The sequence below is a fragment of the Natrix helvetica genome (assembly GCF_964273705.1).
Source record: "Natrix helvetica genome assembly, chromosome: 2".
In the NCBI taxonomy this organism is placed as follows: domain Eukaryota; kingdom Metazoa; phylum Chordata; class Lepidosauria; order Squamata; family Natricidae; genus Natrix; species Natrix helvetica.
Window position 1 is genome coordinate 249,448,272 of NC_138552.1, and position 144,179 is coordinate 249,592,450.

The following is a 144,179-nucleotide window of genomic DNA, read 5'->3' on the forward strand; positions in this document are numbered from 1 at the left end:
AGGTCTGTTTTTCTTTAGCCCAGGTAAGATGCTTCTGATTGTTGTTCAGGAGCGGCTTGACAAGAGGAATACAACATTTGAAGCCCATGTACAGGATCCGTCTGTGTGGTGGCTCTTGATGCACAGACTCCAGCCTCAGTCCACTCCTTGTGAAAGTCCCCAACACTTTTGAATGGCCTTTTCCTGACAATCCTCTCCAGGTTGCGATCATCCCTGCTGCTTGTGTACCTTTTTCTTCCACACTTTTCCGTTCCACATAGCTTTCTATCAATGTGCTTTGATACAGCACTTTGGGAACATCCAACTTTTTTGCAATTACCTTTTGAGGCTTTCCCTCCTTATGGAGGGTGTCAATGATGGTTTTCTGCACAACTGTCAGGTCAGCAGTCTTTCCCATGATTGTGATTCCTACTGAACCAGACTGAGAGACCATTTAAAGGCTCAGGGACCCTTTGCAGCTGTTATGGCTTAATTAGCTGATTAGAACTGGATACTTTGAGCCTAGAATATTGCACCTTTTCACAATATTCTAATTTTCTGAGATTGTGGATTTGGGATTTTCATGAGTTGTAAGCCATAATCATCACAATTCTGATAAATCACAGCTTGAACTATCTTGCTTTGCATGTAATGAGTCTATCTCATTTATTAGTTTCACCTTTTAAGTTTCATTACTGAAATAAATGAACTTTTGCACGATATTCTGATTTTTTGAGTTTCACCTGTATTTTCAAGCCCAATATGATTCGATATTAATCAGATCAGTCTTCTCTAACTTATTCTTTAGACATGTTGGAACTTCAACTTACATACAATTTCCTGAACACATGATGGATGTTGTAACCCCACACATCTGAATGCACCATTTCGGGGAAGAAGAATCGGGTGCTTCCGAAAGGGTCCATGGATGTGGGTGAGAGATAGCTGATGATTTCAGGGTCATTTGCAAAGGGTGTCATATTATTGTGATGTTGGAACACTGTCATCTGAGATTCAAACCAATAGAGTTGATTAAATTTGAGGAAACCCTAAGGCTGAATTTGCCCTTTGCTTAATAGGAAATAAATGAAGAATGGCTTCTGTCACAAATCATGTGGTAAGCTATATCATCTACTGTATAAGGGTCTCATTAACTGGATCAGTTCCACCCTGTGAAATAATTCTTTATTGCCACAACACCTCCAAGATGAGGTGCTGTATTAGGATCAAGATTTCTACCTCTTTTGGGCTAAATTTTAGTACCTATTGTTAAAATTACACACCTAACCTCTGCTTGTTTTGATGCAGGCTGTCCTAAGTAGAATCCTTGGTACCTTCAACAAAGATTTTTAAAAGAGCCAGAAGTAATTTCAACATGGACTTTTGTTGTTAGAAAAGATATTATTTGTTGGTGAAAATATCATACATATCAGCCAGGGAAGGAAGGAAAGAAGTATTCAATAGGTGGTAAAAAAAAAAAGGATTTCATAGTTTATTTGGCTGATGCAACAAAGAAAAAAAAAATTCAGGAATTCTTGTCTCTTAATCTAGAGAGAATAATTTATTTGACTTTGAGACAGTTCTTTTTTAAATTCTAGGGTGGGTGATAAGCAATAAATGTGCCTGCATTCCTCTGACATGTGGATTGGAAAAAAAAACCCTCTGTGAACCAAAATGAACAACAACAGTTCACAGAGTGTTAACAACTATTAATTAAGGAGGCAACATTTAAATGGAAGGTTGAGATATTTTTAAAAAGCCACTTAACCCTTTCTAGAGCTTGCTTTCACGGGCAACTAAGAAAAAGAAGTATGCTCTTGGTTTAGAGCCATTAAGTAAAGCCGTTAAAGCAGGGGCTACTTTGAAATGGTAGCTTGGCTTGGTATTTGAACACAGAGTGCTTGTTGACAACAAGGAAAAGGTGTTCATTTAGGCTGATTTTTTCCGCCCTAAAGTCAAAATTCGCAACAAGGTGAAGCTGAATTTCAAGTAATTTGGTTCATAGATGGCATGAAAAAATTCTATTTCTCAGCAATATAAGAATTAGATGTTAATAAGGTGGTGTCCACCATTATTGGTGGAGATCACCAAATTGAGGGCACCAGAATGAGGAATATTTTCCCTAAATATTCTTGAACAGGAACTTTGTCAGGAGCTGAAGGTAGACATAAATATTCCACTGAACTTTTTGCTCACAGCCTCATTGAAAAGGGGATAAATGGGAGGAACGTGGGCAGAAACCCTTCCCCAGCCCAGATTTCCAGAACAGAATGTAGTGAGGACTGACATAGTTAATAGACTTGCCAATCATTCATGATGCAGTTCAGAAACCCTCTACCGCTGCTCCACATTTTTCTCAAAAGCTTTCAGCATGATGTGGCCTACATGCTTGTGAGCCTGGAGCATACAGAAAACACTTTCAACCAATTATTTCTTGCAATTTGTCCATCTGAGCTAGTTTACAGCTGAGTATATAGTGTAGAGAATGTCAGCCAATTAAACGCAAGTGTGTTTTGTGTGTGTATGAAGGAAGATTATTTACAGAATTAAAAGCTACAGAAAAATAAACAAGAATATAGGGGGGGAAAGGAGATAAAAAGAAAAATAGGAAAAAGAAATAAATGTGAACAGTATATGTCAAGAAAAGAGAGGGGAAATGTCACCCTCCCAAATTACATAATCTAGTTCCTTTCTTTCCATATACAGCCCTTTTTAATTACCGTATCTAGAGTTCATCAGTTCATTTTTATTTTATTCATTTTCAGCAGAAAGCCCATAAAGGGTTTCCAGTCTTTTATACAAATAATTATTGCTCCTTCCCTGATTAAGCAACTCAATTTAGCTATTTCTGTAAGTTCTGCTACAGCAATTAAAATTGTTTATTTACCATAGCTGAGCTATCTTATGAAGGTGGGAAGGTCCTGTGAGGAGGACATAGAAACAGGTTCTGTAAGACTAGCATGCCAACAGAGTTGCTATTGCTGTTCAAATAACAAGGTTTAAGGCAACATGAAACAAGGTTCACTGTAATGGTAAGTAGGATTTGAGACAGGGCATATGGGAAGCTGTGTCCACTGGAAGAGCAAATACGCTTACATGCAAGATGAGCTCAGTTAAATAACTAGAATCTATTCATTTCCCAGGATTGATGCAATTTTTTTTGCATGTGCAAATATGGTGAGGAACTGGAAGGTTGGAAAAGACATTCCAAGACAATATTAAACAATCAATGGACAAACCACAGCCAAGTAGAGCTTAGGGTTGACCCCATGCTTAGGTGAATGAAAATGGCAGACTGGCTTGAGTGACTTTTACACAACCTGTGGGAACTATAGCAGCAGAAACTTCCAAAACCAAATGCAGATACTAGATATAACATTGAATCTTTCAGGTATTATTCAACTATAATTCTTCAGCATTCACCCATGCTGTTTGGGTGTTGCTAGAGATTATAGAAGGACCAGAATGAATGTAGAGAGGGGGAGTCAAAATAATCATGCCCATGAGATTAAATTCCCACCCTCATGCTGCCTAATATGTCACAAGAGTGTCCTGCTGTATTGTTTCATCGTGACAAGGGAGAGGGTTTCATCCTAGGAAGGATGAATGAAGAACCTTGCTGGTATTTGCCAAGAAAATATGTTCCCATTAGGGTCACTGAAGGCACAAGGGTCATTCTAGATGCCAAACTAAAGCAAGCAGGCTCCCATTTTAGGTAGTAGCGATATAGGAAGATGGTGAAGGTTGATTATCTCTCTAGTGACAATGGCAAAGGCATCCTTTTGTATTGTGCTAGAAAAGGCAGTGTATTTTACCAAGAAACAAAGGTAGTCAATGCAGAACGATTGAAATATAGTGCCAGATGATGGCGCTTCAATTTGGATGACACTTAATATGCTGCTAAGGAAATGTTATGCTTCTTTTAGGATATCTAGTTACTGACATTGCCAAGCAGGAAAATAAAATCTGAAATTGTAAAGATAGACTTACAGTGGAAGCATGGATTGAAAGAAGGATGAATATGAAAATAATAATAATCACAAATGAAAGGTCAAATGAATCAACTACAAACTGACATCTTAGCCTCAGCAAATTGAGATGGACTACAACCAGGGGTGAGTTCCGAAAGGCAATACTGCCGGTTTGCTTGTGTGCGCGCTTTGCGCATGCACAGTGCAATTAAAATTGTTTGGCACATGCATAGAACTGAAAAATAAGGTGGCCCAGAGAACCAGTTCGGGGGTGTGGCAGGCCTGGGTTGCTGCCGGTTCCAGTGACCCAGGCTGCCAAACCACTACTGATTTGGCCGAGCAGCTCCAAACTGGTAGGAACCCACGACTGACTACAACTTAATCAGAGTCCATTTAATTGAACATTTATTATTCGGGGCATGAAAATTAAAGGACTGGTGCTGTTTTCCTAATTAGAAATTATATGGCAACTTTATATTGCATGCATCAATATCGAGGTGGAGAATTTTATGGCCATGTTCAACCTGAATATAAGACAAAATGTAAGCAAGATGTGCTACTTGTGTTTGGAGACTGGAATGCCAAAGTTGGAAATATGAAGGAAGAAACTAGAGTTGATGCCATGGCCTAGGAAATTGAAATGAAGCAGGGGGACCACAGTTCAATCTCTGTCAATCCAATCATTTCTCTACTGCTAACACACAGATCTCATCAGATGGAGTACACAGAAGTCAAATTGATTATATTATTTGTAGAAGGATGGAAGAGCTCAATTATATCAACAAAGATGTAATCAAGGGAGCTGACTGGGGAGCAGATCACAAGTTCCAAGTTCAGCTAATCTGGAAGAAAAAAGAGAACTGATTTCTAGAATATGATCTTGAAAATATACTCAACATTTTGAAAGAGAGCATCAGGAATCGCTTTGAAACTTCATTAGGCATGACATACAGTAAAAGAGGAGAGATTTGGTATCCATCCTCTTAATATTTTTATCACTTTTTCTCTCTTTTCCATGAGCCACGTTTTCTCTGTAGGCAGTAGAATATATGAAGTGAATTATTTTAAAACTTCTGGGGAAGTAGAAAAGGCCATCCTCCTATTTCACTAGATTAAATTAAACTGAATATTAAACAACAATAATCATCACAGCAGCCTGATGTTGGAAGAACCCAAAGGCAGAACTATGTTTCTCACCGAATAATATTTTGTGTCGCTAAATAAACCTAAAGCGGCTGCAACCATTTGTGTGATAGGAACAATGTAAAATTGCTATTTTTGTTTTTCGGATTTCTAAAAACACAATCCCAGAAAGTGGCTTGTTGCTGTACTTGACCTACGACAGCATTTTGCAAGAGTAAAACCTAACACTTGAGATGCCATTAATTTCATTTTGACTGCATTGACCACCATTTTAAAACTCCGCTTCTCTGCATTCTAAATAACAACAGCAACAAATTACTGCTGTAATTGTTTACAGTGATTATTTGGCTAAGTATTATCTTTATTCAGAAAAGGAATGTTCTTTCTTTTTCATCTTCTGGTTGCAGTGGGTCTTAATACATTCAACTGTTTGGAATGTATCTCTGATTCGTTCCTTTTCAAAAAGAATAAAGAGAAAGATTTGACTATTTAGCTTTGTGTATTTTATGGAGAACATCAGTATTCCACATAATAAAAAAGTACATTATAGCTGCTTTATAATATATTCAAACCCAGAAGCTTGACACTGAACACATTCATGTGTATAAATAATAATAAACCTATAAATTACCACAATTTTCTGCCCCTCCTGCAGTTAATGGTACAACACACTTTTCCAAAGTAGCTTTCACTTGCTCCATTTAGATAAATTTGTAATGTTATTAGCATGGCTTAGAAAAGTTATTCATACAAATACAACACACACACACACACACAAACACTCAGGATATTCTTGGACATGCAAGATAGTGTGTTACTGGAAAACAAGGATTCTATCTTTAAATGCCAAGTCAATTTTATTATTTTACTTACATATTGATATGACATTCAACTCAAACTATGTGACTCTGAGTCGCATACAAAAGACACGCTCTCCCCACTAATTAAAATAAATGACAGTTAAAACTTTGATATCGTTTTTTGGCTCTCTATTCAAACTGTTTTCCCCCTTTGAATTTTCATCAGTCTAATTCAGGAACGGGGGAATATGGAAGGTCTTTGCCAATGTGTCAGAAATTATTCACTATTAACCGGTTCAATTTCATGTTATACAATAATACAATAGCAGTTGGAAGGGACCTTGGAGGTCTTCTAGTCCAACCCCTCTGCCTAGGCAGGAAACCCTATACCATTTCAGACAAATGGCTATCCAACATCTTCTTAAAGACCTCCAGTGTTGGGGCATTCACAACTTCTGGAGGCAAGCTGTTCCACTGATTAATTGTTCTAACTGTCAGGAAATGTCTCCTCAGTTCTAAGTTGCTTCTCTCCTTGATTAGTTTCCACCCATTGCTTCTTGTTCTACCCTCAGGTGCCTTGGAGAATAGTTTGACTCCCTCTTCTTTGTGGCAGCCCCTAATATATTGGAACACTGCTATCATGTCTCCCCTAGTCCTTCTTTCTATTAAACTAGACATACCCAGTTCCTGCAACCGTTCTTCATATGTTTTAGTCTCCAGTCCCCTAATCATCTTTGTTGCTCTTTGCACTCTTTCTAGAGTCTCCACATCTTTTCTACATCGTGGTGACCAAAACTGAATGCAGTATTCCAAGTGTGGCCTTACCAAGGCATTATAAAGTGGTATGTTATCTTCTGCAGGCCCTTTTTTCAATCAGTAAACCATATATATGATTTCTTTTTTTAAAACATCTATTTTTACATGAAATACTTAATTGGCATACGAGACTACTGGTTCATTTCAAACCCACATTGTTGGTTCAGTTCTCAGCGTTGAATGGTTTGGCTTGCTGATATGAAAAATAAAGTATTGGTGCATTAAGTGGGGTGGATTAAGTGGGGAAACTATTTTACTGTGTGAATGCAGAGCTCAAAACCAACTGAAATTGGATATAGATTTTTGTATTTGGAGTCAAATAAAAAGTTAATGTTCTGACCTAGCTCTCCAAACGTGATCAACTCTCTGAAGTTAACTCACAGATTCTTTTATTAGGAGTGTCAGCAGCCCCAGAAAAAAAGTTTCTCAATGCAGGCTAACATTGAGATGTTATAGTTGTCTGCCACATCTATTCATCTCCGCCCCCTGCCTTTTATCCCCAGAGTTAGGGTGGAGCTTTACTAGCAGCAGTGGCTGTTTCTTCCCAAGGATCAGCCCACAGATTTCCACTGCTCTCCTCTTCTCTGCCTTCTGTGCCTCTGGACCTAGCTGTTCCTCCTCTTCTTCATCAACCACCTCCAGACATGGGGGCTGTTGATTCCTCATCTGAGGAATGACAGACAGCCTAGGCTCTGCCTCTGTCTCTCTCTCTGTCATCTCCCTTTCCTCTTCCCCTTCGGAGCTTAATGCTGACCCTGACTCCCATGCTTCCTCTGATTCAGCTGCTGGAGGGGCTGGCGGCTAACAAGCCACAACAGTTAGGATGAACTCATCTCTGGTGCATTCACAAATTTGCTGAATGTTGGCCATCACTCATGCTTTCCATCCTTTTTGCTGGGAAGGACATATATTTATTGTAATAAATATAAATGCATGTATTAAAATTAAGCAAACTAGAAAGCCATTTGGTAAGGAACTTTTAAAATGCTTTCAGTATTTTTTTGTGTGCTCAGAAATATTTTTTTTACAACCAATGCAATCTCAAAGATACCAAGTGACATGAGATCACTTCCGGTCCCCGAAGGCGACGGACGATGCCGTCCGCTGCTCGTCTCTCCGGTGGGCTTTTAGGAGCACAGGTGGTCTTGGAGGGACCACCTGCCATAGGGCAGCTGGCTGGAACCCCCAGAATCGGAGGCAGCCACGGGAGGTTTCCAGCTTTGCCTCAGGAGCCGGGGAGCCTGGGGGGTGCATAGCACAGCTGTGTGCCTTCGCCGAATGGATTCCGGAAGGAAATAATCAATTAGAAGTTGCAGTAGAAGTGCTGAAGGTGAGAAGTTTGCTCTAATCTCTTTTAACACCATTTAATTGATGAGCAACAGCTTTTTGCAAGTTGTGGATTCAATCTATTTGAAGTTGCAAGATTGGAGGTTTTTTTTCCCCACCCCCCTCAGGTAAAGCGGCATTTGGACTATCTCTCGATCTCGGAATGGAGAGAGTAAAACATTGAATTACTAACTTGTACTAACTATGTGAGAAAGATTTACATCACAATTGCAAGAGGTGATTCCTGAGCTGTTTTAAAAGCTTTATGGAAACTTTGGATGCTTTGCTCCCTGGTTCCCTGTGAAAGGGGGAGCCAAGATGGCCCACTTCCGTCTTCTTCGCTCTTATAAATGAAACTAGCCTTTTGAAACTATCTTTGAAGAAATTTCTGGCTTTATATTATTATTACCCCCCGAAGGTCTCCTGGAGCCCCTCCTGTTTTGTGGTCTTTGTGGATTTGGATTATTTGATTTTCTTCTTTTGGCTTGGAACTGTGATTGAGGATTAACTTTCACTTCTGGGCTTGTCTGCTTCCACGGCATCATCCAGCTGCGCATTCCACAAACGTCGTTTCTTTTGTATAAGACTTACACTCATCTCTGAACTTAACAAATGGGGCCCAGAAAACCACCCCCTGGCAAGGCAGCCTCGGCGCCCACTTCCTCCACACCCAGCCCAACGACTCAACAGACAAAAATTTCATCATTCTTACAAGAAAGGACTGGAGAGAGTTCAAAGGACTTAACTATTACCCAAATGTTCCAGGCTCTTATGAATGGACAAGATGAATTGAAAAAAGGTGGCAGACTTTAAAGAACAGCTCAGAGATGTACAGCAGCAAACAACAGAAAATAAACAGAGAATTGGTGTGCTGTAGGAGGGCATGGTTGGGCTGAGGGAGGAGGTGAAGGCAATTCAGAAGGGGAATAGAGAATTGGAAAATTTCATGGTAAAGATGGAACTTGAAAGAATGTCCCTTTTTCTCAGATTCCAGAACCTACTGGAGATAGAAGATGAAGATCTTAAGGATACTATGTGTACAATCTTAGCAGAATATATTAAGAGAGATAAACAACAGTTGCGGTGGGATGTGGACCTGGTTTACAGGATCAATTCAGAATATGCCAGAACACCTAATGTCCCAAGGGAAGTACACATTAAATTTCTTAGGAAGACCATGAGGGATGAGGTTTTGGGGGCCCAAAGGGGGGGACCACTAAAATATAAAGATAAAGAAATTGCCATTCTTAAACAAATTCTGAAAAAAATAAGAAAGTATTCCTCCTTATCAAAGAAATTATATAACAAAGGAGTTTGGTTTAGATGGTTATTGCCAGAGAGAATGTTGATCTTCCGGGAGGGAAACAGAATCAGAATCAATACAGTTGTGGAGGCAGAGGCCTTCATGAAAAAACATAGTGCCCTCCTAGAGGACGAAATCATAAGAGGTAGTGAAAAAGGTGACAATACACAAGATATGAGGGAGGGAGGGGCAGTGGCTCCGCCAGAGGACAGGGGGGAGGGAGCAATATTGAAAAGACTCAAAATAAAATGTATTTGAAATATCATTGTAATTGTTGATATATTAGAAAGAGGCAAAAGAGATGATTGAACACATGGTTGATACAATATATAACAAGATGTTGTTTCTGCTTATCTTTTATCTTTTGTTTTTTTTCTCTCTGTAAAAGTTGTGAGATTTGGAGAGATTTCTAACCTTCAGCACGATGTAGCTGCCAAGTTTTTGTATATCCACCTACCCTTTCCTAAAAATCTTTAAAAACCAATAAAGTTCTTTTAAAAAAAGATACCAAGTGACATAATAAAACCAAGGGATTTGTTTGCAAACCTGAATCTGTTGCTAGTGAATAATGCTGGCTTTTCTAGTGTCTATGGAGATTCTCAATCATCCAGGTCATGGTTGACCCAAAGGTGCTTTTCAAAAGACAACTGGACTTTCTTGGTTTTGTTTTTTTTCCTTTGAAAGAAACATTTGGTTTCTAATCTAAGAAGCTTCTTCAATTCTGACCGACTGGTGGGGAATGGAAGGAATCCTGCAAAGAATATAAATCATTCCATTCCCCACCATTCAGTTAGAACTGAAGAAGCTTCTTGGATGAGAAGTGAAACGTTTTCAAAGAAAAAAACCCAAGAAAGTCAAGTTGTCTTTTGAAAAGCCCTTTGGGGACTTTAATTTTAATATTACAGGGGACAATCTGTATGATGTAAAGCACAAGGAAATCAGGTCTTAGGAAAATAGATGGATGGAATGGAGCATATTAATATGGAGAAAGGATGGTTATGACACAATGTGACTCTTTACGTTGATAAAATAATTTGGTTTTTCAACATTGGCCAAATGACCTCCATTTACTTAATTTTTTTTCCTGAAAGACATTCTTCTTCCTCTGGCAGATTAACTCTGTGTGATAGCTGAGACCAAAAAACTATTGAAGATAACTACATTTTACTCTTTTACAGACATTTGTCATCTTGATTTTTAGCTGTTAAAGGTGAAATGCAGACACTTCCATGTTTTTGCCTTTGCTATTTAAAACATTCACAAGTTCTCTATTCTCATAGTTTAATATACTTTGGTTTCTGTAACATACTATGCACCTCTGTGCATAAGACAGATCTTCTAAAGGACATGTAGGAGTAAGAGCTATGGTCTACCAAATGGATTGCCGAAAGGATTCAATTACAGAATTGAATTACAGAGTTTTCTGGAGTAGTTCCAAAAAAAGGAGAAATGCCTTTCATTACAAAATAACATTAAACACTTAAATCAACTTCTCTGCAAAACAAAACACTCAAACATGGAGCCACGTGTCATTATCTTAATATATATAAGCACTAGAGAAAAATAATTATAGTGCTAATTAGCAAAACCTGTTATGCTTGATTATATAGCTCTTTCTTGTTTGCCTGAAAATGTAAGCATAGAAATGGGAGTAATTTAATCACATCATTCTATTATCAAATGTGGAGAGCCAATTTGAGCTAGGAACCAAGATTGAGTTCTAGTACCACCTTTGGCATGAAAGCTGGTTGTGTGACTTTGGGCCAGTCACTCTCTCAGCCCACAATGTCAGGCTTGCATGACAACCCAGTTACTCAATTCCTGTTGCAACCAATGGATCAACATTTGGCTGATCTGAAAAAAGGACATTTCTTTTTGCAAGAAATATACTAGGAAGAAAAAACAATTCTATTATCAGGGTTGAGGAGATTTGAACACCCTATGGCAGTAATGATGAACCTTTTTGGCAACAAAATGAGGGCGCCGGAAACCAGAAGAGCAGCTCCCTGGTGCGCATGTGTGGGAGTGCTGAAACTTGGAAGAGGGGAGAGCTGCTCTTCCGGTTTCCAGCGCTCCCTCAAGCAACCGGAGACTAGCTGGCCGGCACGAGTGTGCGCGCCAGAACCCGGAAGAGCAACAGGCGATGGCCTGCGTGCCCAGAGAGATGGCTCTGCATGCCATTTCCGGCATGTGTGCCATAGGTTTGCCATCACGGCCCTATGGAGAATGAAGGATGGTATTTATAGTAGAGAAAAGTGCAATGTTAACGAATATGTAAACAAACTATGGTTTCATGAAGCAACCCCCCAGTGGAAAAATCTGGTGATCTTTCATTTATTCTCATAAATTCCTGGCCCAAGATCTTCTATACAATTCTACCTCCAAGGGAAGTACGTTGCAAAAATGAAGAAATGTGCATTTCTTGGTTATGTGGGGAAGATGTTTCTGCCTTATTGTCTCTCATGTCTTTCCCAGCATTGTGTGTGCATGAAAATCAACAAGATGATAATTGAGCCATTATACTGCAAGCCCCGGTCCCTTTGAATGAGCATGCAACATTGATGAAAATAGAAATAGGGTGGAGCTTGCATTATAATGCTCTATTTGGCACACAGACGATTTTGAGCCATTCCGCCCCCACCACAACGCTGTTGGGGAAGAAAGATATGCAGGACAACAAAAGAGGGACCAAATGCATCGCCCCATCTCTCCACCAATCGGGATCTTTCACATGTTCTCCAAAGTGTATGAAGAAAGTTCTTGGCTGCACTTCAAGGGCAGATTGATTTAAAATGTTCCAAAGTCTCCATATGACAAATACCTTCAACTTTTTAAAAACATACCAGGACAATGTGCCATCAATGTGCTCTCTAATAACAAACTGTACTGAAAGAAAACAGTACAGAAAAATACTCCAGGTTGTGAGTATAAAAAAATTAATAATGGAAATCTATGGCACTAGTACTAAAGTATATCTAAATTTCTTAGATAAAGCAGTAATTTGTCCAAACTTTGACAGACAATGGAAACATTGGCTGAATTATTTCTGATTATTTATTTGACTTCCCATCTCACAATTTTCGGTACCCGTAAAAATAATTACAGAGCTTTGCATTAGTACAATGACCATTAATGAAATTTGCAGATTTTCTAAAAAGAAGCCAACATTTTCAAGGAAATATATACAATATAATACTGGTGAGGATGAGGATTATCTAAGGTTTTGGAGTCTGAGCGAATTCTGAACTTTGAAAGAGCAACAGAAATCTGAAATTTAATTGCTGCAGTTGAATCTGGTATCATAAGTATTCTTATTTTACCCCATTTACATGTAAAAAAAAAGATTGGAAACTCAATAAAAAACAATTAGAAAAAATGAAGAGTTTTTAGGGATCAGAAGGATTTTGGAAAAATTACAACTCTTTCTGTTGGCTGACTATAGATGTTTGTCACCCATTATGACTACTGTCTTAGTTTTTTGTGCTGGTTTACCCTTATTTATAATCCAACGACTCTTATATGTGCAGTTGTTTTTTTAACAAATCATGCATACATGCACAACTTTATTCTTTGAAACCAGAATTTTACTGGAATAGATGGGCTGAGAGTAGGTAGCAAAATGAATGCAGATCAGAAGAAATGAAGAAACATTGATATATACCGTTCACGTATAACTCTTCTATATGTAGTTTTTGTTAGCAGCAAAAGCAATCTTCAAGGTAAAACTATTGTAAAACTGTAAGGGTATAGAAGTCAGTTACATTACACAAAAAGTCCTATTTTTTTCACCTTTATTTTCTGACAATAACACAGAATTTAAAACAGGCCCTTTTACAATAATCACAGTATTTCTAACAGAAGTTAATATATAAACAAGTTAATCGTCGTCTGATGAATGTGACTGCTTTTCATTCTTTAACTTCTCTGCGTAGAATGTGAAGCTTTCCTACAGTAAGAAAAAGCAAGAAAAACAGAAGGCAAGAAACTGAAGTGAGAACGCAAATAAGCCATATTTTAACACATATACCAAGCAATTTCCATATCAAATCCTCAGATTTTTTTCTGTAACAGAATATTTGTTATATCTATTCTAACGGCAATGATATTAAAAACATAAGGATATTTTTAATGGGGAATATTGCTTATTCTGTTATAAATTACAATCATTTGTTTAGCAATATTTAAAGTTACAATGCCACTGAAAAGTGATTTAGGACCGGCCTTGACTTACGACTGTCACAGCGTCCCATGGTCATGTGATCAAAATTTGGGTGCTTGGGAACTTGTATTTGTGACCTTCCTAGCTGACGTCTAACAAGCATAAATGGGGGAAACTGGATTTGCTTAATGACCATGTGATTCATTTAACAACTGCAGTGATTTGTTTAACAACATGGCAAAAAAGTCATACAAAAGCTTATGAAAAAGATTTATAAAGTACAAGCAGTCCTTGCTTAACAATGATAATTGGGACCAGAATTTCCACTGCAAAGTTATGTGGCGATAAGTGTGATATCACTCTTACCACATTGCTTAGTGACAGCAATCCTGGTAGTCCCTGTTGCTGTCATTAAGTGGGGGACCACTTTGCAACCTCCTGCTGAATTTCAAAAACATAGTCAATCAGAAAGCTGGAAGACAGTCACAAGTCACAAACAGGCCAATGGGGAGTAAGTGGCTGTTGTGGCATGAATGCAGCTAGCCAGGAGTGGCTCTAGTCAGATACCGGAAGATATCCTGGTGACAGTTGCCACATGGTGCAAGTGACGTCAGGCCAGGATGGAGAGTGTGGAAGGATGCACAGGTGGCTGCTGTGGTGTGGGTCACTGGGATTCTGTATTCCATTGCCAAGTTCCTTAGAACAAAAAGTGGAAGGAGTGGAAACAACCCGCCACCTTCCCTGCCGGCTTCCCCACTTCCTTTGCCAGCAGGGGAAGTCACAAATGGGGACCATGGGATACTACAACCACTCTAGGTGTGACATTGGTTGCTCTCTGGATGTGCCTGGATCACAATTATGTGACTGTAGAATGGTGGGGATTTCGAGTGGTGGTTGTAAATAATACTTCGTTACTGAACAAATGTTTGTTAACTGAGGACTGTATGTAGTAATCAGTTACAATATACATTAGAACTTATTTTACACTAAACCATGCAGTAATCATTTAAAGATAAAATATTCTGCAGATGCATGGTAAACGCACACCTGAGCTTGAATCTTTGGCTTAAAAATGCAGATCCCCAAAGTTTCTGTTCCCCACTAATGAAATCTCCCACTGGAGTAAAACAATAAGTGTTCTCTGAGAAACTTCAATCTGAGCAAAATTAAAATGTTTTATTAAAATTTACAAGCACATAGATTCCTCCGCCCCCCTTGAAAATCATTAAGCACTCACAGGAGGTTCAGTGAAAGGAACCGGTTGTCCGTATTCTTTCAGAAGGACTGCCAAACGTTTCAAAAACAGGTCATTTAAGTACATATTTTTTGCTTTCATTTCTTCATATAGAGCTTTACATGAATCTACATCCTTTTCCAAGTCTAAAAAAGAAAAACAAACCAAATAATTTGTAAATATTTAAAACTGTCTGTCTATTCTGTCCATTTTTCTTTTTCTTCTTTCTTTCTTTCTTTCTTTCTTTCTTTCTTTCTTTCTTTCTTTCTTTCTTTCTTTCTTTCTTTCTTTCTACCTACCTACCTACCTACCTACCTACCTACCTACCTACCTACCTACCTACCAGCATTCTTTGTGTTCACATTTCACAAAGCCAAGATGTGGTTTGAAAGTATCCAAAAGACTCAATTTGTTGCTCAGCAGCAGGGGTGTCAAACTGGTAGCCCGCAGGAAGGGTAGGTCATGTGCAAGCCACGCCCACCCCAGCTCCGCAAAAGGGAAAAACATCGTGAAATGTCACGTGACGGCAACATGACACCCGTGTTCTACAATAAACCCATTCATCATCCCAGTGAAAGAATATTGGATTTTGTAAATCTGAAGTGGGTCTACAAGCGAAAATTGATTAACTGGTGTGATTAAACAAAGCTTTGAAACAGCAGATTAAATTTGCTCATTGATTAATTACTAAAGCTGATTTAGCAAAATCTCTATTTTTGGCATGGAACTGGTAAGAGGTAAAGCAAGTCCCTTGTTCTTACAGTTATTAATCTCAGCTGCAGTAAAGCTTCTACAGAATATGAAACACAAGCCAATCAGAAAAGTGTCACTGGTACTGACTGTTACTGCATTCTTTTAAATAATGATAAGATTGGAGTTTGCTAGGAGATTAAGATATTTACAACCCTGGTTAATGATTCCCATTCAAAAAGTAAATTCCTAAAGGTGGTTTTCTGCTTTGAGGTTGCTTTTACACCGAAGCCTTCATCCTCAAGCAACTGAGCCCTTACCATACATAGGCTGTACGGAAGTTTCTTTGCAACTCTGACCTCCAATATAACCCTACTACCGTAACGCCGATATCTTCCTACTGAGCTTGTGCAGCAAAACATTTACTGTTGTTCCTTTGCTTCTTCATGCAATGACTGACAGAAACACTAAACAGTGTTTTGGGAAATTATGCTGAACTGATTTGATTTTCATTTAACTTGTGGTATCTGCTTTTCCAACAGGGAGTTATTTAACTAAAAAGCTTCTATTCCATGGAGCTGTATGCCTCAGATCCCTCCATTTGCCAGGAAGAAACTCCCCACTCACAGCTGCAAGTAGAAGAGTTGCTTTCTAACTGTGGGAGGCTTCAGAATCTGCAGAAAGTGATGGTTTAATAAAGGTATAATAGAAATTGTTAACTTCCCATTCCTTTAAAATGGAAGTATCTATTGTATGAAAGAATAGTGAGATTATGTTTAATGGACCGCATAACTGAGACATTTTCTTAGTAATTCTTTATTCTTGGAAGACTAACAATATAAAGAGCTTCTCCTACCTCACCGCCCACCTACACATATGCATTGAGAACAGAATTGTAGAGAATTAGTCTCGATGAAAAACAGAATGACTATCTATTGGTTCGCTGCCTTTGCCGGAGGTCTGATTTATATGACTCACTCTCTGGGGAGTTTAAGTAACCCTGATCTACTTCCAAATGCAGTGGGTTTCAGCTCCTGTAACTCCCATCCACATTTATGTTTCATGAGGAGATGCTACATTTTTAAAAACACCAAAATATCATAACATCCAATCCCAAAAGTGCTTTTTCAAGAGGCAAATGGGCTGTCTGGTTTTTCTTTGAAGACCTTTCCCTTCTCATCTAAGAAGCTTCTTCAGCTCTGTGAAGAATGAGAAGCGAAACGTCTTAAAAGAAAAAGCAAGACTCTTGAAAAAACACCTTTGGGACAACCGTGACCTGGAAAACCGAGAATCTCCACAGACATAACATCCAATATTTCTGAAAGCATATAATCTTGTATGTGTGTTTAGAAATGGAATATTAATAAGTAATACTTGAGATAGCAAAGAATTCTAATGCTTTACTGTGAAAAAAAATCATTATCAAAATATAGCTATCAAATTGCTGATATTATTTGAATCAAAGGATAACCATCAAAATGCTGATATGTATACAAAATGTAAAAAACCTAAACATTAAATCTTACAGTAGCTTTTCAGGAGGTACTGGCACAGTTGGTCTTGATCTTTGAAATCAGGTATCAGTTCCTGTAAAGTTCTGATCTTTTTGCTCTGGAAAAATTACAGGCACAGAATATTAGTGAAATATCTTTCATAAAGATTTTGGGCTAAAGAAGAACAAAAGTGCTACAGTTTGAATCAGCAGGAAAAAATACAATGTGGACAGCTTAAAAAAAACAAGAGACAAAAATATAGGAAACTACCTTGTATCATTATAATAGTTTATTATAAGCGGTTCTCCAGGGTTTCTCACAGATTTTTCCAAAATCTATCTGCTAGGGATTTAATCTGGGGCACTCTGCATACAATTTACGTGCTTTGTCCCTAAGCTATAGTGATTTAAGTTGTAAATCATGCCTGTTTAATCACTTTAGAATCAAAAGGAGGTAAGATATTCACTGTTTATATTAAATTGGAATATCCCCCCTTTTCTTTTCTCTTCTTGGATTGAGAAAGTACAATCTTAATGTACCTGTGAGAATGTTTAACAATGCAAATGCTGACATCAGAACACAATTAAGTAAATATGCTAGAAAGAATATACTAATTACATTCATTTTTTTAAAAAAAAGTTTATATACCTCTCCTTTGATCCTGGATTTCTGTATAATAAAAGCTATGATATAATTCTTTTGTTCACTTATTGCTTTGTTTCTCTTGAAAGAAAAGGGGGGGGGGGAGAGAAAAAGAAAGAAAATTAAATGAGCAAAGTAACTGTAATATCTTGATAAATAAAACACACCTAAGGTGAAAACTTTCAATTAGAAAAGTTCACAATAGCCAATAATATATTATTACTAAAGGCCTTAATGGTCAACCAGTTATTATAAACCTGGAGAAAGACACACATGGGATTCTAAGACCTATTTTTTCTTCTTTTTCTGGCAAATGCTATTCTTGGCATTATAAACATTATGTTTGCTGCAAAGGGAGAAGAAAATGAAGAAATGGCTTAACAACCCACAGAAAAGAGATTTAGGACTGTAAAAGAAAGAAAGGGTGAAAGACTATTCTTCTCCAATTATTCTGCCAAGCATTCACAAGTGAGGCAGGGATCATAAGGTTAATTATACATTTAATAAGGTGTCAGAGAGATAACTGCTCGTTTCTTTATAAAAATTAAAATGTACAAAGCAAGTTCTCTTTAAAGTATAATTACCTACACTTACACATACAAAAGGACTGATTTCAATCTCTCTATTTTATAAAAGGCTTTCTCTGCAACAGACAGCCACTGCTCAAGAGACAAAAGTTAAACTCAAAGTTTTTTTTTTTTGACAGACCCGAAAAATCAAGTGTCTGTCCCATCTCAGAAATTCTATTAGGGAGGGAGAGAAAAGAAAAACAGCAAAGCAGACAATAAAACTAAAACATTGTCTGATCTGCTGCTTTTCAAATTTCTCTCTTGTTTTTTGAAAACTTGAAAAATATACATTGACTTCTCTGTCCGCCAACTCTTCCGTACAGTTCTTTTTAAATTTTTAACATCCTCCTTATGTGTATTTATATCTGTATTTATATTTGTATTTGATACTTATTGTTTGTTGTGTGGACTGTACACCGCCCCGAGTCCTTTGCGGGAGAGGGGGCGGTCTAGAAATTCGAAGAAAATAAAATAAAAACTCATCAATGTTAAAACCTCTACTTCCCTTTGTTTAGGAGTAGAAATATAAGCAAATCCTATAGATCAGGGGTAAGTAATCTTTTAGCAGTTGAGGTGATTAAAAAAAGGTTTTAAACCTTTGTGAGGAAGCAGAGCAACAATGGTGTTGAAGAAACCTTTAGCTTTCTTTCTGAACTCTTTAACTCTGGTTTGGGTCTGTGTGTGTGTAAGAGAAAAATGACTCAAAACATGCGCTATAAGATAGTTCACAAACCTACTTATAGTTCATTTAAGTTTTTAAAAAAGCTACAAACATGTTTATTTACTGCTGAATTTAATCAGCATAATTTGAGGAGGCTTCAGTAGACACAAAATGGAGCTGGGATATGCATATTATCACTGGTTTATCTTTCTGCTTCAGATTTCTGTGAAGACACATTAATTCAACAAACTATTAGCAGCAGAGCTGTCCTGATAGTTTCACAAACTCAAAGAAGTTTGTGGTAAACATTAAAAAAGGAAAACTTTTTCTTTCTTTCTTTTTTGCTGCAAACCTGTAATGGTCAGAGAAATGTGTTTTTGAGTTTTGCTGTATTTCGTTGCCATGATTTAGCAGTAGTGTTAGAAGTAGCATGTGCTCTTTTGATTCATGGATTGCTATCCATCTTCTGCACATTCACAGACTTATTATCAGAACTTAGGATATGAAACTATTTCATGAAAGGCATCTTAAAATAAATAGCATTCAATATAAAATGCTATTTCTGATTCTAATCCCATGCCTTAATTAAATAGTGCATTGTGTATTGAAATCAATGGGTCACTTTCTTTGAGAGGTAGTCACATAATACGGTCCTAAATCCTTGTGAGTTTATTTGTGAGCATCAGCCTTCACAGTATATGTACGTGATTCTGGACCACCACAATAGTCCAGATCTGTGCACCAATTGAGAGATGAAAATATGTAATCTTTATGGCAGAGTTAGCCACTTCTAATAAGCAATATTTTTTAAAAAAATCCTTTAAAATATATGTAGGATTCCACCATAATTTGGGGAAAAGTGATATTTTTAACTTGAAATTAAAGTTAATGATAGAAGCATATTGCAAACCTTTAAAAAGTCATCATAGATGATAACATAACTGTCAGTGCTAAGAGGTGAAAAACCTACGACATATTGTTCAAAACTCCCATATGGAATTAGTTACAAATGATCTATATTAATATCATCTCCTAGTGCATTTTTCACTAATTGGACAATATTTATTGCTGTCGTCAAAGGACTCGCGCTTCATCCTTTAAGAATATGAAATAAGCATAGCTTATTAACCAAGTTCCATGGCATTCAACTTGAAGCCCACCAGAACATGAACAATATATTTCTGAAGAACAAAAAGAGGACAAAGGAAAAAACTAGTAAATGATGCGTCATTCTCAGCATTTGGGATTTTGAGAGAGGGAGGCTAAGACAGGTTGCTCTTCCTTCCTTTCAATCTTAACACAGTAAAGAGGTCCCCTGGCAATCTAAGAATGGTAAACCAGAGATTCTGCTTTGGTCAAACTCACCAATGATGCTCTATTAGAGTAACTTTGTGCAAAGCTGTATATACAGAGAGCCATTAGGCATATCCTTGGTACCAGTAAGATAATGTAACACATTGAAATATTTGAATTAATTTTAAATGAAACTAAAAATATTTTACATGTGTATTTATAAAAACTCAAAACAAAAGATCCAGTTCTAATTTTATGACATAAAAATGCGTCTTCTAAAACATATCAGTGATACTAACTACCCAATCATCTTCAAAAAACAAAACAAAACCACCAAGAAATGTTTTAAGAACATGACTCCAAATCTTCTCACTGATTTTGCATGTACAAATCCAAACCATTTCCTTGAGCAGAAATTAAACGAAATGTAACATTCTAGATAAGCTATTCATAATGATAACGAGGTCCATTGAAAGCCAATAGAACTCTTCAATGACCAGATGTTGACCAAGCACTAAAGTTCTTTTAATTTTACAAGCAACGGACAAAAAACTTCTTTTACCATACAGTCCTATTACCTAATCGTCTCAGATGCCGCAAAACATTCTGATTAGGACAGGGGGTGTTTTTCTTTCCATGTCCCCTTTAAAGTATTTAGTATCTAAGCAAAAACAAGCATATAAAGCAGTGGTTTTTAAAATCAGATACTGGAAGCAGGCTTCTGTTTGACAGAGGGAGTTTATAGGAAGCCCACAATTTGCTAGATCGTTGTGGTTGCCCGACTGCCACCTGCTGGGAAAGTCAGCCTGCTGAAGCCTGTTTGTGTACATTCCCAGTGCCAGCTCTTATCACTCAGTTTGTTCTGCATTTTTCTCAGCTCTATATTTAGCCCTGTTAAAGTAGCGCAAACATGGTCATCCCATTCCCCGAAGACTGCCAATTCTAAAAGGGAGAGAATATGGTTCACTGCATTTGTCAGTTAACATGCCAGATTAATTGCTTTAAAAAAAAAACTCATTTCAACACTTCAGCAATTGAAAAGCTAAAGAAACCACTGTTTGAAAAACAAAACATTTTTGTTTGAAAGTAGTTGGATAATGGTAAACCATGTTCACTGTCTTGAGGTTTTTAATCTTAATTTTCCATTAAGCATAGGCAGAAAATCCTTTATCAAAAATACAGCCTTGGCTGTCCCTGTCCCACCTGCTCTGCAGAAAAACAGGCTTTTTAATTCTTTAGGCAGGGACCCAGACATTTACAACAAGTGTGTAAGAAGCAGAATATGCTACATCCAGGTTCTATATTTCTAAAGGTGACATATTTAGGATAAACCGGAGAGCACATTATTCCGAAAACCACTTGTTCCTTTGTTCCAGAGAGTTAGAATCATTTCATCTGCTTCCAAAAATATAAACAATTAATAAAAAAACAAATATGTACCTGAAAAATTGTAATGTGATACCTGGATATAGTGTACAATAAAGCCTTGTCCATGGAATGTTTTATTATGTACATCCCACTTCTTTAGATTGACGTTTGATTCTGGCATATTCTTACCTGTAGAAGAAGCTCAGCATCATTCAGTTTTTCTTGATCTATGTACTGAAGGAAAAGGTTTGTAACAGGCTTATAAATTCCAAACTGATTTGCCAATCTTTCAGCCATGGCACTCACTGTAAAACAAATAAACAAGTATGAATAAATATGGGGAAAATAAAGCTTATTGATATAAAGCTTTGTAAGAGAAATCATTGAAGCTGGGAAAGAAAAGGGAGTATTTCAAAACTGATAACCAACTGTATAAATGGATGTCGCGATGCAGGGGTAACTCATAGGAAATGGTAAAAATGTCAACATCTGCATCACATATTAGAGAAAACTTTGATTGGACAATCATGGCCACCAACCTGACTTTTTATCATATAAAAAAGGGGAAAAGGATGTTATTCCTTCAGTTTTGAGCAGTGGGAAGAAGTGGTTCAAATAATTCAGACACATCATCTTAATAAATACTATGGTAATTAAGGATGGGCTGTTTGCTTATCCAGTTTTCAAGATTCTGTATCCCAACCCCTAATTTTCTAATATTAAACCCAATAAATGAAACTATATGTTGATATTGCTTTTTTGATTATATTTTGTAAGAGGACCGACAAGGTTATGTATACACATTTTTTTAAAAGCAGGCCCTTCAAATTCTGGTGTTTCAGCCATCTTTATTTAATTTATGTTTCACAGCTTACTATTGGGCAACTCTGGATGTCTTATACCATAAAACAGCAATAAAGCAATTAGAACTTTAAAATGAAAACATTAAAAAGTAACAAAACATACCAAAAAAAGAATTAATTTGTAAACAGGGTTCAGACTTGTAATTTTAATATTTTTAATAGTGGTTTATCAATTTTTGCTACTTTTTAATTTGTAGCATATTTTATTGTTTTAAACTTTTTATGTTATAAACCACATTGTAAAAATATGCTATAAATCAAAAAGTGGTGATTTCACCTTTCAACTTGAACTGATGATCGGTTTTAACCGTAGTTTAAAAAACTTTTTATATTCAGACAGTTCAATTTGATTTTTTTATTTTTGCCTATTGGCTGCCTTGAGTACTCTTCAGGTTGAAAGGTTGAGGCAAAAACAGAAGTAATGAATACATGAACATCAATTATCAATAAAGAATTAAAACTACCAGCACCGCAATCCTACAGTATTACCGGTAGGATTATATATTTCATACTGCCTCCGTTGTGGGCAGAGAGGAGATCTCATCTCAGAACTCTATTTCCCAGCTATCACAGAAATCACCTGGGATTCTTCTCCAATGTCAAAACTCCTCTTGCTATCCAAACCTGCTCTGAGAAACATGCAGCCCAGCATTTAGTAAAGGTGGTCACCTAGGTCAAGGTTTTTCAAACTTGGCAACTCTAGGATGCATGGACTTCAACCCCCAAAATTCCCTAGCCCAGAAGTCTAAACATCTTAAAAGTTGTCAAGTTTGAAATATATTCATGTAGGCTGATCATGACAGGTAAGTTTTCATTATAAGTGATGTTACTTTTGAAATTAACATGAAATGAGCTATATAAGGCTTAAAAATAGGGACACTGTGGCTCAGTGGCTAAGACGCTGACCTTGTTGAACAGAACTGTCGGCAATTTGACGGTGCGAATCCCTAGCACCGCATAATGGAGTGAGTTCCTGTTATTTGTCCCAGCTTCTGCCAACTTAGCAGTTCGAAAGCATGTAAAAATGCAAGTAGAAAAATAGGAACCATCTTTGGTGGGGAGGTAACAGCGTTCTGTGTGCTTTTGGCCTTTAGTCATGCCAGCCACATGACCACGGAGACATCTTCGGACAGCGCTGGCTCTTTGGCTTTGAAACGGAGATGAGCACCGCCCCCTAGAGTCGAGAATGACTAGCACATATGTGCGAGCGGAACCTTTACCTTTACTTTTAACGTTTAAAAACACTGTTTGCTTCAAAAACTAACCAAGTAGGAAAGACTTACAGAAACAGCTACTGAAGTTTTTTGTAAACCAGTGGACTATTTTTGCTACACTAACTTACATTTTTCCAAAGCTGTTTCCTCTTTGTCTTCTATCAATTTTTTGAATACAAAGGATAGGTTGGCATCTTCAGTCAGTTGTCTAGAAATGAATTTCTCCTCAATGTATTCTGTGGCAGCATCATAGTTATTGCTGGTGAAAATAAAAAGCTGCATTAGCTAAGTTGCTAACGTTAGAGTTCAATAAAGCAAGACCATGAATGTTTTATTCTATTACTACATTAATATTCCACGGAATAGCAATGTTAAAAGTACTTATCAATCCACTCATGCAGATACTGTTATAACATAAAGTGAAACACATTTATGGGCGAGTGCATAACATCAGCACTAATGCCATTTCCTTCAGAAATTAACCATAACCTCTTCTACTGTTGAATAACATGAGGTTTTTTTTGGTAACAGAACAAAATAACACGTGGGTTGGTCACCTTTGAAATATGGGGAAATAAACATTAAAAAATATTCCCAGAAAACAAAAGTTACAGGAAAAAAGTGTGTTTATAATTATGACTTTCTTGACTTTTCCAGTTACCATTTTGGATGTAGACACAACTTTAATAAATGTGATTTGCTCATTAGTGTCTGTAACAACTAGGCTGATGCCAAAATAAAGATACATGTGCTGTGATATCATTGCAGAATGGATAGACTTCAATATCTGACACAAGTATGTTGGCCTCATCATTTGCATCATAGTCAATGTGAAATTTGCACCTTTCTGTCCTCCTGTGCCTACTCATGGATAGGTTTAATGGTTTTGTTCACATATTATTTTTACTTTCTAGTGTAATAGAAATGGCAACATGATGAAAGTACTGTAGCCATAAGAAATAAACTCAACTTATTGTGCCTTTGATTTTAAAGAGTTTCAGATTACAGCTCTTTAGAGTCTGGCTGTAACAATATGTGGATACACTTAGGCGAATAACATGCCTAAGATACCGGAAGACATCTGAAAGGTCATAGTTAACTGCTAATTTAGAAAGGTACCTGATTCTAAATGCAGCAATATTTTCTCCCTGGAGACAGCTGACATGATGTCTGAATTGATTGATAAAAATGGACTACAGCAAATAAATAACTGGGCTATAAAATGGCAAAAGGTTTGTACTGATTGTTTGTTACAATGTTCTTCTACCTGACACTACCTTATATGTGTACCTTGGACTTTTCTTGATGTTAAACTGATGTTTAAAAGAAAAGATTGATCCTTCAAGTATTTCCAAAAGGATTTTGGATGCAATGGTATTAAGAATTTGTAAAGCTTATTTCTCCTTAGAAGGATGCTAATTCATGTCCAGAAACATAATGCATGAACATGGACATGAATCTATTAAAATGATTATTCGATCTTTCTATCAAATTTTATCAATATATGTCTGGGATATACATATCTGTAACATATTCTACCAAACTACTGACTGTGTGAAAGCAACCAAATTTATTTGAGAGGCTGGTATAAGAGTGAAATAAATAGGACAGGATTTGACTAATTGGTATATTTAAAGTATCTTCAGTGCATACAGAAGCAGAGATTTTATGGATATAAGCCAACACTCCATATTAAATAAATACTATTAAACCATTCAATGAAGCCAGTATACATCAGAAAACACACTATTGATATTTATGTACTAATACTGTAAAGAGAAGAGAGACAGTATAATTGGAATGTAATACTCTCAAATCTTCTATTAGCTGAAAATAATTTTCAAACATTCCATTAGACAAATACTTTATTATTTATTTTAAGATACTCACAATCTTTATGCTAATCTTTTATTATTCTGCATTATAACAGGAGTGCAAAACAATTTTAACACACCTGTAAAACTTACTGCTATAAACTGTTATGCACTATGCTGTAAATTACAGTATTAGCAAGAATTAGCTTACGTTAACGTTTATTCAGGTAGACATAATTTTATAAACATGTATGTTTAATAGGAGAGTCAGTTTAGTATAGCGGGTGTCAGGCTAGAATCTGGGAGACCATGAGTTCTACTCCTGCATGAAGACAGCCAGTGACTTTCATTCAGTCCTAGGAAGGATGCAATGGCAAACCACTTCTAAAAAAACTTGCCAAGAAAACTGCAAGGACTTGTGCTGGCAGTCTTACAAGAATTGGACACAATTGAAGGGGCGAAAAGAGTTTGATATCATTAGTCTATTGCAAAAGTTCACTTATCCAATAATCTGCATTTTTTGCATTTCATTAGACAGACTCAAACATTTATTGTTTCTAGGCTAAGAATCTTCAATGGCAGCCAATTCAAGTATTTAACTATTATGAAGAAAAGATTATTTATAAGACAGCAAGATCACCATAACCCTACTTCCCTACTAATACAAAGAAGCGGTACCAATTATCGAGTTACCTACTTTTTGATGTGAGCCAACGCAGTGTTGTTGATGAAAAGCATTCTTGGAAATTTAACAATCCCATGGAAGGGTTCTATTAATTTCTCAATTTCCCTTATACTCTCTTCATCTCCCTTCTGAGCGAATGCCTGGACAAGCCGAGTAATTGTTAGTTGATTGGGTGTCTTGCCATTTTTAAGAAGTGTATTGAAGGAAGACATTGCTTCTATTGGATAGATTAAAAAAGAAATGTTATTCAAAACATTGGATCTTGATATTACTTTGCATATTCATAAATCTAATTAATGAGAAAAGGAAAAATCTTACCAATTATTTTGTTCAACCCACCATAGTGTTTTTAGACTGTTTACTGGAAGCAATTATATGTTGTTATGTATATCTTGCATGTAAGATTTTGAGGTCTACATTAAAAAAAACCACTTCCTTATCACTAAACAGTTAAAAGTCACCATAGGCCATCATGCATATTAGATAGGAAAAGTACCCTGTTTCCATACCACTACCTCCTCAAGCACCATTTTTCTAGATTTGTTAAGTTGACCCATGGTCTAACAGATGCTTTTTTTAATATCTAAGATACATTTAGAACCTGCACTAGCATCTTGGAGAGGTTCAACATTAAAAAATGGTAGGTTCACTGGTTAAGTATGCAGTTGGCCTGCAATCAATAGTGCTCATTTACGATAACTTTCAGTCCAACTTTTGATATTAGCTATTGAAAATGGCAACATGAAAAACAAAACCATCACTTTATTATGTATTGTACTGAATTTTGATGATGAAAGTCTCCACCATATGTCAAAACACTCTAATCTGTTTTGCTTATTCTCAAGTGTAGATCCTGTAGTTAACAGTAACAATAGAAAAATTAAAACTCTGCAAACACGCCTTCAAAAAAATTTTCTGGGAAAAGATGTATGGAGCACATTTATAGCTAATAAAAAGCTGCATTCTTATCTTACAATAATAGTCATAGAAAACTTAGCGTGACAGGAAAACAGAAATATTCTGAGATGATAGAGAGCATCGTATGGTAAAGGAAAAGGGTGGGAAGTAATCACAACAGTTTGACTTGAGGTGAATAGATGTTTGGTGCCTGGCCATGCCTCCATTCTCATCAATTATGAATAGGTATAGCAGCTATTTTATTAGCGCATCCAGAACATTTTTTCAAAATACCAAATGTTCTCACTGAGCACATTTACTTTACCTATCCTAAATAATTAAAAGTGAAAATTAAACTTCTGATACTCTGTCCCCCATAAGCCATACTGACATAGCTAAAAGGAATTGGTTCATGTACATATGTGTGTAAGTGTGTATGTATGTATACACACAGACACACATATGAATACCAAGAATGAAAAGGTAATATTAGGATACACACATGTATATTTTCATCAATACTTTGATAATTAGATGAAGAGCAACATGTATTTATTTTATTATCGTGTGTGTGTGTGTGTGTGTGTGTGTGTGTGTGAGTACATACATATAATCATTTTAGCCACTGTCTATCCATTGTAGGGTAAAGGCCTCTTCTGCATGTTTCCAACAAATACGGTTCTGAGCTTTCTTTTGCCAATGCAGTCTGCAATATTTGCTGATGTCATCGATCCATCTTGTTTTAGGTCTCTTTGGTAGATGTTTTTTGTCAAATGGAATTTATTCTTTGATTGCGTTGGTCCACCTGCCATCGGTTCTTCTTGCTGTGTGACCAGCCCATTTCCATTTCAATTCAATTAGATGATATTGCATATATTTCTCCAGAACAGAGGTCCCCAATCTTGGCAACCTTAAGACTTGTGGACTTTAACTCCCAGAATTGGAGTTGAATTCTGGGAAATGAAGTCTACAAGTCTTAAAGTTGCCAAGTTTGAAGACTTCTGCTCCAAAATCTCAAATTAACATTTTTACAATAAATCTTTTATTTAATGGACCATTGGAGTTGGGATAAGGAAGAGCAGTTCCCATTTAAATCAATGTCTATTAAATCAAACTGAATTAATGTATCATTATATAACTGATGCACTAACTTGCATCATTTTGTAAAAACAGATTATATAATTAGAGAAAAGATATAAAAAATTGTTTAGACTGCTTCAGACAAATAATTGGAGACGAAATCTTTTTAAAAATTGTTGCATATGAAAACGCACTAATCGCACTAAATGGAGATCCAGAAAAATCAAAGTTTCACTATAAAAATGTGAATATTTACTTAATAAAAATTGATGACTATAATTTAGACTCAGTTTATCCTGATCTGATTTGTATGTGTAATTGGCCAAGGTCGTAGTTCTCTCTATTTTAGTCACAATGGCTATGAATTAATTTCCATGTTAAAAATTCTGATGCACTCGGTAAGTGCAAGAAATGCATACATATCCCATAATTCACCACCCCCAAAGCCAGTAAAACACATCACTTTCATATAAATACATTCTAACTAGTTCTACAAGACAGCTCTAGTGTAATTTCTCATTTTTAAGCAAGTCTAAAGGAAGTGTGTTTCACTGTACTTTTGTCTAATACTGGTAGTGTGGAATTCTATATGCCTTTTGTTGAACTTAGTTTATTACTGATTAAAATCCCATGGAAGCAATAAAAACAATCAATACAAAATGAATATATTGTACCACTACTGTATGAAATTAACTTAAGGTCAAACACCTGCTGAGACAGCATTACTCTGGCTAAGTTTTGAAAGCTCTATAAATTAGAGGCCCTCTGTATCTCCAGATTGTGAGTGCTCCATAAAATGGAGGCCTATTGCTGGACCCATGCCAGTAAATCCGCTAAGGATGGGGATCTGCAACAGGCTCTCTTTTAGAGGAATTAAGTGGTCAGACTTAGTTTCGGCAAGGTGTTGCCTGACATATTCTCACACTGCACTGTAAAGAGCTTTAGAGATAGTAACTAGCACCTTGATTTGGGCCTAGAAGGCAGTTTTGAAACCACTGCAGTGGCTGCACAATTAGGGTTCATTTTGCCTGGCACAAATAGGCCATCTGGGCATGATCAAGGCACAAATTACTTTCACTGGAGCATCCTTGGCCTAAGTAAATCATATCAGCACACCATATTAAGTATTTTTAAAATACAGAATCCATCCAATTTCAGTTGTACAATTTTTATAGTAGCTTCCCTGCTCTGCTCTAAAGAATAATAAAAAATTGGTGGATAAATAAAGCACAGCATAGAGAAACAGGATTAATGCACTCAGTACTGAGAAAATGATCTCAAGTGTTTCATTAGCCATTGCTGAGGGCAAGCCAGGAGGTATCTAGAAAGGGAAAGGGAAAAGTAAGGGGAAGCAGACACATTTGTAGAAATTAGAGGTCAAATAAAAGCAAAGAAGTTCAAGTTCAATAGTTTGAAGCAAGAAGTCTCTGCCAATCTATCTGCAATCTTTTACTGTATTCTTTAGTTGCTGTAGAAGAGGGAGCCAAAAAAGCAAATGATGGGAGAACAGCAAGATGTCTCACTATGCTGTAGAAATTTTGCTCAAGTACTGGCCTCAAGGGAAGCTATTCTCCCACTGACTTCTCAATACTTTGAGATTCAGGATATCATGTCTGGCATTATAGGGTCATGGCAGCTGATTGATGGGCAATTATTTCTGTTGAAAGGGTTCTCTGGGGATAATCACTTGGCAACCACATGGAGCTTAAGCAGAATATAAGTAGGGCCAGGGCAAAATATGGACAGGCCACCCACAGTTTTTTCTACATTTTTTCATCTCCTGATAATCTTTGTTTCTATGCTGCTTCAGACACCTTCACTTCTTCCCACACCAGAGACCGCTAAAGGACAGGCACTTTTTATCAGAGATCTGAACTTAAAGGACTCTTTAATTAAGCCAAGAACTGTATAATGTTATTGGCTACAGATTATCCAACTTCAATATATTTAAACTAAGATATATTCTTCAGAGAATTTGTGAAACTAAATGATTTAGCAATAGTCCTCCTACCTTAAAGAAGGTCATTTGCTAAACTAGGACTAAAAATGAAATAAAATATAGAAAAGATGCATTTAAGCACATGATGAAAAACACAAAAAACATTTTCTATCAGCAATCCATAACAACTGTGGTATAAAATTGTAAATTTGTGCAAGTTCAGTGATCTCAAACCTGACTGGCCTTCTTGCTGTATGAAAACCAGTAGATTCTGAGGGCAGATGTTCAAGATGAATCTAACTAGATTCAAATAAATGAATATAGAATAACAGTAAAATTGTCCACCACTGCATTCACAAGCATTTACGTTTAGCCAATACTGCTGTTACCATGCAAAGTAAGTTTACAAAGAGCACAAAAGGACAATGTATGTTTTATTACTGCTGGCATTGAGAACTATTAAAAGTATTCGATTAAGTTTTTTAAAAATCAGTATTATAAACATTTAGTGCACAGCCACGTACATTTAACACTCAATTTAACTCACTTGGTATCTGGTGCTACAAACACATTGTGCAGGAAGAAACTGCTGGGAATTGTTTCAGATGCTCTAAGGTATGTTAATTTCCAAAGCAAAATGAATTGTGCTGTGAATTTTAACGCATTTGAAAGCCTGTACTTTTTCTCGTTCTGGAACACAAATTTTGCATGTCTGAAGAGCTGTGATTCATCTTAAGAAAACCCATCTTGTGTTAAATGGAACGGAAACTGGACTAAGTGGTCAAATGACAAGTACATTCATATTCAAGCTGTATTATAAATGCATGTACAGTAATTTACGTCTCTCAGCTACCACAAAAGGCGCTTGATAAGCAGGTAATTTGCTAAATGGACTCCTTTATCCAAGTATTCGAAGGGCGTTACAAGAAAAATCTGCAGAGGCATTAATGTGACGTAAAGGTCAAGCATTGTGACATACCTTTCAAATAATCCCGCCTAACTTGCGTTAAGATGAGGAGGCTGCTGGCAGCATCGTTCAGCACGAAGCCCTTGATGTGGTTCTCAGCGCTAAAAGAAGCAGACATTTAGAAAGGAATTACTGACATGCTTCTGATACGATAATAAATGGTTGAGCACCAAGGTGAAATTATAAAAACTACTGTTCGTATGTTAAAAATATTGCTGCAAAATATCGACCTGGAGACAGCTTTTGTGTTATCCTGTCAATGGTTATAGAAGGATAATTTTTTTGTGCATTCTGACAGATGACAAAGTTGGAAATGAGCAACAAAAGAAATAAAGTACAAGATTTTTTTAAACAATCGGTTCAGATTCTTGAATGCTGACATATTACATGACGAAAATAACTGCATGCCCACTATTGTTCTGCTGTATCCTAAGCGGGATACTTTATTCTTCTTTTTAAAACAGTCACCATAATTATAAAATGTAAAACCATTCTTCCTGCAATAAAAAAATGAAACATTTATTTTCAGCACAGTATATTTTAAATAGAATCAAAGGGATATTATGAACCAGTTCTGTATAATTTGGTTGATTTAATTTTCAAATTTTTGTCATCTAGACATATGCAGAATTTAAAAAAAAACTTTATGTATTACTCTGCGGTCCTATAACTAAATTGCATCATTCATTAATTCTGTAATTTAAAAGGCAAAAACAAAACAAAAATGAACAACTTCATGTAGCAGAAACTGCCAGAAATTAGCTTTACTAATATTTAAATCCTTTTTTGGGGGAAAAAACCAGTTGAACATGCTGATCAGAAACCTTTTTCTATTTTCATGTCCATGGCTTTAAATGGTCCTCACATAATTAAATATAGACTTTACTCTTAAAATTCCCCCTGAGAGGAGTAAATACAAGGCTGACATTTGCTGTATCAACAATCAGGATAAACCACAGGGATCATCTTGTGAGAAACAACAGAAGACCCCCCCCTTCTGAATTTATGAACTGAGGGGATTAGGAAATAAACAGAGTCATTGCTAAATTATTCTCCCCAATCTCAAGAAAATCCTCTGCTAAATTCATAATATGACCTTCCTCTCAGTCACTTTCAGCTTCTGGGCCCTCAGGATTTCCTTACTCTTCCAAACCAATCCCCTTAATCTCTGCCTAATCCCTCATTGCTCTTTTTTTTTCTTTTGCCCCATCTGTCAAAACCTGTAAGTCAAAAACTCATGCACAGAACTGTAAATGCCATATTACAAAGGATTTACTTTCCTCAATCTTCCAATCTTTAGTGCAATTAAATAAGTGTTGCTGTTATTACAGACCTAATCCCTTATTTCAAAATTTCTACATTTCTATTTTAGAACTATAGTTAAATTTCATCAAGATCTTTGGGGTGACAATAATAATAAAAAAATATTTTTCTATAAAAGCACTAACATTCAGTATTTCCAATTTACCTATCTGAAATTATTGATTTAAAAAAAATATCTACCATACAGGTAGGAAAAAGAAAACAATGACTTATTATTTCTTCCTTACTGTAAGCTAGGCAGAACTCCCCTCCAAAATAACCTGATCTTGGAATTTTCTTTTCCCAATATACAATCTTATTGTATTTCACTTGGATTACCATTTTTTTAAAAAAAATTAGTGTTTTGTCTCTGCTGGTAATAGACTATGTAAAGTGTATTGTGTTCTGATATATTAGCTTACTTAAATTTTCACCAAAAGTGTTAACCTTTGCCAATGTGATGAAAAGCTATTTCTCTATAATTTATTAAATATTCAACAGTGCCAGTGATTTATATTTACAATTTACCAAGCAATCCTGAAAATTTTTTGTTTTGACACCTAACATATGTATATCCTATCAAAATTAATGTAAAATATAACAAGATGAGCAGGTGTTATAGAAGAGTCTCTCTTGTTACATAAGGCTACTATTTGGTTAAGAGAATCTTTGTTTCTGTTTTTTTAATTTTCTGGATTAGTATCTATACTGCAATCCATTTTGGAGGCAATGGTAAAGCATGATTCATTAGATATATAAATCAAATATACTGCCTCTCATTCTCTCTTTCTCTAGAATATCAATGAAGGATGGTTTTTATTTTATTTTTCATAACCCTTTTTTTTTACTTGCATGTTTAAAATAATAGTAAGAGGAAAGAATATTAGGTATGTTCTCCATCCTGAGTTTTATACAAATAATAAAGGCGGGATATAAATAAATAAATAAAGATAATAACAACAAAGACTAAACATAGTTTTGTTGGATTTGAGACACAACGCTAAATTACGCTAAAGGAGAATTGGCTAAAGTACAAGAAAAAGGTTCCATGCATTTGGGAAGGGCAACTGGAAAGGACTGTAGAGCTGAAGCTAATTCACATGATGAATTTTCTGTTATTTACTAGTAACCATTTAATTCCTAGTTGTGCAACATGTCAGAGCATAGCGAAATAGAGGTAAGATTTTAGGGTTAAGTGCTGAAGTTAAATTTTACTTCATCATTTTATTCTACATAATTCCAGTATAATTTTATTTAGTTCACAATTTAAATCTTGATTTAATTGTTTTCTGTCCACTTTATTTCTAGCAGATTATTTTTTGAAAGTTAGTCAAATTGTGGGTAATTTTGTGTTTCTGTATATTAATTACTTAAGATAAATCTCTATTTTTTTGAGCATATAAAAATCTCAGGTTATTTTCTAGTAGCTATTCAATTATATTATTGTTGTTTTTGTTATAATAAATTTAGTCTAATAAACTTCCCTCTCAACAAAGTCTTCTGATTTAAAACTTTTATGTCATTCTTGATTACAATGTAAGCTAACTGTAAAGATAATTCATTCCTCTAACAGTCTCAATATTTATAGCTGATACCTACCACTGCTATTTCTACAGTGCGATGGATCAGATTACAGTTGGATATGCTGGCCAAAGATAATCTTCTGTATGTTAATCTCTCTTTCTCACTATCAATATAAAATCAATCCAGACTCTAATAAATTTATGTCAAGAAACTTTCTGTAAGAGATTCAAACAATTGAAGAAATGTGTGGCACAGCTGCATATTCAAATATCTATTCCACACTGGGGATTTTATGCATGAAGCTAAACTATCTGATTCACTAAATGACATTTATTCCTATTCATATGGTTCTATTTGTTCTCTGGTTTTGAGATCCCAGGACTACATATAAGAAGTGTTTGGTGTTTTGATAATATGCACATTTGTTAAATTGTTAAGTGTACCAAATGTGTGACTTGGTCATGATGGACTATTGACAAAGATGACTTCAGAATGTGAACTTTTTTTATTTAACAATGGAAAGTCTAGTACATTACATTGACACTGTCCTTAAATAACAGGCAAGGTATGAAATAATGTATGGGGATAATTACCCATGTGTAGGCAAAATTACTCATACCTGCTAAAGAGAGATGCATATATAAAATGACTTACATTTTTTTAACTTCCATTGCTTCTGTAAGAGAACCATGGCTGAGCAATGTTTTGATAAGATTGTTGTAACAATTGACATTAAGTACAACGTCCTTCGCCATTAGGAAAAGTCTGTATGCCTCTGCAAAAGAATTTAAAAAACAATAAATATGTCAGCGTTTATTGAAATGGCACAGTAAAATTCCCATCTCTTCTTTATAACAGCATGTGAAACAAATGTTTCTCTGCTTCTTTCTGAGCAAAAAGCTAAATTTAAGAGCTGTTTTAGTGTCCAATAAAAATCTCATTTCTATTGAACTTTTAGCAACTTAAATTTGTCTTCATATAAAAGGGGGGGGGGGGGAGAATTACTGCCACCAATGAGAAACAAGTTATATCTTAGCCAGTCACAAAACAGCCCTTTTCAAAATCACTGTCAAATTATTGCAATGCTACTCATTTACGAATACTCTACATTGAATGTTAAGATAATTCCTAATTCTTGTGGTTAATATTTATGCCAGAAATCTTTTGGAAATGTTAGCAGTATTTCTACTTTTGAGAGATGAAATTATTTGCTTACAACAAGGTTTACACAGAAACATACCATTTATAAATATACTACAACAGCATTTATCTGACTGATTAATGGTTTTATTTCACACATTCACAATAACTGACAGTCAAAAGACATTATTAATAAGAGGAAACTAAGGAGGAAAAGAGAAGTATTCTTTTCAATCATTTACTTTTTTGAACAAGATTAAGCAGATGTGAATGTCCCACAAAAACATTAATCTGCTCTAAAAATAAATGTTACTTATCTGAAAAAAACCCACTGTTCAACAGTTTACTTTAGAAAGGTTTTTCTTTGAAGACATTTTGCTTCTCATCCAAGAAGTTTCTTCAGCTCTGTCTGAATGGTGGGAAATGGAAGGATTTATACTTCTTGCAGACAGCTGGTCATTTGTATTCTTTTAAGATTTAAAAAATAAAAAAAAAATGGCTGTGCTTAATGACTCGCTAAAAGAATGCAAATGAGCAGCAGTCTGCAAGGAGCATAAATCCTTCCATTCCCCACCATTCAGACAGAGCCGAAGAAGCTTCAGCTTCTTGGATGAGCAGAATGTCTTCAAAGAAAAACCTTGGATGAGACGCAAAACGCAGAATGTCTTCAAAGAAAAACCTTGGATGAGACGCAAAACGCCTTCAAAGAAAACCAGAAAGTCCAGTTATCTTTTGAAAAAAAGCACACTTGCTCCCCCACCCCTGTCCTTCTTTTCTGTATTATTCGTATTTATAGACCGCCCCTTCTCCCAAAAGGGACTCGGGGCGGTGTACAGTCACTAAAATGCGTTATAAAATACATACATAAAACAGTTAAATAATTAAATACGTAGGTGGAGGAGGTTGCAAGACTGTATATAGAATAATAAATATAGTACATTAAAAACTTATTAAAACCCCAAACCCAATTAAAATGAATAAATCCCCGGGAGGTAAAACTAAGAAAGTGCCAGGCCAGCTGATTGAAATAGGTGAGTCTTTAACTTTTGCTGGAAGGAACGGAGATCGGTGGTAGTTCGAATGTCTGTAGACTAACCACCCCCAAATCCTGCAACCATTCTTCATGTTTTAGTCTCCAGGTCTTTAATCATCTTAGTTGCTCTTTGTACTTTTTCCAAAGTCTCAATATCTTTTTTGTAATGTAGTGACCAAGACTGGATGCAGTATTCCAGCTGTGGCCTTAATATCTCATTAGCAACAAAATAATTACTCTAGTATCAAAAAAAGTCTAGTCAATTATACCAAGTACAAGGAAATGGGGCTAATATGCCAATTCCACTCCAAGCATTCCTCCTTCCAAAGATGGAACACTTTGATCTTTCATGATAAGACCAACACATTGCTTTCCTACAATAGAGTCAAAACATTTGATAGTGGAACAAACAGTTTGTGAGGGCTTATCTTTTACTAAAGGAGATTAATTGTATAGGAACTATTTTGTGCAGCACTCTCTGAATATCTCTTTGGCTAAGGTGGATGGGTTAAGTTGGTAGTATTTATGATTATGTGACAATTCAATATATAGCTCATAAGCTCGCTTCATACAAGATTTTATCCACCTAGGAAGGGAAGAATATCCATTGGAGAGAGAAGCAATAAATTATTTCCCATGATAATGAATACACGTAGGTTGCAATGATCTTAAAGACCTTTCAAATTCAGGTTAACTGAAGCTAAGGCACCCATTTTTAGTCCTCCTCTTTGCTGGGTGGGAAAAAGAATGTGCGCTCTTGCTGGAGCTGCTGGGGCTTGTTTGGACGTCTCTCTTCTCACAGCATGTTTTGAATAGTAGGAACTAGAATTGTAAGAACTAAAGGAATGACGGAAATAACTTGAAGTCCTACTACCCTTACTTTCATAACTTTTGTTGGCTAGGGATACAGTTTTTCTTTTCTTAAATATCTAGGGCTTCTCCAAACAATTTTCCATCCTTGAATAGGCCCAATAAGAGCACCAAAGCAGAAAGAATCTCCGTACCAGTTCTTCAGCCATAACTGCCTTCCGGTGGTAATAGTAGGTGGCATTCGTCTAGCTCAAAATTCTAAGCTATTTTGGGTAATGTCTACCCAGAAAAGATCCATCTTGTCCAGCTAATTCATGCCCCTTCCAAATTCCTTATGCTTAGGGCAATGGATTAACTGTTTTGTCTACAGGAAACAGGATCCAAAAAAAAAAACCAGATATAGCAAGAGAAGCTATAGCTTCACGAATTCTATTCTACAGTATTTCTATCCTGCTATCTTCTTGTTCTGAGGTGGCATTTTCCCCATCTTAATATACTATCATTGATTGTCAGATTTTACAATCAAAACAGAAACAAAATTAGAACAGTAACTAAGTTTTATAAAAATGTGGTACAGTAGATTCAGGTAACATTTTGTAAATATTTGGCACTAAAGTTCATAGAACATCAACTGTGACTATACAGAAAAAAGTTAATATTATCTTCAACAACAATTTAAGAAGCCAAAACTGATTTACCTGTGTGTTTACCAATTTTACAAAATTGGTTTATTTTTTCATTAACTTGATATGTTTGTTCAGGAAGTGATGACAAGCCAATTGCTGCAGAATCATCATTGCTTTCATACCAATTCTTAAAAAGAAACAAATAAGGGTCTTCATTTTTCTAAATACATAATACTCACTTATTAGCAAATTAAAAAGAATTATTCTAGCGTAGCTATTTCATCATAAAAACACTGAATCTAATTTACCCCAGGTACAGTAAATGGAATTTTCTGATTATTGGCTTTAAAAATACATCCTAGCAAATGCAAAGTTCTTGAACGGGGAACAATGTTTTCTTCCTGCATTTTAGTCCAAACAGATTCAGCCTTTTCCAAATCATTATTTTTTTCTGAAAGAAGAAGAGAAAACAATTACATATATATACTGTTGATAAATGTATTTTAACATATTTCCACAAAAAACAAAGATTTCAAGTTTCAAATATTTTAGCAAAATCTCCACTAAAACTAATAAGCTAAAATAAAAAGTACTTTTTTCCTTACTTTCCTTTTATGAAACAATAATGGGAACACCACTGGTTACCAAGAGAAGGAAGATTTTATTTCAAAAACTTGTTTCCACTCTACTTATATTTACTTTGGAAATTTGACTATCCATAACAATAAGAATTAGAAGTCATATCACATTATATTAAGTGAAACTTCATTAATTTTCTGTTCTGGTTTTATCATTTGGAGATGCTGTTTTGTTAAATTAATTTAAGCTCTTTGTTGGATCCAAAAGATCCTTCTAAGGATGGAAACAAAACAGCTGTTGTTGATATAAGTACTTAAGCAAAGTTTGACAAAGTGTCATAATTGATAACTTTGTTTGTACTTTTATGTACTCATTCCTGCAAAGGGATGTGCCCTAGGATCACAAAAGAAATGCGGTTGTTTTGTTCATTTTTTAAAATTCATACAACACTAAGCATATAAAGTACCTTTCTTAAACTACCAGCATAAATCCTAAATACAGTTGGCAGACAATAATGCTCCTGGGTCTATTTTCTTTCATTTCTATGATGAAGGATTATAATTAATTACCAAATATAAAGCATTAAAGAACACATTAATTTGTCTTCTAAGAAAAAAACTGTTCTTTTCATTTGAATAGAGGAATTGGTTGTGCCTTTTATTTTTGCTGACTGGATACATTTTTCATAAAATTTATTTTCTTTTATTTTCTTCTTTTTTTATTATTATTTTCCTTCTACAACACCTTACAGCAGTGGTTCTCAACCTGTGGGTCGGGATCCCTTTGACCATCGGAAAACACGTATTTTCGATGGTCTTAGGAACCGAGACACCAATTTTATGGTTGGGGGTCACCACAACATGAGGAACTGTATTAAAGGGTCATGGCATTGGGAAGGTTGAGAATCACTGCCTTAGTCATTATATCAACATTATTATGTCATCATACCTGTACATGTAAATATTATTTCACTTCTATGTTTATAAACCTTTATACACAGTTCTCTCTCTATATATATATTTATATATATTGTTTTTCGGCTTAATTCATTTTATTCTTGTTTTGCAGCCATTTGTACCAATTGTTCCAAATTTCATAATATTCCAACTCTTCTTTGTCTTTTAATTTTAGTGTTAATTTGTCCATCTCTGCACAATCCAAAAATTTTTGTATCACTAATTCGTCCGATGGGATATTATTTTGTTTCCAGCATTGGGCAAACACTATTCTAGCTGTGGTCAGCACATGTGTTAATATGTACTTAATTTTATTTGTATATTTCCCTTTGATTATTCCCAGCAGAAAGAGTTCGGGTTTGTATTTTATTTGTTCTCCTGTAATTTCTTGCACCCATTTCCAAATTTTTGTCCAATATTTTTGAGTTTCCGGGCAGGTCCACCATATGTGATAGAGAGTTCCTTGTATTTTTTTTACACTTCCAGCAGGTCAGATTCATGTTTGCATACATTTTAGCCAATCTCGTTGGTGGTAAATGCCAACGATAAGACATTTTATACATATTTTCTTTGAGTGCTACTGATCGTGTTAGTTTATAATTTGTGTTCCAAATTCTTTCCAAATCCACTAGATCTATATTGTGTCCAAAGTTTTTGGCCCATGCTATCATGCAACCTTTAACTTTTTCTTCTTCTAATGTTATTTCTAATAAATATTTGTAAATTTTCGTTATGAATTTATTTTCCGGGCCAATTAAAAGTTTATCTTTTTGTTGTAATTCTATGTATATTCCATATTCGTTTACATCTTTTTTGTATCTCGATTGTAGATGAAGGTATGGCCACCAGTCTATATTTATATTTTGCTCCTTTTAATTCCTGATTTGTTTTCAAATTTCCTTGGATGTCTAAAATTTCACTATATCTAACCATTTTCGATAGATCTAGTGTATTGGGATGTGTCATGGCTTCCATAGTGGAAAGCCATGTTGGTATTTTCATGTAGTATTTTTCTCTAATTTTATTCCAGACCTGTATCAGTAATCTCTAATATAGTGTCTATGAAAGTATTTTTGTTTCTTTTTACCCTCTTCCCATAGGAAAAAGTGCCATCCCGTTTGCAAATCGTGGCCCTCTAATGTTAGTATTCTTTTATTTTTTAAATTTATCCAATCCCTAATCCATGTTAATGCTGCTGCTTTGTAATAAAGCTCAGAGAGTCCCATACGACCTCTGCTTCTGTCATCCTGTAGAACTTCCAACTTTATCCTGGCTTTCTTCCCTTGCCATATAAATTTTAATATAATCTTGTTCAATTCAATAAAAACATTTTTCTAATTTTATGGGGATTGTTTGAAATAAGTATAACAGTCTTGGCAATACATTCATTTTTATTGTGGCTATTTTCCCTAATAATAATAGTTGTAGTTTCCCCCATAATTCTAGATCTTTTTTTATTTGTTGCACTAATTTTGTAATTATTTTCTTTTATAGTTGAGCACTTTGCAGTTAGCCATATTCCAAGATATTTAACTTTCTTTGTCACTTGCAGTCCTATTATTCTTTCTAATTCTTTATTTTGTTCTTTCAAATTTTTAGTTATCATTTTAGTCTTTTCTCTATTAATCTTTAACCCTGCTACATCTTCATATTTTTCTAATTCTCGCATTAAACTATTTCTTGTTTCTAGCGGATCTTCTATAATGAATACCAAATCATCTGCAAAGGCCTGAATTTTATACTCCTCTCTTTTAATTTTAGTTCCTCTTATCTCTGAATTTTGTCTAATTCTTATTAGCAGACTTTCAAACGTCAGGATAAAGAGCAGAGGTGATAGTGGGCAACCCTGCATTACTCTTTTCATTATTTTAAAGGTCTCTGTACTTTCCCCATTTAATAATATATTTGCCCTTTGGGTAGAGTATATCGTTTCTATTAATCTTTCAAATTGGTCCCCTAATTTCATATTCTTAATTTGTTGCGTCATGAATTCCCAATTTAAATTGTCAAATGCCTTCTGTGCATCCAGAAAACTCTGGATGCGCCTCATACTACTCTAACATATTTGCTACTATTATGGTATTATTCCTAATTTGTCTTGTTGGGAGAAATCAGTTTTGGTCTGGATGTATAGTCATTTAATAGTTTTTTCAATCTCTCCGCTATTATTGTTGTGAATATTTTATAGTCTGCATTTAACAATGAGATTGGCCTGTAGTTTTGAATCTGTTTTTTATCTGCACCTTCTTTAAATATTAATGTAATATGTGCTTCCCTCCATGAATCCGGTATTTTTGCTTTCATCAGTGCCTCATTATACATCTCCAACATCAAGGGTTCTATCAGTTCGTTCAATTCATCTATTATTTTATACCATTCTGCTGGAAATTCATCTGGGCCTGGCGTTTTATTATTTTTCTGTTTTTGGCTCTCCTGTTTCAATTCTAGTTTCGTTATTTTTTTTGACAATATTTCTTTCATGTCTTCTGCTATTGACGGTGTTTCTTCTCCGTTCAGATATTCTTTTATTTGTTTTTCATCTACTTGTTCCCCTTTATACCGATTCTCAAAGTACTTTATTTTATTTTATTTAAATTTATTTTCTTATATTTCTCTGTAATAGGCATATTGTCAATATATTGGGAAGGAGAACAATCTCCTACTGGGGGAAAATATGCTTTGAAACCCAATGGTATGTTTCTTAATTTAAAGTGAAATTCTGACCCCCTTTTTGCTTATTTTCTGCTGAATAGTAAGCCAATAGTAAACTATCTAAAACAGAGCTGTGGAGGAAGAAGTGGGTTAATCCACTGCAGCAAAAAAGCAGATAGTCCTTTGCATTCTAAAGATAGTTTCATAATGCTTCCTTCCATTTTGTGTAGGTTTACAAGGGTAACTGACCTATGCAAATAGGAGAGACCAGGCAATGAAAGAAAAGCTTTCAGCATTCATATTTAAGTTCTATTAAGAAGTTTTTCCCATATGACATTAAAGTAACACGTAAAGGTATCAATCTGGATCAGTACAATAACAGACATCCAAACTTTTTCCACCCCTCACCATTCCATAATTTACTTTAGAAAATTGTTTTTAAAAAATAAAATATCTTTTCTGGGTCATTTTTTCTGTGAGTTGGGAGCCAATTAGCAGACACCACGGCCTCTTGTCAATATCTGAGTTCCCCAGTCAATTTTGTGATCCAAAATGCAGGCCACTCAAAAAAATTGGAGGGGGGGGGGAAATGCATAAATCTGCCCATGTATGGAACATCTGATTTTGATGTTTTGGTCCAGACACTGAATGAAATTGGGTTGTTTTGTTGCAGATGACTGAACATTTGCTGTTTCATGAAGACTGGGAAAAGATGCAGGAAGGTGGGATACACACCACTCCAAGGTGGCAGAAGTAGCCAAGGGAAAACAAAGAAGGAAGTGTGTGTGTCTGGGGGGGGGGGATAGGGAGGTTGGATATGCCACTATTCTAATGTGAAGGGGGTGGGGAATGGGGGTAAGCCTTGCCTTACATGTCCTGTTAAATCTTCTGGAATCTGTTTTGTCCAAATCACCCAAACAACCAAAATGTTCAGTTTGTTTCGGCTAAACTATAGCTTCTCTGAAAAGGTTCAGCAGAACTTCTGAAAAAATAATTTGCTCTGGGTTTTAACACAACACATTTTCACCTTTGTAACTACTCTTAGTTTTAACAGAATTTGCAATTGAGGCTATACTGCTCCAACTTTGAGCAGTAACATACCCATTCTTAAAAGCATATATATAAAATCTGTAAAGCTGTTTGACAGTACAAATACATATGAACTTCTGATTTCCCCCCAAAAACAATAATTTCAGCTATTTAACATGCTTGCCAAATTTAAACCTCCCTGAGTTGAATGTGCACTCAGTCACCCTGTGCTATGAGGCTCTCAATTTTATAGCATTTTCCTCTTAAGCTTAACAAGTTGCCTACGTAATGGTAAAATTATGAAAGGCTTGGAAGAATGCAAGTGTACTTGGCTATCTTCTATTGAAAGCAATTATGTACATAGCAAAGCAATTTTTTTCAAATTCTTTTGCAGACATCAAAACAAGACAGTTCAAAGTAAAGGGAGAAATTACACAGACACTTCTTGGATTTCTGAAACATGGTTCAGTACTACAGAATGATGGGAAATGGCAACTTTCTTTAAAAAACTCCTCAAGAGATAAATACCACCTATGCAGAAGAAAATAGGTGGTTTACAAAAACCTTCAATTACCATTCAACCAAAGTAAGCCAACTGTAGAATGTTTCCCTATTCAAGTTAATACTTTAGAACTGAAAGAAAGAAACCAACTGGTAAATTGGAATGCAGCCCAAACACACTGAATATTTCAGTGTGGAATATGGACAAGTTGCTGAACTGAATGCAAAAATGCCACTTAATTTTCCTTGTGGTCTTTTTTTTTCTTAAATAGAATATATGAGCATTGGTCAGAAAGAAGGAAAAGTAGCGTTATGCCAAGATCTTTAAACGAGAACCTGCAACAGAATTTGCAGGAGGGCGCGGGGGGAGACAGAGAGGAAGATGAGGAAACTGAAGGCCCAATGAAGGCCCCCAGGTTGTAGGGAAATGGTTACAAATGTAAACAAGTATAAATATGGACTTTTATGCTTGTGGCTAAACAGAATCCACAATCATGGTTGTAACCAGCTCACTTAGATAATATCTGAACGAAAGTAGTTCAGATACCAGATTTCTTAAGTTTTCTAAATCTCTTTCAAAACAATGTGTATGGAGGGAAGAAAAGCAAGATACCTGTTTTGGTCCTTTTCCTTGAGAAGAAGCTGAACTAGACACAGAATCCTCTTTTTATCTGAGCAATATGGAAAAGAGGCCTATGTCATGTGTTTTCCACAATGGAGGCCTCAAGGTGAACTTTGGTCTTTTCCAGTTAAGAACTGGTAGGAAATACCTATTCCTGAGATTTGAAACCTTTCAGAACGGGCAATATTGGATGACATTAATATTTAGTCTTGTCTGGTATATGGGAGTTCTATGCACCTAACCTCTGTAGTGGTTTCTACATGTTATTTTTAATTAGTTATTATAAGGATACATATCTATTTTTCATGCTACTACACAGTTGCATTAGCTTTTGGGGGGCTGCTTAGCAATTATATTCTTATGATAGATAAGTCTAGCCTATGAAACAAAATAAAACTGGTCACTTTACTTACGGTGTAATAACAACAGAGAATAATATATCTTATCTCTATCACAGTCAAAGAGGTTTTGAGTCAGTGTTACCATGGCTTCCAGGCTCTCACCCTTTAAAATAAAAATAGAACATGTATATTATAATATTCATATTTTTTTTGTTTACATTGGGCAATTATACAACTTCCCATATGGTCTATGTTGACAAAAGTGTGAAGGCCTAATTAATAGGAAAATAACATTGAATGAATCACATGTTTTCAAAACATGGACCAATGATTTAGCAATAATTTTCATAATCTATGAATTCTTAGAATGCGTGTAAACAAAAAGAACTATAAAAATATTCAAAACATGCACAGGTATTTCAAACATCTTATTACATAAATATATCTAACACAGCAATTTCCATATATTTGCATTAATAGGATTCAGACATTTGCCCCTCAAATATTCTCTTTTAGTATGAAACCACTTTCATTTGTCTTTTGGTCTAATATGCCAGCAACTGCTTCAACGTCTAAATATATAGGTAGGTTTATCTGGAAAGCTATTTGCCTTGTTGGAGAGTGGTTGATAGCACTTTTTAAAAATACAGATAGCATAATGTTTGAGTTCTTAAACCCATGGGTAATATAGTTCACACAGCCTATAGTGCCCATTTTTTCCTCACTTCTACACATTGTGAGGTATAAGAAAAAGCACGTCATTGGGCTTTTTTGAAAGGAACAAGAGGCATCACTTGTGGCTATTTTTGTCACCTCTCAGAAGAATCAACCGGGGTAAAGAACTTGAAGGAAGAAGCAACCTGCTTCCCAAAAACCGAACCATGTAAACTCTCCAAAACAATAAAGGGAGATCTTTGCCTGGGGTTTTGCAGCAGGGATAGTAATAGCTCATTAACTGTATGAACTAACAAGTTTTTGCAAAAATGGAAAGAAAGGAGAGTGATCAGAGCAGCTGTATGTTCTGAAGGACTGTCCATTGAGCTTTGCGGATGAAAGGATAATTATCCTATTATAATCTCTTGATAGACCAATATCAACAGCTTCTAATTACTCAGCAAGAATTAGTGAATGATTGCTTCCTGCAAAATAAGCAACAATTGCAAGAGGATTTATTCCAGCCAATTTCCAGATTGGAGTTTTTCTGAATGAGGACAAGTTTTTCTGGGGAGTTTAAATGATAGTCCCAGTACATTTTCTCTAGGGCAAGAATTTGTACTTGGTTAAAATGAAAGCCTGACAGGAGAACAAGAAGAATACAAGTTCTATTATCAGTGGTTCCCTTAAACATGAAATGAGTCAGTTTGGTGTAGTGGTTCAGGCATCATGCTAGAAACTGGGAAAAAGTGAGTTGTAGTTCCACTTTAGGCATAAAGCTTGCTGGATGATCTTACTCTAGTCACTTTCTTTTAGCTATTGGAAAGAGAAAATGCAAACCATTTCTGGAAAATTTTGCCAAGGAAACTGTAGGGACTTGTCTATACAGTCTCTGAGAATCAAACATGATTGAACAGAAAAGAGAAAAAATGGAAAAAAATTAAACAAATGAAAATGAATAGAGCAAATCTATAATAGTGACAATGCTTCTAGCATGTTTTGACCAGAAACAGTCACAATTCATGTAAAGGGTGAGAAGAATGGTGTGAAAATAATAGTGCCTTAAAGATTATCTATATAGCAACATCTCTCAATCCTGGCAAATTTAAGACATATGGACCTCAACTCCTGGAATTCTCCACACATTTTAAAGTTGCCAAGGTTGAGAAGCAATGATCTAAAGTAGGGGTGTCCAAACTTGGGAACTTTAAGACTTCTGGGAGTTGAAGTCCACAAGTCTTAAAGTTCCCAAGTTTGGACACCCCTGATCTAAAGGATAAGAAATCAAGAATAATTAATCAAAGAGAAATTATAATACTGCCTTCTGGAAACTGGATTAAATACTATTCAGTGATCACTTCAGAAAGTAATCTATTTGTCCTTGGATATGAATGATTTGATAGTAATGTGATAAAATTCTACTGAATCAATAACATACACAAACCAAAATTAATAGTATACATACATTATTATTTGTAATACACCTGTTTGCAAACCATTCCAATTTTTCTGGTTTTGCTCGTAAGCCAGGTGTCTGTAAAAGAAGATTTCAAAATCAGTAAGTAATTGTTTTCTAAGGATAATGTCTTCAAAACAAATTATTAACCTGAATTTGTAATTTGGTTTCCTAAAAGGCGAATGTCAATTGAACACCCACTGGGCATTATAGTAAAAAATTCTTACTTAATCTAAAATAGCAAAAACAACATTTGTTTTTTAGAATAAAGTTTAAGGTATCAATAGAATTGTGCTTTTAATTTAAACTGACATTCTAAGGTAGAATATACATATAAATACTATACTTTCAAGTGCTTATTCCTTGAGACATTCTGTCTTGAAGACTAGACTTTTTGTACCTATTGTTTATGTCTTAGTCTACTGATGCGGACTACCTTAATTGCTTTTACAGGATCTAATTTTGTATACACCTATTTATCGATAAGATTCACTTAACATAAGGTAATTTGTTAGAACACAAAACTCATTTTATAACTGTCTTGCTTAGCAACAGAAATTTTGGGCTGAATTGTGGTCATAAGTTGAGGACTACCTATATAGGCAAAGTGGGCTGAAACATTTTTTAAGTCTTGGGAAACAAGATAACATTTGGAAGTGGATCAGACAGACACCTCTGATTCACTGGATATAAAAATGAGATTTGGGTATAGGGAGTATATAATAAAGGAGGGTTATAAATAACAATATTGTATTTTGACAATGCAAGTCAGGTATCTAGAACTTTCCAATACAATTCCAAACTTTTTTTTCTGCACTATTGTCTTCCTGACAGTCACTTCACAATAATCACTCACAATGAAAAGATTTGTAGGGTTAAGTAACCATCCTGTTCATATTATAGCAGAAGTATATATTTTTCAAAAACAGATTTCCTTTAGTACCCTACTAGCCAGTAGCCCATGTTATTTTCCAGTAACCATGAGCCAATATTCTGCTTCAGAATACTCTGTAAACCTATCTATGTTACTGTTAAATTCCTATTCTACTGAGTAATATCATTAGCATATCATATTTAACACCCAACAGGTAAAAAATTGAATAGTTTTAAGTAGCCAAACTTATAAAACAATGCCATAGCAACACTGAAACAGTAAAATTTTGGAAAGATCTGAGCACTTAATTTCCTTCTCACATAGAGATTCAAAAGAGAATAAAATATGATTATCAGACAAATACATTCAAAAAAAATCTTTAAATATTATTTTACAGTTCACGTTATACTTGCAAGCAGGTACAAAAAAAAGAGCTCGTTCAATTATCACTTTTATTTCATACTGAATCTATTTGATGAGAATATACAAAACAAAGTAGCCAATCAAGAACTATAAAATTTACATTTTACAACTATAAAATTAATATTTCAATTTAAAAAAATGTAAATCAACTATTTTCATTTTATACCCCTTGACATTATACAGAAGTACTGTGTTTCACTTGAAATTGCAGATAATCCCCTTTGTGAAATGGCAAAAATCAGATTCAGCTTTCACCTCCAACTTTCAATATTACTTATGCTCCAAATGCCAATTATCTAAACAGCTTTAAAAGCTGAAAAAGTGTATGTAGCAAATCCTTTTCGCTTAAGAAATTATTCTGCACCAATCACTGAATTATACTATGGATGTTCTTGCATTTCATTTTGAAATGGAGAAGTGTTTTCACATATACCATGTTCTCAATTATTAGAAGAACATCTAGGTCAGATTAACTAAATCTCTTGGACTGCCACAGTAGTCTGTATTGGCAGTTTATCTCTAACCATCCTACTGCATTTTCAAAAATGAGTTTAACGTTTCAATTATAACATCTATCTATACTTTATTATGGATTATAATTATGTATTGCATTTTAATAAAGTTTGTTTCTAAAGTTGTTAATCACTCCAATAGAAATTATATAGCTAAATATAATTGTATAGTGTTTCCTTTTCACCTATAATTGTACGTTTTAGTCGCAATTTTCAAACATATTTACTTTCTAATGGGTCAAAAGTATATGTTTCTGTATTATGTCACATTTACATCTCTGCTATTGTGTTAATCTCTGCCAACCTACCTATAGATACTTTTATAATTATTAAGGGAGCATCTGCTTTATTGCTATTGTATATTTTGTGTGTGTAAAAAAAAACCTGACAAAGAGCAAATAAGCATTTTAATTATTTTATTGAAAGAGCAACATGTTTACTAGCATTTCATTATTTTATTTGTTTATTGTATTTATATGCCTGCCCATTTAACAAAAAACACAGTATAACTTGAGGGAAATAGAACTGAAACCTTCTTTTCCCAAGCAAACAGAAAACCATGCCATAGCAGAAGCACCTTCTGACCATCCTGTCATAAAAAATGTGTTGACAAACTAATATGATTTTGAGGACTCTTCCAGGGGAAGGAGGTCCAAAGATCTGAAGGTTTAATTATTTTTTGGGAGAAAGTCCATAGTGAACTACCACTAACAGCTGAACTCAAGTGAGAAAGCCACAGGTTTTTGTCCTCTTCCTTTCTCTCATCCAGCCAAGATGCTAACTGGCAGTTTTTAATTTAATTCTTAAAGAATTCCAATTTAGAACTTTTTAAGTAAACAGGAATGTTTATTTAAAATACAGGTAGTCTTTGCTTAAGGATGATGACTGGGACCAGCAACTCTATTGCTAAGCAATGTGGCTATAAAGCACAACATCATGTAATGGCAACTGCAGCAATTCCATTTGCTGCAATTTAGCAAATTCTGCTCAGTTGTTACGTTCAACATTATGCGATCACCGTTTGCAACCTTCTGCCAGTTTTCCATTGACACTGTGTATCAGAAGCCAGCAGATTGCAAGTGTGTCTGCAGGATGCTGAAACCCTGATAATTGCGAGCTGGTAGCCAAGACCCCAATTCTTGATCACATGACTGCAGAACACTGATGATCACAGCTATAAGGACTGATCATAAGTCTCCTTGTTCAGCACTTTTATAACTAACAGTCACTGCACATGTGGTCATGAAGTGATGACTACCTGAATGCATTGTACTTAGCATAAATAAGCAAAGCTCGAGAAGATACAGATTGTGTGTGTATGTAAAGTAAATGAATTATGCACAGATGGCTGAATAAAATCAAAAGAAAAATAAATAAAATATTGCAGTGTATATTAAAAAGAAGGGGGGGAAGCTTAAATACACTAAAGACAATGCACTTCTTGTACAGGCTACAAAATAGATGTATCCAATTTAGACCTATGAAGAGCAGGGCACCCGAGTGGTAATGGTACCAATAAGCACTTATCAAACAGCAGGAAGAACTGGACTTCTCTAGAAAGCAATAGGTCTCTCAGTTCTAGCACTCAGTATGACACTGTGGTCAGTCAGATTTGTTCAGAAAGCTTCCAAGTAAAATAGGATATAAGGGCAAGTATATGTTTACATCGCTGCTTCTTAGCAACTGTTAATGAAGATAATATCTAAACATCAAGGTTAGAGAAGTAAATTTTGGGGAAATGTTTAAAACCCAGGAAAAATAATATTTCATTTTGTTCCTATCATAAATTGAGAAGAGAAATAATCCCCTTACCTATGTTAAAAGGTAGATTAAATTTTCATCAATCCTTTAATTTGTAACTTTTTTGACAATTCAAAACTAAACTTGTCAATCAGATCGTGTAGCTGAGTACAATTAACATTAATTTAGATAAATTCCTGTGTTCTTTCTGTGCAATTATTTACAAACTACATTATAATTAAAAATATTCCTTGGAGGTTTTTTTTCCGTTTGAAGCAAAATTAAATTTCACATTTTCCAAAGATTAATGTTTCACTTGTGCTCTCACTAATGTGCAAAGTAGTAAATGAATATTGAGTTGGGGGCAAGGAAAAATGCAATTGATTTGGCCCGTTTCAAAAAGCAAAACGTCAATGAAAACTAGATAAACATACTAGTCCTACATAGATCATGTCAGCTACTATTAGGGTTCTTTGCTTTCCAACTGGACACATCGTCACATCATAGAAAAATGGACCCAATATATACCTTCCCCAACAGGATATTGCTCTTGGTCACCTCCATCCTTCTAGAACTTGTAAAGCGTTGTCGCCACCTAAATATGTCTTTCATACTCAGACACCTTTGTTCTCAGTTGTTTAAATACCCAATTCAAACGAAAGCCTCAAAGTCTATAAAGTAGCATAAAACCTTTGTTTTGTTTTGCTTTTCAAAAGTTCTTGTGCTAATTGGGATGAGATGCTGTTTCAGTGTGATTGCTCCTTCTTTGGTTGCTTAAAGTTGCCAAGGTTGAACAATTGCCTTTGCTTATCATGTTTCTACACCCCTTTTCTCACTCTTAGTATTTGCTTTTTTAAGCTCAGGGGTGGGATGAGGCTGCCTCTGGGCATTGGCATGTTCTTGAAAATGCCAGGGCTGGCTCAATTATCAAAGGGATCTGCCATATCGGCTTGGATGCTTCTGGATAAAGTTGTGAATGAAGGCATGAGGGAAGTGGGAAATGTTTCTCCCTGGCTACACCTCCTTTTCCCAAATGCAGAGACAGCAATCCCAAATTCACTCCCTCACACCTTCCACTCTCTATAAGCTGCTTACTATAGTAAGAGAAAAAGAAGGGCTAAACGAAAGATCAGGCTACAGCAGACACTGCTGTTTGGCTGATTAACTCTTAGACAAGCATTACAAATAAATCTAAGTATAGTCTACAGCAAATTAAATTCCAGTGCTTTAAAGAACAAAGAATTTGTTAGAAAAGAGGATTAACAACTTTACACCCAGGAATGCTGGTTTAATTTGTTTCACAATGTAAGATTTATATGCAAATATTATGTGGATATTTAATAGGAAATTTGACAAAGTAAAAAAAAACAATTTGAATATACAGGAGATTATTTCATTTCTAAACATAATTATACATATTTTAAAAAGCTGCCTAAGGTCTCCCTTGGCTTCCTACACTCATATGTGATTAGATTTGAGCTCTATTTAATGTTAATTACAACAACACTAATTAATGGCTAAAAAGTTTAAATATATTCCAATTAACACTAAATAGCTGTAAGAGATTAGGCTACTTTAGATATACTCTCACCTCAATGATCTTCTTGGCTTCTTTGTATTTGCCAGTTGCGAGAAAGGCAAAGAAGAGATCAAACAATATTGCCATCTGTTTTTTCTCTTCGGTGAGAAAGTCGAAAACTGTAAGATTTATTTAAAAGACTCATTAGGTTATGACTTACATTAACAAGAAACACTAAAGAGAGTAAGTTATATGGTCAATTGTAATTTTTTATTCAATGTCATTTACAGGTCTCTTATAATGGTGAAATAAAACAATGACCGCTAGAAAATCACAAAATTAAGCTATGACTAAATGGCCACCAACCAATTAAAAATTACATATATCAATTATTTTACAACAAAGAAAAGCTATGTAACATGTAGGTATTAGAGCAGCAATGGGAACTTGTTTAAAAATACAATGTGTCTTATTATTATAGACTATTATTTGAACCTTATTTGAGCAAACCTTTCCAACAGTTTATTTGATAAAAACATTGCACTCTGAAACAACAGGAGAAAACAGAAATGCTTAATAGAAGTGACTAACTTTTCTTCACCGTTTCAGTGTCTCCCTTCTCTATTAATCCACATAAGATTTCATGAAGTCTAGGCAGTCCACCGTACTTCTTATAGCAATCAAATAACACTTCCACCGCTGTTAATAAGTCATCCCTTAAAGAAAATCCAGCAAAAGATTTTAGCAGGAAGAAAAAAAATCACACTTTTAAATAGTACTGTGTTTCCCCAAAAATACAATCTGTCCTGAAACTAAGGCCTTGCCACATTTTTCGTGTGGGCAAAAATATAAGCCCCCCCCCCTAAAATAAGCCCCCTGGACAACCCCCCTCCAGCCAGGCAGAGCACCAGTCACCAACCTAGGGGGTATCCCTAAGGCGCCAAGCCACGTGGCACTCTCCTGCTCCCGCGGCTTTGCACATTCTGGACACCCCTTAGGCCAGTGCATGGAGCTCTGCCCAGCTGGAGAGGGTGTGAGTGCCTGTTCTGCCCCCAGCTCGCATGCCTCCCAGCCTCACCATGCCCTGGCCCAGCTCTCCCTGCAGGGCCAGGGCACCGCTGCTGCGCTCTGAGCATAACTTCTTTTCCGACTTCCAAACTCTGGAACTCGAAGCCGAGTTCCGGAGTTTGGAAGCCAGAGAAGAAGTTATGCTCAAAGCACGGCGGCGGTGGCGAAAGTGGCGGCGGTGCCCGGGCCCTGCAGTGAGAGCCGGGGCCAGGGCATGGTGAGACTGGGAGGCATACGAGCTGGGGGTAGAACAGGCACTCGCGCAGCCACCCTCTCCGGCCGGGCAGAGCTCCATGCACTGACCTAGGGGGTATCCCGAATGTGCCAAGCCGAGGGAGCTGGGGAGCGGGCAGAGCGCCACATGGTTTGGTGCCTCAGGGATATCCCCTAGGTCAGTGAATTGTGCTCTGCCCGGCTGTAGAGATTTGCAGGGTGGCTGCTCGTGAGCGTGGTCACCTCATGGTTGCTTCACCCCTGAGGTTGTCCCGGCTCTTCGAGAGCCTGCTCGCAAGGGAGCAGCCTCCCGGCAACCCCAAAACAATAAGCCCTCCCCTGATAATAAGGCCCAAGCCATATTTTGTGGGTCAAAAGAAAATAAGACTGTCTTATTTTCGGGGGGAAACGGTAATTTGAATATTACAATGTAATTCATAACAACAGTTGTTTTTAAAATGCAAACCTACTACAACATTTACTTTTTTCTCATTCTATCTACTGTACTGTACTGCACCTATTTTACAGTTCTGGTCATTCATATACTGTAGTTAACTAATTACAACCTAATTTTATTCATTCATTTACAAATTATAGATGAAAAAGAGAATTTAAATATTTTAACCAATTAATACACTAAGGAAACATAATCTATCATACCAGTTCTACCATACAAAAATATTAACATTCAGTTGGTAACTATGAATCTGAATCTCAACTAAGCAGCATAATATAATGAGCTGACATATACAAACATATTTTATCTTATTAACCATGATAATAATAATATGTATGTGCCCATAACAAAAACATCATTGGTCTAATTTAGAATTCAATTAGTTAAGTGTGTGATGATGATAGTATGGTCATATAGTGTGGTCATATATTTGGCAGATTAATTCAAAATTTTAGTGAAAATTAATAGATATGTTAGAGACATCGTCAAAACTAACTTCTAGCAATTAATTACTGATATTTGTTGTACTAGATCATTATATAGAAAATGTTGAGAGAAATTGAAAATTCAGCATGTTATATTTATGAAACAAGACTTGTTACATAACTTCAGAATCAAAATTTTTGAAAGAAAATTATTCATTTAAACTCTTCCCGTGAATTATTATTTTTAAAGGTTGCTAAAATTTTGTAAAGGTCGATGCAAATTTCCTTATTAATTACAAATGTAGGCAACATGATGATATTACTCCAGTCCAGATGAAATTGTAAATAGCCTGGCTTGTTGGATCTTTACCTTATCCCCATTTACTGAGCTCTGTTTACAGAACATTTTCTGGCACCCCACAGAGTCATTTGAATTATTGTCATTTGGGGTGAAGACTAAATTACAGGTTAATTTCAAAACTGCAAGAGGATGATACAAACTAGATTACTGTCATACAAAAGAAATGCTATAGTAGCTACCACACATGGATATAAAGCTTAATATAATCAGTGTTTTCTTCTGCTCTGGATAAAAGTTCAGTTAACACACATAGAAACAGCTTGGAAACTCTTCCCCACAATTTTCTTTAGGGTACAATTTTGTATGTTCAAGTTTTGTATATTTATTTCAGCTTCTGACAGTGATTCTGGAAAGAGCAATATTATTCATCTCAGCTGCTTTCCCACTGTATTAAATTCATTGCGTATACACAAGTTATCAATAAATGAAGGAGTAATTGGAATGCCAACCAACCAGATACATTACTAGTGTCCACAGGATTCAAATATATAGTTCTGAAGAAATCTAGCCTGTGTTTGTAAACTAAGAAATGAGTGAAACGTAAAAGGGTTAAAAGTAATAGTTAGGAAATAAAGGGAATGCATACACCTATAAAGGTTACATTTCTAAACTGTCATCTTGACTTAACATCTGGAGAGTATTAGAATGACATATTAATATTCAGTTTCAAGATTGCCAGATGAGAGTTCTCCAAACATATTTACAAAATTAATCATACCTACAGCAGAAATCTCTGGAATTAAAGTGCTATGCATGCTAAGACACTTTCTTACCCACCAATATCCAGATTTCCCCAAGCAAGAGCTGCAGAGAAAATACACTTACAGAACCTGATGCAACATCAGAAACTTCTCAGTGTGAGGGAACTGGTAATTTGGTTCTTTTAAAAAATAACAGCAGCAGCAATCAGTTATTCACAATGAGGTATGTTCACTGAGTCACTCTGAGCCCAAGCCAAAGATTTTTTAATAAGCCACAGCAAAAATTAAATGGAACTATACGAGCCCAGCCTCAACCAAAGTCGTGCTCTACTGTTATGCAACTGATTTTTAAAAGAACACCTTTCAAAAAGAGACTTGTCAAATCAACTACCTTCTAAGCGTTTTTACATATAATTTTTATGAAAGAAAATTTCAAAAGAAAAAAATATGAATTTCCAAAGAGAAAGGGAAGTAAACAAAAAAGTAACAAGTGAAAAGAAGCCCAAAGAAATAAAGAAAAGAAAAAAAGGCTTCCAATATTCTTAAAAGGGGTTATAAATATATTTTGTCCTTTTTCCAAAGTTACAACATAACTTCCTTCTTTCTGCAGTTTACCCTTTCTAAAGATCAAGTGCATAACTCACAGGTTCATTATAAATCAGTGATAAATGTAGTTATTGTCCTTCTCTAATTATGCAAGTCAATTTTGACACATCTGCTAATTGTCATATTTACCATCTATTCCTCCATTGTGGGTATTTCATAGCCTTTCCAGTTTTGTGAATATAATAATTTTGCAATGGTTATATAGAAATATAATCTTCTATAACTCTTTTCTGTTTATCCATTAGTCCAAACAAGAAAAGTTATAGTTACAATTGAATATTCATCTTTAAATCTCTTTGTATCACTGTATTTGAACCCAAAATTTTCTGGATTTTTTTGCAAGTTCACCTGGCATGATAAAATGACCCTTCATGTTTTCCCTTATTTAAATTTGAAATACTTTTATACATTCGAGACAATTTTTCTGGTACATCATTTTATAAAATACCTCTTTTAATTAATAAGAGTAGCATAAATTTCAATCCTTTCAGCCACATATTTTCCCATTGTTCAAGCAATATATTATATGCCTATTCTTAGGCTATATTCTTACCCAATTTTATCATACACTCTTTCACTTGGTTCCCCCCCCCCCCATTTTTCCAAATTTCACCAAAGTCTACACATTTTAGCAACTATACGTTCATGATTTTATATAGTTCAATTTCAAATTCTATATTGTGCTGTTCAATTCCAAATATCCTGTTATCTATTTTTAATTTTAAATCTCTTTCAATTCTGCATATGAAAATTACTGAAAACTAAATCCCTCTACAGTCAAATTCTCTTGATTTCATCCTATATTTTCCAGACTCATGTAGAGCTCTTTATATATTAATCATTTCCTTTAGCCTGCTGTTTCTTTTCTTTAAAATTCTTTTTGTGCTGAGATCCATAGTTATTTTAGGTACAATTATATCTATTCCATATGCTCAATTTGGCACTTTTTAAAAACTTATATCAATTTAACGTACTATAAAGATCCAAAGTTTAGGCAATGCTTTTCAAGTTCTAAGATTCTCTTATTTCTTAGCAGCATTCACTTATTCAACCAAACCAAGCTGCAAGTTACAAAGTATAATCTCAAATCAGGTAGCCCTAGTCCTCCTCATCCCTTTCTATCTTGGAACTTTTTAAATTTAATCTTTAGAATCCTTGGTGCTCTCCCAGTTTGGTTATTGAGACATTTCATTACCCAACTAGGTATCTTCGTCAGTGGTACAAGGGAGTGGGGTTTGTTCTCTGAGAGAGCAATGAATATTGAAATCTCTGCAAGAAAATAACCAGGCTCAGAGAGCAGCAAGGACTCCACAGTTCAATCCTGAGCTCAAAATATTGCCATACCAACTAACACACCATTGTTAAAATGACACACACACACACACACACATAATGAAAATAGCTGTTTTCTTCAAAAAGCACCATTTTATTCATAAAAATTCTACCTAACAATGTCAGTTGTACTTTTTCCAATCTTAGCATATCTATAATTTCATTTCATGTCTTAATTGTTCTGAAAAGATATACAATTCCTATTAGTCACCCAACTATTTCACTTTTCTCTCAATCTTAAAACCATTTTTTTAGGGTTTTTGCTCTTCCAGCCATGTTTTTATTAACACCTTCATTTTCTTATTATTAATTTGAAATTGAGGTAGCACACTAAAATTGTTTAATTTTTAAATTAATATTTCTATTTCTTCCAAAGGACGGTCCAGTTTTTCACCAAATATTGCCCATAATTTATACTTTTCCTTTTTAATCCTTACTCTAGCCATTCTTTTGCCTTATCTTATGGTTTTATTCAATATTTTCAGAGGTAATGTGAATAATAGCATCAAGGAGTGCCCTCATCTATATTTCACAAATGTATATTCTCTGTTTACATTTATCTGCCTTCTGTAAAGTATAAATTGACTTTGCCCATTTAATAAAATTCTCACCAAAGTCTGTATCTTCCAAAATTTTAAACAAGAAAGTCTAATTCAAATTGACAGAGGCCTGTATTTAGAATGATCAGTGAAGCTTGTTTTTGCTTATGCTGTTTTAGGCATTCCAAAATGTTCAATATATTTCTATTATCTATCAACCGACTCTTTAGTAAAAACGAAAGCACTTCACAGTGGGACTGGAGCTGCGAGGCTGCTTAACGACTTCAGAGTGTAAAAATTGCAGTTGTTGAACAAGGCAGTCATATGATATCTCACTTAACTGCTTCTGTAATTGAGATTGATCCCAATTATGGTCATTAACTGAGGACTACTGTAATGCTATATTAATATATTTCAATCTAACTACCTCATATCCTTTCATTCCATTAAAACAGTTCATTTTTGGAAAAAATAAATAAATGTAGCAATTATTCCTGAAAGAAGCTGGAAATCCATCTGGTTCAGGCACTTTACCTCTTTTAGCCTATTTTATGGCTTCACAAACTTCCTTGTTGCAATAGGTCATTCATTATTAGTTTCTATTTTTCTGTAATTTTCACTAAATTTTATTTCTTGAACCATTACTAGGTGTGACAGCTTTTTTATACTAACTGCTAGGTAACTTAAATGGGAGGATGTTACTGAACTTTTATTGTTCTTCTTAAGTATGGGATCTCCACTTATATGTGGCTGACCTTTCTGAAAAGAGAATGCCAACTGTTCGATCTAATTTAGCATGGCTCTTCCAAGCACTGTAGATAATTGTATTTTCTGATGGTGAAATTTTAATATAGATCAAATTACTTGAACGTTTTGTTGCATGAGCATAATCTTACAACTGTTCGTCATATTGTTTATATGAAAGTTGGAACATTTTGCTATTCAAATACACTGCTACATTTTTTTAAAACAAAGCTGTTTCATTGTTACTTGCATACCTGACAGTTTATATATTTCAATCCCAGCAGTACAGTGTCATAACTGTTTTTGAGAGCTCTATTCTACAATATGATATAGGGCTTCTGCCTAGGTAAACATGCAGTCTACACAAGCTGTATTTGATTAGGAATTAATCTCTCATTCATACATTTAATTGAAAATTGAATTAACTTGTGATTAAGCAAATGTTATTTTGCAACTCACCTGAATGAATCTTAACAGGAAATAATGAAATAATGAAATTAATTCATTTCATTAATTGTAAACATTTTCAAAAATTGCAATATTAAAACTATCTGTACAAATTAGAAATCATTTATTTGTGAATTACAGGTACATGGATAATTCTTTTTTATCTCTTCTAGTTTTAATTTATAACAAATATTAATACTAAAAATATTGTCACTCTTTCAGCTTTATAGTTGGTATATATGTACAAACCAAGCAGCTTGCTTGATTAAAAAAAAAAAGCAAAATAAGAAGCTAAATATTGATTTTAATTGGAATAGAGTGTTTTAATGTTCTGCATATCATATTAGTGAAGTGGCAATTTACCTAAGGGTTTTACTAATTGGAATGCTCTCAAACCAGAAATCACTAGAGAGAAAGGAAGAGAAAAGGGGGGGGGGAGGACTTGGGGAAGGGGAGGGGGGGCAGAATGATAAAAACAAACCCCTCTGCAAATCTAAAGCAAAAGTTAGCCTGGAAAGAAATCAATTCAAGAAGGTACAATCAGCTTAAAAAAATTATTCTGTTAAGAGAACAGAGCTCTTAAAAGAGCTAAACGTCCCCCTCCCCCTTGTTCATCAGCTTTAAGGAGGAATCTTCAAGGAGACTCATGTTGCAATTACAACTAATCCTCCCCAAAAAATTAACTGTGTTGAAGGCTTTGTAATTTCCCTAGGTACAATTTAGCTGTCACTTACTTTAAAATTTACTCAAACATGAATTCCGAACAGCACTAACTTCACATGTCAAGTGCTTTCCAGCCAATTGAGTCTAAACTGGAAGTCAGTGTTAAACAACTGAATGATTAGACAAGATAGCTCATTTCCCTACTCTTTTGTTCAGAATAAAATGCCACATTTACATTATCAGGCTCAACAGGATTTTCTGACAGAGGGAGAAAAAAACCTCCAGCGAACACTGTCCGTACTAAATGCATGAAGCCTGTCATTTACCAATCAGCCTTCAAAAAGTAATAGCAATGAATGTAACTTAATTACGACCCAATGATCCTTGACGAAAAATCATCTTATCACTGTTCTGTTCTCCTAGGGCAAATGAACCACTTTTGTCCTTTGGCACTAAGGATGTAAAATTCTTAATTGCAATAATGGAATAAGAGAGACAAACCTTTCGTTCACTTTTTTTTAATTGTGTTGGTGAGACGAAAACAATCCATAAATAATGCAGACGTTTGAAATAAATATAACGTAAGCCGATAAGGGGTGGTGGTGTATGTATAGATTTATCCACAGCGTTGTGGAATATCAATAGTTTGGAGGGGTGGAGGAATTATTTTAAAAATAAGACTAGAAAGTTTAGGCCAGGATTATTAATAATTTTTTTTATTCTCAGTTCAAATCTGTTTCAAAAAGAAATGGCTAGAGGCATTGTTTAAGCATAAATTATTACATAACTTACCGGACTGGCCAAAATAATGTAACTATGACTGGGAGACGGCTGTAGTCTCCCAGTCATAGAAAATGTTCCATAAGAAAAGCTGAATTGAAATTAGTGATGTCATTTCAAGACTATTTTCTCTACTGAAACACATACACCCATACCATTTTGTCAATGTCTACAGAGCAGTTTATTGATGCATTTATACTGCCTTCTCTCTCAATTGGTTTCATTTGCCTTCAGTGTTACTGTCATGTAGCCAAATTTGACTGGCTATTTAACAGCACAATGACATCTTATTCACAATATCACTGACTGGTTGGGATCACTCCCATGATTGATCCGGGAATTAAAATGTTACCTTCAGATTGTCTTTACACGTAGTCTTTGAGTTACAACCACAATTGGGACAAAACTTTTGGTTGCTAAGAAATGTGGTTGTAAAGTGAAATGTCATGTGACTGCATCACTTAGCAACCCCAATTCCAGCAATTCTATTTGCCATCATTAAGCACATTTTACCAGTTGTTAGCCAATCCTAGATATTCCAGGATGGTCCCTCTCAACTTTCTCTCGGTAAAGTAAGGTGCCTCCAACTTCTTCTACCTGCCTATCTCCACTTTCTCCATCTCTGTCCTTTTCATGGCCTTGGACCTGCCTGTGACTCCAGGCTTTTTCCGTTCTCCAGGAAGTAGCAGCCACCCTAGCTCACTGATCACCCTGTACTCCAACCCCTGTCATTCTGCTTTCTGGTGCCCCACTTCATATTTGCCATCTTCTTGCTGCCACTACTGATGAGGCACACAACCAGCCTAGCTGGTGGGGCAGTACTGGGCTTTGTGTTGAACTATGGCTAGGGGGATGCTTTTTACAATCCCAGTAGCAGTGCACCAAAGCGCCCCTTTGTGCTGTACTCTTGGACTGGGCTGGGTCTGACTTTGCACCTGGGGGGAAAGGGTGCAGAGACTAAAGCATGGCCCTGAGCTGCAGCACATCAAAACAACCCTTTGCAAAGAGTTCCTGGACAGAGCTGGATTTGTGCTGCCAAAATAAAGGGGGGGGGGGGGGGAAGTATAAAGCAGCCAAAGATGGTAGATCCTCTCGGGTGGCATAGTACACAATTTAAGAAGGCCAAAAAGACACAGAGAGACATATTGGGGAATTGCAGTGCCCCTGTGGTCATATGTGTGAGTGTCACCAAATTCTGATCACATTACTGTGGGAGCACTGCAAAGGAAGTAATTTTGAGTCCCTTCATTCAGCGCTCCTATGACTTCAAGCAGTCACTGAATCAGTGGTCAGAGGCTACCTGTATGTTCCCTAAGTAGCATCATCATGCCAAGAAACCTTATTGGCTTATTAGCTTTGATAAAAATTCTTGTAAGAGCTCAGAAAAAATACTATAAATATATCCAGTGAAAGGGGGAAAGAGCAGTAAGAAATTTCACAATGTCAAGAATGCCAAATAAAATAAAAATGTTATCTATCATTTGTAAAAGATTCTTTAAAAAATTAAAAAGGCCAAAAGCTTATAAAATATTATATAAGGAAAAAAAAATCCATAAATGAAATTTCCAAAAGATCTTACAAAATTATATAGCCTTTTCCCAAATTGAGGTAAGCCATTCTGCAGTACATGAAGTAGCCTTTCTGTGCACTAACATTTTCAATGGAAGCCTCACCACAGTATCTTCAGCAGGATCAAACCGTCCATGAACGTATGCGAGAAATCCTTTCTTATGTTTGGGATACTCTTCAAAAGAGATTTAATGTATTTGGACATCTGATTTTTTGCTCAACTATTGTAAAATGTTTCATATATTTGCAGTTGTACTGCCTCCCAGTTCACTATATTAAGCTAACTCTTCAACATTTTATATTAAAAATGTATACTTTTTATTTGCCATTTAAGAACTCATTGGGGAATGATAGTTTAGAAATATATTTAAATAGCAAAATAATGCTGAGAGTGTCAGACATCCTGAATGAATAAAAATGTTATTTCTGATTCCAAACCCACCCACCACTTTTGCTAAAAGGACATATTTCTCAGAACTGTCACAAACCTGTTCGATTATCATCAACCTTATTCCAGAAAATATAGGAACAGAAAGTAAGACTTTTAAAAAATCTGGTCAGAAGGTGATCTAATAAGCTTGTGTTAAGCTTGAATAACACACTTTCACTTATACACTTTAAAAGTTTTGCCATGTCTCAGTGATAAACCAAATTATTGCAATGCTTTGGGAAAGACCTTTGGAGACAATGGGGGATGCCTAAGAAATGATCAAGTAAGAAACAGTATAGCCTGGAAGTGCAAAATGGGCAGGGAAGCGGCTCACAAGGGATTGTCCCTAGTTTTTTAGGCTGTAAAGGAGACAGCAGAAAAATTGCATTTTCAGACTTTCAAGATTCTGTTAATGTAGTTATATGATAAAGTAGAATTAGCTAATCTGGTCATTTCGTATCTGGTCTAGCTAGTAAGGCTGACAATTATACACACTACACAGAGTAGAGTGAGCCAATAAGAAGTTTCCCCATTTATCTGGTGTCCTGACAAAACTGAATGCAGATACCTTGTATGACATGTATGACTAATAAAATGATATTCAATGGTGAAAAGAGTAAGGTTCTACATTTAGGCAACAAAAACAGAATGCAGAGGTACAGTATAGGTGGTACCGTGCTCAATAATAGTAACTGTGAAAGGGATCTTGGAGTTCTAGTGGACAACCATTTAAATATGAGCCAGCAGTATGCAGCAGCTGCCAAAAAAGCCAACACAGTTCTAGGCTGCATCAACAGAGGGATAGAATCAAGATCACGTGAAGTCTTAATACCACTTTATAATGCCTTGGTAAGGCCACACTTGGAATACTGCATTCAGTTCTGGTCGCCACCATGTAAAAAAGATGTGAAGACTCTAGAAAGAGTGCAGAGAAGAGCAACAAAGATGATTAGGGGACTGGAGACTAAAACATATGAAGAACGGTTGCAGGAACTAGGTATGTCTAGCTTAAGAGAAAGAAGGACTAGGGGAGACATGATAGCAGTGTTCCAATATCTCAGGGGTTGCCACAAAGAAGAGGGAGTCAAGCTATTCTCCAAGGCACCTGAGGACAGAACAAGAAGCAATGGGTGGAAACTAATCAAGGAGAGAAGCAACTTAGAACTGAGGAGAAACTTCCTGACAGTTAGAACAATTAATCAGTGGAACAGCTTGCCTCCAGAAGTTGTGAATGCCCCAACACTGGAAGTCTTTAAGAAGATGTTGGATAGCCATTTGTCTGGAACAGTATAGGGTTTCCTGCCTAGGCAGGAGGTTGGACTAGAAGACCTCCAAGGCCCCTTCCAACTCTACTATTGTATTATTGTATTATTGTATATTGGCACATGTTCAGAGAGGCAGTATATATTTGGAAAAAAAAATAGAGGGGGGTGTCAGTGGATATGTTCCCCTTGACAGAACCTCTGCCTCTAGATTTTACACCAGCTTAGGAACAGGAATGAGAACCAATGCGGTGTAGTGCTTAAGGCAGACTAGAAATTGAGAGTGTGCATGTTCTAGCCCTGACTTCAGCATGAAATGGATGACTTTGGGCCAAACACTCTCACTTAACCCTAGGAAGGAAGCAATAGCAACCATTTCAAAAAAACAGATTTTACCCCATCACAACTTCATTCATGTTCATAGGAATGGTAAACTTTACTACAAAAATGAATAATAGTCTGGCACCTATGTCCCCTTGTGGCATACTTTCCAACTGCATTCTAGAATATGGTAGATCTGATGTTATCACAGTGAAACACAGGAAGATAAAACTCTTCCGACAAAATGTACGGTCGTAATTTCTACTTGTTTGTTAGTAATATAAAAATTAGACTTTTTCATGATTAGACTTTTCATATAAAAATTTAAGATAACCTGAGAGCATTCAAAAAGGGCATTATCCCACCCTCCTTCTATGCAAAAGCTCCATTTGCAGAAGTGAAAATCATCTCATCTCCCCACCGACTCAGCAGTACACATAGTGAAAACACTGCTATCACATTCAAAAGCTTGGAAAAAGTTTGTGAAAGGTTTTTGAATATTTACATGTAAAAACTAGCACTAATAGTTATCATCTCACTTATTCTCTATCCCACCTGCATATGAACAAAATATTCAGGACAAACATATAAATTTAGCAAAGCCTATACATATTGCAGTCAAGCTGAAATGGCAAAAAGAGGCTTGTTCTTAATACTACCATTCCCTATGTCTGGAGCATTCAAAACTGCTTAGGGTTCTGAACCATCCTAATACTCCCAATGGTATGACAATCAAAACCACAGTTTTGAAGAATGGAGCTCCTAGTTTAAAAGAATGCAATATCTTTACGTCTCCTGGCTCCAACTATTTCACAGGGTTGCTGTTGAGGGGAGAAAATGAAAAGGGAACCCAGGCAAGACGCTCTGAGGGAAGGCAGGACATAATTCTAACAAATAACATTATTAAACCAACAACAAGCTCAAAGTTGACATGAGAAGAGAAACTGTATACAAATGCATTCAACGTGTCATAAAATACTCTTGACCAGTGAATCAAGAAAAAGAGGGATGTATTAGCAACTAGGAATGAAAACAAACCTTGTTTACAAATTAATACCTTGCATTTGAAAGTTTAACTGTTCATTATGTATGGACTGCACTCTCCTGTGAATTACATTTTATGGTTTTATTTATTTAATTTGCTTTTAAATGTGATAGCTGCCCAAAATCACACATGTGAGATGATGGACAGCTGTATAAATTGAAGGGATTAATAAATAACTATTGCAGCTTGACCAATACTGCTTCTAGTGCAATGGCATAATATAAAAATGGGAATTAAGAAAATATTGAATATGATTTAACATATATGAAGTGGGCTAATACACACAGAGATGAAATTTTAGATTGAAATGAATCCAAAGTATGATTCTCAGACTTCCATATTGTCTCTCATGATAAGGGTTGTGGACTGACTTTGCTGCTGATGCCAACCTCTTAAATCAGTACGTGTTTGCTGGTAAAAATTAAAAATGGAATATTCCACCAGAGCTGCTTTGCAGCTGTTTATCAACCATCCTGACATTGCACAAAGGATAAGTGAACAGATGTTGATGTCAGTCTTTGAGACTGGAGAGGAAGCAAATAGAAAGCAATCATTATGCTCCAGGACATGCAATAGAGACTGATGGGTGCATCCCTGCATGTGTGACCCCCCCCCCCCAAAAAAAAAAATCTGTCTAGGATACTTTCCAAGCTGTATCCTCTTGTAATTGCTTAGCTTGGCATGCTACTCTACAGTTAGTCCCTGAACTGTCAGTATCACTTATATTTTGGGCTTAGAAAAGGCTTGGTCATAGGGAATTTTTGTTTCCTGTTCTTTTTGATCTTCCCTGATAAGATATTGGATTGAATTGAATTGAATAACCTTTATTGTTGTTTTCCTGTATACACAATGTCGCACATTAAAACAAAATTATGATGCACTGCCCTTGAAAGAGAGAAAAAATATTCACTACATGCCCCACCATTTCAATGTAACTTTCCAGAATTTATGGAATATACTCCATTGTTTGAACTGATGAAAGCAGAACATAGTTATGAGTTCAAGAGAAGGTGTCTGTTGAAAGCTATTGGTACACCAAGAACTGTAAATCTGCTCTGAGAAGGAATAGAGGGAATGTCCAAATAAGAGCAGCTTCCAATAATTGTCCCAAACAGTAACTCTGAAAGATTTCTGCATATCTGTTTGGTAAATGAAGATAGGAGAACATTGCAATTAAAGTGCATTTTGTGCTTGATAAGTTAATGCGGGGGAAGCATTCGGAGTGTTGGCACTCTACCCTCAAAAAGCTGCTGGATCACAACAACTTGTGCAGTGATTCAAAAGGAAACTTTACTTCACTTTCCAAAATGCTCCTATAATGGTTCATAGTTCTACCATTAGTCTAATCCTATTTACAGATCCAGGAAACACTGTTTACCTAAAATAAGAATAAGGTGGCCAGTTCTGCCCCATGCTATGTGGCAGAACTGGGGTCCCCAAATTGGTCACTACCGGGTCATGGCCTATTTGGAATTGGGCCACACAAGTGTTGGGCTGGTGTGCGCATGCATGTAGCCCTTGCATGTGTGGCTGGCTGGTAGGCACTCGTATGTCAGCCCGATGCTCAAGCAAGTTGAGCTTTGTGTGTGTGCCGACCTGTCACTTGCGCAACCTAATTCCTCTTCTACAGCACAGCTGGGCCAAAAAGCCGCAAAGGTTGGGGATTGCTGCTATAGACCACTCTGGGAAGCTGAAAAAAACAGCCTTGAAGAAGGCAATGGAAAACCAGTGAAGCCAAGGAAACTAAATAGATATATCAGGGGTGTCAAACTTGCATCGTCAGGGCGTTGTCACATGATGTATTGTGACTTTTCCCCCTTCGCTAAACCAGGTGTGCGAGTGGCCAGCATGTGATGCATCTGGCCCGTGGGCCGCGAGTTTGATACCCCTGAGATATATCTATGTTAGTCATCAGGAAGTAAGCTTAACCCAAACCCAACTGTGCTAGCTTTTGGAGATAGGGTGGTGGGAATATCAATAATTCTTAAGAGGATGCAGTGATTTGAGACATCTTTTGTTTCTTTGATATTAATGGTTCACAAAATACTGAAAGAAATACAGCAAACAAAAAAAGCATGATGGTCATGATGACATAATAACAACAATAGCAGTTAATTGTTGCATTTAATGAGGTTCTCTAAGTATAGGCTTGCAGAACTGCAGTATAAAGAAAGCATGTAAAGGTTGCGTGTAAAATGTAAACATGAAAGTAAGTATCTTTCCTTTTTAGTTAACTGCAGGTGTCAACCAACTTACCTCTTCAAGTGAACAGTAACAAGGGGAGAACACAATTTTACATAAGACTGTGGTAACAGCAGGTCTACCATAGCCTCATGCAGCTGATTCACCTTTTCAACTTCACCTTTGAAGGCTACATTATTAAGGATTTGGAAACATTGTGTGACAGCTGAATCTTTAATACAGATATTCTTCTCTTTCATCTCCTTTAAAATGTTAATAGCATCTACAATAAACCATAGCAAAAAAAAGCCTTAGGTAATTTTATATACAGAAAAAAAACAAACTGCTATTAAAACAGCCTTTCAAAAACCAGCAGGAATGTAAATTCTGTGTATAATGCCAATTTCAAGTTAATTACTACTTGCATTTCTAAACGAGACTACAATTATGAATCCACAAAGCATGGTTTTATCATTTTGCTGCAACTTTGACTACAAATTACAGATGGGAACGGTGAGCCCACTCTGCACCACATAACCCTGTAGAGTCTGCCCTATAGCAACAAGATCCTACTAAATGGATGCTTTTATCGTTTGGTGCTAACATCTGCTAAATCACACCATTGTTTCTTCAGCAGATGGCTTGTCACGAGGCCAAATAATAAAGATGTGTTTACACTGTATATAGAGCCAGACTAATGGTCTGATACCGATAGGGCCTGTTTGCTGTGTCGATACTAATTAGCCAAGGAGAGCCAATGAAAGCTTTCTAAGAGACTGCATGTTAAAACATTAGGTTCATTAATCTTCATTAGAAAGGCAGAAACAAACATTTTCATATATGGAATAAGACCATTTTTGTAATGTTCTTAATTACTGCACAAGCAAAATGTTTTGACTACTTTACATAAAAGCATCTGCTGAAATATATCCTGCAGCATGCTATGGGGGCTTTTGAAAGATTGACATAATAGCACCTTTCAATTGTATAGGTATCTGATCAACTCCTTTTATGATAATCACTCCAAAACACACACATAACACACACAATGTGTATATTATACATACATACATTTACCCTTTTAAATAAAGAAATTTAATATAAATCAGAATCTCACATTCAAATTCACTAGTCAGTGTCAGAATATTTTTTTTCTAATTAACTATGCCAATAACTTACAGTTTACAAGTCTTGTAACACTCAACTTTTAAGATCTATATTTCTTTTTTAAAAAATCTTTTTTTTAAATCCAAGAGTGCTTAGACACTTTTCAAAGAGGTTATGTTTACAGCCTTTACACTCAGGCTTCACACCTTCTTAAGGAAAAACAAGGCCATTAGTCAAGGCACATACACAATTTGTGCCATAAGTCATGATCTTCAAACTCAATCCTAACAGCAGTGCTAATAAAAACTAGCTGCAGAAATGCAAAAAGCACTGAGCTGTGTAAATGTAAATGACAAGCTTGCCAGTCCATTAAAACTAATGGCCTACATCGTCCAAGTATCTCTGGTTGAATTCACATGCAAATTTGGATGTAAAATGTTCAAGCACTTTGTAGGGCATGATATACCATTAATATTTTTATTCTAGTGGAAAGATATCTGTATTATATAACAGTAATATACATTGAAAGAAAGCATGTATTGCTTACCATCTGGTCTTTCATGTTTCACCAAAGTCTTAATCAATTCTAGGTAAGCGTTTAATTCAAGAATATCAGATGAATCTTTACGGCAACTAAAATATATAAAAAGAAATAAATCGATTCTTATGTCATATTGGACTGCAATAATCTCAAGCTGATGCACGTTCACCTAGAAATAGTACATGGAATGAAACTAGTCTCAGTAACTGGATAAAATGATATTATTGCTGAAACATTAAGATACTGACAGAAGCATATTTGTTTGAAGACATCAAATTAAATGCAGCTGCATTAATGGAGGGCTTGAGAGATGAATGTAAAAAGAAACAAAGTATTGGAAAGACTAAAGGGCAGTGCCTTTGTTTTTAATCTCTGTTTTAAAGAAAGAAAACACTGTAAATCGTAAGACTTATGTAAACATATGTTCAAAAAGAGAAAGCAAATCTGAGGTATATTATCAAGCAACACTGCTAATGGGCTATATCAAGGCTAATATGAACTAAGATTCCATTGACATCAAATGGGCATCAAATGGACATCAAATGCCCATTATATTTATAATTGCACTAGGTATAAGTATAAGCTTATGCTGAATTTAATGACCCTTATGTCATCGGGATTGCTGAGTGATATGGTTGTAAAACATGGTGTCCTGTGATTGCAATTGCTTAGTGATGACCATTTCAGCAATCCTAGGCATTGTTGTAGCCCCAGGAAGTATAGGTCATTAAGCAGGAAGGTATATGAGTCCCAGGTAAAGAGTGTGTGGGTAACATTGGGGGCCTGGTGCAGGCTACATGCTAGTTGGGGGAGGCTGGGGAAGTGGGGTGCTTCAGTACCATGAGAGCAGAGGAAGACTGTGGAATGCAGAGCGTAAGATCAAATGAGCACAGGAAAGACTTACTGAAGTGAGTTGCAACCTTCCCTGCCGGCTTCCCATTCTCTTTGTTTGTGGGGAAACTGGTAGGGACGCTTACAAATTGCAGTCACATGATCATGGCTTCTAGCAATGTCATAATTTCAAGTCAAGCACCCACCCAGATAGTGATCACATTATGAGCAATGGCTGGAACTTCAAGATTGGTTGTATAATAATTTTTTTTCACCATCACTGTAAGTTTGAACAGTTACCGAACGCATTGGACATAAGCCAAGAACTTCCTCTAATGAATTTTATTTATCTTTATTATAATATTCCATTAACAAAGGACTGTTCCTCAGGCATAAAGATTTTACGGTAAATCCAATTCCCAGTCACAACCATTGCCAAATGAGGAAATGTCATACAAGGGCTGGTACTGTTTGTGACTATAGATTAATATATATGAAATGTCTGATTCTGTAAGGACTTTCATTTGTTTGCAAATTCTGTAAAGGGTGAATGGACTGAGCAAATGCATCTTATAGATCATCTAAACTGGAGAAAGCACTATTTACCATGAAGATTAAAGAGATGTGCAAATTTCAATTACATTTGATGGATGTGTCAGTGTTAGAAACATTACAAGAAATATTTGTATGTGTATGAGACTTTGCTTTCTCTTGAAATACTGATATAAAAATAGTGACAAATATTGGATACAAAAATACTTCATGTGGCTCCTCTTCAGCTGTTAGTCAGCAGCATAAAGTTTACTAGACAGCAATAGAGGAAGACAACAAACAATTCCACCAGTATTTCATACCCCTTCTATGAATATCTGTAACTGGATATAATGGAAGAACTACTATTTAACCATTGAAGGTTAAACTTTTTTTCTTCACCTTTCTCCAATCCTTGTACTTTTGGGGGCCAACTTTTAATTAATATGGATATGGGATTTTTCACTGAATACTGTATTTTTTGCACTATAAGATGCACTCCCCCCCAAAAAAAGTGGGTGGAAATGTCTGTGCATCTTATAGAGCGAATATTGGAGTGGGGGGAAGGGGGATAGGGTTCATCCAGGAACACTGGAGCCTTCGCTGCCATGCAGCTGATTGGCGGTTGGATTGGCCTCCCGGAATACTGCCAATCAGCAGTGGCGGTGATGACGATCCCCAACGCCTACAACAGTTGGTCGGAGGTATTCCGGGAGGCCCATCCAACTGCCAATCAGCTGCTCAGCAGCGAAGGCTTCAGTGTTTCCCAGCGGCGGCGGCAGCTCAGCTGACCAGTGGTGGGCGGAACGGAATGGATCCCTGACAAGCCATGCGCTGCGCTGCAATAATGTGCTGAAGCTGACCAGGCTGTTTATTGTAAGGACGCTAGCCAGATGAATACTGGGAGGCAGAGGCAGATTTTTTTTTCTTGTTTTCCTCCCCTAAAGCTGATATGGTCCAGTGTGTCTTATAGTGCGAAAAATACAGTATATCTAACCCACCAAATAGCATTTTTGATTCAAGGCCGGAAACAAATATGTTAAAATAAATTAATTACTTTAGCAAGTTCAGATGTATAACAGCTTTGAGTTGTTAATAAAGTTGCATATCAGTGGTGAGTTAAGCCCGGTACGCTCCGGCATGGGCGTACCGGTGCTTGCTGGGAGAATCAGGTACCGTTCCGGTACGGTGCTTTGGAGGCCTGACCTGCCCGCCGTCCTTACCTGTATTTGACCCAACCAGGCCATTTGCCAAGCAGCTGGAGCGTCATGGGCAGTGGGTACAAATGCGTGCAGAGTGTGCGTGAACGTGGTGGAAGCCCGGTCCCGTCGCAGCGTACCGGTTGCGATAGGATCAGGAACCCACCACTATTGCATATGCTGAATCACAATCTTTTAATGCCAAAATAACCAAGGGAAAATCATAAACTGTTTTAGTTAATTATACTTATTTGTTTTAATTTAAAACAAGTATCTCAAAAGTACAATTCTAAAAAAATATTAAAGAGAAAATTAAGTGCTGAAAAGCACTTTGCTTCTTGACAATTCAGTTATTACAAGTTTTAGCTGGGATAATAATTTTCATAATCAAGCTGTTGCCTTTTGAAAAACAAAAAACATAACTGAAGATAACTATTAAAATAATACCACTTACAAGAACTGCAGCAATCCATACTATAGATATATTACTAATCAGAATCTAAAGCTATATACCAAGATATTTTAAAACCTCATTCGAAATAGATTAAAATATAATAAAGAGTAATATGAGCGTAAAACACTAACAAAGTGCTGGCACAAAAGCGATTGTGTAATCATGACAGCTTACACAATCAATTTTGAATTTCAGCAGAAAATATTTTGTGTGAGATAAGCTAATTAAAAATGTATGGGGGGTGATAATAGTCAACCTACTTAATTCAATAAGGACTGTATATCAGCATAAATCTCTCTGACATCCTTCAGTGCCAGTGTACTTACAATTCTTCTTTCAGGTTCATTGCTTCCTCTACATTATCATTTTGACAGCAAAGGCGTATTAAGGCTCCATAGCCCACAACATTCATGTCGGATTCATATTTTGCTTTTACTTCAAGAGCTTTCTGCATATTCTAAAAGGAACATTAAGCAAAAGATACGAAGTAGAAAAAGAAAATCAACATGACATTTTATATTCTATTAGGAAATTACATTTATTTATATATGCTTACACTTAGCACTGCTTCTTAGCAATTCATACGCTTTACATTTATGTGCAAATGAATCTTTTATAAATTAGTAAATAGTTTAAATATGTCCATTATAAACTTTTATCCTGTACTGCAATATATACTTTCACTGATTTCTGAAGTATGCATATCATTAATTACATCACATTGTACTTCATGACAAAGCATTTTCACATTTTATACCTACAGCTAATAAATCACAATCGTTTAAATATATCAATGAGCAGAGAACATACTAAGTTGATTAATTAAAAAGAAGAAGAATCCAATTTTCTGGCATAACAGGATATAAATGTAAAGTTCTGATATATTAATATATTTTAAAAATTAAAATATAGTTTAATTCACTACAAAATCAGACATTGCATCAGTGCCAAGTAAAACGAAGTTCAGGGCCCATGTATAAGAACTCAGAGCAAAATGAAGTTCTATACAAAAATATGAATTACAATTGGATGCCTGCTAATGAAGACAAGAGCCTCTGCATCTCAGAAAGCTTTTCTTCAAGAAAAAAATGGAATTTCAGTCCCATTAACCACCTTTCAATATTTGACTTGCAAATTATTATACATGTATCAGTTGCTTGACAATCTAGTTGTAAGAGACCAGATCCGTGGCTTGAAAGGACACTTGGCATGTATGATAAACCTTTCACAGCTGTTACTATCATTCATTTTGCAGATTACCATTAACAGACTTCCACAATCTCAAAACATGTCATTCACGAGTTAACTAAAAATCAGCACTGTGGGGTTTTTTCCCCACTAATTTTTTTAAATACTTTAGATTTATAAGAAGTAAACCTGAAATCCAGAAAACATTAGTTTTCCTTAATCACCTACATGCATTTGGAGTTTGACAAGAAACGAACACATATAATTGTATTTGTTCATTTTGAGCTTTAATGACTTTTATAATCTCTCCCTAAGTCTCCCACCTATCTATATGAAGTCTCCTGTGGCTAGGATTTGTATTTTACTTAGGTTACTCTGTAAAATGTCATTTAAACCGTTAGTGCTATACATAGTTAGAAGTATTTAATTTACTTATCATACTTTGTTAATAATACAATAAGCAAATCTGAAAATTACCTTTTCTGAACACAGAACAACTATAAAGTTCTTTAGAATATCTTCAATGGGTTTGTTTTCAGCTTTAAGTTGTTCAAATTTCTCCTCAAAATTATGTGAACTAATCAAGGACTAAGGTAAAAAAATAGAAAGATATTCAAATAATGTTTTACAATGAAACACATCCAAGCAAAATGTGTCTTATTGATATACTTTTATATTTTTAGACATTATGTGTAAGGTACAAAAGAAATCCTAATGTTACTTTTGAAAAATGTACTTCTGTTATCTCAGTTGTGGGCAATGCCGTTGAGTTGTATCAGTCATGTACTGATTCATATTGGTCTTAAATAGGCTTCTCCCACTGGGAGCAGGTCCCCCATTCTTCTTTGTTCTCTGTGCAATTCCAATGCAAGTGAGGACTAACTAATTTGTATATTCCGTCAACTTCTGCATCAGCATGGCATAAACATGGCCTGAAATTCTGAGCAATGAATAGCTCTATCCTTAAAAGGAAATTAAGTCATAGCAACCAAGCATTTAAGGTTTCAAATCAATTTATATAAAAGTCAGAAATACCAGGTAGAAATTCCTCAACTAATGCATATTTTTACTATTGCTAGGATCAAAACTCTTTTTTTTTTTGGTACCATAAAATTTGGAAGTCATGTATTCTGGTTATGTAGCAAACCTATTTAATGCTAACCTATTTAAATAGTTGTGTACATACATTTAACATCTGCTCATCAGAAGCCAATAAAATTACACTGTAAGATAGAATTAATGGCTTGATACATATTTGAATATAAGCATCAATGTGTTTATGATAAATTAAAAAACTCAAGGAATGTGTGGTTTTGTTTTGCTGTTAAGATTGCTATCAACATTTAAGAGTTGCCCTGTCTTATTTGTCCCCTTAAAACTTTATGCTTCCTTATTTCAGAAAAGGATTAAATAAAACTAATTTTATACATCAGGCATATTCATTTTTAAGGTTACTACATACTTGGAATGAATATGTTTGTATATATTGTATGTTTTATATAATTATATATAAAATAACATTTGCCATTACAGACCTTAATTAAATGGGGAACGTTGTATTCAGTCAGCAGTTTGCTAATACCCTTGTAGTAGGCAGGAAGAATTGTTATATTCTGTAGGAAGAAGTGGAGAGAATCATGTGAGTTTTAAAAGCACAACCCCCAAAAAAATATCCGTTACACAAATTTCAGGCATAATTTAAATCTCCAACACTTGCATGCCATTGAGAAATGGTCTGGCTATACTTAAAAGCTGCAATTTCAAATCTAATAGATACATGTCAGGAAGGACGGGCATTATGTAGCAAAAAAATGAAATAGTACCATCTTCTGCAGCTGATGGAAGTATTGTCTCAACTGCTCCTCCTTGTCCTGTACCTCTGAGTCAGTCATATTGTCAATCAAGGAATAAAGAAAACGGCCAATATTTTCTGCGAGGTGGGGGTAGGGGGAAGACAAGAGAAAGCATTCCACTAAAATTACTGACACTGTCATGTTATCAAGATTAATTTATAAGAAATCATTTTGGTGTGAGATGTCACCCTGATGAGAGGCTCTGAAATGGCAACAATGATCACTGAGGCATAGAGATTATGTGGTTTGGGAGCACATATCTAACTGGTGAGTGAAAGGAATATTAATTATTTTCAAACTGAATGACAGCTTTTCAGAACAAAATCTTTCTTCAATCTATTTTTCCATGGCTGTGTGACAAAAGCAGCACTGCCCAAGGCCTCTCCCCCACTTTCCTGCCCACCACCCCAAAATAGTTCCCATAAATATTTTGTCATTTATTCAAAAAGAAATAGAGCTTTTTAAAGCTTCATAAGCACAGCCCCATGTCTTTCTTATTATTTCCAGGGTTTTTCTGAAACTAGTGAATGAATGTAAACACCATAAAGAATATTAAATGATATTTAATCATCAGCTCCAATAATCATATGAGGAGCTGCTTATAGCCAATGAAATTTAAGTTTAACAAAATATGCCGTATAGGTTAAAGGTATTAATTTTGACACTGAAGCATCAGGAAGAATCAATGAGGTTCCAACAAAGAAACTACATAGTGATGTATACTGTATTTTCTTATTATTGAAAATATTTTATCACAATGTAACTTTTGTTATTAAAACATTACAAAAAGCTATTACATTTATAGCTTCTTAAAATATTTGTATTAATGCCCTTCTAAAAAAGAATCTTAACTCCATCTGTAAATGCTTGATTACATTATCCCTGTAATCTGTTCATTTTACTTACTATATAAGCATCTCAAGTACATTTTTCATTAAAAATGAAATCACTAATAACATCTCATGGATTCCACAAAATATACTGTGATCATCCGGGTAAAGTTTTTACCCAACATGTTTTCAAATTTCACTTTCAAAAAGAAATAATCAATGTTTACGGTTGTAATCCCTCAAACCTATCATTACCCAGAAGAACGGATTTGTGGATAAGTTACAATCATAGAAATTGAAACTCTACCAGTTTCTTGTTCAGCCTTCTGTTCCTCCATATACAACAGTTCTGTTATCTGGTAAGACAGAATAATCGCACATTGCAGTCAAGAAAAGCAAGCAAGGGCAAAGAGTAACTGAAATTGAATTCTACAAATAACAAAGCAGCTCTCTACTAGCATTTTTCTGTGCCACATCACAGCAATTTATTTATTTTTTAAAACAAAAGCTTTTAATATTTTTTTAAACATTGCACAAAAGATTCATTCATTTTACCATCACGAGTGATCATAAAGAAAAAAATTCTTGAAGCAATCAGACACTATTTACAGGTTTAAAATTTGGGATCTATGTAGTTTGCTATCATTAATTACAAATTAATTTTAACAGGAACTTGCACTGCGCATAACAGACTCTATTTCAGTTAAGTATTTAATTTAGAAATAGCATAGTGTACTTGATGTAACAGTTAAATAGAATTGGAGGGAGTGAAACAAAAGAACTAGGGGAGCACTTTGATTTTTAATGGGGGCAATTTGAACCTTATTCAAACCAAGTTAATGGCCTTTTATAGGCTTCCTCCGCATGAGTAGAGTTCACTTTTTGAGTAAAGTAAGAATTATATCTCATAGGGGGGGGGGGCCATCAGGAGTTTAGAGATGCTTGGATAGGGCATGGCCAAAAAAAAGATTGGGAACCACTGGTGTACAGCCTTTTAAACCTTCCCAAGTAACAGTTTCCCCCGGGAAGCCGGCAGGAGGTCACAAATGGCATCCATGTGATATCGTGTTTAATGAAGAGGCACGTTTCGCTTAACGATGGCAACTGGGAGCACCATAATTTCCATCACTAAGCAGAAAGATGTGATATTGCTTAGTGATGGAAATTCCAACCCCAATTGCTGACATTAACCAAGAGCTACCTATATTGAAAAGCCCTTTCAAAAATAGTTTTAACATTTTTATTTCCTAATTATTAAAAATGAAGCTACAGAATGATTTTTTAAAAAAAAAGTCAGCTAAATTTACAGCTACATTTTTTCGAAGAGAAGCTGCTAGCACACTTACTAGTAGTTGCTTTAACTTAAACAGTGGTTTTGGTCTTTGGAAAAATACTAATGGCATAGGCATTTTTACATTTATATGGTTTTGTTTTATAGAATCCTTGATAAAGAAATTTTCCAAAACTTGCTGGTTTTTATACCATCGAATATTTCCAACTGGTACTTGGGGATGTATCTCATAAAGACAAAAACTACTGCCTCTAAAAGAAAAATTTATCCCCTACCATGAACAATAAAATTAGTGCTTACTTAATACATGCAATAATAAATGCCATTTCTATGTTAATGTGAATTCACAGTCACAATGTGACAATAGATTATAAAGCAAAATCAAGCATTTGAAAGACCAAATACAAGCAAGGAAAAAGTATTAATTACATGCTTAATTTTCTCCACTGAGATCAAAAGGAGTTAAAAATATTTAACTTCAGATAAGTCATGACAATTTAAAATGCTTCATGTAAGTGTAGTAAAAGATTAGACTTACATCTGAAACAGAAGATCTTTCTATTTATTGTACTTTTCCAATACTGTGCACCCAAAATATCTCCCCATTGCAGCTTAGCTGTCTTTGCTTACCTTGTTCCAAAGATCAACATCAGTACACCTGCAGAGGGCAGCAGAAGATAATAAATTGGAATTTGTTTTTTTAAAAACCCTATTATTTCTTTTGAATGCTCAATACAACTGAACAGTCACACCAGATGACTGTTCAGATTTGTTTAAGTGAAGAAAGTTAAGAAATAATTCTCTCTCTCTCTCTCTCTCTCTCTCTCTCTCTCACACACACACACACACACACACACACACACACTAGCATAAGCTTTACAAAATTATTTTACTATATTTACAGACGATCACTATTACTGGAGTTTTTGTGATAATGTTAGAATCTATCTCATTGCATTTCAAAATACATGCAATCTGTGTGATCTTTTACCTGTGCCACCTACACTGCCTGCCAATTTCCATCATGAAATTGACTTGAAACCACAAACCTCACAGCTTTAAACAAGTAGCTTAATCTCCACTATTTATTTTTGTATCACCAACTATTATACTATATGGAATGTTCTTGTAGAACAATGATTGCTTTTTAAAACGAGTAAAGATACTAATCCTATTGAAAGTTATATAACTGGAGCCTTCACCGTGTGAGCAAGCCTCATCCCATAATATCATGAAAATAATAAAACCTATTTCTGGAAACAAAAGCATTTCATGTACAATTGCACACATGTTGCCTCATCTGTGATCTAAGTTCCTGATAATATGGTCCTGGCTCTCATACAAGTAAATATGCATACAGTTGTATCCAGGAATGTCTGCAGGATACTGAGCAATGCCACAAAGGGATATAGCTATTTTTAATCCATGAATAAAACTTATATGTCTTCCAACAGAAGTATCATATTTGATGACTGTTGGATTAGAATATATAATGTAAAATATTTCTATGCTTCTCTTTCTCAGATATGCTTTCTAAATGTTAAAACAAATTTATCTGCTTTACCCTAGAAATTGTAATGCCTTGGGCACAAAGCCAGCTTTGTGCAAATCTCTTTCAGAAACTGAACCAAATCTGAAACCTTGCCAAGAAAACTGCAGGGACTAGTCCAGGTAGTTGCCACGTTAATGCTTATCTTAATGACTGCAATCCTGGCATTGTTGTTTGTGGTTCTTAAGTGATCCCATGGGTCATTAAGCAGACAGGAAAAGCAGTGCAGGGTGCCTCGGGGAGGGGGTCTAGGACAACTTGCTGCGGCCAACTTGCCGTGGTCAACTCGCAGCACGACAAGAGTTACACTAATATCAAAGAAATGGTGGAATAGAGTAATTAAAGAAGGGATGCCAAAGAAGGGACAAAATGAAATATGAATGACAAAAATTAAAATAATGTTTTTATTATTTTAAATAATTGAATGATTGTTGAATTGTCCTGTGGAGAGTTGGTCAGGGTGAATTGACCATGGCAAGATGACCATGGCTGAGTTGGATGCAGCAAGTTGGCTGCAGTGAGTTGTCCCATTCCGGCCCCCGGGGAGCGGGGAAAATCCCACTCAGCAGCTGAAAATACACCCTGCCAAAATCCAAGCAGTATTTTTAGCCTCTTGAGTGGAGAGACACTCGCATGTGACCTGTGTCAGGCCACTCGGCTTAGGAAGTGAAAATCCTCCCTGCTGAAATCCAATCAGGATCGTCAGCCCCAGAGCAAAGAGGTACATTGTGCATGGCCTGTGCCGATCCATCCAGGGCCTCCCCCGCCACCCACTTGAAGCATTTTGGGCGCCTTATCATGCTGCATTTTGGGCGCCTTATCTTCGTTTTATGCTTCATGTTTAGCTCTCTCTCATTTCTGAGGGTTGGTTGAAAGAACTTCCTGTGAAAGGATTGCAGTACCCTTCCATGCACTGAAGGGAACTCCTTTGGTAAGATAATAATAATAATAATAATAATAATAATAATAATAATAATAATAATAATAATAATAATAATAATAATAATAATAATAATAATAATAATAATAATAATAATAATAATAATTTTATTTGATTAGCCGCAACCCTCTCCCGAAGGACTCAGGGCGGCGTACAATCAAAGCAAATAAAATACAGATAAAGACAACATACATACATAAGAAACAAAGACATATACATGTGCATGGAGGAGGTAGACTAATAAGTGAAGACAATTAAAAAACACAATTTAAAATCCCATTAAATAAAATTACCGAATTAAAAAACCCGTCAGGAGCGTTATGAAGTTATGGTTGAGCCAGGCCAGCTATTTGGAATAGGTGGGTCTTGAGCTTTATACGGAAGGAGCGGAGGTCAGTGGTGGTCCTAATATCCGGAGGGAGGTCATTCCACAGGGCTGGGCCCGCCACAGAGAAGGCTCTGCTCCTAGGCGCCGCCCCTCGGCACTGTCTGGTGGACGGCACCTGGAGAAGTCCCTCTCTGTGCGAGCGGATGGGTCGTAGGGATGTATGGGGCAGAATACGATCCCGCAGGTAACTAGGTCCTGAGCCATGGAGCGCTTTAAAGATCGTAATCAAGACCTTGAAACGCACCCGATAGACCACAGGAAGCCAGTGCAGCTCGCGCAGGAGAGGTGTCACATGGGAGTACCTAGTACTCCCCATAATCACCCGCGCGGCCGCATTCTGGACCAACTGCAGTCTCCGAGTGCATTTCAAGGGAAGCCCCATGTAGCTGTCTGAATCCTGCTGAAGGGGTAAATGTCTATGGAGATTCTCAGTCATCTAGATCATGTTTGTCCCTAAGGTGCCTTTTCAAGAGGCAACTGGACTTTCTTGTTTTTCTTTGAAGACGTTTCACTTCTCGTCCAAGCCTCTTGGATGAGAAGGGAAGCGTCTTCAAAGAAAAACAAGGAAGTCCAGTTGCCTCTTGAAAAGGAACCTTTGGGACTGCTGAAGGAGTACAGGTCCACTCCATGCACAGAAGAGAACCTTCGGGATTTTAAAGAGTTTAGTTCCCCTTAGCTGGCTATTCTTTCAACCAGATCCCAGAGATGAGAGGGAGTTCTTTTGGCGGTGGCAGCAGTCTGCAAACTTCCATGCCAGCTTCCCATCAGCTTTCTGGGAAAGCTGGCAGAGAAGAATGTAAAGGGCGATTACATGATTGTGGGCCACATGGCAATTAGCTGCAAGTGCCAGGTACTTAGATTGTAATCATGTAACCAAAATATGGTGGTGCTATGTTTTGCAACAACCAGAAGGGCTTCACAGGCTGCAAAGCAGCTATAATGAGGCCATCATAATTCCTGATCATCATTAAACAAATGGCTGTAATTCAAGGACTATCTGTATAAGAATCTTATGGAAAACTGTTCATAGCATGGTTTCTGTGTTCTATGACACAAGCAGCATACACTTTCAGCATCTCTAGTAAATTAGCTTAAATTATTTTTTGGAGTATTAAGTTACAACTTTTTCCCTCAAAAGGGAGGCTGAAAATCTGGGTGCGTCTTATACACTGAATACAGCATGTTTTGCCTCCTGAAACCCCGCCCCTTCACCAAAATGGCTGTGCATAGCTTTTAGAAGGCTTTCAGAGAAATACGGGCCTTTTTTGCTCAATTTTGCCCCCCCACCAAACCCCCAAGAGCACTCTACTAGCCTCCTAAGGGCTATTCATGCCCCTATTTTGAGAAAAAAAACCCGGGCCCGTTTTCACGAAAAACAGGCAGTTTTTGGGAGGTTTGCACAGTGCAAAAACTTTTTAAAAAAAATTTGCCTCTTCAAAACTTTGGTGCGTCTTATACTCCAGTGTGTCTTATACTCTGAAAAATACGGTAAACCAGCCACTGACCCACAGAGAAAATATATGTGTCTTCTAACTCTGGATTACATTTCCATGGTAATTTCTACTCTGAACTGGTAAGGAACCTATCCTGACATATCAATTTAATAAGATAAAAACAGTTCACATATTTCCTGTACCCTAATAATTTTTTATGACTTTGTCTTTCTCCCTGGATAAATGACAATATAATCCTAATCACTTTTACTTCAAAGTGGTTCAGATTTTGAAACATCTTCTCAGGAACTAAGAGGATTTACCTATACACATATATAGTAATACAATCTGTTTTGTCTCACCTGCACGTTTTCCTTGTCTGTCCTGTATCTCTTTTTCAAATAAGATAATTTTAGTTTATTCCACCTCCCTACAATTTGCATGCATTTGTTTGGTTTTTCTCTCCCTATAGTGTAATTTTGATTTCCTTCCTTTTTTTCCTATCTATTATGTCTACAGAGATTACAGTCAGGTCCAAAAATATTATATAACAAAACTGTAATGTCTCTCCTATAAGTCAAACATAAGCTCCATTTTTGTCACTTGCTGATTTTTCTTTGAACAGTAATTCCCCTTTTTGTTTTGTCTCCAGAAATTTGATTTACCACCATTCTTGTCTGATTTCTTTTCATTGTAGTTTTATGTTGTGAGCCACCAACATTCTGTATAAAATTGTGGAAGGGTATAAACATGAAAATAATAATTTTGTTCACTAAGAGTAAACCTTTAAGCAACCAAGGCACTACAAACAAAGGAGAAATAAAAAGATGTAGATAGCATTATATGATAGGTTGCCACAAAGAAGAGGGAGTCAAACTATTCTCCAAGGCACCTGAGGGTAGAACAAGAAGCAATGGGTGGAAACTAATGAAGGAGAGAAGCAACTTAGAACTGAGGGGAAATTTCCTGACAGTTAGAACAATTAATCAGTGGAACAGCTTGCCTCCAGAAGTTGTGAATGCCCCAACACTCGAAGTCTTTAAGATGATGTTGGATAGCCATTTGTCTGAAACGGTATAGGGTTTCCTGTCTAGGCAGGGGGTTGGACTAGAAGACCTCCAAGGTCCCTTCCAACTCTACTATTGTATTGTATTGTATAGCAAGTATCATATAAGGTTAGCAGAAAAATTACAACCACTGAAAAAATGCATTTATTTACATGTACATTTCGTTCCTATGCATTCAGTGAGGATTAATATCAATACAAGATTTAAAGGTTTTTAAGTTCAAATCTGAATTTAGGCATAAATTTATGGGATGACATTAGGTAAAGCTTATACTGTGTGTTCTAAAATATATACTACTGATTAACCTACCCTAATTGTGACTAGTATTATTGTGATACATCTTTGAAGCATAATATGAATATAAAAAACTTTGTGAATTATTTTATATAAATATTATTTTACTTGATAGACAATGTGATATTATCAAAGCAGTTTCAACTATAAAAGCTCATTAAGAAATTTGGAATTTGATAACTTAGCTAAGCCGCCCATACAAAGATGCTTATTATAAGGGGAAATTTGGAAGGTGCCATGATCTCCTAGGAAAACTGGAATATAAATCTAAAATAATGAAAGACGAAATAAATAAACTCTATTTTCAATTTACTGAATCTAGGCCCAAATGAAAACCTTCACTTTTCCACTTATAAAACAGGATATTAAATTTCGGCAACACTGAAGTCCAGCCACAAAGAGAGACCTAAAAGATCCTACCAGAACAGTGGGATATTATTAGCTACAAATAGCTATTAAAAACAAAACAAAACAGAAAAACAAAGCTGTAACTTGGGACCAAAGATATCCAAAATCTTATAAAATTTCATAAGTCTTACTTTCTAAATCCAATCATTAAACTGTTCCTGATATGACTCCTGTCCGTTGTCCAGATGTTTGGGGAAGATACTGCAAGTTAAATTAAATTATTCAGTATGCATTGATTTACATTTCTTTAAACAGCACTGAGCATTTGTTATTTTAAAACCAATATGCTATAAAGGAAAACAAAATATTTAATGTTATATACTTGATAGAACTATTGCTTTATATTTCACTGTAAAGACATAGTAACCAGTCTTTCTCCCTGTTTCGTAATCAGTCCCTGTTCATGACTAAGTTTAAAAAAACTTTATTCCTAAATAAAGGAATCTGTTCTATAAAGTCAGATTTTCCAGTCAAATTAGATATAACTCTTTTCATTTATCTGTTCTCAAAAACAATGTTAAAGCTTATAGTAATTTTATAGCACAGTGAGATTCAAATAGACCATTAAGATGTATCTATAAAAACCGATCACAGTAGTCACACAATTTTTACAACATTTTAAAAAAAGAACATCTTAAGAACAGTAGGTAATGTATCATCTCTTTCTTCTATCAAAGGGATGTGGGCTTTTTAAAATGAAACAAAAGGCTAATTTACATATTATACTTGCTTCTAATCATAAACGGAGGCATGTTAAAATACAACTTCAAATAATCTTAAAGAACAAGGATTTTTGTATAAATTATCAACATTTACCGTTCTTTAAATTACATCATACTACTTTTCCAAACAGGCTACTCAGATAATATATAAAACAAGAGCACTTACATAACTGATAAACTTTATCCAGTCTGCCATGTGAAGCTTCATGCCTAATTTCTGCTGCTAAGAATCTATTTGTTTCCAAAGGACTGCCTTTTTCCTATGGAAAGATGGTAATACAGAAGGGCCTGGTATATCATCATAGTCAAGCTTTTTAAAATACTTCATATTTCAGATCTGGTGTGGGTTTGGCCAATAGCCTTCCAACCTTGACCAAAGCTATCTTCTGTGATTCAGGGTGTGCAATGTCTTACCTTACAGATATTATTAAAGTTCTCAAAAAAACTATTTATGCAAAGCATAATTTTAGAATTGTAATTTAAAGACTAAACACACAGCATGTGCATAGACGACCTGCAAAGCAATCATTTTAAAAGACGGTATCTGTTTCAATTTGTTAGAATTGTCAATTCAGTGCAAACTCTCCAGCTTTTCATATTAACAATAGTGAGAAATGTTTTGATTGCTATACAAAAGAGTCAGTCCTTTATAAAATTTACTTTATATCTCTCCGTGTTTCAATGTGCTGCATGCAATATTACATTTGGTAGAAAAGGAGATCCAGCTAAGATAAGCTCTTTTTTTTGGAAGGAAGTGTGATGGACATCCTAGACCAGTGGTGGCGATGCGTGCCAGAGGTGGCACTCAGAGCCCTCTCTGGGGCACACGTGCCGTTGCTCCGGCCCAGCTCCATTGCGTTTCTCCCAGGGGGGGAGGGAAGGAGGGAGAGAGAGGGGGAAGGAAAGAGAGAGAGGATGGAAAAAGAGGGAAGGGGAAGAGAGAGGGAGGGGGGAACAGAGGGAGAGGGAGGGAAAGAGAGAGAAAGAGAGGGGGAAGAGAGAGGGAAAGAGGGAGGGAAAGAGAGAGAGAGGGAGGGAAAGAGAGAGAGGGAGGGGAAGAAAGACATGGAGAGGGAGGGAAAAGAGAGAAAGAGAGGGAGGGAAAGAGAGAGAGGAAGGGAAGAGAGAAAGCGAGGGGGAAGAGAGAAGGAGGGAAGAGAGAAAGAGAGAGAGGGAAACAGAGAGGAGAGGGAGGGAAAGAGAGAAGGAGAGGGAGAGAGAAAGAGAGGGAGAGAGAAAGAGCGAGGTAGGGAGAAAGAGAGAGAGAGAGGGAGGTAGGGAAAGAGAGGGGGAAGACAGAAAGAGGGAAAGAGGGAGGGAAAGAGGGAAAGAGAAAGAGAGAAGGAGGGAGGGAAAGAGAAAGTGAGGGGGAAAAGGTGGAGGGAAAGAGAAATGATATTACAAATGTTTTTTTCTTTTTATTGTTGCTAAATGTAATATTTCAAAAGCTGAAAAAAATGAAGGGGCATAAAAATGCATTTATCACATTTTTCTTAGAACAATTAGTTGAACGCTGCCTTGTTTATCATTATTTTAGGTAGTAAAACCTTATTGTTCAGGTTAAATTGCCATGTTGGTACTTTGCGATAAGCAAGTGGCTTTTGGGTTGCAGTTTGGGCACTTGATGCCAAAAAGGTTCATCATCACGCTCCTAGACAAAAATATATGCTTTGTTTATAGCCTATCGTTTTTTAGTAGAGAGAACTAACATTGCAAGGAATTTAGCTAGAAATTTAAATAATTTGCTTTCTTGTTATGTTCAAGTTATGTAAGATTATAAAATGTTATCTAGTATCTCATCAAGCCATTAAGTGTGTTTAAATATTCCATTATCAAAGGCAACTGTTTTGTTTCCAGTTTTAATATCAGATTCATGCATGTCTAAGTCGTGTCAACTGCTGCTTTCATCTCTGTGTTCTACAAATCAAACAGACTTTCAATAGTATCATGGACAGATTCAGGAAAACACTGGTTATATCAAGCATCTTTTCAGATCACTTTAGTTGTCTATCACATCAGAGACTTGCACTACCCCCTCGTGTAAGATCGCTAAAGGAGTGAGCTATGTATGAGAACAATCATGCAAAGCTTTTCTGTCTTCAGATCACTGGTTTCAAGAAAAAAGAAAGACAAACCCAGTGTGCACTCTTGTCGTATGTGTGGAACAAGACACCACCACTGTGTGGGACAGCCTAGTGACCATATAAAGGACATGAAATCCCGAACCTCTCCAGAGTGTTTAATTTCAATGGGAACAAAAGGATTATGAAGAAACCGAGTTTAGGAAGATAACCCTATTCAATGTGGCAAATAAACCATTAGTTCTGACCTAGGCTTCCTGAAAGCATGAAGCTAACTCCTTGTCCCGACAAAAACCCCTTTTATTAATTTACTGTGAATTCTGCTCATTCACATCCAGCAAAGTCTTTCAAGGGAGGATTTACAGTCACAGACCTTATCTGGCTTGGAGAGTTGACAGTCCGATATCTGCAAAACTTGGCAAGGAGTCTCGGAGAGTTATGAACCAATTAAGCGAACTAATTGTCTCCTGCAAACTCCACTCCCCTTTCGCACCTCTTTTATTTCCTATGGGAGGAGCCATTCATTGTGGCCCCTCCCAGACACATTTTTACACCAAAAAATGTCTGTCCTGATATGCACATGTGCCTCAGATAAATCACAGTGGAGTGTCTTCAGTCCCCAAGTCATTTCTTTGGTGATAATTCCATCATTGGTAACTTGAATTGGCCCAGGACAGCTCTCTTTAAAGCAATAGTTCCATGCACAACAGTATGAATCATCTGATTCTGTTGATTTTTATCTTAAAATTAACAAAATTACATTATCCGATATATCAAATACTTATCGTCCTATTACTTGATACTTCCATCATGAATCCAAGTCTTATACCTCAATCCTATACAGCCCCAGAAATTTCAATGTTATTAAGTACTAAAGTGCTAAAACAAATGATAAACTTACCTGAATCCTCTGGCGAATAGGATCAAAGTTAACCAAATTTGTAAAGACATATAATAAATATGTGTCAATAGTTGGCTCTACCTCCAATTCATCCATAATTTGGAGGATATTAATTACACCTAAAGAAAAAGAACACAGGTGTTAAACAATAGCTTGCTAGTGGCTCAGTTCAGATTATGAAATAAAGATTACACAACGCTTTGTAAGTTTAGATTATTTTGCATTGGCAAAATTACATAGAAAGCAGAGATTACATTGGCCTTTGTTTTTCTGTATTCTGCTTGATTCACTTCTAACACAGGTTATCAGATCCTAGGATGTGAATTTTTCTATCGGCAGATTGTCTCATTTCACACAAAGAAAGTAGAAGACAATTAAAGTTTAAATAGTTGGAAAAGAATTTTATTTCTGATAGCATGCTAAAGATGGCAGCCTTTAGCCAACCTTTGCTGACCACAGCAGCTCCATAGGTCAGGCTTGGTAATAAAAGTTTTTTTAAAAAAGAATCCTGTGAGACAATGATGAACTATTTCTATTACACTGCTGAGAAAACTGCATGGATACAATCACTAGGAACCAGGAATTTCCAGGAAGAACCATGATAGGCAAATGCTGGGCTACTTAATTCTCCTACCAATATGAATTTATGTCTTTTTGGAAGATTCTCTTTTGGAAGACTCTTCCACAGCATGTCCACAGTAAATAATAGCACTACTTTGATTCATCATTAATGTTACCAAGAAATTCACTAAGTACTGCCAAGTTCATTAATTTCAATTTCTGAGCAGGATTGGACACATTAATATATAGTGATATAGTCCTCTTTCCTTTCTACTACTACTGGTATTCCTTTCCTTTCTACTGCTTCTTTCTCTGTCTTTAAATGTTCTAATTAATATAACTGTATTTTATATTCTTATCATTGCATCAAGTACATTTTAAAGTGAAGGCCAGTTTGGTGTACAATAAGTGGTTAACTCATCAAGCTAGAAACCAGGAGACTGTGAGTTTTAGTACCGCCTTAGGCACATACCCAGCTGAGTGGAAGAAAGAAAACTGCAAGGACTAGCCCAGGCAGTCACCAGGAATCAACACTGACTCAAAGGCATAAAATAAAAATAAAATAGAAATAAGAGACTAACATTGCTACATAAAAGGTGACCACAAAGTGTTCAGAAATTAGGTCTTCTTGAAATGCACATTCACATAATTTTATTACATCATATTGAGTTAATCTGAGATTCATGTCAACAGCTGCATTGGAACTAGCATTTTTGTTTGGTCTAGTGGTTAAGGAACCAGGTTTAGAAAATGGAAGACTGTGATTGGGAGCCATGAAAGCCAGTTGAGTGACTTTGGGCCAGTCACTCCCTCCACAGCCCAACCCACCTCACAAAGTTCTTGTGGGGAAAATAGGAAGAAGATGGTGTGTTGCAGTGGTGGGATTCAATTTTTTTTACTACTGGTTCTGTGGGTTTGGCGTAGCTTGGTGGGTGTGGCTTGGTGGGCGTGACAGGGGAAGGATACTGTAAAATCTCCATTCCCACCTCACTCCAGGGGAAGGTTACTGCAAAATCCCCATTCTCTCCTGATCAGCTGGGATTCGGGGGTCAAGAATAGATAGGGGTGGGGCCAGTTAGAGGTGGTATTTATCAGTTCTCCAAACTACTCAATATTTCCGCTACTAGTTCTCCAGAACTGGTCAGAACCTGCTGAGTACCACCTCTGGTATGTTGGATATGTTTGCCACCTTGAGTTATTTGTTAAAAATAAAGGCGGGTTACAAATAAATAAATATAAAATAGTAGCATAAACATTATTAGTCCAGGTTTCCTCATTCCTTATTTTAAATATATATATATATATACTTTTCTGAAGTCTTTGTCTGAAACCTGCGGAAAAGTGCCACTTCCAAGAATTTTGTATGTAGTGCACCATAGTGCAAATAATTAAATGTGAACTCCTGCTGAGCACTTAAAAGTACATGTAAACAAGTCACAGTAGTTAAAGCCATACCATTCTTTGAAGATTGCCTCAAAATAGAAAAGTGATTTGATTTCAGCAGAACTGGAATTTTATTTAGAAATAATTAATTACAGAGTAATTGTCAATAGCTCTGTTAACACTTAAGACATGGAAAAATACCATTAAGTGAATTTCCATTCATTATTGCTTCTTCCACAATTAAAAATATTAAACCCATATTATGACAATAGTGCATTTACTTTTAAGCAATCACAATGATCAATTATGTTCAGTATATCATAAAGCAAAGATTCAAATTATCACTAGCCTGTTTATGAAATACATAAAGTAGGGTATTCAGTGACCATGCAGGAACTTCATGCCATGTTTCCCTGAAAATAAGACTGGGTCTTATATTAATTTTTCCGTCAAAAGACACATTAGGGCTTTTTTTCCGGCTAGGTCTTCTTTTCGGGCACAGTACAAAATGTGTCCATCTGGCGGACGATCTTAACTGGGGCTTATTTTTGGGGTAGAGCTTATATTGAGAGCATCCGGAAAAATCACACTAGGACTTATTGTCTGGCTGGGTCCTATTTGCAGGGATACACGGTAGATGTTCGGTCACATCTAAACCCAGAATTTAATTACTTTAAGTTGTCTGAATATGTACCCACATAATGGACCCTCTTAAGTCACTGTGTTTTGCTTTGGATGCTATGGAATACTAAAATGTTTATTTTTTACTACTTTAATCAATATTATTAATAATGTTCCTTTCCTTTGTTATTACCATTCAGTCAATGTTGACTTTTGGCAACCGCCTGGATTAGACCCTGCACTTTTCTTGGCAAGATTTTTAGAACTCATTCAGAGTCTCAGAACTGAACTAGATGTTGATGTTTCCAAGTTTGATAACTATTCATTTTTCAATCAAAAGCAAGATAACCAAGCACTAAATTAACAGATATATTTGTTTTCTTTTAATCATCAGTTACCTAATCCACCAAAGTTTGTACTTTCTCTATGTTTCTTTATGTTACTACATCTTGAGTAATCAAATTTCTAATTCCCATTTCATGGAAGATCTTTACATATAACTCCAGAACTATCTATGACAGACTAGATGATAAAAATCTGCAAAAGTATATCTTGAAAATTACCATGAACCAAGCTCAACTTTATTGCTTAGCTTTTTTTACACAAAGAAAAAAATAACTTCATATGGTAACTATCATACGTCTTTACCCAATATGTAATTTCTTTATAGACAAAATTTAAGGTGAAGTTTGTAAATATAATCATTTAAATTTACATTCCAAAGGTACAATAAAAACATGCTGGTTTATATAATGTAGTCCTAGTTTGAGAACAAAGTCTGAGTTAGAGAACGAAGGCTTCTCCCTAGTGGTGGAGGCAGCATCCAGACTGGGTTAACCTTCATCCAATCATATTGAGGACTGGGTCTTGTAACAAATTTCAAACTCCGCCCCTTGTTGCTAGGTAGACCCAGCTTTTGACTCAGTCTAATCAAGAGGACAGCTGCGTTATCGCTTTGATCCGTGTTAAAATCAACATCTACACCTGTCAGAATCTAAATTGGTGAAAATTGGTCTACTAGCACCTGCTTGGCTGAGCAGAACGACCGGGCTAAAGGTCCTTGCGACCGGGCTGTATGGTCAGAGCCTCTAAGCCCTGTCAGGGCGTGTAGGCTGACAGCTGTCAAAGGGGACTGAATTGCTGACAAGATCCTGGCTCCTCTGTAACACCGTGGAACCTGCAAGGTTTGTGGAAGCCCTTCCCTTTCACCTCAAAGGCTGCGCGTCAAACTGAGACTGTAACTTTAAAGCCAGCCCTTGTAAAAGCCGGGAAACGCTCCGCTGCTCCTTTAACAGTTGAGCGGTGAACTTTGAAGCCTTTAAATCAACCACGGAGCGACCCGGGGGACTAAAGAGATTAAAGAACAGCTTAAACGGTGCTTAAAGAGCCAGAGAAAGCTGCTTGTAAGCCTGTTACCAGGCAGAAGACAAGGGGGATAGTGGCAGTTTAAAAAGAGCGTGAAGCGCCATTTTTGAACAGCTGTCAGTGACTTCAAAATGGCTACGGTCAGTTCGAAACCGCTCAATTTGACAGCAGAAGCTGCAGCTGAACCTCAGGCTTCACTGACAGGAGAGACAGCTTCTAAACCAAATTCTCCTCCTCAGCCAGTCACTGTTGGAGACAAGGGTTCCAGCACTGGCAACAAAAAGAAGTCTGTTAAGGCAGACAATGTTAAAAAATCAAAAATGCCAACCAGCAATGAGAAACAAAAAGAAAAGAAAGCCCATAAAAAGAATTCTTCTCCCAAGGCTTTTGACAAGCCAATCCAGAATCAGGGTCAATTATCTCTCCTGCTCTCCCCTGGGGACAGACTGTATAGGGACAACCCTGTTAACCCTATATTCCCCATAGACGTTTCTAACATTTGGGGATCAGCTCAAACACCACTAACTCCCATGGCTGGCAGTGGGGTTGAATTACCACCAATGGTACAGAGGATGGATTCTTTACCCTCCACCTCCAATCCTTTAAACCAGCCACAAGGAGGCTATGCTCCCATGCTCTTGCCAAACTTTCAAGAGATTATTGCCTCTGCTATTTCTCAAGGCATCTCGGCCAGCTTCCAGCAGCAACAGAACTTTGCGCTCAGGCAAATGCCTACCTCCTCCACTATTCCACCTGTTCCAGCCCAGGCTCCTCTCTCTACTGAGGCTGTGGCGCCTGATTTGGAGGACATGAACCAATCCTCAGAGTCTGAGGATGGTGAACTACGGGAGGCAGAGTTATCTGAAGATGAGGGCAGGGAATCTGATCAGAAATCCTTCTCTGGCCTTTTCCCTCCTGCCTTGTTCCCTTCTCTACTCTACAAGACCAAGGCGGCCTCCAAGATAGGTCCTCAACCCACAGTGACCGCGCCTCGACTTACGACCGTGTCTGCAGAGTCCTTGTATGCAGAACAAGCGCCCCCGACTGACACCATTCCAATGCCTAAAGTTTTCGTGGACACAATCCAGAAACAGTGGGCTACCCCTACCTCAGGGCCTAACCCATCGGCCACTGATAGGAAATTCTTTAATGTTGCCAACGAGCTAGCCCAGTTCCTTGCGGTTCCTCCTATTGACGCTCCGGTGATCGCCCTATACACACCGGCACACATGCCAGGGGCTCCGGAAGACGTCCTCAAACCAGAGGAGAAGAAAGCAGACCTGACCCTACAAAGGGGTCATCAGGCGGCTGCCTGGGCGGTAAAAGCTGCCACTACAGCTTCCTTCTTTATCCGCCCTTGTCTACTGTGGCTCCAAGAACTGCAGCAGCACATCCCTGTCTCTGATGTCAGGGCCCACCAGGACGTTGCCAAGCTGGTGGCTGCAATTCAATTTGCGTCTGATGCTACCCTAACCTCCGCCAGGTTCGCAGCCACGGCCATGGCCTCATCTGTGGCTTCCAGGAGATTGCTATGGCTTCGTCAGTGGCAGGCCGATGCTCGCCACAAGTGGAAGCTGGCTTCTGCCCCCTTCAAGGGGGGGTCTCTCTTCGGGGATGCCTTGGAGCCCTTCCTGATCGAAAATAAAGAAAAAAGGAAGGTCCTTCCCTCTGCCCCAAAGAAGGGCTTCAACCGCCAGTCACCTTATTACAGGCGCTCCTCCTTTCGGAGCCAGGAACCCGGTTCGTCATTTCGGAACCAGGAATATGGTTCCTTCTTTCGGGGGGCAGACTATGGGACCCAAGGGTATAGGGGAGGCTATGCCCCCAGGCAGAGGTCTCAACCTGACCGTTTCCAACGGGGAAAATCTGCCAGGCGGCCCTTTCGAGGAGGGTGGGGTTGCTACTATCGTAGAACCTAGACCCCCCGCATCCAGTTGCCCCATCGGAGGTAGGTTAGCCAGGTTTGCCCACGTTTGGGAGGCTACTACCTCTGACGAATGGGTCAGAACCACAGTTAGGCAAGGGCTTGCCCTTGAGTTTATCTCCAACCCCCCCAGTTCCTACAGGGCCTGCCCAGTTTCCTCCAACCCAGCTCGCAGGCGTCTCATGTTGGAGGCCATCCAACATCTACTTGACATTTCGGCCATACAACCGGTTCCAACCGATGAACGCGGGCTGGGGTTTTATTCCATCCTCTTTGTCATTCCAAAGGCCTCGGGGGGCTGGAGAGCTACTTTGGATCTTAAAAGATTAAACCGGTTTATTTGTAACAAGCGTTTTAAAATGCATTCCTTACATACTATTCTGAACTCCATCAGACAGGGAGACTGGTTGTGTTCCATTGACTTAACGGAGGCCTATCTCCATGTCCCTATTTTACCACAGCATAGGCAGTTCCTTCGTTTTGAGTATTCAGGTCATCATTTTCAATACACTGCCCTCCCCTTTGGTCTATCCTCAGCTCCTCGGGTCTTTACAAAGATCCTGGCTGCCTTGATTGCGGCTCTCAGGGAAGTTCCTATTCGCCTCCAGGCCTACCTGGATGATATACTTATCCAGTCTTCATCCCCACGTCAGGCACGAAGGGACCTTGCATCCACTATGCAGGCATTTCAGGAACACGGTTTTTCCATCAATGTACCCAAGAGTAATCTACATCCGTCCACCAGGTTGGTGCACTTGGGAGCGTTGATTGATACAGAGGTATGCCAAGTGTACTTGTCTCGTGAGAGGCAGGACAATATTAGAGCCTTAGCAGGCCAGGCGGCCATAGCACACAGGTGCTCCTTGGCTTCTCTATCTAAATTGCTGGGTACCATGGTGTCAGCCATTGGAATTGTCCCGTGGGCTCGGTTACACTCACGACGCCTACAATGGTTCCTCTTGCCGTTTCAGAGGAAACTCGTGAGCTGCTCCCTGGCCAAGGTCCTGGTCCCGGCGGAGGTCAAGCGTTCGCTCAGTTGGTGGACGTCTCCAGCACTTTCAAAAGGTCTTCTTTTCAAGGATCAGGACTTCCTAACTGTTACCACGGATGCCAGCCTCTTCGGCTGGGGTGCGACCTTCCAAACGCAGGTAGCGCAGGGCCAGTGGGACCAGGAAGCCAGAACACACAATATCAACTGGCTAGAGTTGAGGGCGGTCCATCTGGCACTCCGTCAGTTCCTCCCAGGGGTGACGGGAAAACATGTGTTGGTGCTCACGGACAACGTATCAGCAAAGGCTCACATAAACCGTCAGGGGGGCACCAAATCTCGAGCCCTCATGGACGAAGCCATGAGACTGGGCCTTTGGGCGGAAAAACACTTGTTGTCCCTCACCGCGGAACACATCTCTGGGGTGGACAATGTACAGGCAGACTGGCTCAGTCGCGAGACTCTGGACAATGCCGAGTGGCAACTCCACCCCTCAATTTTCCAGGACATTGTGGACAGGTTTGGCGTGCCTGTGATAGACCTCTTTGCCACCCCACAGAACAGCCACCTTCCCAGGTTTTTCTCCCGGTACCCGGCGTATCGGTCAAAGGGGGTGGATGCCCTGAGGTGCTCATGGCCTACGGGCCTCCTATATGCCTTCCCGCCTCTACCCCTTTTGCCCAGGGTCATTCAGAAGGTCCTGAGGGAGAAGGCCGAGGTGGTGTTGGTAGCTCCATACTGGCCTCGCAGGACTTGGTTCGCCGATCTGCGAACTCTTTCAGTGGACAGGCCCTGGAGAATACCTCGGGACAGGATATCGCTCCGTCAGGGGTCACTGGAACATCCAGACCCGCAGTGGTTCCAGTTGACCGCCTGGCGTTTGAGCGGGGCATCCTGAGGAGTGACAGTTTCTCTCCCAAGGTTATTGCAACTATTCAGGCCGCCAGGCGCCCGTCCACAGATAGAATATACAATGCTACCTGGAGAATTTTCTGTTCTTGGTGTGCGGGTAAGGCCTTGGACCCAATCAAGGTCACGATACCACAGCTATTAGAGTTCCTACAGGAAGGGTTGGATAAGGGGCTGGCACCAAACACCATCCGAAGACAAGTGGCAGCCATTTCATCAGTTTTCGCTTGCAAGGGTCCCCTTCCCTGGCTCAGCTGCCCGTGGTACGTAGTTTTCTCAGGGGGGCATACAATCTTAAGCCCCCTGCAGTCCATAGATACCCTTCCTGGGATTTGACCAAGGTCCTTGAAGCCTTGACCAAGGCTCCCTTTGAACCCCTGCAGGAGGTGTCACTCAGGTTTCTATCTCTAAAGGTATCCTTTCTGGTGGCCATAACTTCAGCTCGTCGCATTTCGGAGTTGCAGGCTCTTTCGTCCAGGAAAGAACTGTGCGTTTTCCATACAGACCGGGTGGTCTTGCGCCTGGACCCCTCCTTCGTCCCAAAGGTGTGCTCCTGCTTCCATAGGACTCAGGAGGTTGTTCTCCCCGACTTCTGTCCCCATCCGACCCACCCTCTGGAGCACAAGTGGCACACTTTGGACGTCAGGAGGGCCCTCGAGATCTACTTACAACGTACAGCTGCAACTCGGAAATCCGATGCTCTGTTTGTCTCATTTCAGCCCACTTCGCTGGGCAACAAGGTCTCGGCCCCTACCATAGGCAGGTGGTTAAAGCCCTGCATCTCAACGGCCTACCAGTCTCAATCTCTTCCAGCACCTGCCAGGGTCACAGCGCATTCTACCAGAAGCGCTTCAACATCAGCTGCATGGGCGGCTCAGGCGTCCCTGCAGGAAATCTGCAGAGCAGCCACTTGGGCTACACCCAATGCATTTATTAAACATTACAAAATGGATTCGTTTGCATCAGCGGAGGCGGCATTTGGTCGCAGGGTGCTGCAATCGGTGGTCGGGGCTGATGCTTCCTTATCACAGTCCTAGACCCACCCTGGGACACCTAGGCTTTGGTACGTCCCAGTCTGGATGCTGCCTCCACCACTAGGGAGAAAGGGCGTTGGTACTTACCTGAGACGCCTCTTCTCCTAGGGTGGAGGCAGCATCCAGCCCCTCCCTGGTAGGAATGTGTGGTTCCTTACTTTTTAATACGTGTCATGGTTTCTTTCTGGTTATTCCATGTTGTTCTGGTTGTTACATGTTGAATTAAAAAAAAAAAAGAATGTCGTGTTGGTTCTGTCAAGGAATGGGTGTGCCCTATGGAGTCGGCAAGTCATGGTGGAAAGGGTACAGGTATGTGCTATTTAAAGGCGATAACGCACTGGGTCTATTACATTTCTTCGTCAAAAGCTGGGTCTACCTAGCAACAAGGGGCGGAGTTTGAAATTTGTTACAAGACCCAGTCCTCAATATGATTGGATGAAGGTTAACCCAGTCTGGATGCTGCCTCCACCCTAGGAGAAGAGGCGTCTCAGGTAAGTACCAACGCCCTTTCTGTTTTTAATTCCGCCTCTTACGTATAACTCTCTGCAAATAACAAAATAGTCTGCAGGGACAGAGATTTCATTTGAAGCCAACCTGATTAAAAAAGCTGATTATAAGGTATAATGGGAAAGCATCAAAGTGTCTGCAGTTGCTTCATTTTAGGATGGCAAAAACAGGGATCAATGTTCTCTAGGGATCCTTAACCTCGCAAAGTTTCAGACCGATGGCTTTAAGGATTGAACATATTTTAATAACTCTTTCAAGGCACAGATGAGAAAACATTAGTTCTTTAAATTATTCAACAAATAGCCTTCAAATCAGATAGCTAAATAGTGTCCTATTCCAATTAAAAAATAATTTTCAAAAGCGTTTTTTAAAATTAAAAGTAGCTTTCCCACCTGTTGACAGAAGGATAGCTTCTTCAATGAATAACAAATTACTTCTGACAATTTGTGCATCTTAACACTACACATCCAAGAAGAGAACCCAACAGTTCAATTCTGAACTATGTGTGTATACAAACACATACATACACACACTACTATTGAAACAATGGGATCTAATATGTCATCATAGAGCAATTCTTATTTTATGGCAAGAGTTCATATAATTTCTCAGTTCAAGTTTATACCACTAGAAAAAAGATGCCACACTGTGTTTCAAGAAAGACTGACACAGTGAATTGAATTGTGAACGCAACATTTAGAATTTCATTGATAAAAGAGCCAAGGAGTCATTATCTGATGAAGCACCTCATGATTTTTAACAATATACATAAAGTTTTTCTACATTATAGTCTATACAACATTTATAATGAAGAAAAACGTGGTTTTTTTGCAACTAAAAGTCATGTCATTTTTATTCACAATACTAAGTGGCTGCTTCTGATGCTGAAAGATTTCCACAATGAAGATTCCTTCATTGAATATATAACTACTTATAGCTAGCCATTCATTAATTTTGGGGTAGAGGTAAGTCAAACTGGAAAGAAATAGGATTAAATAAAACATAGTTAAACTTGAACTTATAGTTTGGGGATAGTTGGAGGAGATGCAATACACTGCCAACAATTTTGAATGCAAAGGTTTTATTAGGATATTCTCCTCAGTACTCTTAAGCATTTTCAGGAATGTAAAGAGTTAACAAGAGAATGTTGTTTTATAAAGACTTTTCTAAAAAAGATTGGCACACTTTTATTGCCAGAAACAATTAGGGAATACTTGTTTCAGCATTTAGTCTAAGTTGGAATATGACTGTATATTTTAAAATAAAATTGCAATATGAACTGTCTGCTAAAAGCTCTTTTTTGTTGTTTCTACATTTTGTTTGTCATCCATGTCACACTAACAACTCTGCATCTCATTCTAAAACACATTATACTGTGAAATAAGATGAAAAAGACAGTTTTTAATTTTCCCAAGGGGAAAGTACTTCTCTTAAAAGCATCTTTTTATCAGTCCATTCTTTCTGAATTACCAATAATGCAAACCAAAGAATTAGATATTGTCCTTTAAAATTTAATATTTGTTCAATTTTTACTCATATCTTATAGACACCCCCATCTGTAACAGGGGAAAGTGTGTGCTAAATGCTTAAGCCTACTTAAGAATCCAAAAACTGAGCATTTTAGTCCTTCAATCAATATGCTGTCAAGATTATGAGAGTTCATTCAACAATGAAGGTTTTATGCTTTTATTATCGTAACTAAGTTCACATTCAACTTATTACTGCAAAGAAACATGAAGACCTCATCTAAAAGATTCATTTCTTTTATATTTAGAGGAAGAATTTGCACAAAGTAACCTGATTTTAAAAGCTTCCCTAGATTTCAGTATTGTCTTTCAAGTTCAGAATATTAAGACAGCCAAGAATATTGTGACAAATTGAACCTTGGCTACAACCAAGCTAAAATAATAATTGCTCTTTTTAAAGTTCCAAATGTGACATTATTAACAGTGACAAAATAAAGTAAGAATGAAATAATAACCTTTCAAGGCAATTGTTGCGCTATACAGTACACTACGACATCAAAAGACAATGTTTTGATAAGAGTTGTGCATGTTACTGAGTTGTTCTCATGTGCAAACATGTTTCTTGCTATAGGATGTGTTAGTATTAATAATAATCAAAATATGATTAGAAGTGCTAACCTTCAGTGTTTTTCATTGCCTGGTGCTGAGCCAGCAATGGCCAAAAATAGTGAGGTTTAAGACATAAGCCTTCTTCTTTTATCATCTTCATTATATCAATAGCTAAATCTTAAAAGAGCCAGAAAGAAAAAAGTTAATGAGAATGATAACAACACATGTACAAAAATGTTCAGTGATGCTAAACATCAAAAAGAAATACCAGCTTTCTTTGCTTCCAATGCAAAGGATAAACTCGATAATAGAGGTGAAGGGTGTAAGTTGCTTGCTTTGAGCTCATTGCAGAAATATTTCAACTTGGCCAAGGGCTGCAAGATATAAGATTTAAGAATTTAAGCTCACCGCTATTCAATAAATCATTCAAAATCGCAATGACAATAAAGCATAAAATCTTGAAAAACAGATTTTTTTAAAACTTTGATTGGAAAACCCATGTTATACTTATCATCCGAGCAGTGAAATACCAGGGAAGAATTCCTTGGGTTTCAGTCCAGAATACAGACTAAAATAAAGACTAAGAGAAAAGAGAATGTGATCCTCTTTCTAAGTTGGAATATGGAAAGAACTTATTTTGTTGGAAGTCTATGGAATTAGTTGGGAAGAGAAAGATAAGAAGTGCATAAGGAAACCCTAACAGATCAGAATATAATGTTTAAGAAATTAAATAAGCTAGATCTAAAAAACTGTCAGCAGAAATAGCTAGACATATGCAAAGCTTTCTGCCAATTTCACACTACATAAATTCCTGAGACCCACTTACAAATATGAATTTATGAAAAAGGATTGGATATTGGTCCACTTTCCATAGAACAACCCATTCCACTCGAGTAGAAGGGCTCCAAAGATTTTTATAGCGGTCTAGTGGCTGGCAGGGGAAGGAGGGATTGAGAAAGTTAATTCTTACTTATTCCCGACCCTAAACAACATAGAATCCAATTTATTTATTTGAACACATCTTTTAAAACCAACCCACAAAAATCAGCTTGAGAAATTTTGCAACCAGGAATGCACTTTTAAACCTGTTTGGTCACTGTGAGCCTTCACATACCGTTTCCATGTTTATACAATGTTGTAAGAAAAAGTTGCACTGGGTACTGTGTTTTTCACAGGTGAGCCCTAATGCCACAAAAACTGAATGCAGAACTTCAAAAGCTGTATCTTCTAAGTTATGTGTTATTAATCTCAGGCAAAGATTCTTTACATCTACATTTGGAATAAAAACAAGAGGGAAAGATGTAAGCTGTAAGGTTTTGACAAGAATTTATAAACATGCATTTTCTGATAATCTCGGTAAAAAGGTATTTTGATGTGTATTTAAGCATGTATTCAAGAAATATGCTCTACCACAATTCTGGTTCAATGGCTGCTACATAAATAGGATACATTAATAAATCTCATTTATCTTACTTTCCCCACAACTTGTCATTAACAAAATAAAATTAACCGTCTACATCCCAAAATACTTGCAGAAAAACATTACCTGGTATGCTTTCTTTACTAAACTTTATCTTCTCCAAAATATTTTGTATATACTGAGAATATCCGGCCTTAGCAAGAGTAAAAATGATATCCATAAAATCTCTTTCAGAAAGATAAATGTCAGCCTTTTCAATATTTTTCAGTTCCTTTATCAGCAAATGGAAAAATGGCATGTTAGTGTTTATTATAAACATCACAATTGCTGTTCTTTTATTTAGTTAGTTTTATGGGTAAGAAAAAAATGAATCTAGCTATCAATTATAGACTTTTGAGAAATGCTCTAATTAAAATCATGGAAGTAGGCTTAATTATGATGCAAAATACCATTTTATTGGCTTATGATCTGGCTATTAAAGGATGCAATTTCATGAACATTTAACTCAATTCAGCCATCTTCAATAGCTGCTAACTTCCCGGGTACTACTTTGAACAATACAAATATCTTATCTGTCCATCAAATAAAAGAACACTGTTTTCTATTATTTATTAAAAAAACCTCAAAATTTATAACATGCTTAGCAAGCAGCAAATACCGATTCAATACTGATTCAATACTGATATACGGCATTGCCTAATTATGTAAGCAAGTCTTAAGACAATATTTCTTGAGGGTTTACCATAAAATTGTTACTGCAGAATTCAAACACATGGCACAGTTTTACACATTTTTTTTGTTACTGACAAAATTATTGTGGCTTAAGCTGTAATTAACAGCTATAAGATTAATGAAGGGTTTTCAGTTTGATGATGGATTCTATCTTACTGTAGACACTTGCCAATACGCATGTACTGGAAAACAATGAAACTTCATAATAACTGCAAAGGAGTAAAATAGAGCAAGTCTTCATACATGCTGAGCCAGCACAGCGAACTTTTTGTAAATCGTCTTTCTTTTCTTTCTGTGTCGATATACCATTTCTTTCTGTCAGCCCAGTGGTGGGATATGATCGGTACACCCCAGTACGGGCGTACCTGCTGGGAGCACCAGGTACTGTTCTGGTATGGTGTTCCGGAGGGTCCACCCGCCCACCCTCACCTGTATTTGAGCTGTTCGGGGCTTCTGTGCACAGAGCGTATGGCGCCTGCGTGACACTCCGCCAAGTAGCTGGAGCGTTGTGGGTGGTAGGTATGCATGTGCGCGCACTGCGTGCATTCATGTGGACGCCCAGCCCCGTTGCAATGTGATCCAGAACCCACCACTGTGTCAGCCCCATGACTCCCTACTACTTTTGTACATATGTGAAAGGAAATAGTTTAGGCATGCATAATCAATGATTCCTTTTAAAAAGGGATGCTTTTATAGACAATTTTAATTAGGAACATTTTGTTCTTTTCCAAGGTCTAGCCAAATAGACCTACCTATATTTGCAGCATTGCTTTATATTTATTTGTTTATATATGCAAAGAATATCAGTTGCATAAACTTCTTGGATGAAAAATATATGCAGAATTAGTTTTAGGTGGCTCTGTTAATCCTAAATTGACATGATATGGAGTTGGGCTTTATATAGGATTGTTGTATTTGTTTTTATGTGTGTATTCATACAGTATTCTCTGTATAATATTTGGGTTTTTTTGGAATACCATCGCAAATTCAGGATTATCTTCCTTTTTGGATTAATATGATGCATATATAGTGAGGTATGGAAGAACTGTATTTAAAAAGGTCAGAAGCAAATTATTTTTTAAAAGTGCCGTAAGCCAAGATATAAGTTGTAGCTTTACAAACAAAAGGCATTACCTCTTCAATTTGGTTTATGTTGCCTTTCTCAGCATATGCATTCAAGAGTGCCAAATAAGTCTCCGAGCCAGGTTCAATTTTAGTGTCTCTCATGACAGAAAGGATGTTGACTGCATTGTCCATATCTCTGAAATATTATGGAGAAAAATACCATACATAATTACATGTAATTCACAACTGACATTTGTCCTTAGCCCATGAATGAAACCAGAAGTCCAGAATCTAACATTTATTTACATTTAATTAAATGGCTGTGTAAAAGGAAATGAATGCAAAATTAAATAGCCGTGGCATGTATTAGAAGAAAAAGATCAACTTTTAAAATTCTACTTTTTTGCATAGTGCTTAGGAACTATGTTAAAAGAGGAGAGCAATCTACTAAAAAAAGGTTGACAGTCACAGCAAAAAAAGTATTAGTGTACTATATATGAGATGTGGCTATTTTCAGCAATTTGAGATTTGGACTGATCCAGTAATAAATATTCAAGATCTCTCTGAAAAAATACTACTGTATCAGAAAAAAACCCTTTCCAATAGCCCACTCCATTGGCAGCACGAGGAGAAAAAAGCTCTTAATATATAAGATGTCAATTATCTCCTCACACTGCTTGTCTGTGGTTTGGCATTTGTAAATCTTATCTAGTCATATTAAAGCTTATCTAGCCATATTAAAGCTTATCTAGCCATATTATTTGTTTAATGACATGCATATGACATTGAACCTTTATATATACTGAAGTGGTAGATTATTGTTTCGAAATCAGCATTATGGCAGAAAAGGGATCAAAACTCTTTCTCAAATTTGCCTGCATCAGCTATTTTCAATTCCAACCCAATTTAAAAAGATGCATTTTGGTAAGGCCACACTTGGAATACTGCATTCAGTTCTGGTCGCCACGATGTAAAAAAGATGTGGAGACTCTAGAAAGAGTGCAGAGAAGAGCAACAAAGATGATTAGGGGACTGGAGACTAAAACATATGAAGAACGGTTGCAGGAACTGGGTATGTTTAGCTTAAGAGAAAGAAGGACTAGGGGAGACATGATAGCATTATTCCAATATCTCAGAGGTTGCCACAAAGAAGAGGGAGTCAAACTATTCTCCAAAGCACCTGAGGGTAGAACAAGAAGCAATGGGTGGAAACTAATCAAGGAGAGAAGCAACTTAGAACTGAGGAGAAATTTCCTGACAGTGAGAACAATTAATCAGTGGAACAGCTTGCCTCCAGAAGTTGTGAATGCCCCAACACTGGAAGTCTTTAAGAAGATGTTGGATAGCTATTTGTCTGAAACGGTATAGGGTTTCCTGCCTAGGCAGGGGGTTGGACTAGAAGACCTCCAAGGTCCCTTCCAACTCTACTATTGTATTATTGTATTGTATTGTATTTAATGTAATTTCACATGTGTGTAGGCTCTTAGGATGCTTCTTGGAACATAGATCAAGCAAGCTCACAAATCCTAGCAGACACTCCTACGGAAAGATATTGCTTCATATTAATGTGCAGAGCTGCTTTAATTCAGGAAATCTTCATTCATATCAGAATGAGCTCTGAATAAGGCAAGGAAGTTCATTATGAAATATTCTTTTGGAACCATTCAAACTATTTAAAAATATAATTGCCTAATTAAGATTAATCTTAGACAATGATTTAAGGAGAATAAGAAACATAAATTACCCAGCTTTTGCATGACCAGTGACAAGGGCGCTGAAAATCAACTCTGTTATTGGGAGATCTTTGCTTTTCATAATATTAAGAATTTTGCTGCAAATGAAAATAAAATCAGATAAATGTTCTCTTGAAAAACAGGAAAAATGTATGTAGAGAGATAGATAATAAATAGACAGACACAGGAATGACATCAACATTTGCTTTAGTTAAAAGAACTATGCAACAATATTCTAAAATTTGATTAGCAAAAAGGAATACGTCTATCTAATTCTGCCTAAGAATCACCATTTTAACTTCAAAGAGATATTTTAATTGAAATAGGCAAAATTAGGCATTCTTTTAGAGACACTGTTCAATTGCTGGCTTCCTACACATATATTAGAATATGGCCTAGGCAGGAAAATAGCAATAGCACTTAGACTTATATGCCGATTCACAGAGCTTCACAGCCCTCTCTAAGCGGTTTAAGTGAAAGTTCTTTGAAATTTCCCCAAGATTTGGAGACAACAAATGAAATACAATGGAAGATACTTCAACATAAATACATGTAAGATTGTCCCACAAGGTTTATCTCAAACTATTTGTTTATATTGTTACCTGGAACCATCAATATCTCCCTTGTTGCAATAGGCAGCAATTAGTCGCTGATATGTGACCTGTAAAACATAATTAAATATGAGAATTGCTATTTATCAAATGGTACAGTAAATTTATGAAAATACCTTTATGAAATACCTACTCGATTGGGCTGGACATTTGCCTCCTCCATTTTTGTTAGGAATACATCCGGAGAAAAATCATGTTCATTCTGGAGATAAACTTTTAGCAAAGCGTTATAATGGCTTACGTCGAATATAACACCTAAGTAAAAAATCGTAAAAAATAAAATAAAATTCAGTACAATAAAAAGTTCATAGAATTGTTTTGACACAACGGTTAACATACAGAAAATGGACTAAAAATCAAGACACATCAGATTTAGACAGTCCTTATTGCTCACCTAAGCTTCAGCTTAAAATTGGACATTTTTGGTACTATTTTCCTATGCAATGACAACCCCTAAAGGAAGAGTAGATGGAAGATGCCTTGATTAAAGGTTGCCACTATTAAAACTATTTATAGCTCTTGATACTATTTATCATGAATGATGGGAACTAACTATGGTTGGTAGCAGATCCCAGCTAAAATTTCTCCATTAAGTTGGGGAAGGGTTACACACTTTAGCACATAGGGTACTGTACAATAGTTCCTGACATTTGATTTCTTTCAATTCTCACTTTTAAAGTTTGGAGTTATTTATGGTTAGCACCGAAGTAACATAGGGAATTTAAGTCATGTAGGCAGTGGAGAAGGGGAAGAAAAAAGGTGAATAAGTACATATTTTCCTTTTATAGCACTAAGTTGCAGTTTGGAGCTAAGTCTAAAGTATCCAAACTAATGCTGTACACCATAAGCCGTTATCCAAAACCTTTAAGAAATACTACCAGGTAGTTCAGTTAAGAAACCCAGGTAGAAAACTGCAAAGAATTCCATCTAATAACCTGACAAGCAAAACACAAGATCAATAAACTTAGTCTCCAAAGCAGTAAATGTAAAGCTAACGTAAGTGAAGATAAAATAAAAATAGTTTGCTTTTACTATCAATCCCCTAGATGTCAGCATAGCTCTCCAAATATGGAAAGTGACCTGAAAAATGTCATAGCAACTGGTATGAAGGAATGGTAATAGATAGAATATTTTCAAACCATTTATTTTTTTAAAAAAATACATGCTAATCTATATGTTTTTTTTTTACTTAAATAACATACCAGCACTTTTCAGCTTTACCCACATGACATGAGCAAGTTCTGTTCTTTCATGCAGAGGCAGCTCAGGCAACAGTGAGCCACAGCTTCTTAACAGCAGCAAGGCCTGGTTACCATTTGGAAATCCTAAATTAGAACAAAATAATTTGGAAATGCAACTTTCAAATTTTGCAGAAATAAGAAGTTTTAACAGTTTAAACATTCTAGTCTTCTTTGTATCAACCAATAATGAAAAAGAAATCAAACTTTACAGAACGAGTAAAATATACAGCCTTAAAGACAGGAAGCATTAGTATACCCGTGCATGTATCTTATTTGACTAGAGATACACTGAATTTAAGATACACATGAACAGGTAATCCTTGGCATACAACTGGAGTCTGCCCATTATGACCATATGTTGGTCACATGACCAACCTGATTTTATGATGATTTCTGCAGCAATTATTAAGCAAACCAATGGAGGCCCAATCGTCGAAATTTCAAATCAAGGACCTAAGCCTTCTTTTATGGGTCAATTATAACTTTGAACAGTCACTAAGCAAATCAGGGAATAAAAATTACAACTATTTGAGAAAAAAGAAATGCATTACAAAGTAAAAACATACAAGACCAGAGGAAAGACCATTTTTCCAAATCTTAAGGGGAAATGAAATTTACAAACTACTCAATGTGTGAAAATTTTAAATAAGATTTTAAACACCTAAATGTATAGTATGAACACTATACAATGGACTCTGAATTTCAAAGTAATTTATAGTTATAAAAAAACACTGTATGGACTTGCAGGTTGAAGAGGAAACTGAATTCTCTACTGAAGATATCTAGATAACTAAAACAATAATAGTGTTCCCTGGTTTGATATTTTAGCCTCTTAGCAGAGGAGATGTGCAGAAGGGGCTTCTAACTTCTATAAAATCACACTTGTAACATTTTTATACATCACATCTACTGTTCACATATCAATTCAATTCAATTTATTTGATTTGTTAGCCGCTCCCTCTCCACAAGGGACTCGGGGCGGCGTACAATAAAAAGCACATATATATATACATATACACAAACACAAACACATACACAAAGGAGGTAACAATCATTAAATACATAAAATAATAATAATAAAATTAGCAATTAAAATACCCCAGTTAAAATTACGGATTTAAAAAGACTGTCAGGAGGAATAAGATGGAACTATGGTTGAGCCAGGCCGGATAATTGAAAAAGGTGGGTCTTGAGTTTTGAACGGAAGGAGCGGAGATCGGAGGTAATCCTAATGTCGAGGGGGAGGTCATTCCAAAGGGCTGGGCCCATCACAGAGAAGGCCCTACTCCTGGGTGTCGCCCTCTGACACTGTTTAGTGGACGGCACCCGGAGAAGTCCCTCTCTGTGCGAGCGGATTGGTCGTAGGGATGTATGGGGCAGGATGCGATCCCGCAGGTATAGAATGAAAATTCTGATTGTAGGCCCTCTAAAACAAGGCTCCAGAGAAATGAAAATGTTGCATTTGTTAAAAAAAAACCAATATCAATAATTAATATATTAACATAACTTTTACATTGGTGATGTTCAATAAGAATTAAGAAGAGAACTCTTTTACCTGTTTTGCAGGCATCATGAAATATGTTTTCTAACAGGGATTTAGTAATGCACCCATTTCTTCTGATCGAAGTGTCCATTTTGTTAAATGCCCAATCAAAAAATTGTATCTGCTTTTGTTGAACAGGTAACTGCTCTTGAACATCTCTGTTTTCTTGGACTGCAATTGTAAAGAGCCTTGTGGGGTATATTAGGGATCTGCAAATCAAAACAAAGTCTATGATGTATTACAGTATTTTCCTGTTAAGCAAAAATTATTACAAGCTACTAATTTTGTATCTAAAATATTAACAGAGCAAAAGAACCCAAAGTTAACACCAGCCTAGTTATCAAATCAATGGACATTTTCAGCATAACAATATTTCCAGATAATAATAATAATAATAATAATAATAATAATAATAATAATAATAATAATAATAATAATAATAATAATAATAATAATTTTAATTTGTTAGCCGCTCCCTCTCCACAAAGGACTCGGGGCGGCGTACAGTAAAACAGATAAAAACATAAAAACACATAAACATCTAAATACACACATATACAGAGGCATACATGCACGGAGGAGGTAACAATTACATCACAATCAGAATATTAAAAACCAGCTATTAAAATACCCCGTAATAATAACACAATTAATTAAAATTTAAAAGGACTGTCAGGAGGATAAGAAAGACTACGGTTGAGCCAGGCCAGATAGTTCAAAAAGGTGGGTCTTAAGCTTTACACGGAAGGAGCGGAGATCGGAGGTAATCCTGATGTCACGGGGGAGGTCATTCCACAGGGCTGGGCCCATCACAGAGAAGGCTCTGCTCCTAGGTGTCGCCCCCCGGCACTGTTTAGTGGACGGCACCTGGAGAAGTCCCTCTCTGTGTGAGCGGATTGGTCGTAGGGATGTATGGGGCAGGATGCGATCCCGCATGTATCTAGGTCCTGTGCCATGAAGCGCTTTAAAGATCGTAATCAGAACCTTGAAACGCACTCGATAGACTACAGGAAGCCAGTGCAGCTCGCGCAGGAGAGGTGTTGCAGGGGAGTATCTGGTCCTCCCCATAATCACCCGCGCGGCCGCGTTCTGGACCAGCTGCAGTCTCCGAGTGCATCTCAAGGGAAGCCCCATGTAGAGAGCATTGCAGTAGTCCAGGCGAGACGTCACCAGCGCATGGGTGACTGTGCGTAAGGCATCCCGGTCCAATAAGGGGCGCAATTGGCGCATCAGGCGAACCTGATGGAACGCCCCCCTTGCCACGGCTGTCACATGGTCATCCATGGACAGCCGGGCATCCAGGAGGACGCCCAAATTGCGCACCCATTCCACGGGGGCCAGTTGCTCGCCCCCGATGGCCAGAGATGGAAGCAACTGGTTGAACCGGGGGGCCGGAAGCCACAGCCACTCCGTCTTGGAAGGGTTGAGTTTTAGTCGGTTGCCATCCATCCAGACCCGCACGGCCTCCAAACACCAGGACATCATTTCGACGGCCTCGTTGGGGTGGTTCGGGGTGGAAATGTACAGCTGAGTATCATCAGCATACAGATGATATCCCACCCCAAAGCCACGGATGATCTCACCCAGCGGTTTCATGTATGTGTTGAACAGGAGTGGCGAGAGCACCGACCCCTGTGGCACCCCACACGTGAGGGGGCTCAGGGTCGATCTCTGCTCCCCTGCCAACACACGTTGCGTCCGGCCGGAGAGGTAGGAGCCAAACCACCGTAAAACGGTGCCCCTGACTCCCAACCCCTCTAGCCGGTGCAACAGGATACCATGGTCGATGGTATCGAACGCCGCCGAGAGATCTAATAGGACCAGGATAGAGGAACAACCCCTATCTCTGGCCCTCCAGAGATCATCAACCAACGCGACCAAGGCCGTCTCCGTGCTGTGCCCGGGTCAGAAGCCGGACTGGCGCGGGTCTAGATAATCATTCTCCTCCAGGTGACGTGGAAACTGTTGCGCCACCACACTCTCTACAACCTTCGCTAAAAAGGGAAGGTTGGAGACTGGACGATAATTAACTAGCTCCGTTGGGTCCAGAGAAGGCTTCTTGAGCAGGGGTCTCACAACCGCCTCTTTCAAGGCGGCCGGCAGAGACCCCTCGCCCAGCGAAGCGTTCACTAGGCCCAGGAGCCAGTCGCGTGTAACCTCCCAGGATGCCAGTACAAGCCAGGAGGGACACGGGTCCAATAAACATGTGGTAGGTCGCAGGCGTCCACGCAACCTGTCCAAATCCTCGATGGCAACCGAGTCAAACTCCTCCCAGAATGGTCCCTCAAGAGATTATGCGGAGATTAAGGCAGTTTCACAAATTAATGTAATCAAGAGTGTGATGCCAATATACAGACTTTAAAACCAACAAATCTTTGCAATAAATTCCATTTTTTCTTAACCAAGTGGTAGCCTCACTAGATTCATGGAACATAGTTTCCTTAGGAAGGCTCAGACTGGTAGAGAATGGGGTTCTGTACGTGTCTTGATTCATATCCACACACTACTCCAATGATTAGAACCAACCACTCAAGATGGAGAACCACTGCCACACAATACCCTTCATTCCCAAGTTTTAGTTATTCTAGAAGGATATCATGATCAAGAATGTATCAAATATAGATGAGATTCCACAAGACTAGTGAACCTCCCATTAGCCCAAACACAAAAGAGTGATCACTACTGGTTTTTTTTTTCCTATATCCATGACTGAATTTGAACTGAAATCCAGATAAGCTCTCTTAAGTTTTAACCCAACTACTTTCTCAACAATCTTCCTAAAAAAGGAAAGTAAGAGATAGTCAAAGAGTTATCCATAACAACTTGACAAATGGCTTCTTTGGGGGGAGGTAATACTATACCAGTGCCTCTTTTAAGTCAAATAATATTATCTTGCAAGAGTGCATTTGTTACCCTTTGTACCCAACCTGTCAGCTTGCAAGAGGGATTCAATCCATAGGTGATGAAGGTAATATTACAGAAACCTGTTCTTTATCCTGGAACCCAGATCCAACAATGAGACTGTGGTAGATGTAGAAAATTAAATGTAATACCTCAATGAACAACACTGAAAACAAATATTTAGATCCAGGTAAATATTCAAAATAGGGGACAATTAGTAAACATTGTAATAGGGGGTGCCTTTGAATCACTGTTGACTCCTGGCAACTGTCTAGATTAGTCCCTGTTTTCTTGGCAAAGATTTTCAGAAGTAGTTTGCCATTGTTTGTTTCCTAGGGCTGAAGGTGTGTGAATACAATCTCCTCGGTTGTAGCTTAATGCCTTAACCACTGGACCAATCGGCCATATAAAGCTGTAATAAATTTCTGAAACCACCTACATGAAAATAAAGTAAATCAATGGTTTATCCTTTTTCAAAAACAATTGCCTAATATCATAAGAACAGCTATGAGATGATAAAATGTGTGCAAAACAGTTTAAAATAAGTTTAATTTAGGATGTTAAATATCACAAATTAGCGAGTAAGATCTCTTCTCAATTCAAGGATATTAAGGCTGGGTTCACATAGCACATTAACCAGTAACATGTTGGTTTACTTTTGGCTTTGTGTACTGTGTCCAGCCTGTTTATGAGTCTGGTTAAAAATTATGCATAAATATAATGTGGCTTTTTCTGTGAGCAAGACATATACATATGCAGGCTAAATAAAAATAGGAGAATTTTGAATTAGAAGCAGAAATCATTCATAATGAATGTCAATAATTATTCATATCAAACAATGGTAACACTTGTGCAAAACAAAAAAATGTATCTGTACAGAAATAACTTAAGAATACCTTTCAACTTGCAAAAAATGTTATGATCATATTAAAAATGAAATGATTGACTATAATTCTCTTTTGCAACACTATAGCTTTATAATCATGCTTTGGGAAAAAGGAAGCGCCCTATATAGATAGTTCATTTGTTTAAAAAAGGTCCAAAATTATGATGGCCATAGAAAAAGTGACACCCATAATCACTTGATTGCAATTTCGACGTTTTGCAACTGGTTTACATTTACAACTGGTTGCAATGTCCTGCAAGTACATGATTACAATTTAACCATCGACCATTTTTGCTGATTTTTGGCAAAAAAATATTTTTGGGGAGAAGCTGGATTTGCTTAATAATTGTGTGATATATTTAATGACAGCAGTAAAAATGTCATAAAATCAGCTCCAACTCAACTTAGATCTGCAATGACTTACAATGGAAATTCCAGTTCCAACTGTAGTTGTAGGTAGAGGATTACCTGTAATTGAATGCTTTGGGAAATATAATAAAAATGCATGTCTCAACTCTTGTGGTTGAACCATTTGGGGGGGGGGGCTTTAGGGGAAGTAGAGACATTCCAGCTTAGAGTCGGTTTAGGGGTTGAAACATCTGAGGTCAAACTGTTAAGTCTATATCTGCTGTTTCCCCAGGCAAGGCAGGTAGTCATGTAATATCTACATGAGTCTATCCACAGGTGGATATGAGCACCTGACAATACTGTATGTTCAATTAATTTGAAATTTATACAATAAAATCATTAAATGTATGAGTTGGGGTTGGGGAACCAATAATGATATATCTTGGGATCAAGAGAAAGTCAGGAGGCCTGAAGGGAGCATTACTTGCTTTCTGGAAAGTAGTTTGCAATTTTTCTGCTGCTGGAATGGAGAGAAGGTAAGGAAAGGATTTGTAAAATTCAGATCAAGCAGCTCAATCACTGAAACAAACCCTGACAGACTTCCAAAAGTCGGAATTACCTTTTCATCCACAGTGATACACATGAAATGCCCAATTCCTTCTCTGACCCTCAGCAGAAGACATTTTTCCTCCTGTTTTAGCTACTTCTCTGACAGAGACATAGCTCTTCTACATACGATTTAAAAGACATAACTAAATATATAACCAAAAGTCAAAGAACAGCCAACAACCCAGAGCATACTGAACTAACAACCAATGCCAAATAAACAGGATCAGAAAACCAATCAGAAAAGAAACACCACCACAATCAATGGTGTTACCAAGGAACTTACCAAGAAAACAGACCATACCCCAACCAAAAGGCAAACTATTAATAGAAAAAAGCAGCAAACTTTATTCTGTAAATTGTTCTTACCTCACCTATGAAACATCTGCAAAAAAAATCACTTCAGAGAATATCAAGAGCCTAACAATTTAATTCTGAGCAACATAGTGTATATTCTCTAGTATTGGAGGCAGAAATCACGATCTACCAAATATTTTGAACTGTGAAGTCCCAGTTAGCATATTTATAGTTAGGGATCAAAGCTACAGTTCAAAGCTTAGAAGGATGAAAGTACCGTATTTTTCGCCTTATAAGACGCACTTTTTTACTCCAAAAAAGAGGGTAAAAATCTGAGTGCGTCTTGTAAGCCGAATGTAGCCACTGGGTCATCTGAAAATGGGCCAGGCAAAGAGGGGGCTGCAGAGATCGTGATGGCTGGAAAGGAGAGAGGTTTCGCTTTCAGAGCTCCTGCTCGGCTGGGCTCCTGAGAGGGCTTAGGCGGTGGTGGCGGTGGCAGCGGCTCCTCACATTGCTGGGGCACTGCTTTAAGCTGCCCTCCTCCTGCAAACGAAAGGTGCCTCAAGGCTTTGGCTCCTGAGATCGGTGCGCTGCCATCCAAAATGCTGGTACCACGATCGCTGCAGCGCCCGCTTTACCTGCCGCTTCTCGGGTGGTTCCAGGCGGCAGAGATCGTAGTAATAGCATTTTGGATGGCAGCGCACCGATCTCAGGAGCCAAAGCCTTTGAATCAAGTTTGATTGTGTCCCATCTAGCGTTCTCCACCCCCAACCCCAAATCTCTCCGGATCTGCTTATTGCTATTGCTGCTATTGCGCCCAGCTACTGTATCTCTTTGCTGCATGACAGATCTGGGCGGATTGGGGGTGGGTGGGTGGAGAACGCTAGATTGGGAAGTTAAAAGTTTTAGATGAGCCACCGGCTGGAGGGCTGGGGCCATGCAAGAAGCCCGCTCAGGCAGGGAAGGAGGGAGTGAGGATACACAAGTAAGAGGGAAAGAGGAAAGAAAGCAGGAGGGCAGAAGGGAGGTGGAAGGAAGGAAAGAAAAGCAGACACACTGGAAGGAAAGAGGAAAGAAGGCAAGCAGGCAGGAAGGAGGCAGAAGGAAGGAGGGAAGGATGGAACTGGAAGGGAGGCAGGGAAGGAGGGAGGGAGAAAGGAAGGATAGGAGGATAGGGAAAGAGGAAAGAAGGCAGGCAGGCAGAAGGGAGGGAGGTGCAAGGAAGGAAGGAAGCATAGATAAGCAGGAGGGAAAGAAGGCAGGCAGGCAGGAGGAAAGAGGAAGGAGGGAACTGGGAGGCAGGAAGGAAGGGAAGGAGGAAGGGAGGGTGGGAGGAAGGATAGACAAGTAAGAGGGAAAGAGGAAAGAAAGCATCTGAATGTACTAAACACGAGTCTTCAGGGAAAAGATGGATACATTGTGAAAACTCAGCTGTCAGTTGATCTTAATGTTATGAAATGAAAAGTATGCCATTTGCAATTAACTTGGCATAAAATAATTCATTTGCATTTAATTGTTATTGTTCAAAGAATGTTCGGAAAAATGTTCGGCCCTCCAGCATGTTCACTTCATCCAATCTGGCCCTCTTTGAAAAAAGTTTGGACACCCCTGTGTTACATGGTTGACATAAAATTGTTCTTAAACTGCTGTTAACTTTATACAGTTGATATAAAATATTTTACTATAGTATTTGGTTCAGAATCTTTTTTTTCTAGATTTTCCTCCTTTAAAATTGGGTGCGTCTTATATTCCGGAGCGTCTTATAGGGCGAAAAAGATCAACTTAAAAAATTAACAGATACTTTATTAGTAATTTATTTATCGCACACGCATGCGTGCCCCCCAGGCATGTGCATGTGACCCCCATCTGCTCATATGACCTTCCCCCCCCCGCACAGGCGCATGGGGCCCCTGTGCAGGGGGGTGTTCACCATCCCCAGACTCCGGGAGGGGCCTGGGGAAAAAATTGGGCTGGTTTTTTTTTGCCCTCCCCAGTTCCGGGTTCTTTCCTGAAGCCTGGGGAAGGCGAAAAATGACCCAATAGGCAAATGCCTGTTGGGCCGTTTTGCCCTTCCCAGACTCCGGAGAGGGTGAAAACAGCCTCCCCCAGCCCTCCGGAAGGCCCAAAATCAGCTGGCCGGCACACACATGCACGCCAGAACATGTGCCATAGGTTCGCCATCATGGTCCTTGAGAATGTTTTGTTATTGTTAGTTGTGAAGTTGTGTCTGATCTATCGCGACCCCATGGCCTTCCTGTCCTCTACCATCCTCTGGAGTCCATTTAAGCTCACACCTACTGCTTCAGTGACTCCATCCAGCTACCTCTGTTGTCCCCTTCTTCTTTTGCCCTCACTTTCCCATTATATTTACACATATCATCATAAGATGATTATATACATATTAATAACCATTCCAAGGGGGCAGCAGAGGTACAGGAAATAAATGTAGTTAATCAAGAAACTCGTAAGGACACAAAGATAAAGGTGCATGCCAAAGAAACTCCCAGCATGAAGACTGTTTATATGTTCTTATATGAAAATGCCCCCCCCCCCCCGATGAAACAGCAGAGTACCTGACTTCAGAAGTAAAAACAGAAATCAGACACTGAAGAAGTCTAATGGAGTGGTATATAACCAATGACATTATTTTCTGTAGATGATCTCTACAGAAATAATAAGAAAGGTGTACTGGATAGAATTTGCTCTATATGTCAAAAAGGATATGGTGGCATAAAACACAATGTACACCTAGAACTGCAAAGAATTTCCTTTCTGCATAGTAAACACAACCAGCTAAAAGGAACATAGTGTATTAACAAAAGGTTAGGAAGAATAGCCATATTTATGCAACTGGAACTACATGAATGTTGAAATCAGGTAAAAATCTATTCCGAGCTGGATTAGTGATTTTCCAAATGCTGGAGTACACCTTCATAGGCATCAGTCAATAATTACATAATTCAGTTTTCTACCACTGAATTAGACCCAGGACTGCATGGTTAAATACCCCCACAAAAATCTTGATGATGGAAAAATACTATCAGTGTAACACTCAAAGCTTTAGTGAGTAAACGATGCCTTAAAACTTCTTTTGAAATATTTTAATATTTTTAAATATATTGTGTACAGTCACAATTACAATCAGTAAACTTACAACCACAATTAAGCCCAAAATTTATGTTGTTAAGTGAGACACTTGTTAAGTGAGTTTTGCCCCAATTTACAACATTTCTTGCCACAGTTAAGCAAATCACTGCAATTGATAAGTTAGTAAGATGGTTGTTAAGTGAATCTGGCTTCCCCATTGACTTTGCTTGTCAGGAGGTTGCAAAAGATGATCACATGACCCTAGGACACAGCAATAGTCATAAGTATGAACCAGTTGCCAAGCATCTGAATTTTGATCATGTGACCACGGGAACGTTGCAAAGGTCGTAACTGTGAAAAATGGTCATGTCACTTTTTCGGTGCTGTTGTAACTTTGAACGATCAGTAAATCCACTGTTGTAAGTCAAGGACTACCTGTATTGTTCTGGTATCTGTAACTCAGAAAGGTAATTGTAAAGTTAGCTCCAGGAAATGGCAAGCAGAAGAATGTGATGAACAGAGCAGCCCTGTAATGGCTCCAATATTTAAAAAAATAACTTTAGGGAGAAAAAGCAAAGGACAAAGTGTCATTTATAAATTTAAGCAAAATATGGAAAGCACATCCAAAGCCAGATTCCCTCAATCACACGTAACTAAAATGCAACTAGCTGCATCAATCTAACTAAATAACGTAGTTGATTTATAGTTTGGAGCAGTATATCTCCCCCTTAAGAACTGTAGCAGTGTTGAGTTTAATCCAAATTGTTGCTGAGGTGGAAAAACACTAGTTTAGAGTGTTGCATAAAGAGGTAGTTGGATTAATTCAGTAAACCATGGTTCACTTAAACATGGAGTAGGTCAGGGATGGCAAACCTTTTTTGGCTCGCATGCCATAAGTGGGGGGAGCGCAGGGGGGTTGTGTGCAGGCGTGCCGCACCCATAATGCAATGCGCAACCCCCCACAGTGCGTATGCGCGCACTACAGGCGCGACCCCATTTTTGCATGCTTTTTTCGCCCTCCCCAGGCTCCAGAGGCTTTATAGGAGTATGGGGAGGGTGAAAACAGCCTCCCCTGCCCCCCCCCCCGGAGGCCTCAGGGACCTTCAGGAGGCTTCCCTGAAGCCTCCTGAAGCAGTCAAAATGACCTTCCGAGCAAACAGGAAGTCCGTTCCCAAACTTCCGGTTTGCCCGTAGGGCCATTTTTTTGCACTCCGGACGCTTCAGGGAAGCTCATGAAGCCTCCAGAAGGGGCGGAGGAGGCTCTTTTCTCCCTCCCCAGGGTCCTATACAGCCTCTGGACCCTGGGGAGGGCGAAAAATGGCTTTTAAAAAGGGTGAACTCAGCTGCCCAGCATGCATCTGCGCATTGGCCAGCTGACCGGGCAGCGCCTCGCGTGTCCTGACAAATGGCTCTGCGTGCCACCTGTGGCACGTGTGCCATGGGTTCGCCATCACTGGAGTAGGTTATGCAAATGCATCTTCCTTTCCACAGTGTTAGAATCCAAGGATGCTGGCTATGCTTGAACGGTGGAATGTTCAAGTTAGATAAAAGATTCTTTTTTCAGAACACATCATTAACTGTAGAAAATCACTGACTGAATCTGTAGCAATGACTACCAGGTTAGGCAGAGGTTGCTTGAAGGGAAAAGAACAACAGCCAAGTTCAGGTAGTCCTCAACTTATAATAGTTCATTCAGCAACTGTTTAAAGTTACAACAGCACTGAAAAATGTGACCTATGGCCCGTTTTTCACAGGTACCTTTGCAGCACACACCCATGATCATGTGATCAAAATTCAGATGCTTGGCAAATGGTTCCTATTTACGATCTTTTCTGGTCCCCAGGATCAAGCGAGAGCCCCTTTTGTGACCTTCTGACAAGCAAAGTCAATGGGGAATCCAGATTCATTTAACAATCGGGTTACCAATTTATCAACTGCAGTGACTCACTTAACTGTGGTAAAAAAAAAAAGCCGCAAAATGGGGCAAAACTCACTTAACACATGTCTCATTTAACAACACTTTTTGGGATCCGTTGCGGTCGTAACTCGAGGACTACCTGTACTTTTTCTTTTCTTTCTTTCTTTCTTCATCCCCCCGAGGCAGTTCACCTCTGAAAACCGGCTCTTTGCCGCATGTTTTATAACCTGCAGCTTCCCACTGGCAGCTAGTGCGGAACTGGTAATAAAAAACAGCACGCCGGACTTCAGTCCGGTCCTTCAGGTAAACAATTCTGACCCGGGATTCAGATTGGCATGGCCTGATCCAACCTACCACCCCGCTATCGACTGGGTTGGATTACAAAACGCATAATCTACGCCACGGCTGAGGAAGGCTTCAAAAGCGTGTAGCCTCGTGGTGCGGATGTTAGAATAGTCTGGGTTGCAAATATTTGGACGGCCGTTAGAAAGCAGCAAAGGGATATACAAGCCCCCCTCCCGCAACCCCAAGCATCTTCGCGACCTCCCCACAGCTTGCCTTCACTCCCCGGACCCGAGAAGCTGCGTGCTTCCCTCGGGGGATACTCACGCTCTGCTGGGATTGGTGTTAAAGAGTCGGAGGGCAGCCGAGGGCAACGGCGACGGGACGGGTCCCGGAAGGACGTATCCTCCTCGCCAGAGCAAGAGACGCGAACGAAGCCAGACTGCTGACCGGAGCAATCCCGCCATGGCTACTCACGCACGCTGGTGCAGCAAAAGAACCCAGCGGCCCAAGGGGAGCACGTGACGGCAGGAGGCTGCATTCACTAGGACCCGCGGGGGGGTATTTTGGGATACGCTTGGCCAAGATCCGGTATGCTCAAACCGAGGAATACACTACCGCAAACCCAGATGCTTGGAGAAATTGTGTGATTTATCCCGAAGACTTGGATTATTTTAAACAACGTATTCACCTTTCCTTTTCAACCCCGTTACAGTAGATCCCTTTTTAAAAAATGGAACAGTCCAAAACGGATAGACGCAGCTCAAGGGCAAGGACGGAGAGTGACTTGGGCCACTCCGAATGGAACGCGAAGTATCAGCCTGCAAATTATTTATTATTGTTCCTGACAGAGTTACGTTTTCAAAAGGCACCGTCAGATTTGTCTTAAAAATAAAAACCGCGCGGTCCAGAGACGGCCTGATTCGAAGAGGTTTTCGAGATTAAGCTATGACGCCAGAGACCTTCAACTCCGGGAAAGCTATTTGTCGGCCTTATCCTTACTTTCGCTTCTTGCCGGGGAAGACACGTGAAACTTCCCTACTTTGCGCATGCGCTGTAATCACGCCCGCTCTGATTTAAAAAGAAAAAAAGTTCCTAGAGCGCGGGAAGAAAGTAACCAGCGAGTTTCTTGGCTGTGGCTGGAAGGCTCGTTTCCCCTGTTTGGATTAAGGGATACAGCCGCGCTGCGGTTTAAATCCGAACCGCAGCGAACTTCCCCAGCGAAGTGAGAGCTCAATCGCCAGTATAATAAATCTCGCTTGCCCCCTCATCCCAATGCTTTCGAGATGTGTTCAAATTATGACACGGGCAAATATTGCCGCCGTTGGCTGCCTTTCTCGTGAGAAAGAAATACACTGCATTTAGAAATGTCTATGGAGATTCTCAGTCATCCAGGTCATGGTTGTCCCAAAGGTGCTTTTTCAAGATGCAACTGAAATTTCTTTGCCGGCTTTGCTTTGCTTTGCTTTCTGGTTTCGCAACTTGGATGAGATGGAATAAGCTTGTTGGAGGAGAAGCGAAACGTCTTCAAAGAAAAACAAGGAAGTCCAGTTGCCTCTTGGAAAAAGCATCTTTGGGACATTGCAAAGAGAAGAGTTCGTTTTGCATCTGGCCGGCCATGCTTTAGTTCGGAATAGAATCTTAGAATCAGAATAGAACTGGAAGGGACCTTGGAGGTCTTCTAGTCTGGCCCCCTGCTCAAGCAGGAAATCCTACACCAGTGTTGGCGAACTTTTTCGGCACCAAAAGCATCCACCCCATGTGCACGTGTGTGCCCTGAAGATGATCTTCTGGTTTCTGCCCTGCGCATGCGCCCCAGCTAGCTGGTCTTCATGTGCACATGCATGCCAGAAACTAGAAAAACAGGTGGCTGGCGTCCATGCACACTGGCTGACTGCCGGTTTCTGGCGCTCCCGCACGTGTGAAGACTAGCTAGCCAGGGTGCTGAAACCTGGAAGAGCAACAGCAACAGCTTGTGTGCCTGGAGAGATGGCTCTGCGTGCCACTTCCGGCATGCGTGCCATAGGTTTGCCCTCACAGCCCTACATCATTTCAGACAGGTGGCTGTCCAGCCTCTTCTTAAAAAACTCCAGCGAAGGAGCACCCACAACGTCTGAAAGCAAGCCGTTCCGCTCCAAATCTACGAAACGATCTTAATGTACAATGTGTGGGTGGTATAAACTCTGGCACACTAAAACCTGCTTCAGTGGGCGCAACCGATCTGTCAGGACTAGGCTTAGTTTGCTAGCTAGCTGTGGAGCTTTCCCCTCCCCTTCAGGGGTTTCTTATTTCTATAAGGTGACCTTAACAGCAATAAAAAGTTTTCAGGATTGAGTTTCCTCAGTGGCAGAAATGGTGTTGCTTCTCTTTGGGCATATTTTGTCTGGTAGTGTTCTATTTGCCTGTTTGGTGTGCCCTTAAGGTGCTGGCCTATAACCAGGAGACATTGAGTTCTAGTTCAGCCTTAGGGCACAAAAGCCAAGCAAGGTGACCTTTGACCGGTCACACTCAGCCCATCTCACCTCACAGGGTTAAGTGAGTTTTACCCCATTTTATGACTTTTCTTGCCACATTTGTTAAGTAAATCACTGCAGCTGTTGAATTAGTTACATCATTGTTAGGTAGTCACAAAAGGTGATGACATGACTCCCAGGATATTACAACCATCATAAATATGAAGCAGTTCTCAAGCATCCAATCATAGGACCAGAGGGATGTTGCAATGGTCATAAATGTGAAATATGGTCATAAGTCACTTTTTTCAGTGCTGCTGTAACTTCAAAAGGTCACTAAATGAACTGTCATAAGTCGAGGACCACCTGTATTGCAGGCTAACTTTACTCACAGTCTGGAGTTCAATCCTGATGTGGCTCGAGGTTCACCTCAGCCTTCCATCCTTCCAAAGTCAGTAAAATGAGAAACTAGATTTTGGGGGAGCTGTATGTTAACATTATAAACAGCCCAGAAAGTGCTGTAAAAGCATAAGAGGTAGGATATGTCTAAATGCTATTGCTACATAATACTCCTTCCTCTTCCTAACTTAAGGAAAGGGAGGATTCCACACCCCACTCAGTGCTGTTTTCGATGGGAGGCTTCCCCCCCCCGCCCCCCCCAGAGCTGTTTCCCTTCCCAAAAGATCGCTGAGAGGAGGAACGGGAGGATTCCCACCCCACTCAGCGCTGTTTTCGATGGGAGGCTTCCCCCCCCCTCTCAGAGCTGTTTCCCTTCCCAAAAGATCGCTGAGAGGAGGAAAGGAAGGATTCCCCACCCCACTCAGTGCTGTTTTCGATGGGAGGCTTTCCCCCCCTCTCAGAGCTGTTTCCCTTCCCAAAAGATCGCTGAGAGGAGGAAAGGAAGGATTCCCCACCCCACTCAGTGCTGTTTTCGATGGGAGGCTTTCCCCCCCTCTCAGAGCTGTTTCCCTTCCCAAAAGATCGCTGAGAGGAGGAAAGGAAGGATTCCCCACCCCACTCAGTGCTGTTTTCGATGGGAGGCTTTCCCCCCCTCTCAGAGCTGTTTCCCTTCCCAAAAGATCGCTGAGAGGAGGAACGGGAGGATTCCCACCCCACTCAGCGCTGTTTTCGATGGGAGGCTTCCCCCCCCTCTCAGAGCTGTTTCCCTTCCCAAAAGATCGCTGAGAGGAGGAACGGGAGGATTCCCACCCCACTCAGCGCTGTTTTCGATGGGAGGCTTTCCCCCCCTCTCAGAGCTGTTTCCCTTCCCAAAAGATCGCTGAGAGGAGGAAAGGAAGGATTCCCCACCCCACTCAGTGCTGTTTTCGATGGGAGGCTTTCCCCCCCTCTCAGAGCTGTTTCCCTTCCCAAAAGATCGCTGAGAGGAGGAAAGGAAGGATTCCCCACCCCACTCAGTGCTGTTTTCGATGGGAGGCTTTCCCCCCCTCTCAGAGCTGTTTCCCTTCCCAAAAGATCGCTGAGAGGAGGAACAGGAGGATTCCCCACCCCACCCTAACCCACTTAGTGGGGGGGGAGCGGGCAATGGAACGGCTTCTGGACGGGCGGGGGTGAGCGAGTGAGTGACAGAGCCGGGGCAGGAACTTACTTCCAGGTTCATTGACCAACAGGTTCGCCCGAACTGGTGCGAACCGGCAGGAACCCACCACTGAGACACTTGCATATCCCAAAGGAACAAAAATTATTGTGTCTAGTCAATGTCATGACAAATTAATCTTGATTCTGAAGCCTTCATAATTACATTTTGCAATAAAACAAAAGGAGAAGTGGACACTGCAAATAAATTGTGTACCGTGTATCTTCAACATTTTGGGGACAGTAGAGATTTTTAGTTTTATGCAAATATTTTTTTCATATAAAGAGGCAAATTAATGTCAAGTAAAGCTTTATCAACAGTATATATACTGTTCTTTATAATTATCTTTCTGACACAGATATTTTTAAATGTCATAAAAAGGTAATTATAGCATGTCTGGTATTGTCATCTTTAGAATTGTACCTGATAGAAGGTTTTAATCCTGCTACAATCCAGCTTCCAATATAACAGAATAGCAGAGAAGGAAGGAACTTTGGAGGTCTTCTAATCCAACCCTTTACTCAAGCAGGAAACCCTATACCAGGGGTGTCCAAACTTGGGAACTTTAAGACTTGTGGACCTCAACTCCCAGAATTCCCCAGCCAGCCATGGCTGGGGAATTCTGGGAGTTGAAGTCCACAAGTCTTAAAGTTCCCAAGTTTGGACACCCCTGCCCTATACCATTTCAGACAAATGGTTGTCCAATCTCTTCTTAAAAACCACCAGTATTGGACCCACAACTTTTGAATGCAAGTTGTTCCAGTGATTAATTGTTTTAACTGTCAAGAAATTTCTCCTTAGTTCTAGATTGGTTCTCTACTTGTTTAGATCCACTTTACAGAATGCAGAATAACAGAGTTGAAAGAGAGCTTGGAAATCTTCTAGGCCAACCCCCTGCATAACTCAAGTAGTAGGTTGTGGTCTACTTTATCAAATGCCTTACTGAAGTGCAAGTAAATTATATATATCCACAGCACTTTGCTGGTCCACTAATTTAGTCACTTCACAGTCATTTTAGGCGATAGTTTATGAGAACAATCCAATCACATAACAAACCAATCACAACAAAGCTAGTGTGCAAGTTTTCTGAAGTTCTTAATAAAGTTTTACAAAAGTGGGGATGAGAATAGAGAAAGTCCAAATATTTGTAACTGTAAATATAATAGCAGTGCTCTATAATAATTCAATAATTTAGTTAGTACTACCTAGTGATATTGTCTGATGTAACCATGGGATAAATACACCATGAAAGTCCTTTTTAAAAAATTCCATAATACCTTCTTGGTCCAAACTGAAGAAAGGACTCGAAGTGAGGACTCAGCTCCCAATGGTTGGTAATTTTTTCATACCCTAGCCACTCTGTAAGATTACCAGTCCTTGAGATTCAACAATTTCATTCCAAGATCTTCAGTGTCATCAAATCTCAAGAAAATACAGATGCTTTCATGCAAGTTTTCATATGTTGCTGAAATATTACAAAATCTTGCATGAGAATGCCACAATTTTGCCAATCCTTGTCATCCAATAAAACTTGAACAATCTTTAAAGATTAGTTTTTAACAGTCATGGATGCTGTTTTGTGGAGATGGTGCATCAAAATGCTTGTGGATACTTTACTAAGTATTTGCAAACTACTCAATCTTCTGATAATTCATCTGCATTGGTTGTTAACATCCTATTTGTTGAGCTTTGTCACAAATGTTTGAATATAAAACTGCCTTGTAGCAACACAAAAAGCTGACTTGAAATCTGCTGTAACAGTAACATAGACGATAAATCATGTTGGCTACTGACTAGGAATTCAGTCCAATCTGAAGAGCATCAGGCTGAGAAAAGCTGAACATATACTACATCTACTGAACTGAAGATTGTCAAATAAAGATATTATTAATACTACTTCATAGGATCCATTTCAGTCTTTGATGCAATTAAAAAGATAATGGGATTGCATACATTCAAATGTATGATATATGACATTCAAATATTAATCAAAGTAACTTAATATTAACACTAGAAATACTGATAAAATCTTTCTCACATATTATAAGCAAGCCATTCCACACTGTTTCATGAAGATTAAGACTTAGATCCTAATCAACATTTGAGATTTGGGAGATATTGATCATCATTCATTTTGTCCTTGCAAACTATCCCATCATCCTTGTGCTTTCTGTTTATAATGGGACGTGAAACCATTTGTGGGTGGAAGCAAAAATCTCTTCTGAATAGCTTATCTTGCAAAATATCTCAGGGGTTGCCACAAAGAAGAGGGAGTCAAACTATTCTCCAAGGCACCTGAGGGTAGAACAAGAAGCAATGGGTGGAAACTAATCAAGGAGAGAAGCAACTTAGAACTGAGGAGAAATTTCCTGACAGTTAGAACAATTAATCAGTGGAACAGAAGTTGGCTCCAGAAGTTGTAAATGCCCCAACACTGGAAGTCTTTAAGAAGATGTTGGATAGCCATTTGTCTGGAACGGTATAGGGTTTCCTGCCTGGGCAGGGGGTTGGACTAGAAGACTTCCAAGGTCCCTTCCAACTCTGCTATTGTATTGTATTGTATTGTATTGTATTGTATTGTATTGTATTGTATTGCATTGCATTGCATTGCATTGTATCGTATTGTATTGTATTGTATATCAGAACAGAAGAAATTGAGTGCTGTATGAGGTTTATTTTAGAAGACAAAATAGCAACCTTACTTCTTTTTAGCTTTTCTTATTAGTTTACATTACATTATATTTAGTTCTTATTCCTTTTTATTCATTCTTACCTTACCCACTTCATATGTCGCATTGTGTTTGTGTCACTCTGTTCTGGACTCCATCAGAATTATCATTTGGTACCTAAGACTGCTACATGTATTAGAATTCTGCCTCCTGCCTTGCTTTCTTTTTTTATCTCTATCAGTGATAGAATGGACATTGAAAGGTTGGAGTTCAGGAAGTTTGCAACCACACTGTAGCACATTGTATTGTTTGGCTGCTGCTTTATGTGATATGAAGTCTATTTAGAACTTTGTTGTGGGCAGTATTTTACGGTACCTACAAATTAGTTGCTACAATACTCCAGATGGCCACGAGGTGGAAGCAAAGACTTAGATTTTTTTTGTATTTCTTTGTTAACCTCTAATGTTTAGTTTAGTTTTGTTTTCAATCTTTTCAAAAAGATGTAATAGCCCTAAACTATACTCCACTAATGGGCAGAATTTCTGAGAACCCTGTGTCATCTAGGTGTATTTCTTTGTTAAAATAAAATCCTATCTTTTAATCTTATCCTTTGAAACTATAACTTATTTGAAGCTATTGGCTTCGGCTAAGAGAAAAATCGGGATAACTACTAGAAGCAAGGAGAAGGTTTTGTAGCCTAACTGAAGGCTGAATAGAGGCACAGTAGTTCAGTGGCTTAATGATGCTGAAGATGCTTCGAACCCAAGCACTGCATGGCACTTGCCTCAGCCTCTAGCCACTAAAGCAAGTTATATGCAAGTAGATAGATAGCTACCACTTTGGTGGGAAGACGAACTGGTGCTCTGTGCAGGCAGTTAGATTCCTGATTTATTTATTTATATTTTATTTATTTAATTCATCAAACATGAATTAGATAACAGATATAAATATAAACATGATAGTGAATACATGAAATCAATACGAATACAAGGGAATATTAGGACAGGGACAGTAGGCATGCTGGCGCACTTATGCATGCCCCTTAAAGACCACTTAGGAATGGGGTGGGCTGTCTAAGGTTAAAGTTTTGGGGGTTTGGGGAAGTAGCCACAGTGTTAGGTAGTACATTCTAAGCCTTGACAACTCTGTTACTGAAGTGGTATTTTCTGCAATCAAATATGGAGCAGTTTACCATAAGTTTGTATCTACTGTGTGCTCGTGTGTTGTTGTGATTGAAATTGAAGTATTCATTGACAGGTAGGACATTGTAGCAGATAATTTTATGTGCTATGTTTAGGTCGGATTGAAGATGGCAAAGTTGTCTGAACCCAAAATTTCAAGTTTGGTGGCATAAGGTATGAATCTTACTGTTTGCAGTGCCCATTTGCGAGGCAGCTCCAGAAAGGGAGGGGGCCTTGGGTGATGCTGCAGGAAGACCCACTCACCTTTCTCTCCTGTGCAAAGCTAGCTCAGCTTCCTGTGGTGCGCCTTGGTAAATGTGCAAGCATGTCCTATAACAGGGCTGGTACTTGGCAAGCCAAACTATGACTCTGCAATAGCATTGTGGTCTCCTGGCTACTGTAACAACGCCATACCTCCACCACCACCACCACCATCCACTAATAGTTCTTAAATCAAAATACATTTTACCTGATCTGCCTTATCACAATACATCACAATGCCTCATCACAATGGCAGGACAAAAACCATTGAGAGATAACCTTAATTAGCTTAGGTGAAAGCATTCTCTGACTTGTTCAAAAGGATCTGTGAGTGGGACAAGGAAAAAGTATGCCATGCATATCACGACAACATTATGACATCTATGGCATTTGCATGACAACATCATAGTACATGTGGCATTTTCTGTAGCTTGTAATAGATGTCTTTGTAGAAAAGTATTTTCCACATTGGCTAGTCTCCTGTAACTACAGTGTCATGAATTGATTTCAACTTAGTGTTTCACATGAATCCAGCCATTGTGGTTTATAAATCGTAATGTATTGCTTTAGGTGAAGTGTGAATCTAGCCTATTTAGTATATTCAGCAAACCCCTGTTAAATAAACTGGAACATAGTGCAATGTGTGAACAGTTTGTTATGCTGAGAATTTCTGTTCCGACATGTTATTTCTAAAATAACTACGAAGGTTTGGGAACGTAGCAGTGACCCGACCTTTTCTCATCCCCTCCCCATCTGCCATTAAGCAACATTTTGCCACTAAGTACTGCAGCATTTTTTCAAAGAGAAACTGGGGGTAAAAATGTGGAATGTTCTAAATGGGTGTCCTGCTGCCATTGCTGACACAAGCAACTTAGTTTGTAGCACTTGAAATATCTAATAAGTTCACTTCCCTAAAAAAGGAGATCTCCAAGCTAGCCTCTCCTCACATTTCTCCTCACATTGAGCACAGAAGAGCTGAGTGTTTTTCTATATAAAAATACTCATTCAGTACAACTCTGCATTTTCTCTATGTCCTTCCATTTATGAGGAGATATTCATTCATTATTAATCACTCATATTTTCCTCCTCCCACCTGCCTTTCTTCTAGATCCGAATTATCATTCTTTAGTGCCAATCTGTAGGACAGGGGTGTCCAAACTTGGCAACTTTAAGACTTGTGGACTTCAACTCCCAGAATTGAGTTGAAGTCCACAAGTCTTAAAAGTTGCCAAGTTTGGACACCCCTGCTGTAGGATGATTAAATCAGCAAGCAACTGGTCTGAACTGAATTCTTCTGTGATTCCTGCTGGCACCGTAAAGCTTCCTTTAATTCTCAGGGGGCTCAGGAAGCACTGAGATGGCAGAGATTGTTGTGGCAGAAGCAAATGGAAAATGTCCTGAGATTGAAACACAGACAGATTAACATTACCCTTGTGGATGCTAATGACTTGCACTTTAAAATGCCAGAAGCTCATCCTGTCAGCTAAAACAAAGAAAAAACACATTTTTGAGTTCCCAAAGAACTTAGATCTTTCCAAACTGTCAGGGTGAATTCAGCCATAATGCATTTTTATAGTAGAACAGGGCAGCTCATGCATGCCACTGGGGGAATCATTGCCCAGAATTGCTGTAGGCAGTGTAGGCAGTATAGTTAAATAAAACAGCAGTTGAAAATCACGGAGAAGATAAACTAGTAATCGTTCATCTCAAGACTACAATGCTATCAAGGCTAAATAATTTTCAGTCAAAAGGTATAGTTTTCAGATACCAGACAATGCCTTTTGGATTAGTTTTAATCATTACGCAAGTAGACAAACAATTCAGCAAAGAATGCCATAATGGATGTGTCTTAAAATGTCAGATTTTTCATAGCAATCAAACCAACAGCCCCTTAGTAGCATTGTTTTCAATTTATGGTCAAGTATCTGCATATAGGACTGCCATTTTGATTAATTATTTTTTCCAACACTGCAAGGCTGAGTAAATAAAACAGCATCTATAGTGATTTGTAAAATATATATGACATACCAAGTTGTAAGAACCCAATCAATCATACTGGTTCTAAAAAGCATAAGTTAATCATACCATGGCTTTGTGCTGATGAGGCAGCCATTTGTCTCCATGTTCCCTGCAGCTTTGCTGCATTTGATTCCTACCTAATGTTTAAGAGTAGAAAGACTGTCATTAACCAAATTAATAATCACCCTCAACTAGAGACCAAGAACTGGCTCTGTAGGCAAACAAAGTTTTTAATGTCCCCACCTCCAAAAAAATATCTGTATTTTATTTCTTTTTTAAACTGTTGGATCTCTATGGTGGCCCAGGTTTATCTACATAAATTGGCTGCCCTGATTAGAAAGTTTAAGTATACTCATTATCAGGTAGGGAATGTTGTCTAAAGCTGCTAACATCTGATTATTTGTTTAAGGTAATTGCAGGGAAACTTAGAAAATGCTACTTTGAACTACAATACAATACATTAGTAGAGTTGGAAGGGACCTTGGAGGTCTTCTAGTCCAACCCCCTGCCTAGGCAGGAAACCCTATACCATTTCAGACAAATAGCTATCCAACATCTTCTTAAAGACTTCCAGTGTTGGGGCATTCACAACTTCTGGAGGCAAGCTGCTCCACTGATTAATTGTTCTCACTGTCATTGTTCTCACTCAACTAGGAAAATGACTCTGTATGTTCTCATTAAATATCTTCCAACTGGAGGGATCTTGATTCTATAATCTCTTTCTGTGAGTTTTGTATCACAGTTTTGTTTTTATTAATGATTCAAATGGACACTCAGAATGTTTTTGTTCTGAATATCCCCATGCTTTTTGAAGGTCAAGATGAAATTCAAAGATGAACTACACTATCTTCCCCTGTTTCCAACTTTGTGGAAGTCTGCAAAATGCAGGGACTTACAAGTAAATCTGTTAGATCGGGCGAATGGATGAGGCAGACTCAGGCTAACAGTAACAACAGCTCTTTATTAGTCAACACTATGTACAATCCAGCAAAGACTCTTGTCTGGCAGCAGCCCTTTTATAGAGAGCTGTCAGACGTCTTAACCAATCACCTTTGAGCATTTTCCTGCCGGATCAGAGGATCTTGGTGAAACTACCATACTGTCTATCAGTATGTAACAAAATCCATATTTAGAAGGAAAAAATCCTACTCTGATGGGAAAAATCACAATGTGCCCCCAGTTCTCTGCTGACAGAAATTAAAATACTTTTATTTCCTGAGTCCTTATCACTGGAAGAATTAGAACCGACATATTGATGTTTCCTTTTATTGGTTCTATGAAAGAATTTAAGCTATTTAAATATTAATAAATATTTTAAGCAAATATTTAGCAAGCACGAGAAGCAAGCAGGTACATAAAAGTAGTTTTTATATTGTATTTGTGGTTAGAGTCAAGAGGAAGTTGGTCAAAGTAGTTAGAGCTAGCTGAAGATGTGGTTTGACATTTAACAGGTACATTTAGTAGATACAACATGGAATATTTTAAATTCTGTATGTGTGTGTGTGTGTGTGTGTATGTGTGTGTGTTGTAAACAATATACTCTCTTTCCTTTGCATCAGAGTCTTGCCCATGTATGTTTGACCTGGGCTAGTAAACTGGTAGTAAATTTAAGAGATAAAAGTTCTCTAGTATAGGGGTCTCCAACCCCTAGGCCAGGGCCCGTTACTGGGCTGTTGCCAGTTCAGAAGTGGGTTGTATGAGCAGCAGGCCAACGCACACATGCACTTTGACTCACATTCATTGGCATTCCGCTTACACCAGGGGTGTCCAAACTTGGGAACTTTAAGACTTGTGGACTTCAACTCCCAGAATTCCCCAGCCAGCCATGCTGGCTGGGGAATTCTGGGAGTTGAAGTCCACAAGTCTTAAAGTTCCCAAGTTTGGACACCCCTGGCTTACACGGACCAGTTTCTCCCCCCTCCCCCACATAAAGTTTGGGAACTGCTGCTCTGGTATCCTGCTTGAAAGACAAAATGAACCTAACTTTTAGAAAAAACTTGTAAGTTGGAAACAGAATGGACATTCGGAAAAATCCCCAGATTTTTCTCGAACAGCTAGGCATGTAAAACCTGGTAGACATTTGAACAGTATCTGTGATCTGATTTTTTTTTCATTTGGTCCTATGGGTGGGAGGTATAGTGACAGTACATCTGAAGAATGCTTCATTTGGAGATAGCAGGCTTTTGCCAATTGCCCAACCAACTCCCCAAACTCCTTGAAATGGGCACTAATCTCCAGTTCAATATTGGCTGTGGCTGGAGGAGGAATCTCTGAGGCTTATTATCATAATTGGAATTTTCTTTGTTCCAACATAGAGGATGAACATCATGAACAAAAAAGGCCTGTAGCATTTATCCTGTTCAGGGCTAAATATAATTCCCTAACAATCCTACGTACTACATTAACATGGATTTTGAAGTCTATAGGTGTCTTTTAGGTCACTCTCTTTTTAGTTCCAGGAATGAAGAACGGTTACAGGAACTGGGCATGGCTAGTCTAGTGAAGAGAAGGACCAGGGGAGACATGATAACAGTGTTCCAATATTTGAAGGGCTGCCACAGAGAGGAAGGGGTCAAGCTATTTTCCAAGGTACCCGAAGGCCAGACAAGGAATAATGGATGGAAACTGATCAAGGAGAGATTCAAATTAGAAATAATGAGACATTTTCTGACAGTGAAAACAATCAACCAATGGAACAGATTGCCTTCAGAAGTTGTGGGAGTTTCATCACTGGGAGCTTTCAAGAAGAGACTGGGCAGCCATTTGTCAGAAATGGAGTAGGGTCTCCTGCTTGAGTGGGTGGTTGGACTAGATGACTACAAGGTCCCTTCCAACTCTGTTAATCTGTATCTTTTGCCTTAACTCTAAATTCCCTTTCCAGTATATATGATATATGGTGTCCAGCTTGAGCATGATGTTGGCCTGCAAGACCTCCAAGGTCCCTTCCAACCTTGTTATTCTATATTCTATGTCCAACATTTATATGCAGGTCCAGCTTTTGTGCCATCTTACATTGTGGTTCTCTTTATATTCCACTTTGCTTTAGGTCTAGGAACAAAGGGCAGACCTTAGACAGAAGGTAGCAGTTTAGTTATCGTAGCTGACTTCTACTTATAGATTTGGCTGCTGTGGGGTTATTCAGTCCATGCTTTTATTATTGGGATTCTAACAGAAGGATGAGGATGAGTTATATTATTACTCTTTCTCTATTCTGATCTCAGTTCTATATCCATTGATTTTCATGGGAGCAGGAGGAGGGGTGGCAAAATGTATACATAGCTGTGACCATGCAGTTGAAGCAATCCATGTAAAAAGGGAACAGGGATTCAATTACATAGTTGTGTTCACATATGTATACACGGAAGTAAGTACAACTGTACAGAATCTTAAGCCTAGTTTCCTGTTCTGATTTAGGCCAAAGGGCCATTGGAATAGGAGGAGCCTTTTCTGTGGCCAACACTTTGACTATCACTTTTGTGAAAACTGAGCAGGTCCCTGTACCTGAAAGAACCTAGAATTGCATGTGTCAGATCCACCAGCTTCGGCTTGGTGCCTTGCTGGTGTTCTGTCCTCAGTTGGGGAAGGGAACAAATGGGCAATAAAGCTGTATACCAGTGGTTCTCAACCTGTGGGTCGGGACCCCTTTGGGGATCAAATGACCCTTTCACAGGGGTCGCCTAAGACCAACGGAAGACACATATTTTCAAAAAAATACAGAAAATATAAAATAATTTTATGGTTGGAGATCACCACAATATGAGGAACTGTATTAAAGGGTTGCGGCATTAGGAAAGTTGAGACCCACTGCTGTATACCTTTATGGTGGGAAATTGGGAGGAGGGGATTGACAGTTGAAGAACAACAGAGCATTTTGGAATCCAGTTTGTGCTGGCACACAGCATCTTCAAGGCCTCTTGCCCTGGAAGTGAAATTTCACCAGCCCAAACATCTCAGTGTTTCTCATAATAGCATGTTTATCCAATAGGATAAATCACATATAACCCTACTGTACTTTTTAATGGATTACACATTTAAACTGCTTTGAAAACTGAGGCACAAATACAATAACATGCTTTAAAAACTGTATTCATGGGCAGTCATGTTCTTATTCTAAGCTAGAGAGTCTAAGACAGAGGTCCCCAATATGTTGTGGCTTGTTGCTTGCCAGCCCCTTCAGCAGCCAAATCAGATGAGGAGGCGGTGTGGGAGTCAGGGCATCAAGGCAACTGAAAGCTCTGAGGGGGAAAAGGGAATGGAGCTCTGTGTGTGTGTGTGTGTGTGTGTGTGTGAGAGAGAGAGAGAGAGAGAGAGAGGGAGGGAGGGAGGGAGGGAGGGAGAGGGAGAGAGAGAGAGATGTGGAGCCTGGGCTGTCCATCAGCCCTCAGATGGAGAGTCAACAGCCCCCAGGTCTGGAAGTGGTTGATGAGGAAGAGGAGGAACAGTTGGGTCCAGTGCCAGACACGCAGATGCGCAGAAGGCAGAGGAGAGGAGACCAGTGGAAATCTGTGGGCCGATCCTTGGGACAGAAGAGTCACCACTGCTAGTGAAGCCCCACCCTAGCTCTGAGAATAAAAGGCAGGGAGGCGGATGTGAATAGATGTGACAGACAACTATTCATCTCCCTCCTGGACAGAGTTGTTAGCCTGGTGCTCCTAATAAAGGAATTATTGCTTCAACTACAGAGGGCTTGTCATGTTTGGGGAACTGGGTCAGAATGGTTCCGTGCAAATGACAGGTGCCCAATAGAACACATGTAACTCCATATGCATACAAATGGACTCACCGCTCACACAAATGCCTACCGCTTGCGCTCACGTCTGTCACTTGTGCAAATGATGCTTCACACACAAACACAAGCCCCTGCCCCTTGCACAAACAGAGCTGTGAATGTGAGCGCCCACTGCTCAGGAAAATGGAGCTGCCCACTGCTTGCGTGGCCCAGTTCTGAACTGGCTGCAGCGAGCCTTGGCCTGATGGTTTGGGTCTTCTGATTTATGATAAGATTTAATTTGTTTTATGCACGATCTTATGCACTGTTGAAGAGTTTTTAATTATTGTTTTAATTTGAAAATGGAGAGAAGAATGCATTCTCTTACCAATGCATATACCTTTTGTCAAGTCTGTCTTTGACTCCATTTAATTTGGGCTGACCATCCAAGGCAACATGGGCTAACAATATAAACTGTTCATATTTGTATGCAGCTGAATATTTTGGATGTTTTCCAAAAGGCCTACTGCTTTTCTAAGAACACTTAAGGTCCCACAATGAGTTATGAGCTAGAAAATGATTGCCTCAAGATTTGTGGTAGACTATTATCCATTTATAAGAGAAGAAATGTGATGTGATCACTGAGCATGAGAATGCTGCAAGAACTCTGTAGTCAAAAGTTATCAGACAATTGTTGCTGTCTTTTGGGGTATTGTGTTTTTAATGGTTTCATCTGGCCTCAGACGCTCTCCCATTCAAAGTCTTCAGCTAAGTCATCTTGCAAAATAATATGAAATTTCCAGTGCAATGGCTACAAAAGCTTGTTTTATTTTTGTTTCAAGGTTCATTTGCAAGCATAATGGACATTCTCTTCCACTTACCCCCCCTCCACCATCCTCTCCAGTGGAGAGGAAACCTAGGAGGCAAATTGCAACCAAGCTTGCAAGCTTTCTGTGAGTGGCATCTTTGCCAAAGGGGCAAGCAGCTCAGAGCAGCTGCAGGGAGCACACCAGCTTTTTATACTTGCAAATCACATGAATTTACAATTAGTGTGGAAGAGTGCTTTTTTTTCCAATATTATACTCTGCGTGAATATGGTTTGCTTGAATAAAAGAAATGAAGCACTCAAAGGCTATTCTGCTCCAGAAGAGTTTTTTTTTAAAAAAAAAAACACACACCCTCCGTACTTTAGGCAGTAAAGTGTTTGTTTTCTGTGCATATCATGGCTCAGGAAACAGAAAAGATTGAGACGATTTTGAAGCCACTGTTGAAATAATAAGCATGCCAAGCTGCTTCCAGACAAGATTCTTATAAGCTGTGTCATTGCCCTGCCTTGCTTGTGGAATGTTACAGCAGACCCAGATGTTCAGCCTTTTCTCCAAGCCTCAGTTAAAGTGGTTACCCACTTGACCCTGAACCAACAAAGTGCTGTCCCCACTGATGATCCCTCTATGGCTTTTATTCTAGCTTGCTTGTTGATGGTGGTGCCTGATTCAGCTTAAGAAGGAAATTACTTCTTGAAACCCAAAACAGGCTAGCTTCTTTATGGTTGAAGATTAGATGGCAATAAAAAAGTTGCCAAGATCTTGCTGTAATATGGTTTGATGTAAATAGTGAAAAGTGCATTGTTCCCCTCAGTTGGAATACCCTCCCACTAACCCTATATTGCCCCCAAAACCATCCAGGAAGAAGAAAGAAATGGATGAGCTGCCCAATCCTTTTGAAGCTTCTACCCTAAAGCTCTTCGTTTTGTAGTATTTGTGGAACAAAGCAGATGAACTTGCAGACATGTAGTTCTGTGTACAAATTTCACAACAGCAATTCAAAATATGCCTGGAGTTCTTTCTCACAACACTTAATTCCTAGGTATATGTGTGTGTACACATACTGGAATAGTATCTCCTGACTAAGTTGGTAATAGCTGTTGTTAACCTTACATACCTATCCACATCTACTCTTCCGTAAAGCACTAGTTATGCATCTTCATGTGTGAGAAATGAATTTTTTTCCAAAAGAACAATACTATTTCTACATATCTGGAAAAAAACCAAACCAATCTTTTCAGTAGACAGTTTCATATTTGTATGAGATGACCCGATGTTCCTCTTTACAAAAAGCAGTCCTCTTCTGGCAGGTGTGCTCTGGCTTTTCTGGTCCAAGTCTTCTTTAAATACCTTTATAAAGAAAGAGCTCTGTTGCCTTTAATTTCCCATCAGTAAGTCCTAAACAACACAGCAGACTGAGCAGCAAACAAAGCTAATCACATTACTCTCCCCACCATCAGAAGAGACCAAATACTGACGTATGGAGCTAGGCTATTTGAAGGACCACCTTTCCATAATTACATCTATCCAGCCCACCAGAGCAAGGAGGCAAGGTTTGTTCATGGTCCCAATTATTACAGAAGTACATCTAGCAAGACCAAAGAAAAGGCTCTTCTTTGATGGCTCCCTTTGTATCTTTGATGGCTCCATCCCTTTGGAATACAATTTCTCTGGAGATGAGATTGGCTTAATACTTTTCCAGAGGGCCTTGGTTCTGTCAATGGATCCGGGGACCCTCAGGTTGATACAGAGCCAATTAAGTTGTGTGGTTGCTGCTACTGCCATTGTAGCAGCAACCGCTTCATGAAGAAGGGAGAACAAATATACTAGCCCTGTCCTCCATGGTAGATGGCATATATTTGCTATGGAGAGCCAATGAGGATCTGAGGAAAGTCAATATTCTTAATCACTGGAGAGCCTCCATGGAAAGACAGTCACTTATTCTATATATCTGGGGAAATAAAATTAAAATAAAACTAGATTACAGAGTGAAGAGGGCGCAAATCTGAAGCAAACACAACAGAATCTTTGATTTATTGTAAAGTAAGCATGTATGGATTTTCTTGTGCTCGTAGCTAATCAGAAAAGCTTTTCTGGTCAATGTCCTTGTTACAAAATGAATGAAAAAGTAGCACAAAGCCCTCAAGATTAGTTTTCTTCTCAGCTTATATGGAGTAACCTCCTCTAAACAGCATAGCAGTAGCTGTGCTTGCCAAACTGGAAGTTAAGCCCAGATTCCCACAATTTCTCTTTTTGTGAACATGCATGAGAATAATTTCTGTGTATATATGTACACAGAGGATCAATTGTTGTGTCGTCTTACAGGAAAGATTACTTATTTATGTATTCACTTTATTCCTGTCACAATCTCATGACTTGTGTTGATGTGTATATTATGCAAAGAAATGATTAATATAGCCACAGTGATATTAAAACAAAAACAAACTAAATAAAATTAACATGCATATATACCGTAACACAGTGAAAATGTTTTGGAAAGATAGCAAAGTTTTAATGCATAATTATGATTGTAATTAACATTAATGTAATGTCAAGCAGTGCACTACTCATTTTAAGACACTGGCCTCTGGCCAGCATTCATAAGCAGAAGCATATGCATGCATGCTATGAGGAAAAAGCCTCAAGACTGGTTTTAGTTGAAACTGGTAAACCCTAGCAAATGGGGAAAAATGGCACCATATACAGGGCTTTTGGCCTTGTTTATAATCTTCCATGTAATCTTCCTTTCTCCAGGCGGACTGTTTATAATTCAGGGTTGGATAAATATAGCAAAACGAGTAAAAACCCTATGGCCAGCATATTAATCTAGTTGAGTTTTATAACTATGTCACAATCCTTTCAAAAATAGCCAGAATGTGCAGACTAGTTGTGATGGTGAAAGAAGAACATTCCAGAAGGACACCATTGCAAGAGGGGAGAGCAAACTTTTAAAAGGGTGGAATTACCTGCAGGAGAGGTTCAGTAGAGTCAAGGAAGTGCCCACAACCATAAGATCAAAGGCCAAAGACCACTCCTTTTAAAAAATATGTCACAATGTCACAAAGTCATAGCCTTCATCTTATCTTTTGTATTCCCTTCCTTCAGGATGCCCCTACAAAAAGGTCTTTCCTAAAATAACCAAACAAGTTCCAAAAAAGACCATCAATTCCTTTATATTTTAACTCAAAACCACTTGTTAGTAGCGAGAGGCTACACATAACATCAAAGTACACATATTTTAGGCTTACAAAACAGTTTTCCTCTGCTTATTGACTCAAAATGGTATACAATAATACAATACAATAGCAGAGTTGGAAGGGACCTTGGAGGTCTTCTAGCCCAACCCCCTGCCTAGGCAGGAAAACTTATACCGTTTCAGACAAATGGCTATCCAATATCTTCTTAAAGACTTCCAGTGTTGGGGCATTCACAACTTCTGGAGGCAAGCTGTTCCACTGGTTAATTGTTCTAACTGTCAGGAAGTTTCTCCTCAGTTCTAAGTTGCTTCTCTCCTTGATTAGTTTCCACCCATTGCTTCTTGTTCTACTCTCAGGTGTCTTGGAGAATAGTTTGACTCCCTCTTCTTTGTGGCAACCCCTGAGATATTGGAACATTGCTATCATGTCTCCCCTAGTCCTTGTTTTCATTAAACTACACATATCCAGTTCCTGCAACCGTTCTTCATATGTTTTAGTCTTCAGTCCCCTAATCATCTTTGTTGCTCTTCTCTGCACTCTTTCTAGAGTCTCCATATCTTTTCTACATCGTGGCGACCAAAACTGAATGCAGTATTCCAAGTGTGGCCTTACCAAGGCATTATAAAGTGGTATTAACACTTCACGTGATCTTGATTCTATCCCTCTGTTTATGTAGCCTAGAACTGTGTTGGCTTTTTTGGCAGCTGCTGCACACTGCTGGCTCATATTTAAAGGGTTGTCCACTAGGACTCCAAGATCCTTCTCACAGTAAACTACTATTGAGCAAGGTACCACCTACACTGTCCTGTGCATTTTGTTTTTCTTGCCTAAATGTAGAACCTTACACTTTTCACCATTGAATTTCATTTTATTAGACAGTGCCAATGTTCAAGTTTGGAGTGTTGGCTATTCCTGCCAGCTTGGTGTCATCTGCAAATTTGATGAGTTCCCCATTTATTCCCTCATCCAAAGTATTGATGAAGATGTTGAAAAATACTGGGCCTAAAACAGAGCCTTGGGGTATTCCATTGCATACTTCCCGCCATGTAGATGCAGTTCCATTGAGAACAACACATTGAGTGTGGTTAGTCAGCCAGTTACAAATCCACCTGGTGGTGATGCTGTCTAACCCACATTCTTCTACTTTATCTAGTAGTAGGCTATGGTCTACCTTATCAAATGCCTTACTGAAGTCCAAGTAAGCTATATCGATGGCATTCCTCTGGTCCACTAAATTTGTCACTTTGTCAAAGAATGCAATAAGATTAGTCTGGCATGATCTGTTTTTGACAAACCCATGTTGGCTTTTGGCTATTATTTTGTTTGCTTCTAGGTGTTCACTAATTCGTTGCTTGATTATCTTTTCCAGAATCTTTGGTATTTTCAGCATGCAATCAGCATAAACGTCAGAAGAATCCTCACACTCTCAATCTCTGTCTTCTGGGTGTTCTGTCTTCCTCTGAGGTTAGAAGTTTACTTTGCATTATTGTGAAACTGTCGTGAAGCTAGATTTTTGTGTTGTTGTTTAAAATGGTTTGGCTCCATTTCCCATTTCGGAGGAAATTCTTGCCTCACTGCAGTCCAGTGAGTTTCAGGGCCTGGGAGATTTGTAGTTTGAGGGCTTTATAGTATCCCTCCAGGACATATCAACAAGCAAACATACAAAACATTAACAGCAGTTTTGCCAGTGTTCCTTTTCTCTTCCCATCAGAGAGCTTAGTGTGCAAAAGCTGTCTAGCAAGCCTTCCTAGTTGCCCTGCCTCTCTCTTGGATGGCAGGATGTTTGTGTGCCTGTGAGACTTTTGGAGAAAAAAAACATTGTTACAATGCTATCTTGCCTTCCTGTTAAGCAGCACTCCAAGCAACTTTTCCCCCTTTGAACATAAACCTTCCTGCTGTATTAATAAACCTATCTGAAAGTTGGTCCAGCTTCAAAAGTAAGGTCAAAGGCATGGTTGTTTGAGAAGCAGAATCTGCAAATATCTTTGAATGTGCAGAATGAGTTGCATGGATATTTGGATCCAGATTGTAAGGTTTTCCTTTGGCAATACCATGATGTTGAGGACATTGTATTATTTAGATTTAGTGTTTCTCAAATTTGGCAACTTTTAAGATGTGTGGACCTCAGTTCCAGAATTCCCCAGTAAGCCATCTTGTATATGTAGCTAGATGGACTTGTATACATTTTGTAGACAAATATATAAATATTACTTTTTGTTTAATTTTGAGATCTTGCAGATGCCATCTCAGAAAGGGCCTGCTGCCTATATGTATCTCCCTGCTAACTCCTGGCTTATGTGATAATTTGCAGGTCTTGATAGTGGTCCACAAAAAAGAAATGTTTGGAATAGCCTATGATTACATCAGCCACAGTAACTGATTGCTCGGTATTAGGCCTCATTCACTGGCTTCTCTTTACCTGAAGCATTTCCACAATTTGCCATGGCTTTGGTTTGACAGAGACATGAAATAAGATAAGGGACCTTTGGAACTTCTCACTTTTGTCAATCTCAGCTTCCAAATCACCCTTATTGTTTCCTAGAACCTCCTAATATTTAAAAACATTTTATATCCATTTTTTCTTCCATTGTCTGGTAGTATAGCAGCTTGTTTAATGATAGCTGTGTGTTCTAAATCAACCCCTACTTTAAATGTCAAATTTAACATCAACACCTTGCTGTGGTTTGTTTGAAAGCAATCTATTTCCAAAGGAAGAAAGAGTGAAAACTCCCAGAACTTCTATAACTGTTTCAATTACCTTGTTTGATAGCTATCTATTACCTGTCTTTGATCTAATGTTTCTCGAATAAAGGTGCAATGAATGTTGTTTCAAATGAATAGTTTGCAATTTCATTTCAAGTGTTTATTCTATTGTTTTAATATATTGTTTTTGCAGCCATTTGTTGTAATTGTGTGTGCAATTTGATCCCTACTTGCATCACATTCTATTTGGAAAGAAACAGCAACGACATGTTGGCAATTTTATGTTCCTATTTTAAATTGTGAGTTCTCACAAATTTTATGTGTACCAGAAAATAGTAAGTTGTATATCATTTTAGCATTTCTCTGTCAGTGTTAACAGCCTTTTAATGACAGCTGTATAATCTGGAACACCTTAAATGTCACATTTATTCCAAACTTCTGTGTTAGCATTGACCTTCTCCTGTAAGATCAACACCTAGTTGTGATTTGCTTGAAAGCAATGATCTTTCAAAAGAAACAACGAATGAGTCTCTGTTTCTAGCTAGGCTGCCTTAGGGCATTCTTTTCATTCTATATAAGCAGATATACTTAGTATTTGTGCTGTATCTGATTAAATGCAAGGTTGAAGCTAAAACGATCCACTGAGCATATACATGATTGGCAATATCAGCTCTGTGTTGAGCGGGAGCATTGATCTGAGAAGCTCAATGAAATTATAGGAAAAAGGATGCAAAATAAAGTAGAAAATAACATTGTGCCATGTTACAAGCTTTTGATATGTCCATACCATCAATAACATGGAACAATTTAATCTGAAAGCATACAATAAAAAGATAAATTTTATATCAATTTCAACAATAAAGAGGAGGATAAATGAAATTTGGCAAGAAGTAGAATACTTGCGTTTCAGTTAAAATAACCAGCTAATAGCTAGATAACTTATTTATACTACAACAATTCTGTAGCCAGCCTGATTCAAACATACTATGTATACGTCTGTGTTCTGTTTTATCATGTCTTGGCTGGCTTCATGTGACAGCAACCATCCTCTTAGAAAGAAAAGCTACTGCTCATGCTTTAAATCATCCAGAATAAGTATCCTTGTCTTGAATTCATATAATATTTGTGTATAGTGGTTTCTACAAAATTACATTTGTAATCCCTTGAACTATCAGTGTTGACAATTTATTGTACCAGGGAGGTGAGTCTGTCTTTGCATATTGTGTGAAGTCAAAGTGTGATTTATTTGGTGTACTCATATATCATAAATTATAATGCCATTCTTCGTATATTTCATATGCCTTTGTGGCCAAAGGCACATGTTCGGTTTGGCATTTATTTAGGTCTTTATTTAGAAGGACTATTAACAATCCAAATCCTGAAGAATTTCTATACATATCTTGATGTTATTCAGCCTAATAAATTAAACTGGTTTTTTTTGAAAACCCCATTCCCCAAATACTCCAATTTCTGCCCAATTTCTAGCAGATGGATAGAACCTTTAATAAGATAGTTTCACCAATTTGGAAGATAGTGAATTTTAAATTACCTGTACATGTGGAAAATCTGTTATTTAAACTATTAAAAATGTAGCGTTCACAAATTATTTAAAGAAAATTAAATTGGTTTCAATCTATAGTAGGGGATTTACTTTGTTCTGTGTAAAGGTCTGTGAAGAAATCTCACTGAGAAACAGAGCAAAACATTGTAACAAAAGCAGAAGATTCATGATTATTCTATTGGCTACCTATTGGTTTCTGAACAGAAGCTGGATGTGCTGATTATAATATGTAAAACACCGTTTTTGACAATCTCAATCCTCCCATAGAAGCCTCTCCAGGTATTAAAATTTTCAACAAATGCACAAATACCTCTGGCGAAAACATTAGAAGGCCATTTGGGAGAAAAGTTCTGTATTTAATTTATATTCTGCATTTATTGTTTTTACAGGTAATTCAAGGCAACAAGCATTGCAAAAGCATTTAGACTTATATACTGCTTTATAATATTTTACAGCCCTCTCTAAGTGGTTTACAGAGTCAGCATATTGCCCCCAATTATCTGGGTACTTATTTTAATGATCTCAGAAGGATGGAAGTCTTAATCAACATGTGAGCAGAATCAGTCTGCAATACTTTGGTCAGTGGTAGGCTCCTACCAGTTCGGGCCAGTTTGGCCAAACCAGTAGTGGTTTGGCAGCCTGCTACGCTCCCAAACTGTTTCCAGGTGGCACCATAGGCGACACCATCTTGTTTTTTGCTTCTGCGCATGCACAGAATAATTTTTATTCCAAGCATGCTCAAAGCACACACTCACATGAGGTGCTCCCATGAGCGAACCGGCAGTAGTGACTGCTGGAACCCACCCCTGACTTCATTCTAACCACTGCACTACCACAGTTCTATATGTAACACACATATACAAATATATATAATTTCCAACTTCATAACTTCTATTTTCTCCACAACCACCACCATGTGAAGTAGATTGGGCTGAGAGAGAATGACTGGCCCAAAGTCACTAGCTGGCTTTCATGGCTAAGATGGGACTTGAACTCATGGTTAGAATTCAACCAGCTTTTTTATTCCTTTTCACCAGTAAGTAATACATTTATATTGCTTTATAGAATTGATCAACTTGATCATGTTGGGGACACGTTACTTGTTTGTGTTGCTTATAATGCTTTTATTTTTATGATTGCATTGCTTTGTTTTAGCTAATTGCTTCAGAAATGATAAACAATTATCCTATAAATGAATGTAAATTTTCATTTAAAACATTGTGTTGCTCTTGATATCTTACAGGGCTTCATCTTGTCCTCTATGTGGTAGGGAGATAAGGTGGAGCTTTGGATTGAAGTGCTTATGGTACTCTGATGATACTTCTGATCACCCATTTATCCTCTATTCCAACACCCTCCTTAATGCAGAAATGCACTAACATTCCCTAACAAATAGCCATCTAGCCAGTAATTGAAAATGCTCTGAAGGGGACTCCATCAGAGTTCTGATGAGACTAGTTAATTGTTTTTACAGTCAGGACATTCCTTCTGGATCGCCTTTCTTTTAGCAATAGCAATGACACTTAGACTTATATACCACTTTACAGGGCTTTCCCGTCCTCTCTAAGGAGTTTTACCCACCTCGGAAGAATGGAAGGATAATCTTGAGCCTGGTGGGATTTGAACTGCCAAATGGCAGGCAGCCAGCTGTCAGCAGAAGAAGCCTGCAGTACTGCACTCTAACCACTGCGCCATCTCAACTCGAGTTTCATTCCAGTAGGCCTATCAGTTTTCAGTGAAACTATCTGCTGTTTCTTTTATATTGGCACCTTCTATATATCTATGGATCAGAATAACAGAATAAGAGAGTTCTTACCCTTCACTACAATATCTCTCCTTCATTGTCTGTCTACAAGTCAAACATGCTCAACTTCTTTAACTATTCCCCATCCTGATTCCGGAGCTCTCCTCTACACAGGTAGTCTTTGACTTACAACCACAATTGAGTCCAGAACTTATGTTGCTAAGTGAGACATTTGTTACGTGAATGATTGCCATTGTTAAATTAGTGACATTAAGTGAATCTGGCTTCCTTGTTGAGTTTGCTTGTCAGAAAGTCACAAAAGATTATCACATGACCCCACCACCCTGCAACCATCATAAATATGATCCTGTTGTCAAGCATTTGAATATAAATCTGTGACCATGGGGCTGCTGCAGCGGTCATAAGTGTTAAAATGGTGATAAGTCAATTTTTTTATTGCCTTTGTAACTTTGAATGGTCACTAAAATGTAAATCGGGGATTACCTGTCCCTAGTTTCTCCATGTTCCAAATTTCAAGATGAAACTGTACCCCAAGTACAATATGGCCAGAGCAAAATACAATAGCATGGTTATCTCCCATGACCTGGATACAGAGCTTCTGTACAATCCAAGGGAACACTGCTGTTTGTTTGTTTGTTTTAAATTATCACATTGCTTGTTCATGTTCATTTGCTAACTAATTACTCCTAAATTGTTCTCATGCATTCTGCTGCCAAACCAATTTTTTCCCAATCCTGTCCATAGGATTTTTTTTCTTGCCCAAGAGCAAAGTCTTACAAATATCACTTGGGTGGATATAATTGTGATTTTATCTTCTAAAGTTTTAGCCAATCTCCTTAGTGTGAAATCATTTGCAAATCTGGTAATAATCTTTTCTGTTCCATCCTCTAGGATACTGGAATGAGGACAAAGCCCTGAGGAGTTAGTCAATAAATCAATGCAGAGCCATTTTTTATGCAGCTCCTGAACCAGTTACACATCCTTCAGATTTGCAGAACTGGTCACTTTGCTATAAAACTGGCAAGTTCAGTAATGGGCTGTGTGAGATTTATACACTTAAATATAATCCACAACGTCTCCTAGGAATGTAATTGAACTTGTTTTGGATGAGCTGTTCTTCCTGATTACAGGTAGTTCTCGACTTATGACTACGATTGGGAAGCATCACATGACCAGATCAAATTTTATGACTATTTGTACCATAGTCATTAAGCAAATCATATGGTCTTTAAGTGAATCATACAGTTGTTCAGCAAATCCAGCTTCCCAATTGACTTTGCTTGTCAGAAGCTGTCACTTTGCAATCAATTATGAGTCGGCTATATTTACCAACAGTTATTCATGTCTTAAGGTTTTTCTTTAAATTGATTATTACAATGTACCCTACAGGATTACCTTTGAAGCGTATCTGGAAGTGTCAGTGCAGAGTGTAGCAGCAAGGTTCACTGTTTTAAGTCACATGATAACCATATTGAATCCTGCAATTAACTGTTTTCTAAGCAAAGCTCAAAGGTTAGTTTTAATTTTTAAAACTCTAAATGGCTTAGATCTAGATTATCTACTTCAGCAATTTTAAGACACGTCAACTTCAAATCCCAGAAGTCTGGCAACTCAAAATTCTGGGAACTGGGGTTGCTGAGGTTGAGAAACTTTGATTAAGGGTGTGCTAATTTTATTATCTATTTTAATTATGTTTACTTAGCTTCTAAGTAAAGTTGTAAGCTGTTTGATTGGAACAGCTGGATATCAGGATATATTTAAAAATGATTAAAATAATAATATATATTGAACTCGAAAAGAGAAATATCTGTTTAAAACACATTTAAATTTTTCTCTTAACTGATTCTTATTGCTGCCCATAAAAAAAAATCATAATCAATGAATTGTTGACAATTTGGAGCAATTGAAGACACTCAAAGTCTAAAGCGTGGAACCTTACAGTTCATGTTACCATATCAGAGATATAATCCTTAGTGTGAATGTATGTCCCAGCTTTAACACAAAAATGCCTGGTTTTTGCCCAAGCAATACATGTCCTTTCAATAACTCTGTTCCAAATGGCACTTATATCCCTATAGGTTTTATCATATATCCCAAAAGAGTGTCATTTTTAGCATGCTTTTCCAACTTGTTACATTAACAAATTTGCACTGATTTCCTTATCCTGTCATCTAAAGACCACCTTGTAGTAAGACGGTGAACTTTTACACATTCCAGAGCTGATGTACTGTCTAATGTCACTTGTGTCTGTTTGCATTAACTCATGAAAGTTTGAGAAGGTTCTACATTGTGCTTTCCCTTTGAGCTTGATTTGACAGAATCAGTCCCCATGCTAGCTCATGGCACTTATCAGTTAGTCAGCCTTCCTTAGGGAAGAGAATTTAGAGTGCACCATATTCTGTTTTCAAATCAAGCACTGTCCCCTCAACAACACAGCTGCTGCATTATTAAACAGGATGCCATTAGCCATACCACCATGCATAAACATTCAATCATATAAAAAGCTACATCATTACATTAACTCTTTTTTATCAGGTTCATTCATCTTTTAGTGATCAGAAATAGAACTCTTGGGATAAAAGTGCCCTTTTGAGAAAGGATAGGATGCCGATGGAATAAAGGCCCCTTTTTAATACATTCATGTATTATGCAGAAAAATGGCATGGGTTAACTTCATCATTGCATTTCATGGAAACAGCATTTTAAAAGAAAGACCTCTGCCAATTCAAGTGGCCTTCATTGTCTGTAGGTTTGCATGTCCACAGGAAATAAAATTGATCATCACAAGTGGACTACAAGCAACATTAGTGTCCAGTGGCAGGATTGAGTATCTCCTCCACAGAGGTTGTAAAAGAAACAGGGACAGATAAGCCTGGGCAAAGGTGGGGAAAGTCATAGGAGCCTCACTGAGTGAAGAAGAGGAGAAAAATATATGGAGTACATAACTGCTACGGTAGGAAAGAGATGACTCCACATTCTACATCCTGCCCCAATTCCCACAGCCTCAGATTTCTCACTAATGCAATTTCATTATTAACAGTTTTATAATGGAATGATACATCTATGAATGATGAAGACCATTTATATGTTATCTATTGGTTCCTTGCTACAGATAGTCAATCCTATAAGGTAGAAAATATCCACCACTACAATAACTTCCTGCTTTATCTGTTATCATTAGTTGGATTTTCTTTATATAAAGATAATTAAACTAATACTTTTTATATTCTTTATATGCAAGCTCTCATTACTAGAG

At 37.8% G+C, this 144,179-nt stretch overlaps 1 protein-coding gene across 1 annotated transcript; it reads right to left on the bottom strand.

The window, feature by feature from the left end:
- Positions 1 to 13,112: 13,112 nt before the first annotated feature.
- On the bottom strand, positions 13,113 to 116,521 carry LRPPRC (leucine rich pentatricopeptide repeat containing). Its single transcript, XM_081944706.1, has 37 exons — positions 116,316 to 116,521; positions 105,676 to 105,872; positions 104,082 to 104,204; positions 103,013 to 103,134; positions 102,871 to 102,929; positions 102,280 to 102,366; positions 100,605 to 100,731; positions 98,865 to 99,009; positions 98,433 to 98,587; positions 97,587 to 97,692; positions 97,388 to 97,495; positions 85,952 to 86,070; positions 83,136 to 83,229; positions 82,379 to 82,448; positions 76,799 to 76,826; positions 75,185 to 75,233; positions 74,018 to 74,124; positions 73,730 to 73,807; positions 72,672 to 72,782; positions 71,333 to 71,463; positions 67,998 to 68,083; positions 66,419 to 66,626; positions 51,791 to 51,915; positions 51,272 to 51,378; positions 46,141 to 46,209; positions 44,094 to 44,184; positions 37,650 to 37,792; positions 37,414 to 37,528; positions 34,387 to 34,507; positions 30,919 to 31,007; positions 26,036 to 26,240; positions 23,653 to 23,783; positions 21,637 to 21,752; positions 17,563 to 17,637; positions 16,948 to 17,032; positions 14,735 to 14,877; positions 13,113 to 13,284 (listed from the first exon to the last, which is right to left on the bottom strand). Exons 1-37 carry the CDS (start codon positions 116,453 to 116,455, stop codon positions 13,216 to 13,218), a joined length of 4,134 nt encoding a protein of 1,377 aa, XP_081800832.1. The 5' UTR covers positions 116,456 to 116,521; the 3' UTR covers positions 13,113 to 13,215.
- Positions 116,522 to 144,179: the final 27,658 nt, after the last annotated feature.

Bases quoted from the DNA above. Each gene is read 5' to 3' on its own strand.
- LRPPRC (XM_081944706.1), bottom strand. From the start codon at position 116,455: ATGGCGGGATTGCTCCGGTCAGCAGTCTGGCTTCGTTCGCGTCTCTTG. The intron at 75,234-76,798 runs GTAAGCAAAGAC...CTGTCTTACCAG, and splicing joins ATGTTGATCTTTGGAACAAG to ATAACAGAACTGTTGTATAT. The intron at 17,638-21,636 runs GTAAGAATATGC...TTTTCTTTCAAG, and splicing joins ATGCTGAGCTTCTTCTACAG to AGAAACAAAGCAATAAGTGA.